Genomic DNA, 121,896 nt, shown 5'->3' on the forward strand with positions numbered 1-121,896 from the left:
TTTCTCTCTCTCCAGTGGCCACCTTGATGTTGTTGCCTTTTGGGGGCCCATATGATCCTCCCTATGAGAAAAACATATCCCAAGGCATTTCCTTTTTTCTTTTGCAAGATGCAGATAGAGGATTCCATTAAATTTTTTAATTTGTTTAACTGGCTTCTAATTTTGCAGACTCCTGTCATGCCATAAAACTGACTGATGAATAACAGGGCCCTGCTAGGTTTAGCTGGGGTGTAATGTGAGCTAGCAGGGCTGGAAACAATAAAACACAATTTTCTGAGAAATGGGGTTTTGCAAAGGGCTGCTAGCTCTGACTTCACCACACTCTTTCATTTTGTTAGCTACAGTTCAGCAAGTTACTCCTGGATTTTGTTACATTTTCTGTCATTATGAGTCCTCTGTTCACAAAAGTCAGAGAGAATCCTCCAGGTAGCTCAAGGTCATTTAGGAAGATAGTTGATGAGTACCATGCTGGAGACTTGCCCTGTATGTATGGGAGTCAGTGTGTGGGCTGTGGATGGCACGGCCAAGGCTCATACAGCGCAGTTCATAAGAGAGAATTTCAGATGAGTCGAAAGGCAGCCTCTCACCTCCCACACTGACCTTCTTTGGAGCTGCCCTACACTGAAAATCCTCTCTCTTTCCAGCTATCTATACATTTTCAGAGGACCATGGGTTGAAAAGAACAAAGAAACAAACACTAGAGTTCGTCTTTCAGCTATCATTGTGACATGCTGGTTTTGGAAACTAAGTGACAAGATGTTCATGACACAATTCAGTTCATTGTCATTAACGCGGTCGAGTTGTCCTGGAAGAGAATCTTCCTCAGAATTAAATATTGCTTCCCTGGCTTTCTACGTAAACCTGATCAGATCTGACTCATTCCTGCAGAATATCCTCCTCTACATCCAGGCAAAGACAACAATAAATAGTTTTGCCTTGTCAGGCTGCCTGCAAGTAATCTAATCAGGTCTGGAACATTTTAATCCATAATGAATTGGTCCATCTAGACGAAAGTGTAACTAAGCAACTGCAACAGCAAGCCTCCAACTTTGTGGACCAACCTGCCAGCTGTGCCAGCCTGGTCTCCTAGCTGTGCCATCAGGAGCACAGACACCAACCTCTCCACAGGACTCAGGAGGCACCTGCACCCTTGTTACAACCCTAGCCCTTGTTAAAACCACCCAGGGAGCTGCAAGACCTCATACCTGCCCAGTGAAAGTCTCCTGGTCCCAAACCAGGCAGGGGAACAAGGCAAAGAAATGGTGGAAGAAAACAATCCTTCGTTTTATTATTGAAGCAACAGAAATGCAGGGAGGCTAAGAGATGTGCCCGAAGATAGATGCAGGCAGAAAATAACACATCTCCTGATTTCAAGGCCATTTTCTGCCTGAGGGCACACAAGGACTGGGAGGGGAAAGACCTGCATGCAGCACAAAGGCTCCCCACTCCAGATTTCACTGGCTCTTGCATTCTGGTTTGCAGTGGGAAGAGGAGGCAAGAGTGGGGAAACAGCATCAGTGTGCTGGGGCTTCTGCAAGAGCTTCATAGCAGCTGATGTTACAGGTCCCAACAGTGCCAGCTATTTCTCTGCCCTGGCCAAGCATCACTACAGTGCACAGGAGAGGCTGGAACAAGGCTTTCCCCAACTTTCTGAAGTTTTCATATAGAATTTTTCAGTCTTTGCATTACAGGATTTTGAGGTAGGAGTGAGACAGGACTTGCTTGGGAGGCAAAATCCTGAGCCATGCCCCTAAAATCCTGTGCCCTCCAGCTGCTGACCTCAGGACAAGATTAACTGCAAATCAACCCTAGAGAAAAATCCCCAATGGGGAGTAGGATAGGATTGTCACTTCCCTGTAGCATCTTGCAGCAGCAGCCTGTGTTTGTGTCAGAGTCTGCAACGCAGGAATGCTTATGCCCTTACAGTGACAGCATAGGAGATTTTGTTTTGGTTTTGAATAAAAGATTGATAGGATAAAGGCAACTGTGGGGGACAGGTCAAATACAGCTAATGAAAAAAAAAGTAGGCTCAGTCTTCATCCTGTTATATTGCTTGCTAATGGAGTAGTGTTTAGCAATAGCTTGTGTGTTGTAAGGCTTAAGGTTATCAGCAGAGTGACTGCAGAGAGCTAGTTAGAATTCACCCTGCATCTGTGACTGTAATCTGGCAATTTAAATGAAAACATGTTCTCTGCATAGGTGCATGACATAGGCTATTACTATCATTAATACAGTAGTAGTCATAATAAATCACATATCTAGCATGTTTGTTATTCCAAGGAAAACTTAATTATCATTTCCAAGCTGGCAGCATTTGATTTATTTTTTTGCTATCTCTGAAAGTGTATAATTAGTTCCGAAGTTACAATTGCAAAATCTCTGCCTTGGTGACAGTAGGAGATGTGGAGTTACAGCTGCAGCCATCGCTCTGGCAAAGACAGCTTTCTCGGGGGAATATTAATTTTTAACACGAAAATAATTTTAAAAAAAAAGAGTAAAACTACCCTAAAAAGCGGGAGAATACTTGGAAGATGCCTCTGAGGGAGCCTCCCCTTGCATTGCTGAGCTGTTTTTAGTAAAAGGAGCTCTCTAGTGTCCAGCTGTAATAGTGCAGTTTGAGAAGAAGATGCTATGAGCACACGACCTGATCAAACAGATGTGCCAATGGAAGGCCCAGGTCTCTTGGGCACTCAGTGCTAATGCACAGTGTGAGAAGTGCTCCTTAACATCGCTATCATCCAAACCCATACTGCCCTTAAGAGTTTCAAGGCACAGCACAGAAGTCTCCTTCATTCCCACCTATCCTTCCCCACCTGTTTCTTAAACGAACTTCTGATGCACTGATGAAGTGGCTCCTGCAGGGCAAGGATATGTGTGCATGTCTGCTGGCATCCAGGCCATGGAAAAAAAAAGGTTTAAATTTTTACTGTGCTCTCCAGGGACAGCAAAGTGCCTGCCATTTGGGGATCTAAGGCCACATGCTCATAGTGGCTTGAGGTATTTGGTCTGAGTGAATGCCCAACTGCAAGCACTGACTTTCAGTTTCTGCACCTGATTATGTGAAATTGTCTCATGCCAGAAAAAACATCCCCATGATCACTAACCCCAGAAAAAAATTGCAAAAAAATATGTGTGGATAGTAGTGTACAAAGGCAAACCACCCCTCTGTCTTTCTAAAGTGAATACATTAATATTTTAATTGGCACTTGTGCAGGTTTGAATACATGCTAGAATAACAATATATTGTCTTCACAGTGTTTTTAAAGCTTGTGTTTTGTTTTTTTCAACACCTTAGTGATGAGCTCACTAGCGTTGATAAAAATGAATTAAAAATCTATTTGGTTATCACTGGGTATCACAGATGGAGAATAATGACTTGACAAATTGGCAAACTGAGATTATCTGCAAATATTATGAGAGGCACTTGAAGCTCTTATAAAATACACCATCATTTTTAATAGCATTTTGCTATTATGGTACCTCCCTTGTGGATTCTGAGGTTTAATATTGCGAAAAACATTGCCATAGTCAAAGCTTTGCCACTGAAAAGCACCATCTTGTGTTTCCTGTGCTCTGCTTCCCACAGCAAGGCTTATTATTCTATGGCAGAAAATAAATTAAGATGTAATAATTAACTAAACGTGTTTCAAAGGCAAGAAATCCCACACAGGGGTAAGATGCTCACCTTTAATCACCGCAAACAAAATGACAGTGTCTTTCCCGTAAGTCGCTGTGAGCCAGAGGCTTAAACCTTTTGCCTTTAGATGGGTTTGCAGCAGGTTTTTCTCTTCCTGTTATTCACCTTCATTTTCTGAGCTCAGCTTTCAGAGAAGCCATAGTTCTAGTAGCTGAAAAACAAATTTCAAAAATATAAGCCACAAATGACAAAGAATCCTGCCAGATTCAGGTCAGTCTTGACAATAATAGTTTTTTCTCCACTTAGGTTTGAGCTCAGTATTAAGGTGATCACTCCTGATAAATGCAAAACCTATCAGTACATTATTATATCTAAGCACTCTATGGAATATCTAGGATATAGCAGCCCATTTTCCCTTTATTTTTGCAAACCTGCAGACATGGTGGCAATGGTTTTACTGTTTTTCTGGCTTTTTTTTTTTTTTTTTTTTTTCAAAAAAACCAAACTGTTGATATTTTCAGACCAGAAAATTAAAGGAGGATCGTCTCTTCAGAAAACTCTTTGTAAAAAAGAGTTTTTAATCTCAAAAATATGGGTCCCTTTTTCATCAAGATTTAGGTTATAAGGGACTGTTAAGACCTTCTGGTTTGAACTTCTGCATAATGCAGCGTGTGTAGGATTTCAGCAAAGTCCATGACTAATTACAGTTTTATTTGCAGTGTTGGGTCCTTGCAACACACAGAGCCCTTGTTGACCCCTGCTGAGGGGGTTGTTACCGAATTCAAGAGAACTGGAGCAGAGCCTTAGAGAAAAGAGCAGTAACTGGAGTCCCATCACTATTTGTCGGGTAGAACCTGGTATTTTACACTCACTCTATCATGTTACAAAGTGATAAATCAGAAGATGTGTCAAATGTGTTTTAACAAGAAGAATAAAATCCATAATTCAGGACAGCACAGAAAGCACCTGGTTTTATGCTTTGTTTCCATTTTAAAACATAGAAGAGGCTCAGAGAAGCATCTGCTGAGCTTCTAAATGGGTTTGGATCAGCTGCAAGCACCCATTTGCCAAATGCAAGTCCAACTCAGACACAAAACCAGGAAAATCTCAGCGATGCTGGGTCAGTTTCACATTTAGATTCCAAACCAATAGCAAGTCTGGATTGGTGGCAAATGGATCTGACCAAAAAAAAAAACCCCAAAAACCAAAACAACACACACACAAAAAAACCCCAAACCCCCAAAACAAACAAAGCTTTTCATGTCCTGTACTAAATGAGATTCCTCAATATCAGACAGCTGGAAAAAAAAAAGGATGTACTTAGCCATTTGGGGATTTATTTCTGTTTTTCTTTCTCTGTATTGATGGATGCAGATTTATGGAGATCTCCAACTGATGAAGATTTCCAAGTGCAGAAGGATATTGTTGTTCCATGAATAGTTTCAATAAGTTAAGTATGTATCTCATGTTAAACTTCAGATTCTGGGGTACCCACAGTATCTACCTGAGATCACTGAGCTACAGCCTGAGGGCACAACAGTTTCAGTGGAAACTCCAAAGAGCAAATCAGAATTTTTAGACTGCCACTGACTGTAATAGAAGAAACATCTTAATTTGTTTGGTGTCGAGGGGCCCCTGGAAAAAAACATTGCATGTAGTACAGAAATAACAAGAAGTGCTCATCTTGCTCTCAGCTTAGCTGTGAGGTTTTACTCTCCTCAGTGGGGTGCAGTGTACAGCTGGTGAAGGAACAGGTGTGGTATGTGTATGTCTGGAATCACTTCTGATCTGCCACAGGCAGCATGGATCAGCCAGATCTGGCAAAAGCCAAGTTCTGTGTCATCCCCCAGGGACTAGTAAGTAGACAGCCACCTGTAGCACCTTCCTCCACCTACAGACACCATCAGAGTGATCTCAGGCCTCAAATCTGAAGGGAACCACTGCAAGTATAACCATCACGAGGAACAAGAGGCTTGTGGGCATGGGGTGACCCCACTAAATGCAACACTACGAGTCTGCTGAGTCAGAAATGCAGAGGTAGCACAGGGTCCATCTGTGCTGCCCTGGGCACAGGGACAGTGTGACACCTCCAGGGAGGCAGGTACAGCTTAGGTATTGGCTTTAGAAAATCAGCAGAGTCCTGATGCCCCTGAACTCACCATCCCAGCTCACCAGGGCTACTTACTGGAGGCACTGACTGGGTGCAACCACAGCTTTCAGAGATGGTTTGGTCTCTGCTGCTGCGACAAGACTCGTTGTGTGGAGCCTTGCAAGGTGTTTCTGCCCAACACTGGTCATGGCTTCTCTTCCCAGGATGATAGATGTTTGCAAATCCATAACATCTGCCTTTTCCCTAAGTGAAAGTGATGATTTTGAAACAGGATCCAAGATGCTTTTAGACTCTCATCCCAATACAGAATTATGTACATAGCATGTAAACAACATTATCAAATCCTAAAACAAGTGCAAATGCTTTCTTATTTTTACCACTTCACAGAGCAAGGAAAATACGAATTGCTCTGGTCAGACCAGAAGTTTGGAAAAGAAGTACACAGGTTTAAAAGCTTAATTTCTAGGTAAAAATTAATAATTATACTAATTTTTCTTAAAAAGGACAATCCAACTAGCTAGGTGAGAAGTTCTCTGAAGAATTGTGAAAGCTTTCCTTTGCCAACAAGCTAGACACAGTGGCACACCCTTTAAGGCTTCTGCCCATCACCTTGCAAACTTGCTTAGACTTCCCTGAGCTCTTGTTTGGAGTTGCCAGGATTAGTGTGAGCATCACGTCTGAATCCTTGTGCTCCTTGGCAGACCTCCTGCAGCCAGCAGCACTATGGTGGCAGGGTAACTGTCCATGATGGGAGATACCAAAAGGCAAAGAATCTGGTCTTGTTGCTAGTGTTAGTGTTCACAGTGTCTCACTCAGCTGCCCCTACTGAAAATTACTCTCTCTCTTTCTCTCTCTTTCTCCAGTTCTGATGAATATTGATGAACTTCACAGCATCAAAGGAAGCAAAGGCAGGACAGCTGTTTGAGGGGACAAACATTTCAGTTCTGGACTGGAAAAAAAAAAAAGAGACAGACAGGGGAGTGCTTGTGATGAGCCAAGACAGCCTTCTCCCTCATTTGTCAAAATGTGATTTACAGACATTCTTCCATTCACCCTGTGGCTGCCAGTTTCCACATCCTATATTCACAAATCTCTCTTGCTAATTGGATAGGCAATATGTGGGCTGCCTCCTCTATAAAAAGCTTTTTTGAACTGGGACATTTCCCAGCTCATTTTAATAAATCATGACTGTAATTAAGTTCTTTTGCTGCATATTTCTGCAATAAAATCTGCATCATTCACTTACTGGCCTTCTTTACTGTCCAGCTATCATTTTGTCTTGCATCTGAAGCTGCCTTTCTTGCCCGGTCATTCAAACGACGCCATTTGCTTTGAATCCCTAATCTAATTCTGCTGCTTTTTCCATATCTTCAGAGCCTCTCCTCATTCTGTCCATTTTAACAATCCCTTGTGCCTCTGGACACTGTCTCTGCCATCAGTGACCACTTCAATTCTCTCTTGATAGTTCTTCTCGCTAGGGCTGTCCCACTGCCTCAAGAGCCACTTCCACCAGCATGGCAACAAGTGCATCTGAAGCTGCCCCTTCCCAGTGGCCAGCTGGTAGAAGTACTTATTTACATAACAAAACCCCTTTGTCGATAGAATTTGTTCCTCTTTTCTTCTTTTCGGGAAGTGTCTGTTCTCTCCTAAGGACTTTAACACACCACCAGGGTTATTGCAAAGCAAGCAGAGTAACCATCCCCACTCGAATGAAAGACTGCCCCAGAGCTTTGCCAGACTCTAACAGAAAGTGCAGCCTGGAGCTGCATTGCCCTCAGGGCTGCGTTGGGAGGGGAAACAGAGCCTCTGAAACACTTGTGCTGGCTGCTGTGAGAAAGAAGTCAAGAGGTTAGATTTGCTGAAGTTCCTCATAGCTGTAATTTCCTCAGAACATGGGGAGGATGCCCTGAGCTGGATGCTTACACTCCCTTTGGGTTTGGACTTGAAGTGCTGCCAAGAGAAGAACCCTGAAGCCCCAACCCTCATCTTTAAACTTCACTCAGTCATCACAAAATTTCTCTCAGTTTTCATTTTCCTAAAGGTCCTGCCAGTCCTAGTGTCTGGAGATAATAATACTAATCTTAGGAGTCATGTTTTGGGAAAAAAATGGCAAAAAAAAAAATTACAAAGAAGAAACAAATTAACTGAGAAGCTGGATGGGACATGGGTCAGATAAAACATTGTAAACATCCAGTCTTTTCTTTTCTTTAAATCAACCAGAGTTTCAGACATGAATGTGTGAGGCAGCATCTTGTTTTATGGTTACTGTTGTTTTTTTTTAAAAAGAGTAATTTTTAAAAGTGAAGACTTTGTCCTTCACCACCTCAAAAGCACAATGTAAGAAGTTTTAATGTGTAAATAATGTGAGTTTGTTTTTATACTGACACTTGGTTGGTTTCAGATTCAAAACAGATTGAGATATGCCTCTTTTTTGCATAACTAGAAGCTCAGCTTCAAACTTGTAAGTGGGAAAATTAACATTAAAATGAATCCTTTAACTGCAATTACTTGGAAGATGCAGAGCATGAAGCATTCAAATGGCTCTCACTCAGTGACCCAGTTAAAGTATACAGAGCAGTACTGCAACTTGGTTGCAAACTTTGCAGAGACTTGAGGATGTGGAGGCTTTACCCTGCTCCCAGCTTTACTCTGCTCTTGGTACTCTAATGCATCCCAAAGAAACAAATAGATGTCCAAAACACTTTTGCCTTGAATGCATTTCCATTAGGTTGTTATCTTCCTCGGGCTTTATGTGGGAACACCAAAATACTCAAGAGAACAGATGAGCTTTAGAGATGTGTCAAAGTATCATATTGGTCATATGATGCAGGTACTATTTACACTGGAACTGAAAATTCAACTGCTGTGCCATGTTATTGTGAAGTAAAAATGTATTATATCAGACAACAGAAATAAAATCTTAGTATTTTCCATTACAACAAAATGGCTTTGTTGAAAGAGGCCCTGGTGAAAGTATCATCTAAATTCTAAAGAGAAAATTAATTCCTTCCCCCCCCCCCCCATCTATTAGAAAAGATGTATTCCAGATACATCAAGGAATAGAGGGAGACAATATAAAGCACTACAGTGCTGTGTTAGTACGAAAACAGAGTGCCCTTGCCCTGCAAAAGAGCACACAATCAGCACGAAGGACCTCATGAAACTTTACCCTCAGGATCCCCAAATTGCTTGACCTCCTGCAAAAAAATTCTCAGACCATTACCAAAGGAACAGAAGTGACAAAGCTGTCATCTTTTCCCCCTCTCTTTTTTCTCCTTGTGACCATCCTTGCTATTTTTAAGGCAAAATGCAGGGAAGCTTACAGCCACTGTAACACCCCTGGCAGGGTAACACAGAAGAGGAGGGACTTCAAGAACTCCAGCCCCAGACTTCTCAAAAGTCTTTTCCTTTGAAAACCAAAGGAATAACCTCATCAGCTGACAGCCACAGCAAAGGCTTGTTTTCCCTGAGGGTTATCTGCTAGTGGAAAAAGGATATATTTGGCAAACATACACATTCTCACCGCAATAACACATCACGGCTGCATTCCCCTTCTTTCCAGCACTGGCTTTGGTTTTCATTTCTTTTTTCCTTCCCTATTCACTCTCAGCCACTGGGCAGGGTCTGAAGGAAGCCTGGTGCAGTAGTCACGGGTGTGACCTTTCCCATAGCTCTGCAAGGATGAGCTGTGGCTGAGATAAGCAGCCTGATGTTCTCCAGGCATCTCCGCTGCGGCTCTCCCGCTGACATCATTCGGGAACTAATGCCAACACCTCCCCGCAGCTCCTGGTCACATTCATCTCAAAGAGCTGCTTTCTCCTCCCTCTGCTCAGCAAAGCAGGCTCTTGTGGTGCTCTCTTTAATTGCCTTTGCAAATGACAGATTGTTTGATACAGAGGCGAGCTGTGAAACAGTAACCCGCCTGCTGCTGCCCACGTGGGGAAGCATCCATCAGCTTCTCCTTTCCTGGTAGTTTGAAAGTGTTCCCGCCTCTCCTCCAGCCATCTACAGCTGACCCTCACCACAGGGCTTTGCCCTTTTGGTTGGATCAGGGCCACACAAGCAGCTAATCTGACATTTGGCACGAGTGAGGTGATGAGAGGGTTCTTCAGGGGAGCAGGGGCACATGGTGGGGCACAGTGGCTCACTGGGAACCTGCCAGAGAATTCCACAGCCCCACTCCTTTTCAGCTACTTCTGGTCTTCTTCATAGTCATGTACCACAGTCCTGTAACTATTGCAGGGACTGGAAGACGAGTGAAGGAGTGGGAACCACTAGTGAGGGAACAGAAACTGTAACAGGGGTATTTTTTTCCCAAAATCAGCAATTATGATTGAAAGGCAAAATGAACACACTTTATGTGAAATTTATATTTAAGGAGCAGCCATACAGTGTTGTAAGGCAAAAGGTCATGTCTGAAAGCACTCACTTCTGTAAAAAGTTAATGTTTTGTTCTGTAAGAAAGCTCTAAGGATGTCAATAAAAAATAAATATTGATAGTGATAGAGCCAACCTCTCTGAAGCCACTGAACACTGCGTTTGCATTCAGTGAGGGCAAGGTTAGACATACAATGCATAGCACCAAGAGATGCCTAAGTGTTCACAGGCTTAGGTCCCCACCTATGTGAGTTGTAGGCCACATGTATTTCCTTTGTAAGAGACCACGAACAGCTATAACTTGAATATCCAACAGTCTGATAGAGAAATCTGATGAGTAGGAAAAGACTAATAACACTGAATGAAAGTGAAGCATAGAACAGTAAGGAGAACATTTAGTTCATTCCATTTAAAGTAGGACTACCTTCAAAATTTGCTCAGTTTGGTCAGGGTCTTGCACAGTCAAGTTTTGATGATGTTCAGGGCCTTCAGCCTCTCTGGGAACCTCTTCAGCACTGCATCCCTCTCTGGGGGAAATTCCACCAGGAATTTCCCCTGGTACAATTGTGCCTCTTGTAATTTCTGTCTGGGCACCTCTCAGCAGCTCTGTTGTCTCTGTAACCCCCGTTTGGTAGTTCAAGGCAACAATAAGATTCCACCTGAGTCTCTTCTCAAGAACAAACCCAACTCCCTCAGCCTTTCCCTGAGCATTACAAAATCCTGCCCCCAACCACGTGAGTTACCATTCACTAATATTGCTCCAGTTTTTCAATGCTTTTTCATACTTTCTGGGAGATGAATTACTCCAGGTGCATTACTCCAGGTGTGGCCTCACAAGTGCTGAATAGAGGAGAAAAATCACTGCCACGGACCTGCCAGCTGTGCTGGTATTGTTGCACCTCATGCCTGGTGTGGTTGGCTCTCATAGTTGAAATGGCACATTTTTGACTCATGTTTGGCTTCATGTCCATCAAGACCTCAAAGTCCTTTCACTTTAAGTTGATTGCTAGTCAGCCAGTCCCCAGATTTTACTGTTGCAGGGGGTTATTATTTCCCAGGTGCAGGATTTTGCTTTTGCCTTCTTGAATTTCATGATGCCTCTGTCATCCAGTTTCTCCAGCTCGTTCATGTCCCCCTGAATGACAGCAGCCTTGCTCTCCAGCATATCAGCTACTCCCAATAAATGAAATAACTGGAAGCAACATCATGAAAGAGATGATAGTCAGCCTAATGGTACTGTATAAACTCAGAATAGAGCAGGACTGACAGCTATGCTGTATTCATCCTTCTGCTGGAAAACAGCCTGTGCTGCTGTCCTTCACAGGGTAGTTGATGTCCTTACTTCTGAAGATGAAACCAAAGGATGATGCAGTTTACAGAAGAAGCTTATAGAATTCCTCTGAGAAGCTTTAGCATGGACTAGTAGAATTAAGGTGCCTTTTTATCTCTACCTTCTGTCCCAGAGATCAGAATTATTAGCATGTGCATGAAGCGCATCATCTAATCTGTGAAAAAAGATGCACTTTCCTGTGACCTTAACTCAGTCACATAGGTCAGGCAGCAAAAATGAGTTGCTAAAAATAACATCTAAGCTGAGCTTCTCTGCATTTGTCCACAGGAGAAAAAAAAAAAGAAAACACCAAACAGCTATATTTACTCTTCAGAACTGCTTATTCATTCAAATAAAAAGACAACAGCTAGGCAAGAGTTAAAGAGAAGATAATGCTGAGTTTTTAGTCTTGCAAAACATAAATACCTATTGCTTAGACCAAAGGAGAAAATGGTTCCTCTCCATGAGCTGTGCTGACAGTACTATCTACACCTTCTTCCTGCACACACAGCAGTGGCTTTTACTCAGCCCCTTTGGATTGTCTATCACATCACACTGAAACATCATGCAGTAAATAATTGCAAATCAATTATTAAATCCATTAGAAAGAGTCAAGCATATGCTTATCAAAATCCAAAGAAAATTAGAGGAAATTTACCAGCTTGAAGGGAAACATGGGGCAGCTTCCAATGTTGAGACGTGGAAGGTGGGAAGAGCAACTGTGAGGATTCACCCATCCAGAGGAGCAGGTTGACAGCTTGATTGAGCAGCGAGAAATCACCTTGAGGGGCAGCAGCTCTGGATTATCCTCCTCTCTTCCTCCTCCCAGGCCTTCATGCTCTCACAGCTGTGGAGCTGAATAAGGCAGGAAAATCCCACCACTTCCAAAGCAAGATCACAGTTTTTCCTGAGTTAAAAATAGAGTAGGCACTTTGGACCCACAGTCTTGCTGCTGTGAAAGAACTGGCAGAACTGCATCAGTTCCACTGGGAAGCCTTACCTCCTCAAATGGCAGGGACAGCCAACTGTGGTGCTCAGGAATCCGGGATACCCTGCAAGCTATGTGTGAGAAGATCTTTGCACTCATCCAAGGCAGATCTCATCTCTGCAAGAAACAGATTCCTGACATCTGTCTCCCACTAATTTCAGGATTCAGCAGATTCTTATCTCCTATGGCATCTCTGCTGTGAGAGGAAGCTGGTTTTGTCTGCCTGCTCCTAAGACTGTTTCCTGCTGAGCCTGAAACCACAGCCCCTCTTCAAGGCTCCTTATTTCAGAAGCACTGTACAATACAGGGTAGGATGCAATGAATAACTTTGCCAACAAAAAAGCAATTTCAGTTTCCTTGAAACCCCAGGACGTCTGCAAGTAGTTTCCACCAAAGAAAAAACATGAACATAAGTTTCATTTTCATCAAAACAAATTCCTTCTCTTAGAAGACCTCCACTTGCAAGAGCTCTTGTCAGAGTAAAGAAAAGAGATGATGCTACATACAGTGTCAGTGGCCCAGTTTTTGGCAGTCAGCTGGGATATGGGAAATTCCCTTCCCTAAATTAGGGCTGGACCAACCAACTCCAGCACCCTTGCTTACCCAGTCAGGTAAAGGGGGAGGCTTTGGAATCTCCCTATTTTGTGGGACAGGAGAACGTTGCTGTCACAGAGCCCCATAACCTCCTGTCCAGAGATTTAATAAGCAGGAGTTAGAAGGTTTCTGCTGATTCTGAGAGTCTTTAATATTCAGTTGTAAGGAATCATTCCTAGAGGCAGAAAACAGGCCTTCTTCTGGAGTCAGAATCTAGTAGTTTTGCTCCACTACTTACCCTACAGTGTTTCCCCTCAGAATAATCCTCTAGCACATGCCCATTTCCTTCTTCCTTGGTTCTGCTTGTATATAATCAGAATATCTACCTTGCTTTCCAAAGAGCATCTCTCTTTCTCTCCATAGGGCAAACTAACCTGATCATTTCTTTATTTTCACTCAGTGAGCCATTAAATCCAGGAAACAGAGTCTATGTAGGGGAAGCTCACTGAAGTGCTGACAGCTAGATCTGCCTGAAGGATACCTTTTGTCCCAGTTTAGATGCTAGGCCCACTTCACTCTTTGCATGAAAAGTACACCATGAAAGTGCTGTTGGCTTACGGTTCCTGGGACAGAAAAATAATCAGCCTAACCTAACCACAGAGAAATTACATAACTGGCTTGTCAGGAATTTCCCGTCCTCCAAAACTCCTTTCGTTATCAAAAAAAAAAAAAAAAAGGCACCAAAATGGGAAAACAAGCCCTTGTTCATCTTTCACATGCAGTAAACTCACTTACCTGCCAATTCCATAAGGATACCTGCGTGTTGTTCCCTTCCCAAGCCACTCACTTTGCTTGGTCTCTGCCTGATAACCACCCAGAAGGATCCAACACAAGTGGTGGAGGCTCAATGAAATAGATGTTGTGTCTCACTCTGAAACAGATACGGTAAAATGAGCTGGTGAGGAAGAAAGAGTCAATTTGTCTCTGGCCCCTGTAAAATCCCAGACTGTGTTCTCAGTAATGTGATCAGATTTGGGGTAGATGATCAGCTTTGGCAGTTCTAATAGAGTCTGTCTGCCAGCACTGTAATTGTAAACACAACCAACATCTGAATATAATAATAATAATGATAAAACGTAATGTTACCATGGCCCACACCCATTGGGATGTGTCATTTTTTGCTTTGGCTTTAGGATAAAGGATGATGAGGATGTTTGGACCAACAGCTTCATTTCAGCCAGTGTTTCTGATAAGTCTGTCACCACATTTGTCTCTGGAAAATATTAAGCACAGCATAGAGCTCATTCCTAGATGATATACAAGCAGCTTGTTTTTCTCATTTCACCACAAATCTTATTTATATATACACTGCAAATAGATTGATACCACACACAGAGCACATCCACAGGGTCTGATTTTCCAATGTTATATTAGATTTATGATCTTGTAATTCCATAGACTTTAATGAGTTTTACCAGAATAAAGCTGGATCCTAAAGGGAAAGGATATATTATGGACTTGCACATATTACTTGTGCATCCAACCAGAAATGTTAGTACAGGCAGACACCTGGCACAGATGACATAGTTAAATATGCCTCATACTCCCTTTTACAAGACCTCACTTTCAGTTGCTTGCAACTGTCAAACATTCAGTGTTCAAGCAGAAATTCTCCTTCTAATATGCTTGCCTCAGGCTAAATATTTTTCAGACAGTTCCAGGAAAATTAGTCCATCCATTTTGTGGATGAATTGAGGGAAAACCACAGTGTATCAATAATATTAAGAAAGGCTCCAACTGCTTTATTTAGAGGCTCTGAAACTTTAAAGCAAGGCTTCAGAACACTGAAAGGAAGCAGCATCCCGGGAGTGGATGTGCTGCTGCCTTGGAGATCTGTCCACAGTCCAGGAGAGACATGCCCAAACCCAGCAGTTCACACCCAGCTGTTGACTGTGCACCAGGCCCTCAGTGCCTGCACCAGCGCGCTCCGTCGCAACGGGAGATCCCTGCGCTCGCACAAGGCACGCAGCAAACCCACAGGGGGTGTTTACAACACCATTTACAAGGAGCTGATCAATGCTGCAAGTGTTCTGCGACACAACCACGTTGTGTTTGCTCTGCAGGCTTCAGTCAACAGGGGCTGGTGGAGTTCAGAGGGCCGCAGAGTAGCAGTTGGGTAATATGGGCAAGCAGCAGACTTTGGAGAAGGACAGAAAAGGGGAATGAGAAAGATGCCACAAGTTAAGGTTGTGAGGTTGTGTGGGGTTTTGTTTGTTTTGGTGGGTTTTTTTGTCTTGGATTTGGATTTGGTTTTTATTGGTTTTTTTTAATGAACAGCTACTGGAGATGCCCTGCTTAGCACTGCCAAAAAATTCCTACTATTGTCTTTGTTTAGGCAGAGCTACACTAATTTCAGCTGCTCACGTCTAAGGAAATACAGAAAATCCTACAGGATGATGTACTTGGTGCATGAGCAATCTTTAGACAGCAAAGAAACAGTAAAATTTAGGCTGGATCAGGTCTCTGGAATTAAGAGATCCAACAATCCACCATCAATTTAAAGCAGGGCCAAGGACCAAACAGGGATTTTCTGTAGTTCTCTGCTGCAGGGGAACATTGTAGCATAAGACACACCAGCAGCATGCACAGATGGCATCTCTTCTTCTGGCACCTCACTCTTGGTGACAATACCCAGCCATCTGAAGAGCTCCCTAGGAAAGAAGGTGACTTACCTTCTTCTCACAGTTGGCCACACAGACCAGGGGTTCCCAAACCCTGCAGCCCAGTGGTTCATAGCAAACCCACAGCACACTCTCTGTTTTTCAAACAGGATATCCCACCTTTAACTTACATTTAACTTGATGTTTAACACAACTCTTGCAGATAAGCTGCTGACCACTCGCCACAGCCACTGACAGTCGTGGGCAGCAGACCACCCTGCCAGAGCAAACAGCTCTTCAGTGCTCTGGCTGCACGCTCTTAACTCAAGTGGAGGTCTCTGCTACATAGTCCAAACAGCTCAGCCATTTTGCTGACTCCTGTGAGGGTACATATGGTTCCATATGGTGGGAGAGCTGGTTTTTTTTCAATTTGCTCCTAAGACTAAGTGTAGGAAATTATATACAAACCACTGCTAAGAGAATATTAAGGTTGCAGAATCGAGCAGTTAAAAGCCAGGAACTGGCTGACAAGGTCTTAGTCACATAAAAGAAAGATCTAAATAAATGTGCTTTGATAGCCAAAAAATGTTGTCTGAAAGACAGGCTGTATAAAAAAGAAATAAAAGAATGAGGCCACTCTGTTTAAGAACAGCTTCTTAAATCACGATCATCTTTCCAGACCATTTCCTTCTCTCCTCCCTAAACTCCTGCCAAATTGCAGCTAGGTTTAATATGAAGATTTTACAAAAGGTTAATCTTCGCACTTGAGAAGTAAGCAAAGTTTGGGCTTCAGAGGTGTTTTTCTTAGATCATTTTGAAGAGTTATAATGGTGTAGATCAAGTACTTTAAACTTACCACACTGAAAAGCTGCAGCACTACATCATTCTTCCTGCAATTTTTCTTCCTCCATAAAGATGACATACATCCATCCCTGTGGTGGGTCTGCTACAGGGTTAGACTTATCAAGGTGAAATCTGACTTCAGCAAAATGGGGAGAAAAAGACTTCAGAGGGAGCATGTTTAGGGTTGTGCAAACAACCCCAAATCCCACTTCCGCCCTGCAGAAACATCCCAAATAAGTGCTGCATTTGTGAAGTTCCAGTAAGGGAAAGCCATTTCCCACAACCCCAAGGAGGGGTGCTTGCTGTGAGGCAAGCAGAAACCTTCCCAGGCCAAGTTTTGTCTGGCCAGGGGGACAGGAGCCAGCAGTGTGTGACCCTGTGGCCTGTAATGGCTGGGGAAGGCTGACTGGCCACACCATCCCCACCAGGCACTGCCAGAGCATCAGCCCAGCGTGCACCTGCTACTCACAGCAGAGTCCACACGGACAGCAGATGTTCACACATTGGCATTCACATCCCAGTCTGAAGCACTAAATCAGCTCATGCTGGGGGAAAGGGGGATGTTGCCCTTCTGGCTCCTCGGGTGAGTTCTGAGCAGCTTTGTGCTCGGGGCCCTGTTGTGAGAACAGCCACGAGGGCCTGAACAGAGCAAAGCAAAAGTCACACTGTAGGAGATACTTGTGGAGGCATTGCTGAGGATCTATCAGACCTCAGCCTCCAGGAAATAGTAGTCAAAAGGTTTTGGATTATGGGCAATACTGGTGAGGCTTAAAAAAATTATAAAATTAAAAAAAAAAAAAGAAAGAAAGAAATGTGGCAAAAGGAACAACAAAGTTGTATGAAATCAAAACAAATTTAAACCCTCTTCCTTGAGAAGAAGAACTGCCTGCTGCAAACCCTGCAGCAGCCCATCTCCAGCAGATGCAGTCACAGGCTTTGCAGAGGCTTTTCTGCAGGTCAGAATGGGCCTCTGAAGCAAACAGCTTTGAAATCTGGTGACACGGATCACACAGAATCCTGTTGAGGGGATGAGCAGGACTTCCAAATCCCGATCAGGTGGGAAACTTGTGGAAGAAATGAGTATGGGAGCAGCACAGGTTGTAAAACACTAAACCTAAAAGGACCAAACTGTAGGACAACCACAGCTTGAGGCAGGGGTGGGAGTACAAAGGAGAGGGTTATTAGTAAAGAAAGGCCCATTTAAAATGGGAACAAGTCTCAGTCCTACCTGTCAAGTTCTGTCTTTCACCGACAGAAGCTGTGCTTTATTCACAGGAGCATTTTCGCTAGACCCCCAAAACTGCAGACATCAGTGCAGGCAAGATGACAGCTCTGGAGAAGGGCCAGCAGAGTTCAAAGCCCTTAGCTGGAAACCAAAGCAACGCTGACAAGCATTGAGGGAAAATTTATGAGGTCCTGATTGCTAAAAGCATATGTTTGGGATATAAAAAATTAACAATTATGCCACCCACACTGTTTATTCTTTTCTTATGTCAGGAGTTTAGGGCTAACATGATGAAACATAAAACAACCTGAGCACTTTTTAGATGGGATTTATGGCATTCCCAGGCTGACATTTAGTATCATGGCTCGTAGTTGAGCATACTATTCAACAAGCCACCTGCCTCTATAAATGTCACTGTTTGTGCTCAAACTTGGTTTACATATAATTCAAAGGAACTCCAGTTCCTTCAGTTCCTGCCTGTTTACAGGGATGTTTCATGGCACACAGCACTGAAAAGGACAATTTGTAGAAAATAAAGGTTAAAGTCTTGCATGATATACCTTGTCTGGAAGCAACGGAAAGGAGCATATGAAGTCTGCATTCCAGTAAAGATGCAGGACTGCCTCCAGGATCAGCTGGTGCTGGTTTGTGCAACCATCAACCCTGTGAGGAACACAGGGAATGACCCACTCACAGTTGAGGAGCAATGGATCACTAGGTGGGGTGACAGGTGGCCTTAGCTTTTCATGCCTGGAGATTCCTGAGCCTTCCACAAAATACCAGAGCTGCCCAAAGGGGTTCTGTCTGGCTGTGTGGATTCTTCTTCAGCGTAAGTACTGCAGAAAAGTAGCCATCCAGACACAGCCATGGGAGCAGGCATCAAACCGAGCATGGGATGCATGGAGGCAGAGGCACGTCAGGACTGCCACGTGCTGGAGTGTTCAGACTGCACAGTCAATCACAGCACAGTCCCCAAAAATGTATCTCTTGAATGCCTCCACACTTCTCAGGAGAAATGAAGGAAGCACTTGGAGACAAACTTCTGCCCAAGAGCAGCTGCAGCAGCAAGGGCTCCAGCACTGGTTGTACAAAGCACCTTTGATTGTGGCTGTATGCTCAGGCAGCTTTATTGGAATCACGGAATAATTTCGACTGAAAAGGAACTCTGCAGGTCATCTAATCCAATGTCCTGCTCCAAGCAGGGCCAACTAGATTAGATAGGTCAGGGTCTTGTGCCCTTGTTCATCAGGATGAAACACGCTGCCACAGCTAATCCACTGCCTCTTTAACAACAGACATTACCTAGATGCGTTCTCCAAAATCAGAACAATTGTCACACAGCCTTAGGGTGAGGATTCTGTTGGGCAGCAAAAGCCATTGGCAAATTTACAGCATAACTATAAATCCCAGTGGAGCATAGAGAGCTCCATCAAACTCTCATTCCTTTGCTAATGCAAAATTGGCAATTTCCTGCTTTACAGAAAAGAAAAAGCATATAAGATGGTTCCCTAGGGTCTAGTTGTACCAGAGACCAGTGAAATTAGGCACTGAATAACTCTGAAAAAGGAGTGGTATGTTCAGATAGTTCACAGAGCAACTCCAAGTTTCTCTCTAAAATCTCCATATGAATGATCAGGTCAGAAAATTAGTGTTTCATAACAGGGACATAACAGACATTGCTCTGCTTTAATGGAGCTCTCTTCCACTTGACAGAATATGCTGGCCTGACAATCATATTTCACTTAATTTAAATGTTTTGGTATCTAAAGGTATCAGGCCTACTCCTGCAACCACCATCAATTAAGTTTTGAATACTGCAAAGAAGAGGGAAACAAAACCTGTGCCTGTCACCTCATGCAATCAAATCTAACAAAAAAAATTTACCCTTCTGGGAATGAGAAGTTGATGACATAGAGAATAAAAATCATCTTGATGGCCAGCTAAGATCTGCCTGACCTGGTCTATCTAACATGATAACTATTAAAAAAAAAAATTAAAAAAATCACATGTACCTCATTCTTGAAGATCATGGGAAGAAAAATATACATGTCACATGTCACAAGGCATGACTTGTAATGGGAAACACTTTTTGCATTTTGTTGTAGGTTTATAGATGGTTGTACCTCAACTCTTGGAGCTTTTCCTCTACGGTTGACTATTCCTATGCAGAACATAGTCCTGCAGGCAAAGATTGGGTGATGGTACATCAATTGCAGAAACGAGTTCTTGCTTGGCACAGGCAAGAGGAGTAGCCTCCTTTGTACAGCCATTATTTGAACATGTGGGAAGAATGAAGCAGAGATTTCTAGAATCACATGAATTCTAACACATAACACAAAAATGTCCCATGCTAACAATAATCCTGAGGACAAGCCTTTATGTTGACAGTAAGATTGTTGTAGATGAAACTTCATCTCCTTCCTGCGAGTGAAAGGAACAACACATAGAGAAAAAACCCTCTTATATATGAAAGGCTTCGATATCACAAACCTTGTGACCCTTACAACCAAGGTTTTGCCACTCTGAACAAAGGCATTCTGTCATTCCCTGATTAATTCAGGAAACAGAGCCCAGTGCAAGATAAAGGTAGGAGCAGGAGGAAAAAATGTCCTAGTCTACTAACAAGGGCTTTTCAGAGAGCTACCAAAAGGGACGCTTGATAGAAGTTACAGCATCAGAAATCACGCATTCAGAGATCTTCTCCTCTCACATACCCCTCCCTTGGATGTTCAGTTGGCCTAGGGAATCGAGGTGATGGTGGGTGTTGAGGGTTTTTTCTGTGAGCCTGCCATACATACCCTGTCTGAGGGATCCAAGAACACATCAGCAAAGTGAAAAATAAATCTTACTCTAAAAATGTTAAATCTCTAAATGCTGATCACTCACAGAATGGTACAGCTGAGCCCAACATGATCTTCTCATGGACCCAAAGGTTGCTGCAGACCAAACCACAGTGACAGAAGTATGTGATAAAACCTATAGAAATGTCTTTTGCTATCAGCTTTCCTAGGAACTGCTGGACTCAAAGCAGCTCTTTAACACCATCAGAGAGATTACACCAATTCAAATAATCACATTTCACAAAGAGCTGTTAGGACTACAAAACTTTGAACCACAAACCAATTCAACATGTTAGATAAGCAGCATCAGCCCTGCCTCTCTCCTGCCTTCTGGCTCCTGTAGCAAGTCAGGCACATGGTGAAAAAAAGTGTTTCTAGCCAGTGGGTGGCACCCAGTACTATGTGCTGGATGTGTCGTTGATAGTTTGAATATATCAGATATTTTTAGGTACTCTAAGCAGTTCTAGGCAATCAAGTATTGTAATCAAGAGCATACAGAAGCTCAGCTATATCAGTTCAGTCAGGATTTTAAGGATTCAGGTTTTGCAGCTCTGTCAGTTAACGTCCTGGGATGGTAGAAGTGGATTTGCTCCTTGCTTTGGTGTAGCCATTTTCAGAAGAATTTCACAGCCATTTTCAGAAGATTCATATTCCTGAGGACTCCCCACTGTGCTCAGCTTAGCAGACAGCTATTTCAGTAATAGTAGCTTTCTGCAAGGAAATAGGAAACGTGGCTCTAGCTGGAGATATTCAGAGTTACCTGCCATGGTGAAAATCTCTGGGTTCCAGCAGGCCACACTGTTTGAGAAACGACACGGAGAGATTACAGACAGAAAGATTATAAAGCAGCCAATCTTTTTAAGACCGAGCAGAAGCCCCGCGAGTTGTGCCAGGAGCAGCTCCCCGGTCAGCACCGCGGACAGCGGCGCAGCCACGCCCGCCCTCCCCACGCGTGTCCCAGCTCCGCGGGCAGCCGCCTCCATCCATCCCTGCCTCCCTCCCTCCATCCCTGCCACACAGCTGGCTGGATAACTTAAACACCGCCACAGCACCCAGGCCAGGCATCTCCAAGCAGTGCTCCCCAGGCGTGTCCCTCGGAGAAGAATTGCAGGCAAAGCCCCCACGTGAGGAGGAGCTGCTGGAGGAACTGCTGAGCTCGGGGGTCTAGGGGCAGAGCTGGACCTGAACATGGCAGGCTTCGGCCCCTGCGGTGGTGACCTAGGTTTGGTACCACAGGGAACATGTTTCCCCCACAAGCGACAGCAAGAATCTAGGAGAGAGCTACAAATGTGTTCTAAACTGGACAAAACACAGGCTCTGCAGCTGCATTCATAACTTTCTAACTTCTCCCTAAACTTGCATATACCTGCGTGTGCCCTCTTCCTCAGTGCCACATTGCTATCCAGACCTTCCCACAGCCGGCCTCTCCTTTCTGGCTTCGCATAAAGAGACAATACATTATACAAACTACACATTACACAAATATATTCAGTGTATATCTGCATCTCTCATGGATGGATCACTGCAAAGATGCTGAAGTTTGACAGCAAAGCTGTAGACTGGAAGGCAGGGTTGTGCAGCTCTGTACTATGTTTGAGCAAAGTTGCAGGGTCAGGAATGTGCCTATACTTTCCCCAACAGTAACACAAAGCAAATGACTGCAGGTGCATTTCACAACCCTCAAAAACCAGTATTTTCCTGTCTAGTCTTTTCTCCTTCACCAATATGCTCTATCACCTTGGAAAAGGGGGGTCACAACTCATCTCCTCGAAACCTCCACAGATCCCTCCATTCATCTGTTTCTCCTATGCTTAGATCTTTCATCAGTGAGATGCTTCTTTTCTCTTGTGAATTAATAAGCCACCTGCTTCCCTCGGCAAGCAGAACCTACCAGACACCTGCTGACACTTTGCAATCCAAACAGTGATTGGTTTCTCACTAAAGTTCTTCCTTTGCACCTTTCCTTCCACCACAACTCTATAAATTCATGATACCATAGAACTGTAGTTCATGCTTCAGCTTTTGGACTGCTCTGAGGAAGTGACATACCCTTGCAATTGAAGCCAATGCTACTTGAAGCAAGCTGTAGTTTCCAGAGTTAGAAACTGCAGGGTAGTGGGAGTCATGCCTAATTTTTATTGCTTTTCCTGCTCATTTCCTTTCAAATGCAAAGTCTAATTATCCTCTGTTTGAAGCAGGGCCACTTAATTCAAGATTATTGCCATTACCACATTTTGAACAAGTCAAACACCTGCCCTCCTCATCATGTCTGCCCACATAGGCCAGCCAAGCTATTCTGCTACCCTTTAGTTCCCCCTGCCCATCCTACAGAAAGAGCTGCAAGACTGACTGGATAAAATCCTGAGCCACCTTCTCTGATCTCTGAGCTGACCATGCTTTGGGCAGCAGGCTGACTGGAAATTCCTATGCTCCCTTCTAAAGCAAACTATTTGGTGGTTCTAAGTTTTCAAGCAGGAATAGTAATACAAAAGGTTAGAAAACTCAGCTCTGTAACGTACTCCTCCAAGGGGTATATGCTTCCTTTCTTAAGGATTTTCCCGTAATCCTAAAGGATAGGCTAATGGCCACCACAAAGCCCAGGATCTGGACCCCACATGCCCAGGGGCTCAACATATTCAGTAACTCAGAATCAGAATCTTAACATACCTTTAGGCGCTTCTGTTCACAGGATTTCCAAGTTCTTCCTGCCAATGGCCTTTTTTCAAGGTCTCACAACTTTGACATTCATAGATTCTCTTTCATAGCACTCACTGATGAAGTGCTGACTTGAATGCCCCCTGACAAGTTTCCTGAATGCTGTAGTATCATTTACTTGTGTTACAGCATCCACAGTAAAAAGCAAAAATAAAAAGCACCAAAAAGTCACAATAAATGGTGCAATTAAGGCAACATAACACACTTTAAATCAGAAGAAGAGCTACAGCTCAGCTTCTAGGCAAGGAAAGGTTATAATTTACCATAGCAAGACAAAGAATATGCATCAAATTACTAATGTTTCAGAATCTTTCTTATGCACAAGCATCAGCAAAAGTGACTATACACTTGCCCACAATCAGCAAACAAGAAATGGAGATTTTTCTTCTCTAATTACTGCAGGTTATAATCCTCCTGAGTGTCTCTTTCCCCTTCAAATAAACCCACTGGTGCTGCACTCATATTAGCAGAATTCCCCACCCAACCTGGATGGTTCATTTCCCTGGGCCTGCTTTTTTAAGGTGAGAAGGAAGCAGGCTTTGCCAGAGGGTGATTTAGAGCATCTGATGGCTTAGGAGCATAACTTTGGCTATACCACACTTTCCTACAAAAACCTAAGATAAGCCTCCTAATCTAAATTAGGTGCTTAAAATCAGGTAGTGTGCTTATTTTTTTCCTTATCTCCCCATTAGCACTCCACATCCTAGTGCTCACCTGTGTATCTTTAAAGGTCATATCCACAGTTGGTAATTTCCCCCCCTATTTTTCTTCAACCAAAAGGGGCATATTATAAAAAACAGTAAGAAAATGCTATTGCACAAAGTTATATTGTGAAATGGAAACCATTCAGGAAAGGATGAAATGCTTCCCAGTGCTTTAATACGGCTTTGGAAATTCTTTAAATTATGAACTGCTAGTGTCCTGTTAGGCAATCTCCTGCAGCAGAATAAATCTTGGACTCAGGTGTCCCATAACACAAGTGACCTCGGATGAAAGCCACAAAGAGGGCAACAAAATAAACTAGCAGATGTCCCTTGACATTAAGTAGCCAGTGCTACATTTTCCTGCAGCAATACTGTCAAAAAGTAAAATGCAGTTAAATCAACTACAGCTCCATATCCAAATAAAAAGTAAGAGCAAATTAAATCTTTCCCTCTCTCCTAAAATTAGAAACAGAGCAAGACCATGAAGCTATAAACTGAGTATTTAGTCTATAAACAAAGCAATACTCTCTTTTTCTTGTTATTGTTAATCTTGGACGTGTTTGCCACACATTTTCTGTCTCTTCCCCAACCTGCAGCACAGTTACAGAATTTTATATCAGGATTTGGGCCTTGATTCAGTAATTTGACCCCGAAATGCTGAAAAAAAAATTGCTCAAAATCTATTTGAAAATATTTTACACAAAACTGTATCTAAAGAAAGCAAAAAAACAGTAAGAGAATCTCATGATCCATGCTTTGTGGGAATATCTATCAATAGAGAAGTCTGGCATCGTTCCACATTTCTTCCTAATTCAGCAGATCACAGTCACAAAGCCCCAAGAGGTGCACGTGAGAGGAAGACAGAAGAACCCAGCATCACCATTAAGCGAGATTTCTGTGTTTACAAAAAGCAGAAGCTGAAGATCTAAGGCAAGATCCTGATGCCCTGGAAAATCAGTGCATCCTGAAGCTACAGAACAGACAGCCAAGTGAGAGGATAACACAGCCTAATCAGAGCAGACAGAGATGAGCACATGCACTCCTTCTGTGACAAGCAGCCAGACATGATTTGCAACCACAAACAGCTGCTACTTCAGCCATACAGTGGCAGTGGTTTTTCAGTACATGTATTTTATTAGAAGAATATCCATCTCCCAGTATTAGAAAATACATGAAACAATCAAATGTGTCCTCACAACACTCAGGAAGAAGCAACCACAAGAACTGAGGCAGAACTACAGAACTGTGCAGAATTCTCTCTTCTTTACAGACCCACTTTTGGCAGTCAGAAAAGTCCTTTAGAGTCTCCAGCCTGGTGCCTCAGACAGCACTGAGTTCCAGTATCAGCCATACTTACTTATCAGAGGAGCCCAATGGGAGAGTATTTGCAGCCTCTTTACTTTAGTCCTATCTTCATTGGATCAGTAAATCTTTTGAATAAGAATGCAATGGGATAAGTACTCAGTAAATGAACACCAGGAGTAGTAACTTCCTTGGAGCCATTTCCATGCTTGTTCTACCAGTGAAATTAGTGCTTGAGGTACTTCTTGTGCATGGACTCTTTCTTGGTCAGGCTGGTTTTTTTTTTTCCATTCCATCACAACGGTGCAGACAGCCTGTCAGCTTTTCTTCAAAACAATAATATAAATAGAGCTAATCATGCTGTTCACCCTAAGTAAGTTGATTCTTGCTTGGCAGAACTCAACAGCTATGATCCTTGTTACACTGAGGAACCAGACTCCATGTCTGTGTTTAATCTCGCTTCATGCCGACACATCGCTGAGTGGTCTATTCATAGAAATGGATGGTGAGAACCTGTTCAGTTCAGTGCAAATTCAGATGCACTGCAGTGCTCTACAATTACTCTTGCTGGGGGGTCTTGTTTAAGCCAATACATCCTCCAGGAAGACACTTATGGCAGGAGGGAGACACGATCCAGGGTTTGCTTTCTCCATGAAGAAGTAGCTCTTGCAGAGAACAGCCACAAGTGCTGCTGAGGGCCATGTCAGCCCCGTGGCTGTGGTCAAATCCCCACACAAAGGAGCAGCTGTTTGGCTCCATTGCCACACCTTGCACGACAACCTGTCATGGCAGTCAGGTGCAAGGCAAGGTGTGTTGTGGAAAAAAGGGACAGTATGGATTATTTATATTTAATAGAAACTGCTTAAGGCACCCTTATTTGTTGCAGTTGCACATTCTGCTCTCCAGGGTGCTGAGTGAGAGGTGGCCAATATATTTAATAAAAAAGGAAACCATCCATTATTCATATATTGATATGACATTTCTGTACTCTATATTTTATTCTGAATCTCATTTATATGACTATGGATAGTTTTCCTCATGTGCAACACGGTACCATGTAACTTGAGCTCTGCCAGAAGAAAAACATTAATTCAGTAGGAAACTGCATCAGATTGGTTAAAATCCCAGTAATTTAATCAAATAGGTAATTAAATCATTTTAATTATTCATTTAACATAAGTGGTAACAAGAGAAAGCAAACACCGATCATATTTCACCCTTGCTGGGGACTAAACAAAACAAACTACCATTTTAAGAGATTGGGAGTTGGAATTCAGGTTAACAGTGTGATTCTAGCTAAAAGATGAACACTGTCAGAGGGCAGGAGGTGGCATAGGAGCCACCATTTTTTACCCATTTACTCTTTACAGCCTGTTAAAAGTGGCAACTATAACTTCAGAACCAATCCAGCATGTTCTTTAATACCTGCAGAGGGGTTTCCCAACACCCTGATACATGGTACAGATGATACCGTGGGTCAGCTGGAGTTCTGCTTCCAAGGCATCAGGTTCACCTCAAAGCCTCAAGAGGAATTAGCAATTGGGATGTCATTCATCACCCAGCTGAGAACCACTTTTTCTACAGGAGAGCTCATCACACCAAGCAACCCACACAAAATACAATTAAACCATGTCACTGCTAGACAGATTAAAATTGCAGCTCAATAGAGGAACTCACTGTTACTAAGCAATTTCATAAATTAAGTACGTTCTGGCAGAGCTTCTCTGGAAGGTATTAGCAATGATCCATACTAGGACTTAGCAAATTGCTTGGGTAAAATCTTAGCTCCATTAGAGCCAATAGCAAAGCTCCCAGGCACTTACAGAGAGCCAAAATTTTAATTTCTCATGCCAACTGCAACCCATTGCTACGGCTTTGAGGAAACCACACTGATTCAGCCTCCTGAGTTAAAAGACATGGACAGCTAACCACTGTTTTTGGAGAGACTGTGGAGGATTCACAGAAGTGGCCCATGCAGAAAAGGGTAAGTATCATCAATGTATCACCTATTTAGCAAACAGGCTACTTCAGCAACTCACCGTCAGGGAAACACTCCACTGATACAGACACCAGGTTTGCAGTTCCAGCTGGATTCCTCTCTTGTCCTGTGGAGGCTTGGTAGAAGTATCTTCTTTACGAATTCCATGCACAGAAGCTGGCCTAAACTCTGGTGCAATCCCCCCTCTCTCAGGACTGCAAGATGACTACCTTCACTAGTTTGGTATTTTGAGAATTGTATTTGAGTGTTCTGCAAACATCAGCTATGTTCTTTCACAGGCAATGGGTGTACATGAACAGTTGCCCTCACAAGTCAGAGATTAACAAAAACACTGCTACACAAATGCACATATTAACTCTGCATAAAACACACATTTGTTTAAAATTAATTCCCGGGTGTTCTTGCAAGTAGGTTTTATGGTTGTATGAAGAGAGGCTATAAAAGGACATTTGGCTCCTTGGTAGGTGGCATGTTACATTTTTTAAAGAAATGTTATTCCTCCCAGATAAATGCACAACAGATGTAACATTCGACCTAAGCAATAAGATTTATTACTATTTTTAAAGCAAATTCAGCACAGCTTAAGAGAACACTGTACAGAACTCTTTAGGCTAGGAAGAGGTTCTTCTTGTCATCGATGCATGCTTTGCATTTGCCAATTCTTGCCCTCAAAGCCAACCCACAGATTAGTATTTCAGGCTTCTTACAAAGGTGATGATCCTGCAATTCAATCTGCTAATGTAGCACATAGCAGGCTCCCTCTAGTCACTGCAGGCATGGGCTCATATCTTTGCTTTTAATATCAAAAGAAATCTGCATGGCCTCTTTGCTGTCTTTCTGAGCCCCAAAACATTCCATGTGATTTACATTAAGCGTAATACCAACAGCACATGCAACCAAAAGCAAGTGTCACACGTTGTTTGGCAATGAAAAATAAACACTACAGCTGTGATCAAAGAATGTGTCTTGCTTATATTGTGTTATATAAATTTCTTTAGCTCATGCATCTCCATATAAATATTTATTGTTTTGTATTTTCTTCAGAGGCCATAGTTCTTCTGTTTTCAAAAAATAACCTGCTTATGCATAGTCTTCTCTTTTCAAAGCACTGGTCTTCCTTTTGTTAAGTTCGTTTGCAATATCTCTGTGCACGAAAAGTGGTGAAAGATGGGTATGTGCAACTTCAGCAACAAACATGTTGAAAATACCTAAAAATGAGGAACAATTCTTGGATGAACACTGTCAATGGTAAACAGTCTCTGTGAAAAAAAAAAATCAATAGGCCTCCATGTCATGTAGTAATTTTGCATTTTTGCATAAGGGCATGAAACACGAAAATTAAAATATACCTGAGAATAACATTAAAATCTCATTTTCAAGAAAACACTCATTTTTGTTGCTGAACAGCTTTAAGCATCAAGTAATTTTTTTCAGTTTTTGCATGTCACTTCCTGTAACATAATCCCCGATGGTCCAGCAGGCAGCCTATGACCAACATTCTCTCAGGTGAACCATGGAGCTGACACTGTTGTATTCACAGTGGAGAAATCAGTGCATCTGAAAGGTTACCTCCTACCCCACCACACACAGAGCCAAGCACTTCAAATTGTGAACCTCTATACGGCCTATAAAACGGAATCTTAGACTTTCACCTAATTTTTTTTGATATGGACAACTACCAGCTGAAGGTATAAGCAGTGATCCAAACACTAGGACCCAGCAAACTGCTGCTTGGGTAGAAGCCTGGCTCCATTAGAGCCAATCGCAAAACTCACAGGCACTTCTGCAGTGAGCACTGGGATCAGATCCATAGGCCAGGAAAGTTTCTACCTGTCTATGGCCCAAGCACTGCTTTAGTTCTTCATTTTACACTGGATTTGCTTGATTGGTTTCATAAAAGCAGTGGAAGAGGGGAAAAAACCTGGACTAGAATCGTTTTCTGATCCCAAGTTCAAAGCATCTCACCAAATTTGGGGCTGCTCAAGCACATTCTCTTCCCAGAGAACGGCATGGGACCAACTTCTTGGACACTCCTCTAGAAGATCTGGGCAACACTGGAAACATTGCAGATCAGAGATCACATAAACACATCACCTCAATTTAAATGGATTCTTTCCACATTCATCACAATTACATGTCCCTGTAGATCCTCTCTAAATTGGTGTTCCCCAAAACTCTTTTAGTCAAGGAATCAACCAGCTCCCTTAGCCATGGGGTACTTTCAGTAGCCCTTTAGTAGGATGTATGCTGATAATCTCTAAGAAAGACTGTAAACTCACTGTTTCCTATTAGTGATTGCACATCAGCCAGGACAAGTAGTTCTCAGACTTTTTAAAGGGATGCAGCTGATTTCTGCCAGAGAAAAATTGTATTAGAGTCTTCACCTCTCATTAATGGCTGTCAGTCAGGGTACTGACATCCATACAGATGTTGCATGTTGTATCTGCAGTAAGTACTGGGATTAGATCCACAGGCCAGGAATGTTTCTACCTGTCTAGTGCCCAAGCACTGCTTTAGTTCTCCTTCATTTTACACTGGTTTTGCTTGATTAGCTTTACAAAAGCAGTAGCAGTGGAAGAGATGTCAAAAGCAAGCAGCTTGGCCTGCTCATACAACCTAGTTTTATACTAAGACTTTCTGGTATCTGGAATAGTTGCCTGGTAAGATTTGACACCCAAGAGAAGAGGGTGCTACTTTCACCCATAATATCAAGAAGTTCATAGCCACACCTGCTGTAGGCTTTGCTGCAGTGAGGGAAAAATGATTTCCTGTCCACCTGCAAACATAGTCTCTTGGACTTGAAGAATGCCCTCAATTAGAGATGCAGATCCTTGAGGAACTGACCACCAGACCGTCAAACATTATCAAGACTGACTACAGCACATCTCAGACAAGGACTGGGTGCTACATAACACAGTGCATTTTTGCCTATCCTTGGAGAAAATTTCAGTCTAAGGTGTGGGAATTTCAAAGGACCCATATTAAGAAGTAAATCACAGAGAGGTTCATCCTCTCCACACCCACCCAAACCACAGGCACAAGTGAGGGGGTTTTGTAGTTCTGTATTATCTGCATGCGCCAAATGAGAGACGTTGTTCTATATACAGAAATGCAATTGATAGGCTGCATTTCTTCAAGAACAACAGATTTTATAAAAATTGTTTAAGGTTTATCTTTTCAGATATTTTGAATACTCCCTGAAATATCCCATAACATTGTGGTTAGCAAACAGAAGGAAAGGAGGGAAGAAAAAGACTGAAAAGTATTCTGGACTCGAAAGACAGTTAATCATTCAGGTTGTTCACAATTCCTTCAGCCCACAAAAGTCTCAATTCAGACTCTTGCTTTGTAGTAAGAAAAAAAAAAATCCTCTGTTGTCCTACCATCTCTCCTCTTCAGTGTATGATGGAATCCAGAGTCACAAACTGCCATGACTTCACAGGCAAAGGGCACGTCCTAAAGCAGTTCATTTCATGTCTCCCTCACACCCCATGGGCAGCTTTTTTCCCTAAAGCAAAGAATCTCACAATATCATTTTGTGTTACATTCTTTACATATTTTGACTTACACTCCCAAAGCATATTTATTTCAGTCAGAGTGTGCACATGTGGGTTTTGGGGGATTGTTGAGGTTTGGAATTTTTCAGCTTTTTTCTCAGCTTGATATTCTGCACTCTTCCTGGAGCTTTGTGATTAAAGATTCTGCTTTGTAATGAAAGCAAGCCAAGTACTTCAACGTTGAAAGAGAGTGCAAAAAGAAGCAGTCAAAACATGTGGTGATTCTTATTTTCCTTTCAAGAGTGACAAAACAGCATATGCAATTCAATACCCAAGATCAGTTAATTTTATCTGAAAAAGTAGCTTTTGTAAGTTAACATTTGCTATGATTATCACCCATATAATGCTAATTTCCTATGTAAAACCACCACGGTGCCCACATGAGTCACCTTCATACTTTGAGAATACGGGCTCAGGGCAACGTAGGTCACCAGTTATCACAGCCTTTGTTTTATTTTACAATACATTCATGATTCTCTGTACTTTCAATGGCAAATACATCATGCTTGATTGGCAATGCTGGTATCTGATATTCCATGATTACCTTGGCTTGAAAGTGAGACAGTAATGCACATTCGTGTAACTCTCCCTTTAATGTAGTACAAAGCTGGACATAGCTCAGAAAGAAACCCCTAAAATCCATTACCTATTTATGATCATGTACAAACGGATATTTATCATGTTAAAAGAGAACCATATGTTAAAGTGGAGGCTAGAGCCCAATAAATCTTTTTGGATGAAAACCCTTTTCAAAAAAAGGAATAAAATAATTAACATTTGCTTTTGCCAGCAGAAACATTTGCTCGTGAATCTCCTGGGAAGGGAAGGGCATTTAACCTTTTTACATGCCATCCCCTCAGACATCTCTGACCCCACTGCAAAAGAGACAACAAAGATTCCCGACTCCATGCTGCTGATTAAACCCCTTGTAAGAAACATCTGGATGAAATTTTCTTGGCAGTTGATTTGAAAAGTACACAAGAAGCAGAACTAGGGAGCAGCCATAGTTCAGTCGAGTGACTCAAAGATGATGCTATGCAAAAGCAGATTTTTCCTTGAACACATTAACTCCTAAATATTAGCCTGTGACTGTGCAAGCAACCTCATTAGCAGAAGAAAAATAAATCCCTCTTCTACTCTGCATGCCAGTGTAGAGAAGGCAAACAGGCTTCGGAAAAAAGCCAACTCAAAAATCTTGTTTCTTTTAGTAAAATAACAAAAGGCTTAAACAGTTTACCTGCCTAATACTTAACTTCAACTGACAGGTAAGAGAAAAGTCGTCAATGCCCTTAACTTCCAAAAACCATTAAATTTTTGAAGGATTTCAAAACTTCTGCGGTTTCTGAGAAACTCCCCAACTCACTGGATGTAATGATTTCCTACTTATTGTCTCAGACCACGCAGCCCAGGCCTAAATTAGCAAAAATAACCTCTAATTTTTATAGCCTGACATTCAAAATAAAGGAAATCTTGGCCCTCTGCTGCTTGAGCTGAAAGAGCCTGTCCAGTGCAGCTCAGCAGACTGTTCCCCTTTGGAAATACAAACCCTGGAATTCTCACAGTTTTCCATATTTACAACAGGACTAAAAGTGAGAAATTTTCACTGTTGCTATTAATTGAGTAGCACCAGTGAAAAACCTACATGAACCAGGCCAACATTACTCTGCAGCTGCTATGTGACGAAAAAAACAAAAATAAGGAAGCGGCAGCAGAAAAAGCATCTGAGTCTGACACAAAGGAGCAGAAAAAAGGAAAGCAGTGGGGAACTTTCTGCCCCACAGCTGCCAGGTTAGGAAAATTCCAGAAGGAACAGGCAAAGACACTTTGTCTTTTCCAGAAGCCAAGGCATAGAGTGCTCAGACTCCACCAGAATTACTCTGACATATAAAAATGAAAGCTTCAGCACTGCCCTGGGCTACATTTACTGTAGTTGTGAAAAACTTGATGGGGTATGGAAAGAACTTTAACTTTTCATTTGGGACATTACTATAAGGAAGTCAATTATCAGCATGTGTTTAAAATTGCCTGGTAAATATTTTTAAGTCATAAAGAAATTAACACATAGAAACAAAATCTGGTCGAAACATTTTATATCCCATCCAAACTTCACATTCTAATGCACCCCTACTGATTTTTGCTACACCACCTCGATCCCAATAGATCTAAAAGAGGGGCACCTATTCAAATTAGTACTGCTATCACTTTCTCACTAAATGAACTTCTCCACAAACACCTTGTTATATAGAATTGTTTAGGTTGTAAAAGACCTCTAAGATCATCAAGTACAACTGCCAACCCAGCACTGCCGCGTTCACTGCTAAACCATGTCGCTAAGTGCTACATCCACATGTTGTTTAAACACTTCCAGGGATGTTGATTCCAACACTTCCCTGGGCAGCCTGTTCCAATGTCTGACCACAGACATTTCTTCAGAGAAGAAATTTTTTTCTAATATCTAATCTAAACCTCCACTGGTGGAAGTAGTCTTTGAAATATGGGAAAAAATCTGTCAGATGAAGAAATTTCAGCATGGGACAAGAACAGCCATCTGGAATGCAGACCAGAAATACAATCACTGAAGTGTAGCAGTATGAATTAAGTTTGAAGCTTAAGTCTGAAGTGTTTCTTCTATCAAAATAAATAAAATATTGCAAATATTTTGTACCACATTGTAATACCACTGGAATGGTAATGAATGAATAAAATCATAAAAGAGGTTTATAGAATCCAAAATAAAATCCAATATTCATCAATAATAGTGGAAATAAGAAGCTGTCATGTAGAACATCTACATGTGAGAGCCACACCACTTGTCCAGCCAGGAGGTGACATGGATGTAGATTTAGGGCAGCCACCTGCCAGGCCTGACATCTTAACTCCAGCCAGTTGAACTCACGGCTAAGAGAAATACTTTAAGACTCCTGCATCAAGGGAAAATCTGCAATTTTGTTACAACCCTTCCACTTAACCAGTGAATGCTTTGTAACTCCCTCTGCACATTTGGTCTGCACCAAATAGGGAAGATGCTGCAATATTCTGAATCCAGCAATGTGTGTGCAACCAACGAACAATTAAACCGAGCAGTAAAAAGCAGGTGACTGGAAAACATGGAACCAAGGCTTACAGTGTATCGAGAAATGTCCTTACACTTAAAAAATTATAATGCACTCCAAAATCCATTTGTTCAGGCAATCCATGTACAACAGAAGGCACTGTTATCCATATGAATCTATCAATTCTGCACAGCAAAAACCTGAGAAGTGCAACTCAATTAGATGCAGCCTGGCCCCTCCCAGTCATTCAGGTTCCTTGAGGACAAACGTTTCCTTTCAGTCCATCAAATTATAAAAACACCACAAAAATTTGTACATTACAGTAGCTGGTTAGAAAGAGCATTCTGGTGGGGGAAGCACACTGCTAATTTCCAGAAAACCTTCAGCAGCATTAAATTACCCTCCCCTATCACCCAGAAGTCACGATGATTTCAAGAAAATGTAATGATGAGACCATTCCCATTGACCTTTGTAGCTGATCCTTCAGTTGCCACCGGGAGTACTTCCAGCAAAGTTAAATGCTGTGATCAGTCCTTTGTTGTCAAATGCGTATCCACTTTGTTGTTCTATTGTCTTTGTCTCTAGAATTCAAACAAGAAAAAGAATATGAAAAATAGTCTATAGAGAACACCTTTGCCAGAGACAATACAGCTCAGCTAAGAATGCGAAGTTGGGGAAAAAAACTCTCAGCTGAGTCCAAATTTCATTCCCTAAATGCAGTGACAGGAATAAATTACACTCGGATTTTCTCTAAATGCATAAATGTGCACACCTCTACAACTGAGCTGAGAAATTAATCCTCTACAGAATCAGTCTATGTTACACTGTTCTGCATTCCTTTTGATTAAATCTGAATTTATTTTCCATGATGCAAGCTTTCTGCACATCTAAAACCTCACACTGACAGCAATGTTAGCAGTTAAAAAGTTACAAAACTGTCAAACACGTTATAATCGACAGCAATCTTCATCAAATGCCTGGCTGACAGTTACATATCACCTTAATGTGCTCTTCATTTCAAATGTCAGATTGTGCAAAACTAGTTCATACCCCGTTCAAACAGCAGCATGAGAAGGTAATTAATTAGAAGTAACAGTATAAAAAACAGTACTCTCTGAATAACACACACTTCCAGGCAAGCAATAATGTAAGCATAATATCCTACTCACGCTTCCTAGAAAATGTTAATTAGCACAGAGGACTATTCTCGTTGTTGTTACAGATCAGATGCAGTTCCAACATCCCTGCAACACATGAAATGGCCCCAGAGAAGTGACTCACCTGCAGCAGTTCGCCGGTGTTCTGCTAATGTATAAATTTCCTGCAGCTGCTTCTTCTGATCCTCACTCAGCGGCGCCGTCAGCGAATGGTACCAGGCTGCATCCCGGCTCTGCACCGCTGTCAGAACAGGGATGGATGAAAAGTGATTGTCAGGTGCAACAAAACGAAACACATGGAATTTCTGGTCGGTTTTAAAACAGAATCTGCACTGCAAAACAGGCTCAGTATTCCTGCTGGTTTTCTTAGCACAGAATCCCCACTCTAACAGAGTCAATCCATTTTGCGGGAGCTTAAAATACATCCTCTCCTTTCTGAAACAGAAAGTTTGTCCATGAATAATGGCCACACGGTTATGTGAGTTGAATACTCTAATGTAAAACTCATATGAAAACTGAAAGCAACAGAATAATTTCTCCATTATGATTTTAACGTCTAGAAGGTGACAAATATTTCTATATACAGCAGTCCTCTAGTGACCGAGGCCCACTTAATTAGGCTGCGATGGAAAAGTTCTGAAGGAGAACATGCAGAGAGTTAACCTCCGGATGTATTTGCTACCATTTGTTTTTTCAGCACTAGTAAGCCAAAAAAATCTTAGGGCTGACATCAGAAAGCAAGATCACATTTTCCATTTTCAGTTATCTAAATTATTTCTCGTAACAAAGAAAAGGGTTTTTCGCGGTGGTGGCCATAAACATCTCCAAACGATTTCATCACGTTATATCATCCTGCCAACCAGAAAACACGTACTTAGAAGTGCTTGTGTAAAAAACTGGTATTCATCAACACCATTTTCAAGGTCAAGAGGTGTGCTGAACCCTTCAAGAGCAGTCTCTTCCAATGCATCTTCATCCCAGTCATCATCATCATCATCATCTTCATCCTCTTCCTCTCCACCTCCACCACCACCTCCTCCTCCTCCACCATGGTTGTCTTGCATCGCCTGGCTCACTTCATTTGTCTCATCCTCATCACTCGATATCTCTTCTGGAAAAGCATTGATACATTTTGTAAAACAAAGTCTAAAAACCATAAGGAAACAACGACTTAAGAATCAAAACCAATTAATAAATCTAGGTTTTGGCTGGAAAGGGGACTCTGTTAACACCCTTCCCTCAAAATCTTAAAAGCCCTGGAAAAATGAAGCTGTTAAAATGTTTCCTATATTCCAGATCAGCTAAACTTCTGTTTCTATGCAGACCTGAGAAATGTGAAACTGTCACCTTTCTTCTTCTTTCATTTATGCAGTCACTCTGCAACTATAGGATCCAAAAATTTTGAGGAGATGTCTTCGATGAAGTGGTCCATCACTGTGCTTTTTAAATTACAGAGACCTCACAAACAGACACAAAACCATGAGTAAACCAGCTGTAGACCAATTGTCTGCCTGCTCTTCTTCAGACCGCTCCCTTATTTGAACAAACTTAAACCAGCGCCTCTTGTTTTGCTTTACCTTCCGTTCCACTTAGAAACTATTACACCCTGATTTAAATGTAACTACAACATGAGATTCTAAATGCTATTTCTTTCTTAAGGAAAAGCATTTCTGAATCATAATCAAGATGGAAAAATTCCCCCTCCAGTTCCAAACCTTCAGCTCTTCCTCTGTTAACAGTTTAGAAAGAATAAAGATGACTACATATGCGGCAAGCAGGGACTAAATCACAGGATAGAGATTTGAAAATTACTGTGCTTCTTCCATACTGTATTCCTACACATTGAGAAGGATTCTGTGATTCCACTACAGAACAATCATGTGTGAAATTTCACACATGAAATTTCAGGATTACCTAACCTGCTCACATCCAATCTAATTTTCAAACCTCAAACCATCTATCTACTGTTCCATGTCAAACAGATTTGCCTGCAATGCCGTGTATGATTCCTTCCCCACAATTCCCTCTGTAAGACATTCTTTGTCTTTTCTGGCAGTTAGGGGCCTGTCTACTCAAGGAAGCTCAGCTGCCTCAAACACCGTGTTGCAAACGACTTTCCATTTGGACTAAGAAGTCCTGCTAGGATTTCCTTTGAAATTCAACCAAATATGGTTTTCGAATAGTTGGGTACTAGGAACAGCTTCTTTCCAGGGAGTAAGAACATAACCAGTGGAGTCCTGGCAAACTCCTGCTGCCAGTGTGAGAAGACAGGGTATAATTATAATCTGGAAGAATGGACTTGCAAGTTACTCTTAAACCAATACTAACCTTTCACAGAATGTTAGCTGTCATACTTTGAAACATTTTCAAAACATTTTGGTATGAAAAATCAATTCCTAAGATGACCTTTCATGCACCCAGTAAGCTGAGCTATTTTCAGCAGACTAATGAGTCTTAAATACAAACTGCAATTTCTTACCCCCTTTAAATTAAATCCAGACAAAATCCACAATGTGAAAAGGGGAGATTTTACCATTATCTTCTGCAACGTGTTTTTCATCTTTAGCATGATCCTCCTGTTCTGTGAGTTCTCGTGAGGCGCAAACTTGTTTTAAGCCCAAGAAGAGGAGGAGGATTGAAGGAACAATCTGGGCAGCCACAGCATCCACTGCAGGTGGTCGGTTCTGCAATTCCATTAGGATGCTCAGTCCTATTATACACATCTTTCTGTCGTGGAGTCTGAAACAACACAGACTTGTTAGAAAAAAACCCAGATTTTTAATGCAAGCATATTTAGAGAGCATTAAAATCCTGGTGCTAGACATGTGAGGCTATGTTCAAAGTCTACTTTCAAAGCTCCTAAACAAACTATTTCCTTTGTTCTGAAACAAGTTCCCCACTGGAAAGTACTTGTCCAATAACAATTAAACACTTTTCAAGCACTGGTCAAATTCCTGAAGCAACTGTTTCTGATTACCAAATGCAAAATTTGTAATGCTAAATAAATACTGTTTAATAATTATGTAGACTATCTTGCCTTTAATAAAGCATTTGATACAGATTATCATAATTAAATAGGATGGAAAATTAATTTGCCTTGGCTTAGACAGCAGTACTATTGCAGGAACTGAAAATGGCAAAAAGACTACTAATGAAGAGTAATGATAAGCAGGAATGCACTGAATCGCAGGGTGCATTTATGGAGAGCCCCAGGGCTAGCTGAATTTAAACACACTTATTAAAAGTCCATCAGAATTGTTGTATTATACATCCAATTTCTGATGCTAACTTAAAACACATAGCTAACACTGGTGAAAGCAGGGAAATAATTCCACCCTATCAAGAATAATTGGTAGCATACCCAAATTAGGAACTTGCAAATGAGTAGACCTCCAATAAAACAAACAAACTATAGATAATTGAAGGGAAAGAAAATCATTAAATTAATAGCAGAAAAATTTTTATGTGACCAGAGTTGGGAAACTAGCTAAGAGCCCATGCTTTTAAATGTAAGAATTGATTTACACTTCCAGAAACAGAAGTTTCTGCAAACAAGACAGAAAAAGGCTGTAACTGCCTCTGCAGATACCCTTTGGTTCTCCTCTACTGGAAACATCAGTAGTATTCAACTCTGAGTTAAAATTACAGTATTCTGTAATTGGGGGCTTGAGAGGAGCTTGTTTTGTTTGAACTATTCAATTTGATGCTGATGGCTTCTGTGCAAGCCTTCCACAGGACAAGCAGTGCCAGCAAGACCTACAGAAACCAAGCAAACCTCCAGATGGCAGAAGGTGGCCATCCTCTACACTCTTGGTAGATACTTCCATTACTGAATAAGTTTTACTTTGGAATGAAGAGAATACAACTTGAGAAAGGAGAAACTCATCAGATGGGCAACACAGACTGCAATAAAGCTAACAGAGGAACAACCAGCTCAATCCACCACTTCAAAAACTGCTACAGAAATACAATTTTTTAAGTGCTTACAAGTTCATTATCAAAGTTTCTATGTAACATGCTACTGAACTATTATATCCTTTAAGCAACACAAGTGATCCTGTTTACAGCTTTCTAAACTTTAGTTATGCTTAAACAAGCCTAAAAATCTGGAGGGATTTCACTGTACCTCCCACATTGTTAGTCCTGTTAGAGTTTACTTAAGTGATTCATTCTCAAGAGTAGTTGACAACAAAAATAAATTACATATGACCACGTGGAACACTATGATCACAGAAGACCTTCCAAGAAAAACAAAGTCAACAAGCATGTCAAATGGTATGCTTTGTCACATTGGCTTGGCTGCTTCATTGCACGTGTTGAAAAATGCAACCAAAGTGGAAGCAGGCAAAGAGAGTCCTTCCATCACTGCTAACTGCAGTACTTTCTTTTCAGATGGAATGGGGTACAAAAGAAGGCATACAAACCAACCAAGGAAACTGTGACAGAGAAACAGGGCCTGCTTTGTGAAAAACAAACAAACAAACAAACAAACAAACAAAAAACCACCCAAACCTGAATCCCTTAATTCTCTCAGCTGAAGTTACCTACTCCTGTATGTTGGAAAAAAGCTCATTGCCCTTTGCTCTCATGCTGGCACCTTGAAGATCAAAAACCAATCTAAAGGTAATGCTACCTATGAATGAAGCAGAGCTTTTTTGGGAGAGCTGTCCTTAGTGCAAGTACAAAGGAAAGAACTTTTCCTACCTCCTCTCTCTGCCAGCACTGTCATTCAAGTGTCATTCAAAGCTCTGTAATCTATGCACAAGACTTCTATCCTGAATCTTTGACGTAGGGAAGCCGTGAAATTCCTTCAAGACCCAAACGTACAATGAAGCAATTTCAGTCACATGTGCCAGAGTAGCCAGTGACACCACCTTTTATCACAGATTTCAAAAAGCTACTGTTGCACAACATCAGTTCCAAAGTGCAAAACAGTAAAATGTAAAAAAAATCTTAGTAATTAATGGCTTAGCTCCATACTAAATTATCTTTTTGGGACACCAAACGAAGCACTGCAGTCTGACAGGGAGTCATCATTGGGAAGCAGCCCAAATGACCAAAATCACCAGCGTATTTGTCATGCTCCATTTTAAAGCTTCTAAACAGAGTTTTAAGAACGAACACACATGTCTCCAGAATATGCATGTTATTAGAAGGCCCGGCAGGACAGCAGAAATCCAGGCGTCAAGCCATCTTTAGTGAACCTGAGCCAGAAGGAGACTTGTTTCTTTCACCTGCCAGCAGAGACAAACAGCAGGAAAAGCATCTGTCTTGCCTTAAGTTCAGCATTCTACTATGCCCCAGCTGTATTAGGTACCCACAGGACTGAACAAGCAAAACAGAGTTTTATGTCAGTTACATATTTTTGTAATGGTAAAAAATGGTTTCAGGACCACTCATTTGCTTTCAAAAGGCTCATTATTTCAGCACCCTTCCATCTGCTCGAGGGAGCCTGGGTATGATTTTCCTTAGTGATTCGTGCTTTGAGATCTGTACCTATTTGCTCAGCAGCACACAACAGTCCTCCCTAACAATCACAGGCTCTGCTTATTCCTCAATGGTATATCCAGCCTGGAGTGTTAAACACACAACACACAGCACATGACTCCAAGCCAAGTCTATTTCTAACAAGCTGTGTGTGGTCTTCATAATCTGCAGGACCCCTTCTTGCTAATACACTTCCTTCCAATACAGGATAAAAAGCTTTTAGAATCTTTTGTATTTTAAATCTAGTCGAAAGTATTTCAAAGAAACATCACTAAGCCTTTCCTTTACTGGTTTGCTGTGTTCTTTTCTATTACAATCAATACAGCTCCTGGACAAACTGCAAATAATTACCCATTTCCTTCTAATTGCAAAGTTGGGACCAAATGAGATGGGGACTTCATAGAACTCTGAGAAAACCAGGATTTCTACTTTAACTCTTATCAAACAAATACCCCTATTCAGCTTCTAAAAAAAAAAAAATCACTTATTGAGGTTTTTTTCAGAAGCAAGTCCTTTCACCCTAGTTGACAGAGAAGAATTTTTAGTATGAAAGTAAGCATAAGTTGTGCAGATGTCTCACCCAAACTTCAGCTGTCAGGGAAAAGGAAGAAAGCAAGGAACAAATGTTTCTACAAATGGCCTTTCAGTTTGAAGTTATTGTAGAAAATGTTTATAAATAAATAAATATCCTGTGACATATGGGCATTACAGGCACACAACCCGAGAAAGGGTTTCAAGAAAGTCAGATTTTGTTTGCATTTCTGTCGTTTCCTGTTCAATTAGGCCTCTGAATATCTGGCTCCTGTTCAGATGATGACCCCTAATACTCTTAAAAAACCAAATGATCTTCTAGAAGCAGTGCTGTCCTGAGGGAAAGGGAGGAAGTCCCTTACAGCACAGTGCCTCACAAGCAGTACTACAGCAAAAGTCATACACCTGGAAGCCACATACTGAGGAGACAGCACTGAAGGAAGAGTGACTAAGATTTAAGCAATATTAGATTTAAGCAATTTAAGATAATTATTTCACTGCTGGTAGGAGTAGATCAAAGAGAGATTTTAAATCTGCTGCTGCCACTCAAGTGCAGAGTCTGAGCAGAATCTGGCATCGTGATCACGTGTTTCATTTTCATAGGCTTTGTCAACTTATGTCTCAGCTTCAAATAAGAGTTTAGTTGAAAGGTAGCTGCAGTAGCCAATGCTTTCTGAAAAGCAACACAGAAGAACCAAAAGTTAAGCTGTAACTCACAAGACTACTTGAGATTGGAGCCTAGTCAGAGCCACAGCATTTTTGCCCTCTGAATCTAGGCTAGTTTTTCACTGAATGCTCCAGGATGAACCGTTTCAGGCTATAAATCTCTTTCATTTTTTATTTCTTCTAAAAAAGGAATGACAAGTTTACCATCTGTAGGGAATGCCTTCTTTCCTACTGTCTCTGTTCGCATTCAACATTTGATATGTAGTAGAAAAAACTGACAGCACAGAGATGAATCTCAAAAACTTTGTTTTAACCATAAAAAAGGTAAAAATTATTGGCAATCCTAAAATATCTTGCTCTTTTCTAAAGCTGGTACATATAAAAATAATTTAGCAATTAAAAATAAAATTATGACAAGGTGCGGGAAGTAACTCAAAGGTGCCATTTTTCAGTTATTGACACTCCAAAAGAAATGAGGGACCATTGGGTCCTTTATGCCTTCTTTGTCACTCAGGTAACCCTTCTCATGGATAACATGTATTTCTGCTAAGATACAGGCTGCACTGTAGAGATTTGTATACATAGCAGGTAGAAGATGTCAGAATGCTTGTGATATTAAGAACGGCCCAGTTTTATCATAACAAATAAGAGACTTTTCCCCTACTTTTTATCTGTTTCATTTACTAATTTTAATTTTTTTTCTTCAAGAGACACCTTCAAATACAGACACAAATGGGGAATTTGCAGAAAGACTGTATACACCAAAGCAGGCAATTTCTTTTGTATCTCCAAGTGGATTTCACTCTAATAAAACAGACAGAATTAATGTGCAGAATTAATCTCTGAAATGAGAAAGTCTGTGCTACAATTCTACAAACTGTCGTGCTTTCTTTGTCCCATTGAACTGTGTAATTGGGACAGAGGAGGGAGGAAAACTTTTACCATGTACATTTGACATGTGTTTTAAAAATACAACAAAGGACACGCTGAGAACAAAACCCAAATAAACCACTTGGTCACTGATTGATTGGAAGTCACTATTCTATTACAGTTATAAAAAAAGGTAATGCAGTGCTCCAATGCACTGCTCTAATGCACCACACAGTTCTAAATTCAAGATGAATCCTGTGGCAATAATGCAGCCATATGAAGACAGCATATAATTCTGTTCAGGAAAGATTAACTCAAGTAAGAATTGGTATGGAGAAAAGTTACTTGGACAACTGGGGAGTGGAGGAATTATCTTATAAGAACTCCCCTGGAAACTTGCTTAGAAATGGAGAGACAAGATTGTATCAATAAAAAAGAGGTAGGAAAAGAATGACAACCTAAAAGAGGGTATGCATCTACGGGTCAGGAGCTGCCTGTGCTCATCCATGGCACGACTCCTAACACACACTTCATTCAGTTTGTTGGCATAGGCTTTGCACATAGAAGAGAAGGCACATTCTAAGCCTATCCATACACCTGCAGTCAGATGTCAGCCTCCAATAACAAAATAGAACTCCAAGCAGGAAGGTGAGAGGTAGCTGTTAACTACTTATGACTCTCTGCTTTGTCCTTAAGTGGATTTGAATCTCACAGACTCCATATCTCAGCTGAGAAGCAACCATTAAGTGTCAAGCACTGGACTTCACCTCTGCTCAGCATCAAGTGCACACTTTGCTATGTGATGACAGGCTTTGTTCCCCTTCATTTACTTTACAAATGTTCAGCTCCTGCCCAAGTGCACACTAGTGCAGTGCACACACATGTTCAGGGGAGGCTGGAATGCAGTTAAAGTTTAGGAGTATGTCAAACAGCCAGTACATCAATGGCACAGTGATAAATATGCAAGGAGATGATGCATAACTCACAGGGATCAAAATCAGTGTGGGATTCACTGAGCAGAATAATGGTTTTTTAACATTAAAAGGAGCAGTTAAAAATAATTTACAAAATATAGAACAGAAAATATGTATTCAGTGTTTCAGATAAAAAGTTAACATGCTGCTGAAATCCTGCTGGTAATCTCTGAATACTCAGGAAAAACCCTCAATACTTGCCCAAAAAAACAGTCTGTGTCATTCATCCACTGGTTTATGAACTGTGCAGTGATGGGCTCAGGATTGTGTGGAAATCTGATGTTCTCCAAGGTGTGCAGAAGTAGGTCAGGATTGTAATAGAGTGCAGCTATGGCAACTTGAAGACACATGGTACGGAGCTCACTTGTTTTAACTCCTCTGGTTAATCGCTCCAGCACAGCCTCCACAAAGAGTGGAATACACTGGGCAGAAAAAGGAGAAGAAAAGAAAAGGAAAAAAAGAAAAAGAAAGCAGTCATTATACTTGTTGCCAGATTATACAAAAGTTTAAAATACTTTTATCAGAATCGATGTCCACAGTTTAACTGAAGTCCAGGTATAATAACCTAGGAACACGTTCTACTCACTTCCTACTATAAAAGCATTTTAAGCCTCTGATCACATGCTTATAAATCAGCTCTTCTCTGAGCTAAAAACCGCAATGTTATTCTGAGCACAGAAGAGAATATTTGGGGTCATTTGGTGGAATTTGTTCTAGCCTGTATAAAAGGTTTAGAAAAGAACTCAAAGACATTCTAATCTTTAAATAAAGATTCCAAACAATTTCAAAACTAACAGGCATTAAAAACTAAATTACCTAAATCTGTTTTTCCTAAATAATGTAAAAGTGATGTTAGATTTCTTACAGAAGTTTTGAAATGAGTGAGTTTATTCAGATAAAATCAAGTATGCACAAATTTCCAAACAATTAAATACTCATCTACTAAACACATATATATTTCAATGTGCAGATTTACACTCCATAAAAATTTGGGAAGTATTATAAAAGTTTTAGTTTATGAGTTTCAGTTTAGTGTGTAACCATTTCAATTCACAGAGTTGTACAGCTCAATTAAGCCTTCCACCACCCACTTATTTCAATGCAAATGAATTGAATTCACTTTAAACTCTTCCAGATCTCCTTTGAAAGAAAAAACTTTCAGGGAACATTTTTATCTGCAATGACTTCAGATTGACATTAGTAAAGTTATACTGGTTTCAGTAAAATTAACTGAAAATTTATCACTGAAGTCCATGGACTGCATTGGTGGCAACATCAAATATGATACGTCAAAGTAATTTAGGCTCATTACATAAAGTCCAGAATTTAGCCCTAATAGAAAAAAGACTACTATCTAAAAGGATGTTCTAAGAAACTCCAGAAAATTGTTATTGTTTTTCCCTGCAATCACAATCCAGCCACAAGAAAAAAATCTGCACCAAGTAATTTAAAATATCAAAAAGTTCCTATGGCTTGGAGACACAACAAACAAGTAGTTGGATTTGTAGCTGGATATATAGCTAAACTCTCAGCCACAATGGTTTTAATTATATGTGTTTTGCATCAAAAGGGAAATTCTATCAGTAGAAAGCAAAAAAAAGACAACCTTGAACAACATATTATATCCTTATCGTTCAGTCTATATTTATTTTCTAGTCATGCCCATTAATATCTCATCTCAAAAACAAAACCCACAACCTTACAAACTCTCATGCGCTCATTTATTTATTTCCATATTTCTCTCCACTTAACATTTCCCTCAAATTCTCCAATTCCAACTGGTTTTCTCAGGAACCATAGATGGATCACTGGAACCAGTAAAAGAGAAAAGCTGTTCAATATATATCACCTGGTCAATACCCCGTCCTTTGCATTGAAGAACAATTACTTCCAGGAGTTTGGCTGCATGGCACTCTGCGTCTTCTCCTGCATCTCCTGTTAGTACCTAAAAATCAGAATGACAATTTACCAGTATTAATCACCAACAACACTGACAGCAAGTGCTCCTGCACCTGCATACACCCAAAAAATCTCTACACAGCATATACATATCTATTCATGCACAGGACATAAGCAAGGAAAAGTGGCTAAAGGAGAACTTTAAATAAAGTCAAAGAAATTGCTGCAGTTCTTTAAGAATGTTATATTATTTCTATGTCCTCACTTTCTCTTTTAAAAAAATAAATGTTACTTATAAGAATCACTGATGTTTCCCACATTGTTTCTGTTTTTTCACTTCAGTTCTAACAGTCACTGGCAGATCAACAGCCTGGCAAAGTGAAGTCCTGTTTCTAGGCTAGTTTCTGACTGAAAACAAGATGTATGCAGTCCTTCTGTGTATAGGCACACACCTGTGAAACTGAGTGCTTTGTCTCAGTGCATTTCAAGAGCATGGTCAGTGTCAATCAAAACTGACAAAGAAGTAGAATTCTCAAACGTACTCGAATTCTCTAAGCTTCTTAAAAATCAGCAGGTAGCTAGATGCCTAACACTCTACAATGCCCCAGATCAGAGAAGGACTGCAGCATGATCTCATACCTTATTATACATGAGAGACTCAGTATAAAGGAGAAACATGATAAGTGTAGGAAAAAACTTCAAGTGAGTTCGCACCTTAGCTGACAACTAGGGAGTCCAATTGCAAGACACAAAACCCAAGGAAATCAGGCTTCATTAATTCCTCTACTTACCAAAATAGTTGTTCATAGAAGAGAGTCAAGATGAACAGCAACTCTCTCCCACACAGATTTGTGCATGTAATTTTTTAAAAGCATGCCACTTTAAAAGTGTGAAGGTGCTGTATGTGCTCAGAACCGAGCTGAGACCAAAATTCCCTTAGTTCTGAAATGCCTGGCCACCACCTGGCATGTTCAGGTCAGTGTTTGTTAGGTACTAGTGATAAGCACAACAGTAAGATTTAGAAGCCTTACCTTTTTACACATGGCATAAATTATTTCTAAATGTTTTGGGTTAGACAGTAAAGTATCAGTGTCAATGGTCACATAATTATGCAAGAGAGGCATCATATCTGCAGAACAAGGAGAGTAAAAGAGAAAAAAGTTAAAGGAATCCTTACAAGTGCTAACCAGCAAGGGTGTAGTCCTATAACAGAATTCACTGGCTTATATTCTTGGATACCACTGGAAATTCAAACTTTGAAAAAGTCTTTTCTAGAATTCTTCACAAAGTGCACCATGGAGGGTGCATTGTCAGAAGAGGAACTAGGAGAGGACTACATTTTAATTAATTAATTTGCAGTTTCGCATTAGCTTTGAATATTTCAGCTTTCTTTGAGTTCAGGATCTCCTACGATAACTGATCACACTGACAGATTTGAACATGCTTCTCCTACTTAAATATGCTCCTGTTAAACTCCCACACTCAACAGACAGTCAGGGCATGACTCAAATACATGATCATTTTAAACCAAGACACTAAATGGAAGCGACCCTTATTAAGGTGGGGTTTGGAGATGAATTCTCAAACAGTGGAAACATCAGTAGAACAGAAGGGATTGTACCTGCAAAGTATTCAAAGCAATCCTGTTGGAAAACCTCATACAGAACACCTAAGAGCTGCCACATCTGAGGTGAAATCATCTGGCATGTTAAACTGAAGGCCAAGGAGAGAATTTCTTCATAAAACTCTGTAAAAGAGAATCAATTTGAAGCAGAGTGCTTTAAAAAATAAATTTAACTTGCAAATACCTTGAAATCTGAAACCAAGTCCTGAGTCATATAATGACTAGAAGACAGCAATTAGAAACTAAATCATACACAGAAAAATAGTACAAGGCGGAAAAGACTCTTTCAGATAGGCCTCATGTTGGCTACAGTTACAGCAATATGCATAGTTTTCCACTATCAATACACATCAAAAAAACATATCACCAGCACAACAAAGACAATGCTTTTAACCAATTACTGAAAAATATTTTATTTTCTCAGCCTTTGTTTTTTCTTAAAGGCCTTATTACAAAACCATGTAACTCGTTAGTGCAAGGTACTGATAAAGCAGTAATTTAATTGCAGACCATGTCCATAACAGACCAATGTAATTGTAGACACAGTCCTTTAAGATAACTAGCTAGAACTATAATCAGAACTGCATCTTCTGCTTCTGAGTTTGACCTCCAAAACACAACAAACAAGCTGACTAATGTACAAGAGGAGATCAGGAGAAACAAATTATAACTGAAAATTAATGCCTTTTTTATTCTTTAAAAAAGTACAAATACAGATGAATTCTGTTCTGGAAGAGAGCAATAGCTAATTTACATGTTTTTACATAAAAAAAATTCTTCATGGTTTTTCTAAAAATTATCTCTAACACATACCTATAACATGTTTCTGCAAAACAAGACCAATGATCTGTAAACAAATGCTCTCAAGCTGTTGAGTGATCTGAAATAAAAACATAAAGTAGTTTATTAAAAAAAATTAGAAATACAGTAATTTAATAAATGCATTAGACTAATTCAGTTGGAGAAGTTCTTAAAAAGGCTTTTATAATTTTTTAAATGCTGCATCAAAAATCACAATTATTATCAAATAAGATCTCACTGACACAGAAAGAATCGCTTTTTTCATGAATATGTGAAACATAAACTTACACAACTGGGAGACCAATTCCTAGGAATACTATCCAAGAAATCACCTACAAATACGGGTCACCATTGTAAAAAACTAGCCTTAGGCAAAACATTTCTCCCTAAACTCTATTTTAACAGTCTGTAATACAACTAGCCACTGTGAGGAAAATTAACTCTACCCCAGCCAAAATCAGCACATTCCAAAGAAGTGTTTACCCAAAAAAGTGCTAAGAATGTTACCCTCAGGATATAGATTCCCCTTGAAGTTGAGAGCTAAACAATGAAGAAATCACAAAAGTAAACTGGGCTTTAAATTCAAATTCAAAGATTGATTGGCACCAGTAAATGCATGTTCACGTCAAGTGATGCAGCATACATGGAAATGCTTGTTGTCGTGACTGAAAGGCATGTGGAATAGGAGAAAATTATGAAAGAAAATCTCACCTCCTTGTGATCTTCCACAACTGTCAGGATTGTGTCAATTGTGTGCAAGATGCCCATGGCCATAACTGTTTTGTCCTCTACTTCCTCATATTCCTCACTCTGAAGTACTTTACCAAATATTTCAGCCTGTGAACAAAACCAACCAGCTTGACATTCAAGAGTAAACTCACATTTCTAATTTGTCATGCAAAGCCAAGACAGCTAATGCAACAGCACCAATGCCTTATCTCTAAGAGCAGTCAGCACTGAAAGGGGAACATAGAAAATTGAAATCTCCTCTTTTTTTTAGAAGTCTGACTATGTTAAGTCTTTTGAAACATTAAATGGTTAGAGTTTGGCTCACTAAAAACAGTGACAAAATTCAGTATCTTTGAAAAGCCCATAGGTTTTAAAGATGCTTCCCAGAGTAAAGAAAACCATAAATACCGTGAATACTATAGGTGGACTCTTATAAAGATTACTTTAAACAGTGTGCACTTCAAAGTTCATTAAATGTTTCCCAAACTAGGCACATGCTTCTGACTGGACTGTTGTTGGACTATTGTCTCTTACCAGGTGTTGAGTCATGTCAACAGCGATTGTAGCCACTTCCTGACTGTACTCACAGATCATCTTCTGGATTACATTGGTAAGATCATCATTCTCTGTCTCTCTAATGATGTGCAAGAGCTCCTGCATAACTGGCCTCACATAAGGCTTCACATATTCCTTGGCTAAAAAAACCAATTGAAACCAGGTGAAGTCAACTATCCATAAACAAAAATACACAGCATCTCCAAACTACCAGGTAACTGACTACTCTTGAACAAAATAATTTTTTTTAATTGAATTTTAATTAATCTGAATAAAGAAATAAAAAAAGCCAAAAAACATACCCAAGGCACTTTTACAGTTCTTAACTAGTAGACAAAGTAAATAAATTGTACAATAATGAAATGTCATCTACAGCTAAAATCCAGTTTTGAGGGAATACTTGCCCTCATACATAGGCAGCATTCATTCTTAAACATGCACACAAAGACAGGTGATATTTACTTTGTTAAAAGAAACATGCTGATTCTAACTTCTTTTGTGCATAGACTTGCTGTAAAAACTAGAAGTCAGAATTCTGTGATGTACACAGTAACCAATGAGCAAGTGAAGCTGTCTAAACATGATGAAATGTTCTTAAATATATGCCTTTAGATGGTAGAAATGTTTAGATAAATCTGCACCAACCTCCACATCTCTACAAAAAAAGAAAAAATCAATAAATCAGTGTATAGAGTTGATAAATCACTGTCACATACCTTGTTCTTGGTTGCTTATTAAGGTCTGAAGGGCTATGGCTGCTTCTACTTTGACAGGCATTTCCTTATCTTCAATCAGGCTCTTCTTTGTCAACTCTACTGCATTCCTCAAGTTTAACTCATTGTGAAATTTCAAAGCACTGAATGAATGAAGTACCCAACAGGACTGCAAGACAAAAAGAAGAAAGAGTTAGGGACTATTGCAATTTTTAAGCATTTTTTTTAAGTGATTCAAAACTAACACTATCTATCTCTCTGTTTCCATGTATTGCTTTTTTACCCCCTTAATTACAGGGTATTCATACATTAAATGTAACAGGTTTTTTGCTGTTACTGTAACTCAAGCAGTTCTTTGTCATTCTTTCCCAAATTCCAATAAATTCAGCATGCACATAATTTGCATTCATAGCTTTGGTCCTTCTAGGGGAAAAATCAGAAAAAATTCAAGAAAATTAACTGTTTATGGTTGATATCAGCACCTGAGGATTTTCTTCAAGCTACACTCAAACTGACATTATCTACTCTGTGGAAATTCTACCTATTTTTCACAGGCATTCAACAACTTTAGTTACTAAGATATGCTAATGAAAAATGGCCACAACCACTGCTCAAATTCTCAAGTTCGATTTAAGAAGTAAACAACAATATATCACAGACTTTCCATCAATTGATTTAACTGAAAAATCATTTTTTAAATCAAAATTATGAAAAAATACTGTAAGACAGTTTTATTTTAAATTTTACTATGTCTTTGCTTTATTTCTTTCATTAACATTCAGAATGAAATCAAACTGCAAAGGAAGGAATCGTGGAAAATACCAAAATTGATGTAAGAGGTGAACTTACTCTAGCTCTGAGGTACCCCAGGTTAGACATGAATAAGGGAAATACATGATTCTGTAACATCAGCTCCATCTGATCCTTGAAAACACTCTTCTGTTGGTGTAAGCAAAAATTAATTTTGGAGACCATTCATTTTACTTCATCCTAGCCAGTAATTCATTTCAACTATCAACCATGGGAAATAAAATTACTTGTCTATATAATAAAGGTATTCTCTCTCAGAGATATGGATCTCATACCTTGAACACAACAAACTCATAAGCATAGCAAGTTCAAAGTCAGATAAGTAAAAGAACTGTACATATATAATATTCAACTCTACATTATTCATTACAATACTATAAACAGGAGTTTTCATTTTATTTAAGGCAATTGATTCTAGTTGATTTTTCTTTAAAAGTATTCAAGATAAATAACCTAGTACTTCCAATCTTCCTACAAAGGAGTATATACATACCTGAAGACAAAGATAAGCTTAATATGAAACAGATCTGAGTTCTCAAATGACCTACGGTTACTATAAGCATCAAAACTAATTATTTTGCACATTACAACAACAAAAAATCACATCTTTTTTCATGTTTATTAGTGGGCAAAGATAATTCCTTTGTGACAAAAATCTCCTTAGTTAGAGAAGGATATTTGATGAGTTATCCTTCATTATTTCAACCTTGGAAAATCCCAAGATATTCACAGGGAGCTAGAACTACCAGCATGGAGATTTGGGACTTTCCTTACAGCCCAAGAATACTAGAAAAGATATATGTTGGGGTGTTACCACCTAAAGGAACGATTCACTGACTAAGATAGGAGGTGGGTAAAATGGGACATTCAATACAACATGTATCTTAGGGAATCAGACTTTATTTCACCAGTGGATACATAATTTTTTCCCCATACTGATTCCCCAAACCATCGCAGAGGTGGATGAAGAACTGAGCAGAGAAAAATCAGAGAGAAGGGGAAAGAACTTTCCCTTGTGCACACAGGTCAGAAGTTTGTGTGCATTCAGCTGAAGTTGTATGGAGAACCAGGTGGCCAAGGCAGGGTCATTGTGTCTACAAGCTCCTTACAACCTGTATCTCAGTCGACTCAACAGCCAGAAAACACAAATCCAATATTTTTATGCAGAAACAGCTGATGGAATTATTCAATGTGCCAAATTCCAAATGCAAGAAATTCAGATCTGAACAAAGTCTGAAGTGTTTGGGGATTATAAAACTTTTATAAAGTATATTATAGCCTCATGTTCCAAGACTGAAAATTTCAAATAGGAGTAGAATACTGGAATAACCTTTTTTAACTCAGGAAAGAGACAAATAGATTTAGAAACCCTCAGTCAATATGAAAGTCTCCTCATAACACAAACAATGTCTTCCTCTGTTATGCTCCAGTGTGAGGGAGGGCATCTACAACCCAACATAATCTACAAAAATTCTTTAAAAGTTACTGATGTTTCAGGAATTAAGATCAGATCATAGATTGGTACATTGGTAAAAAACCAGACAGTAAATGTTGGTAAGATGGTTGCTTGTGATATGAAGACACATCCTGCACAGAGAGACAACTCATATAAAATACAATAAACTACTTCTAAAAGGAAGCCTCCAGCACAAGGTCACCATTCTCATGCTAAAAGTGATAAAGTTTTGGCAGTTCTTTCGACATGGAACAAGGGCTTACTTTGGACTCCATCATCTACAAAAAGCATAAGGGAAACTGTAATCAATGTTAATTAGAGAGTAACAGTGTGGATTAAATTTGTATTCAGATTCCAGAAAAATACTCAAAATTCTGAAGATGTCTATAAAAAAAAACGGAGGAAGGTTCTGTGTTCTTCACAGTTACTTTCAGAACTCCTAACTGGCTGATGAAACAAGACTTAGAGCCACACATTGCAGAGTAAGAAAGTTGGAAAGCTAGACAAAACACTCCTGCAACATGTGAAGTAAACCTTTTTCTGGAACCAGAAGACGCCCACAAGAGCACAGGCTGCTGGGGAATTTGATAAAAAATCACAGGCAATGTTACTGATGGAATGCATGTTTGCTTTTTAAACACTTCCATTTTACTACTAAAGTAGAAGAGGACCAAGGGACTGTTCTATAGCAAATAGAGTTTTGGAAAAACTTGAGAACAAAAATCTGTGTATAAAATGGGAATATAAAAACCAGGAAAGAATGTTAATATTTTTAAATAAACAAACCCTAATATTCTGATTGCACAGTGAAATCTCTCTGCAGACATTATAAATATGGCTAAGGGTTAGTCATACTTTAAAAACTAAGACTTTTCTATTTTAAAATCACTATTGATAGTAAGAATTGCCAACCTTGTTCACTTCTTTACCCACCTACCTTCAGTAAAATATCTGCTAGGGATCCTATAACATGCAAAGCTCCATCTTTTTTCCTTGGATCAATGTTTGGCTCTGTCAGAATCTGGTAGCAATATGCCATCATTTTTGGTAACACCTATGCAGGACAGAAAATACACAATCTCCTTTAGTCAAATTATTTTAATAGCATTTTTTAAGTTAAAAAATTCATATGACATTCTTAATAAATTTTATCTTGGCCAAAGCAGTTGTGAGGTACTATGTGTAGCATCTTTCCATAGTTAAAATTTAGAAGGCTTCTTTTTCATCTTTTTAGCCAAACTTGTCAAAATTAATTTCCTTGAAATTTCACATTACTATTAGTAAATAAGATATTTTTGTTATTGTCCTGAGGTAAATCAAAAAAGGTGATGAAAAAGCAAGAGGCTCAAACTGTACCTGACCCGTTTTTTTTCCCTTTAACTTCTTTTCTGGCTTGTCGCACACATATATATTAAATAAATACATATGTGTGTGTACATATATATATGAAGATACACATATATTCAAGAAGAGCAGATTAAAACCTCATAAACTTAATTTGATCTACTGATTTTGGCAGTAGCTTCTGAAGTTGACTAGACTTACAAAGGTTTCTAGGCAAAACCAACCGCTGAATATAATTTCCAAGTCCATTATGTCCTTTTCCCAGACGATGAAATTTTGATGGTCTCAATACCAATCATGAAAATGAGAAGGAAGGTCAGTGGGCAAGAACTGTTTTGACAGCAAAGAAGTAGAAAGGTCATATTCCACCTGACATAAGACTATGTCCTTCTTTGAAAACCCACATGGAAATGGAGCTCCCTCTTTACTGGATGTTAAAATAGTACCCAGAAAAACACTTGCCACTATAGCGAACTGACATGTGCCTTCCAGGACTTGCCTGGGTACTTTTGAACAGATCACTGTAAATATAGAAAGTTCTACAGAACAGTTATGTCCTCATTAAAAAGTAAATGCATGAAATGAGTTTCACTCTTGCTAATTTCATTGCTGTCAACAGGATTTTAAATAGCATCAGTGAAAATTAATAAGGATCATGTTCACTTTTTCCCCTGCTACAGTTTGTGATGCTCAGAACAGCCATGACAGAAGCTGTCTGTAAACTTGGGAAAAATCTATTCCAGTACATCTATTTCAACTCAATTTGTATCTGGTAGATTAATTTTAAAGCTGCAAGAGGAATCCATTTATTTAAATATATACACACATATTTTTAATTCTCCCAAAATTAATAGCACTCAGCCAGGAAACATTTGATTATGTATTATCAAGTAGATTTCTTGTAGCATCTTCAAATTTAAGGGAAAAATAACATTATAAGGAAAATTCAAATAAATAAAAGTCTCCAGTTTCATACCTCTTTTCTCTTCTTTGCAGCAGTATAAAGGAGATTCTGTGCTGCTGTTGTAGTGGATGCATAATCCTCAAATACATCTAAAAAATGGAGGGAAAAAAGCACAGCAAAAAAATTTTCTTTTCTGAGTAATGAATTTTTTATAGACCATCTTGTTTTTGAGATATTACAAATTCAGGTGAATACATAACCTCAAAACTATTGACATGGTTGCTTTCACTTCACAGTTAGAGTCAGACCCAAGCTTATGTCACATAGCTTATAAAAGCATTTGCTTATTGCCTTCCAAATCTACTGCCACTCATCATTCCCTTTATTAAGAATATGTTATTTATTCATTAACTCTTCTGAGACCATATATGTATATAAGGGATGAAAAATCCTGCCTCTTTTTTTAATTACAGCCCTTATAGAAAGAACAACAGTACATTCCAGTACCATCTGTATACCACATGTACACATTTTTGGCTTGATTTTATTAAAACCTCATGGGAAACCTTTTGTATGTAAAACTACTTGGATCTGGGGTAGTTTTATATCTGTTGAAAGTTGAAGTTTTTTAGTTTCATTCATTACTAGTAAACCTCCTTTAATCAAATTGAAAATACAATTTATATCTTGGAAAAGATATCTGGGCTGCAAACATACTCTAATCCAAATATCCCTACACAAATTAAACTAAAAGATTCAAAAATGTAATCTTAAAATGTGACTAAAATTACACAATAACTTTTCCTGAAAACTTGAAGATAAAACATCATTAAGAAATGCTACCAGACTACCGGAATTCTTGTTTCAAGCCAAAAAGTGCCTCACTAACTTTCCATTTAATGTACTTTGATACTTGGGGGTTTTTTTGCCTTCCACAATACAATTTTAATCTGCATTTAACTTCCTCAGCTATGTATAAAAATAAGATTCTCTCTTTGCACAGAAAGAACTGAATTCACACACCAAAAATCAGTGATGTATTCGTACCCCGGTGATCAATGTTATATTGTAATTAATTTGTTGCATAACAACTCTCCAAGCTTTTTTAATTATTCTATGAATATTTAAACTCTGTTTTCACATATGCTAATCCCAAATCAACTAATTAAAAATTCCCAAATGCTATATATATATATATCTCTATGGTGCCTGGCTTGTAGGAGTTTTCCAGCTAGAATTGCTGTATTTTTAAAATACCCTTCTCTTTTTCAATGACATGACTCTTTTAATAGAAGTAATTATTCATAATATGGCTCTATGTGAAATTCCCAAGATTTTGCACCGAGTCTTTTGAAAGAACACATATATCTAATTATCTTAAAATCTACTAATAATAATTGGCAAAAAAATGCTGAAGGCATTGACAATTTTCAATAGACAAAGAACAAGTCAGGCCTCTTCTGGTCAAAGTGAGAGCTGCAAGGACTTGCAGACAAGCTGGCACATCTGCAATCCAGGATTCTGAAACTGGCATTAATAAGTGAGCACTCCAGTCTATTTGAGCTGCTCCAAGCACATGTGAAGAAGAAATAAATGTTGAGAGAATCATTTAAAGCTACCAGTCAAATGGTCCAAACTCGCTTGATCTGCCACCTGCTTTTAACTACACATCGGTGAGATTTTGTTATTGTTTTCTTCTTTGTGTTGTTCAGGACACTGGTGGTGAAGACAGAGACGTTACAGCAGGCATGTGAATGGTTGGAACTATAGTTACAGCTATGATGAAAGGAAAAAATACCTGAAGAAAATGCTAAAATTGCTAAATTACCAAATTTCATGCGGATATATTCATATGGATCCTCTTGCCAGAGCTCTTCATCCTCATCTTTGTAGCACATCAGAGAGAATATCACCTCTTCTGTTATACTCTAATTTTAGAAAAGTCAAATACACATAAGTACACACAAAATCCAACTCCAGTACAGCTTCCCTCCACCATGCACTACTTTATTACCTACTTTTCTGAAGAGCAATATTCCTTTAAGCAGTGCTTTTTTATTTTGTCTAACAGAAACAAAGTTACAGTATTACAGGTAATTTCCTTTTGCAACAGTCCCAGATAGCAGCAGTAATTACATAATCTATCTTTACAATAATACAGTACCACACACAAAATAATACTTCAGGACATAGTTTATAAACAGCAGAACATTGCATTCTGCAGAAGGACCTTACCAAAGTAATATTTAGCATGAGAAGAGATTTCAGAATTCTTTCTCTTAACAGTCACGGAATTAACGAGCTACAACAGGGGAGTTTATGATTTGAAAAAATAAGAGCAGGAAATCACTTTTCATTTGTTCTTAGTTCACTTATAAAACACATCCTTAAAACAGACTTCAGCTGTTTTAGGTCAATGTTTTCTTTGCACACTATCTTTGCACTATGATCAAATGTGAATTTCCCAAATCTATAAACAGTTAGCAAATAATAAAAAGCAGAACATTATGACTGTCTAGCAGATTTCAAAAATAAAAATAAAGAACTTATGGAACAGAATCTTTGATTGAGTTAACAGTACCTGCAATGAAAGGTAGTTGTAATACTGAAAAAAAAGCATTTCTACATGAATGTGGTTTTTTTTTTTTTTCCAAATCAGTCGCCGAATGATTCAGAAAATCTTGTATAAAACCGCAAAACTGGGGAGGGGAGTTGGTTTTGGGTTTTTTTTATAATCACTCTGACATGCAGTGTTTATGACTGGGTTTTATGCACTGACCTGTATGTGTGGCTTCATTTGCTTCCATGTTACAGAGTGAATAACCCCTTGGTTCAGATAATTTAACGTTTGCTGAAGAACACGTGGTGCAACGTAGTCTTTTTGCCTGTACTGGTCTAAGATTCTTAATAGAACCTAAAGAAATGACAAATTGATATTATAAATTAAGATTAAAAATTCTGTCTCATGCATAGACATCCAGTGCATCTCTTCAGGGAATACACATGAACAGATAAATTAGTTTTATAGTAGAGGTTCTGGAGTTAAAAATCACTATTATGCCTTTGACCCAAAAATCATAAATGATTTAAATATCAAGGTTCTGTTCCTGCAAACATTTATGTACATGTCCACCTTTACTACTAGCCCTACCATGTGATCACTTGTGATTATAAACAAAAGATATATTTTAATATTCAGAGGCTCAGTTTACAGAGGCCTCAGCAAAATCTGGAATAGATAAGGAAAAGGCACAGTGAGATTTTCAAACTGGTGGCTTCTATATCTGCTAAGTGGTATCTGTGTTCATATTTAAGAACAGACTCCTAAAGAAGACAAATTACTTTGGAAGAACAGTGATAAGAATAGAAATAGTAAATTAGGAAAGAAAAATAGGTTCACCTAAATCTGTGAATCAGAAGAGATGCAAAACTCTTAACTTCAGTTACCTATACAACCAGACAGTATCAACTAGCAGGCTATTACAAACTCTATCACATAAAGCTTCCTTAATATAAAAGTCTGCTCTACTAAGAAGACCCCACAGTTCAAAGCCACTAATCTGCACTAATGGCAGATGAATTATTAGCAGGTGTAAAGAACTGGCATGTAAATGAATAACGATAAAAATCAAGGGCAATGCATAACAAAATACTGAGTCATTTAGTTCCAGTAGAACAATTCTGCTTCATAATACTTCAGAACATTTTAATAAATTTTATTTTGCATACAGTTCCTCATTAGGAATACTAAGTCTGACCTTAAGCCTTTTATATGACACTCTTCTTGGACAAGAATTGTCTATATCTTATACAGACTCGAGCAAAATGTCAGCGCTTAACAAATGATGAATAAGTAACAAAGGCTTAGTAATGTAATATTCACAACAGAATTCTTACTAACTCTGCAAAGAAATGTGACAAATCATCATTTAAGAGCCAGAAACTGAAGAAATGTGCAGATCATCCAGTCTACTTATCTTGAAAGCTAAACTGTCCCTTTGGCAACATAGCTTAATACCTTAACAAACTTTAGGTATTTTAAATTATAACTGCCCATGGGAGTCCACTTGTCCACTCAGGAGTGACATTGCAGGGAATTTAGAATAGATATCAGGCTCTTTCCCTTTTCATTAAATTCATGGCCTTACCACAACCATTCCTCTTCTTAGTTCTTACCAATGGATAAACTATTCTGATGTCAAACTGGGATGGAGAAAAGTAATTTTGTTTTGCAGACAATCCTGGTGTTTTGAAATCTAGCTTAAATTTGACTTCAAGTGACAACAACAGCCTGGCACCCTGCATCAAAGACACCACAAATTTAAACTGTAAGAAGCCTGCAGATGCCATGTCAAGGATATTTCATCTGGCAGCATGCTAAGGAGCCACATATTCTGGAAATGTGAATTATCCAAACACTTGGCACTTGAAAAAGTGCATTCCTGGGTGTTTTTCGAGGTTTACAAACCAAAGAAAATCACTAGCAGGAGAGTGTTCTGCATACTCTTGGCCTCTTAGGGGTGTGTTTTGAATATGTAACCCCTAAGCCTGGACAGTCAAGAGCTTTAGTGAGCCAAAGGCATGGGAACTACTGCTCCCAGTCATCCAGCATATGGCAGGCTGAATGACAAACAGGAGCTGGGCCAAAAACATCTGAGCTTGGGAGCCAGCACTCTTAGGCTTTCAAGAACCCAGTATCTATAGCCATTCTACCACAACCAGGGAAATGCTGGAAGCCCATGCTCCCAGGGTCTCCCAGCTCACAGTTAAGCTGGCAGAGAAACACAGAAAACTCTGCAAGGAACTGCCTCTCTTCTATGTAACTTCATCAGAACTTAACTGTCTCCACACACCATGTTAACCACAAATAATTAGCGCTCCCCAACAAAAATAATTTCCTTGGAAACTGTGAATTTATGGTATATTTTCATATAATATGCTTTCCAGGTATAAAATAACTTTCATTGCTGTTCTCCAGAAATCTTCTAATCTGCTTGTATCTTCCTGAAATAAAACAGTATCACTGGATTACCACGTCTAAGCAGTTTGCAGCAAAAGCACTTAGTAAAAACTGGCCTAAAAATATACCCTTCTGTGAAGTGAGATCTCTGCATTAAGTTCTTCTCTCAGCTCTATCAAGAATGTTTATTCATGATGATAACAGCATTTCATCAGCACTCACCTTTTCTGAGAATTTTCCTGCAGAGGTTTTCAAATTGCTGAAAATTTGTGTTATTATACCTCAGTTAGTTGTATGGCACTGAGTTCTAAAGAACTTCTCAATCTTTAAAAGGAAAACCTGCCTGACTCCCTTCAGTTTTGTTTAACCAATGAACTTTGATACAAGTGCACTGCTAAAAAGTAACACATTTCTTCAGCCAAAATGATGCAATTCATAAAATGAACCGTGCTTACCTGTTGTATGCCCACAGCGTAGGTTTTTAAAAAGAAGTCTGAGAATTCAAAGTACTCTTTAGTTACATTTCCAGGACTTCCATACCTTTAGGAAGCAAAGGACACAGATATTTACACTGTGAGAAGTCCACTGTGTCAGGAAAACACAGTACTTTCTAAATCACAGAGGACCCTGCACCAGCAAAGGAAACCTTTCCCACAGGTTCCTTCCAAGCCATCATTTCTCCTACAACGCCCCACTTTCCTTTTCTTTTCTTAAATTATCATAAGGTACAATATTATAGTCAAGTAAGTATCGCTGACCTTTTGTCACAAGTTCTGTAACCTCCATGTTTATGGATTTCTTTTCAAATCTTCCCCTGCCTATACATTTGAGAATATAAACACTTGTAGCTGGATATGGTAAAATAGATTGATTGATAGATTTAGTTTTCCTGTGAGGTGAGTTTCTTGCCATCTTAGAGAGTCAAATTATTTCACACAGAGCTCAGAACAGTGGCTGTGCCAGTGCAAGGCAAAGGACAGCAGCAGAAAAACCTCTTCAGGGACCATGTGCTGTTAAATTGATTAAACTGTCTTGTTTAATTGCACTTCAAGTAAGGGGACAGGTTTGTAACCCAAAGGTTTTAATAGGTTTGTTAGTTTGTTACCGCTCAAAGAGACGAGCTACAATGTGCAATGCCCACTTCTTGCACTTCCACCACACCAGCTCCGGTCTATCATCTTCATCAATTTGCAAAGTCTCCTACAAATAAATACACTTGTTTTAAATTAGCAATGTGATTTATTGAGATCAACTATGCTTTAAACATTCCTTGATGAGTAAACTAACGTAAAAGGCACAGTATCGACTAAAGCTTTGGTTCTGTTAACAATTATGTAACATTCAGGAGCTCTCAATTATCTTAATTAGCCAATATAATGTACATGTGCTATACCTGCACAATGCCTGTGCTTTAATTTTCAAAATAATGCATATTTAAAAGATGAAAACTCTCAGATATGCTTGAATAATACATGCACTCTGGTTTAAAAATCAAGCATGATACTAACTCCGAATATATACACTCCAACCATATCTTAATGCAAAAGTTGTTACAAGAAAGTTAAGGTTGTGAAATAATTTTCTAGAAAACTTAGGAAATGCCAGTTAATGCTGTACACACACAAACAAGAATTTAATAACTAATTTTATCTCGTTCTTTGGGAAATATGAATCATGGATGAAATAAAATGAAGAACAGAGACAAATTACGGGTTTGTGATGAGCTTTTGATTTTTGTTTGAGAGAAACTTGGAAACTTGCAAAATACTCCAGATTTAAGTTTTTATTGTCTCTCTATCTCAGACAACGAAATTCTGAGAGCTTACATGACCTTGCTTCCAATTCTGTCAGAAATATGACTTATTCCAAGGACAAGAATCTTAAAAAAGTATCTTAAAAAAAGAACACTTAGAAAATGCTTACACTGACTGCTCCTCAAATGGCAACACAACAAGTATCAGAGGTCTTTATAAAGTTAACACTTACCAGAGGTACATTTCTATCAATGATAGTCCGGAAGATCTCCATCCACTGAGTCATAGTCTGGTTATTCACCAACTGGAGTGGCAGTGCATACTGAAATAAGAAAAAAAACCCACAGGCATGAAATACTATTTTTCTCTCTAAAAGGTAGATCTTTCTAGAGTAGTTACATTCTGAGGAAGATGAGGTTTTAAGTAAAATTAAAACTAATTAGGTTAGCTATCAATAATACTTTAATTGCATCCTCTTGGTACAATTTATAGAGGAATTTCTGAGCAGACACAATTTAAGGAAAGTTCCTTGATCTGAGAACTTGTCAATCCTTTTTGCTCCTTTCTCTTCTTCACAACAGCCCAGCTACCTTTTAGGGACCCAGCAGTGTCTGTATTATGGGGTTTGGGCAAACCAACAGCATTTTAGTAAACCCAACGTGCCCCTTATTACTACCTCGCTACTATCTAATACATCTTTACTTCTCTACAATACCCAAGCAAGTGACAATATTCAGGCAAGTTATTGAGAAGAAAACAGGATACTGGTATATTTTTAAAACTCCCCCCATATAATAACAAATTATTTTAACTTTTTAACCCCCAGTAACAATTTTCCAGCTGCTCCTTATGTAGGATATGGTTTTGTTTCTGATTCCCTAAAAGTACTCCCTCACCAAGCTCATCACTGTGAAAGCCAAAGTCATCTCTCCAAATTGCATGTCCTTCAATAAATAATATCCATCTGATCTTCAGAACATAATGAGAAATGCCACCTACTGAAGTGCAGTATTTGACAATTACACCACAATATCCATTACTGACACTTTCAGAGGCCAATCACACAGTGTAGATACCTATACAGTTCATATCAGGTTATGTGCAATTTTACAAAAATAGGACATTTCTCCAGTAAGATTACAGATAGGATGTGCAGAATTACCTACACTCATTAAAAATTTAATCTGGGAGATCATGTGACCAGTTTTTAAGTAGAAAAATCTATAAATATTGTATTTCTATAACAGTTGTTTATTGTACATGACTTTGCCCATCTAAATGGTTCTTCTTATTCAATCCCACCTCTGAGTGTACTGAAAGGGGTCACTGTGCCCAGCAAAGTAAAAGTTTTGCTTTTTCCTTTACACAGATGCCAACCTGAACAAGAGCATAGAAGATTTTTAAGATCTGTTTCTGAAGCAGTACAGAGTAATGGGAGTTATCAGGCAGAAGCTGGATCATCTGCTGCTGAATCCGAGGCAAAAAAATTTGCATTGCTGCTATAAGAGGATCTCGCTCCTCTGCTTTTTTGTATCTGCAAAGGAAACAAAAATGTTGGTCCAGGATCTACACACCAGAGATTCTAATGCCTATTCCCCACCAGCAATTTAATTTCTGTCCCCTAAAAAAAAAGAACATCCACCTGTCCCTCATTCACTCTCCCCTTCTCTAGCCCCTCATCTCAACAATTTGTGCAAATTCACTATAAATAGCTAAAAATAGAGAAGTGAAAACCAAGAAATGTTACCTTATCCAAATGCAGCTATTGAGAGGAAGACCTACTGTCCTTTACTACTGAATTGTCACCTCACAGGAGCAGGGACCTGAATTTCTCTGATGTTCATACCAATGCCAAGCCCAAGTTGGGTGCTGAACAAATAGGAGTGAACAGCCATCGGAAGGGAAAGACAATTCCTTGGTTTGGAAAAGATTGTCTTTCTCTATTTACATTCCTTTTGTGTGGCTTATACATGTTTCTAACAATAGGTAATTACAAAAGAAGTGAGTGAGAAAGCTCACTACACTGTTCCTAATTCACACTTTGTGGATTTAGACTATCAGGAGGATGGTACAGGTAACAATATGCAAGAGACACATGTACAATTGTACATATGATAATGGCAACACTATTCATGACATAAAAGCAGAAAACAATTTGCATTCATATATATCCAACATCTGGGGACTCTTCAAACAAAAGAAGTTATAAACATATGGAGTTTTTCCACACATAGATTAAAGGCACGTGGCCTCAAGAAAAAAATGTCAGTAAATTAATACAGGTTATTGCTGGCATCTCTGCTTCCAACTCACTGATGATACAAAGATGATGAATATTTTTCATTTATTTGTAGGAAAGGAAGTATAATTATTAATTCCCATTTTCTATCTGAATTCTTTGAAGAACTGTCAGTGCTCTCAATAAAGTCATTTTCAGTAATCAACTGAGACTAAAAGCACCAATTCCTCACCTACTGATGGACATCAACTTACTCATAAGTCTTCACCAGCTGATACAGGCACAGGAGGCTCCCAAGCCAACTCCCACTGTTTGGAGACTGCAGGTAGTAGCCTATCTTGTCCACCACAGCTGTCCAGTGGCCAGGAAAGTCATGTTTAATGATAGCACGGAGGCACATGGTCAGCTGGGCTCTACAGCAAGAGGGAAAATGAAATATATTATAAGCAAGTAAGATCATGGTAGAGTGTTTAAAATTAAAGGAGAGACCCCAAATCATGGATTAGTGGCCACAATACACACATTATGTCATAAGCACCACACATATTTTGACAGCAGTGAAAGAGTTCTGGGAAGCGGTAGAAGAAAAACAAGAATAAAATCTTAGGGGATTTAATTTTGAGGAAGAAACTAATTTCAGAACATTCTAGGTAGTTTCCCCCCTCCCTCTCCACATGCATCAGGTAATATTTTAAAAGAATGAATTGCTCACGAAACCAGCTAGCTTTGTACTTTAAAAATGAATGTTTATACTTGCTTCTGAGGCTGAAAGCAACCACAAAAACACAAATTTGTATGTTTGCATTAAACAATAATGGCCTGTGTTATGATCCAAGCCACAGGTTCCTCAAGAAATTACAATCTTCCTGGGATATTCTAGAACAGCACTTTCTCAACCTTCAAAGTATATGGCAGGGTCAGTTAGGTAAAAAACATCTTACCATTCCTCTCCTTCCACACACTTTTAGATACCACTCATGATGGTGAGGCAAAGCAGATTGTTAATTGATTGAAGTGACTAAAAAAGCTGAGCAGCACTGAACTAGAAGCTGTAAAGAAATACTTTTGGCTCTGCTAACGAATGAAAAAATATTTTCTATTATCAGCTCCATTTAGTTTTCCTTGGGTATCCTCCTGCAGTCCATTACATCAGGAGTCACTGTTACAGAGTAGGCGAATATGGGGCCCTACACCTACTGATCCTTGTAGCTTTGTACAAACTTACCTTCCCCCCCAATCCTTTGGAGTTTGTGCTTGTTGCCAATTTGGTTCCTCCTACCCCCTTATTCTTACAAGTAAACCATGAAAAATATCAGTATTAAAATATCAGACTAGTTCCAGTAGAGTTCCTTTGACTTTTTTAACCTCTGACAAATCTTCAAGTTTTTCCAATATTTAAAAACCCTGTACTTTATTCCTGGTGATCATCCCAGGGTTTTCAACTGTTCTTTTAGATGCAGGCAGTCACTGTAACATCAGGGCATTTTAAATATCAAGTTAGGAAACGATCCCTGTGCCAGCTTGCAAAGAAATCTTCAAACTTCCATTATTTTATGTTCCTTTGTATAAACTTAGCCTTGGTATTTATGACATGATGGCAGGGGACACTACATGCCTTTACCTCATTATTACAGAAACAGCAAGCACTTCCTTACCTTGTAGTGCAACCTTGGCAAGGAGTTCTATCTCTTAGTGGAGATACTACTCTGTGTCAGAGCATGTTAGAAAAACTGAACTGGAAATGATGATTTAGTTCATTTCCTTGTCTCTGCACAGGCCCATTTATATCCTAAGCATTCCTGGCAGGTGTTTGTCTAATCTACTCATAAAGACCTCCAGTGACAGTAATGCTATTGCAGTCTAATTCATTCTGGTGTATCATTATTTTTTTTAAGCCTTATCTCCAATTTCAATCTGTAGTCAATCATTCCTCTTCTCAATATAATTACTGAAAAATAAAGACAACTTCAGGCACTAGCTGGTAGATTTAGGAGGAGAGTAAAGGAAGATTTTCTTCTGTTTTTCAAAGATGAACATCTATACACTACAGCTTAATCCCATCCTTTCAGCCTCACTTTAATTAGAGGGATGAACAACCACAGACTGGAGTATGTCTTGTGATTCTTAACTATTCTTCCAGCAAAAAGTAATTCTTCATTCTTCTAACATCTTAAAACCAAGAACACTAATACACATTTAAATACTGGGAAGACATATAAAAATTGTTGAAGTAATTAAGAAAAGGGCTATCAGAAAACAGGAAACAGTATTTCCCCTAAATGGTTAATTCTGTATTGCAGACAGCCCTGTACACAATCTGCCCTCAATCAGCCAAACAGGCAGGCTGTCACTACAGCAAGTGTTACAAGACACTTTGAACAAACACCATAAGAGGATAAATCACATCACAGGGCTCTCAACCAGGTTACCACATTTCTGAAAAACAAGCGCACATAAATAAGTTTAAATTAATTATTACTGCTTTTGCAAAACAAGTACTCAAAACATTGAGATTCTCACATCAACATCCAGACTGGTAGGTCTGAAAACATGACCAATAGAAATATCTCTATGCAATGAAAGGTACCTCACTAAGTCAGGAGAACGAATTATTCCTTCTACAATGTTATCACGAATCTGCTGACGATCATTTTCATGGATGTTGAATGGAAACACTGCTTCTCCAGGAGGTGGTTCACGGTCTGGCCAGTACTGTGTCACCATGTTCTTCAGGTAAATGGCAGCTAAGAATAGACATCAGGGAAATAGTAATTTAATTCTAACACACTTCTACATTACTCAGCGCTCAAGACGTAGTACAGCTGAAAGCAGAACAAAGAGTTCAAAAGACAACCGAAAACCAGCACTCGAGTTCTTAACAATTAAAGGCACTAAGCACAGTTGAGTCAGAAAAACTCTTTTCATGATTTCACACAAGATCAGGTTCAAGTGCCTGTTCCAAAACAGAACAGAAGGATATTTCTGTCAGCTTCTGTCAAGGTACATTCTTCATTGCAACAGTCTTCCATATGGACATAATACTCCATCGTTCTAAACGAGCAAACAAAAATCTGCTTATCTGTATTTTCACTCATCCCTAAAACAACCACTGAAGCTCAGTAAGTGAAGTTTTGGAAGGCTCATGTAAACAAATCGCTGCACACACAGATGGGACGCTCTGCTTGGGGAAATGCCCAGTACCAAACTGGCACGTGGCCTACCTTCTATTCAGACAGAAATGTTCACTGTGAATTCCCTAAGCTTTATCTCACTATTAGGATTTCCCATAATCCCTTAGAATTGTTCCCTTCTGTCTCACATGGAAAAACATGAAAAATAAAGTTAATCTTCAAAAGAAAACAAAGCAGCATTTATGCATCAGTACTAAAATGCCTGTAGGCATTCTTTAGGAAACATAGGAAATATGGTGTGAGGCACTAAAGGAATGTACTTAATAAACTCTTATCCCTGTACACTATTTTGGTTGATAACTAGCTAGGGGTTTAAAGTATAAATAAGACATCCTTGAGTACAATAATTTTTCTTGGTGATGACAAATTACAAAGTATGAAATCGTAGTTTGTAAAATATTTTATAGGAGTAAGAGGAAAAACAGTTCTTTGTCTATGACATGCCAAAATATTCAGACAAGAAACAGGTTCAGAAAGACCAGCCCAAGACTTTAATTTACTTTGTCCATACAAGTTTTTGGCTTTTAAAAAATTCCCAGGGAAATCTGTTGACCTCCCAATGTAATTTAAATGTGCTTTTTTATACTATAGCCCTGCTCTGTAAAAACAACAACAACAAAAAAATTACATTCTACACACTTGTTTTTTTTCCTAAATGATACTGAAGTAAGAGATTAATTTATAAAAATGACCTTATGGAGTTTAGATTAAGCATCAAACTTTAGTAAAGAATGGTTTAACAACGCCATTCAAAGTTGGATTATCTTTGAAAAAACAAATGCCAGCATGACAAACAGCATATGTCAGCATGCCCCAACACACCCAGGGGATTAATAGGATCTGTACCAAAAAAAACCCAACAGGGCCTCTATGGGAAATGCTGTTCCATAGGACAAAAACAAAGCTGTGAATAAAACAGTATTAATGATTTATTGAAAGAGCTGAATTTTCTCTGTATTTGTCAAAAATATTGTGTAGGAGTAGTTAAAATGGATTATGAGAATTTAGAATCTGATTTTACATAAATGTTAACTACAGTTAACTGTATCACCATACTTGAACTCACACACAACTGGGCAAGCCTTCAAGACAAGCTCAGAGTATAAATGTGTATTTTATCAGTGATGTGACCTTCCTTCACATCTACTTTTGTAAGCAGACACCACAGATACCACCTAAGCCCATGTGTCTACCCCGGATCTAGGGAACTAAGGGTTTTTTTCCATTTTTCAGAAACTTTTGTTTTTCCAGGAAAAGAGATTTAAACAGAGAGACATGTATTCAGACAAGATATACTTTTTTATTTTTAAATTCACACTTGTCTTGGCATCCTTACTTGTTCACCACCAGGGGAAAGAATAGCTGAAGCTCTCAGTGCTCAGTTTTGAGTAGAAATCATTCTCTTTTCATATCAGTATCACATCGATCCAGTAGGGATCACTACAAACACAGGGAGGCCAAAGCTGGACTCTACCCTATACTCAGGATTTTATCTGACCCTCATGTAGGAAAGAAAAAGCAAAGATAGGTCCTTTTCATTTCTTCATTCAGAACAAACCTGAACTGACTTACATTGCAACAGTTATTCCATCGAAATAACTAACAGACTGACTTCCTACTGAAAGAAAATGAAACAAGGAATTTCTCTCACCTGCTTGACGCACTGGAAATTCGACTTGGTCAGATACTATAATTTGCAGCAGACTTGGAGCAAAATTGATGATCTTATAGGACTGAAATACATACAAAACAAGCAAGTCACTACATTTAAAGAAGGCTGTGTTAGCAAATGCTGAATAAGAAATACAAACTTAGGGTTTTGCAGTGCTTTTCCACTCTCCTCATGAAGTATGAAAGGTTTTAGCACTTGGATTTACCCAGATCTGCAATAGTCCAAATAATTACTTGTAAAAGCCGAGCATGCAACAAGCACATGGGTGGAATAAGTAACGCGACAAGTTTCTCAATTAGAGATTAGTGATAATGAATATTTAAATAATGCTGAGAATACATAATGAGAAGCACTAAAGATCTGTCTGAATCATTTAACTTAACTGTGTAAGTCAAATGGATATTGATGTGCTTCATCAATACATGCCACCTATTTGCAAAACAGTTTGCGGTAGAACACCAATAGTGAAGACATTAAAAAAACATTTAAAATTGTTTTCAAAGATAAACAGTATTTGCATTAGCCATATACAACTATCTTTTTAAGGAACTAGATGTATAGTGCATCTAAATAAAAACCGGGGAGACAGCAGAATAAACATTTTCAATTAAAATCAAGTGTAGACAGATAACATTTCAAAACCCACAGCCTTCCTGGGAACTTTTCAAACACTACATCAGCCATGCAGCTGAAGAATTTCAAAGAGAAAACAATGCTCACTGAACTTCTGAGCAAATCAGGCCAGATTTAAGAGATGTGACACTCTGATAGCATTATACTGCTGCCATTCACCAGGGCTCCTCCAGCGAGGAATCACTGACTCAGCAGGGTGCAGTTACTACTAAGCCTTGGCAACATCAGTCGGTTCCAGCAGGTCAGATCTTTCATCCCTTGGATCCATGTGATTTATGTTCAAAGAGAGATGTTTCTTGGGGCTAGATGGCAGCAGCTTTCTGTACTTCACCTTTTATAGTGTCTCCTTCCCACTAGATTATGCCTGGCAATACTGTGGTTGTTTCCAGAGCTGTGCTTTAAAGCACAAGTATTCAAGTGTACTACATCCTCCCATAAAATCTGCCTCACTTGAAGCTGTGAAATAAGAAGTAGGTTCTGCTCTCAGAACCCAGTTCCTTGATCTAACATTTCCATAATGAGGTAAAATTGCATTCCTTTCATGATGCCTAAGTGTACCAGCTGCATCGCGACACTATCATTCGATAATTTTACCAAATCACTTAACTTTCTGGCCCTCATTTTATCCATCATAATGACAGTGTAATTCTAACCTACTCTGCACTCACAGACTCATTTGATGTTTATAGAGTAATCTGACATCTAAGATAAAAGCAGTAGTGGAAAATCAAAAGCATACCCTCTTGCAATTCCCTTCTCTATAAACTTTAATTATCCATAAGAAATGCTCCTGATGAAGTAAAGCTGTAACAGACAGCACAGGAACTGCATTTATCTACAGACATGCTGAACTGGTTGAAGCATACTGGGATTCCAAAGATCACCTTCTAATTGAGCATCCTGGAGTGCAAAGCTTGCCCTTCAGAATGCGTGGGCAGAATCTGGACAGAATCTGTGCAGCGTTGGTGGGTTCTGATAGGGCTTCAGCATCATCCTCCAGCACTCAACACCCGACCCCCAGGGAGATAAGGAAAGCATGAGCAATCCCAGCAGCACAGAAAACCAAAAAATATGCATGAACTCTTAACAGTCCTTTCTGTTCTCAACAGTGCCAATATGCTGTTCTCAGATCCAATCTACACACAGCTTTCACTACTATAAACACACCAATTAGAAATGCAACTTTTTGTGGGCTTGTTTTGTTGTTGTTGGTTTCCTGCTGTAATTCCACCAGTACCACATTTAGGGTGGACACAGTGATAAACAGGATTATCTCCCTTTCTCTGCCCAAACAGATTTTACTGAGTCCACACTAAAGTCAGCACTACTCCAGGGAGCTTTATTGGTACCACTTGCGCTGGTGTACAACTGCTGTCCCTGAAGTTTTGCCAGGATATACACAAATGCAGTTACTTGGCCTGTGTGCCAGATCCTCTCAGTAGGTGCCAGGAGTGACAAAAGACACATTACGCAGAAGGTACGCACGTGTCCCAGAGGGGGTCCCATCCCTACCGGCACACGGATATACAGGGTTCCTGTACACTTCACATACTGCCACCCCTAAGGAGATCACAGGGCCCACCAAATCCTCCTATTCCATACTATTATCATGGTCATAATTCAGATTTTTACACAGCTCCGTTTACTGCTCGTTCTTAGAAACACGAATGCTGTAGAGACCAACAGAGACCGTGAGCCCATTTCAGAAACAAGACACCCTATTCTGTCGTATTTGTGAAGCTCAAATTCCATCCTGCTCACTTGTGCAGCAACAAACCCGGTCAGGAAAACCACATGGTGCTTGCAGTTTTTAGAACAGAGGACTTTTTAAAAAGCCGCACGCAGCAACATTTTTCCTATACCAGCACATTCTCATTTGTTTAGTTGTTATGCTAATTGTGATCTTGGGACTATCCCTTCCCTGCCTTGCTCCCGACATCAGCGAGTAAAGCTGTACAGATCCCACGAGGGCAACTGTCAGGTGTGCACTGTGTAAACGGAAAGAGTCAAGGAAGAGACCTCGCAGCTGGGTGAGTTCAGCCAGACAGTTCTTTGTATCACTGCAGCTGCACCTTAACAAAAGGAGAGCAGGAACGTCATCGGTTCCACAGAAGGAACGGAAAACTATCTGCTGATTTTGAAGAGCCATGCCCAGGAGCCGCAGGGAGGCACCAGATGGCTGAAAAAGACCTTCAGCACAACTCCAGTTAACACAGCACGCTGCTTTGTGCAGCTTGTGAATAATTACATTGCCTTGAATCCACATGGTTGTGATTTGGTAAAACTTTCTGTGAAGGTGCTGATCCAAGGGGGCATGTATTTATTTTGAAGGAGAAAGTGGAAGTTTTTGAAAAATAAACTTTCACTGAGTACTTATAAAGAGTAATTATTTTAAAACTGTGTAGAACACATCCTGACTGTTCTTGTATAAATCACAGCTCAGAGCATTTACGATAAAAAAAATAATGTCATTTAATTTCCATTGAGATTAAGAAGATGGGATACAGCAACGTGCAAGGCTAGCAGCTAAACTGGGAGAGGCATATAGCATTGGGAAGACACAACTGGGTAAATTTACAGCAATGGAGAAGAGACACACATGTCCCCATGCACGTTGTTCCATCTGTGTCCACTGTCTCAAGACCTGAGCACTGCAGTTGTACAGCTTTCTGGACTCTGGTCCTCCTTTGGCCTAACATATTCTTCCCTGCCACAGTATCACAGATCCAGTCCTCAAAAGATCACACATTATACACTACTAAACTCATCTCAGGAAGAGTTATTCTTGTGTCTCAGTTGCTGTCACATTTAAAGCCCACAGCAAGCAACTGCTCCAGAATTACATTTGTCAGTGACCTTCCCACTGCACTGACAGCAATCACAGTGCCTGAGTGCAGGATGGCACTGAAGGGTGCCTCTTCCCCTGCAGAACAACAGGATACTCTAGGACAATGGATATGGGACACCTGGAAGCTTTTCCTCAGGTTCTGCAAGTGAAGTTAAGATCATCCTTCTCCACCAGTAGTAAACATCACTTTCTCTGTAACTCTGAATCTAATTATGGCACATAAAAGTTGCTGAAAAAACGAGGCACTACATCTTTGTTTGCAAAGACAAATGCAGAAGAAATTTGTATCTTGAATTCCTAAGCAATTAACTGTTTACAGAGATTATTTTAAGGCTTAAATACATTTGATCCAAATGCTCAACTACCCGGTTTACCAAGTTTTATTTTCTGTTTGCTGTGTACTGAAAATGTGTTACTTAGAAATTCCATCAGTACTTGTCACACTTGGGAATATTTCTGCAGTTGTTAGTAATATTTTTCTCTCTTGTTTTTTTACATGTCAGTCACAGACAGTTGTTGAAACAAAACAGAACTTCAAAAGACACTTTCTTCTTTCCCTCCCTGTCTACACGCCAAAGTACTGTGTGGGGAGGGGAAAACACACAGTGAAAATAAGCACGTGTAAGAACCTACCTGAGCTTCTTTCCTCTATTGATTCTGCTGTCAAATTTACCCAGTCCCAACGAAACTCCACTTTCCACAGAACTTCTAATCATCCAAATCAACTTCCTCATAAAATTCAATACAAATACCTGAAATTCCTTCCTGTAGGTATCATGAGGTGCTCATTGCCACTTTCAGAACGGCCTTAAGATCCCTGCCTACTATGGCAGCCACTCAAACAATGTGTAAAGATACAGAAGGAAGCCAAACTTTATTCTGGACTCCTCTGCTTTTGGGCAATCTTCTCACACTTCTTCCAGTGCTGCTACTCAATTCCTGTCAAAGCCAAATTATGTCACTACTACCCAATATTAAAACAAACAGTTGTATTTTTGTAACTGTGTTCTTACTTCCCCCTCTGTTACAAGCCAAAGAAATGTATTACAGCACACTGGGTCAGTGAAGATTAATGCATAAAACCTGTATGGAAATCCTATCTGAACTGGAATTGAAATGACTCTGTATGTTCAGTAATCAGACAGTACATTCCACAGCACTCTAAGAACTGGCACATGAAAGCAGCATATAGCCTTAATATAAATAAATAAATAAATAAATGAACTTAGCAGAATTTCTTGAAGTCCATGAGATGCATGTAAGAAGTGGAATAGCCTAGAACAGATACTGAAGAAGGATGCACAAAAACTGAATATCTTTCTTGGTATGACAACTGACTGTTCGAGTAAGCACAGTGTGATTGACAAATACAATCATAAAGTGCACACTGATTATGATGTGACAGAGCTGAAGAAAAAAAGGTGGGGCAAGGGGGGCAAAAGAAAAAGAGGAAGATGGAAAGATGTGTACACTTCAAAAACCAACAGGGAAATGACAGCAGTTACATGACAGAGATTACTGACCTGGCAGGAAATTACTGCTCTAGTTTAGCAAGAATCAGATTTCAAACAAATCCCACACTTATGGTTGTGTTCAGATCACAGAGAGAAGTGAAGTTTGTTGATGATTCAGAAGCAGCATCAAGCAAGGAAAAAGATCAGAAAATCCTATAAAGAACTGAATGATCTTTAGAACTGCACCAACAAAAATGGAGTGGGGTAATAGGACAAAGTACGTGGTCAGACACTCAAGAACAACAGGAATCTCTCCTAAAAGCTTGAGGTTTCTTAGTAAAGAACAAACATAGGATAAAAGAACCTTGTCATATTGAGTGATAAGAAATATGCAGATGTTGGACATGAAGATAATTGTAGATTTGGGATGTACCTAATGAGGTATTAGTGGCATTGAGCACAAGACTTTCTGCAAACACAAAGCGACCTGGTCACACAGGAAAGATCAATTCAAAGGCAAACCAGCACAGGGAAAAGCTGTGCTCTCCTATTATTAGATTTCATAAATTCAGTTTTATGACACAGCAAAGGAAATATTGCCTGTTGAGGCTGGGAAAACAGGCCACCAGGGATCAGCCCCTGACAAATATGTCAGGGAGGGTACCAAGAAACCTATTCTAGTTAAGAAGTGAGATTGCCACAAATGGATATAAATGGACCATAAACTAATTTTGCCTGGAAACTAACACTTGTTTCTAGCTGCAAGAGGAAGAAAACTCACAAGTAGCCTTACAGCAGATATAATAAGGGCAAAAAAAAAGAATCTTGATTCTATTTCTGAATGCAGTTAGATGATAATCTAGAAGGCAGACAGCAAATTCATTGATTTGGCTCTACCTTTATGCAACAGGAACATACAGAAGAAAAAGAAGCATTTTCAAATATGCTGGGACTTCTTACAGGTAGAAGAGCTTTCATTCCTTTAATCTCCATTCCCTGTGCTCTACACTGTAAGCAAACTATGGAGTGGGGACTGTTCTGATACTGTCCTAAAGGACTCACAGTACTGGTACAAGCAAAGAGGTACCCATAGAGAGGCACCATATTGGTGGAGTAGTAAGATTTGTAGTGTCTGGGAAGTTCTTGTCACTGCCTGGATTCAAACCTGAATGCCAATGCACGCTGCAGACGGGCTAACACAGCCAAGTTTTACCCCAACACCCACCAGTGTGCCTCAGGAGCAGCATCACTGTAACCACGGCACAGAATAAAGGTGACCCCTGTTCTGTTCTTATTTTACCACTTCAGGCACCTATTGCTGGAGAGTTTTCTATTTGGTTGGTGGATTGGTTCCTTTGCTAGAACAAGATAAATGCTAGAACAGCATCTGGAATCCAGCACTTGCAGGGACACAATGACATGTCAACACCATCATCAGGCACATGGGAGTCTGACACATCCCTTTGAAGTCTTGCTTCAAAAGCACTGAAAAGCTTCAAGATGTCAAAGCCTCACGTTAAGTAACATTCTTTGGGAGCACTTTTGTTCCTCTCATCCAAGGAGTAATGTCAAACCCAGCGCGGTGTCAGCACATTATGTCAGTCAGATACACTGTGCTTCATTTATAACAGGAAGCCTACACAAAAATAGCTATGCCATAATTTCGAGATTCGTTCTTTATAATAGTTAGGAAAAAATGTGTCAACTATTTTAAAGAAAAATTTGCATCTCAACCTGTTCTCAATAAGTCCACTTGCACTCTTGAACCCAAAACCTGTGTCTTTCACGAGAACTGTACTTTCCATCATCCGAATTTAAAACATCTTACAGCTCTCAAACCTAAAATGCTTTCAAAACTGTTCCTGAGCTTCACAGTAGGTACTGGTGATGTGAAAACAGCATTAGGAGCAGGACCCAGGAACCCAGAGAGCTGCCTCTTTGTTCTGAACAGAACATTGCAGTAGCAGTAGTCTGTATTGTAGTTTTGACTTACATGCAGCAGGCTGCTGACAAATATTTGTGATTTCCCTCTCAGCCCTCAACAGTAGGGATAAAAATAAGTACTGATGAACTTTTAAAGTAACTATGCCAAATAAAGAAAAAACGTCTTGCATCCTTATCTAACTATTCCCAAGAGCATTCTCAATGTCCAGCACTTAATCCACTGATTTACTAAAGGACCTTACCAACTGCTAAAGTAAGGATTAGCTGTATCTAATTCAGAAGGAGTTTTAGGTTGCCTAAATAGAAAACTAAGCCAGAGGAGCAATCCTGAAGCAGCCGTAACTCCTGACAGCCAGTGCTCAGCGACTGTTTTGTTATCACACCGATACAAGGGAAAAACCCAAGTCCTCCTATAGAACTGATCAAATATTCCACCGAAGCACGGGTGTTAAAGCTTTATTAATGCTGTACAAGGGAGCTTTCTCTTTTCTCAGATGTTCAAAGGCTGTGGTCAGAGTTTTGATTCAGTGCCTAGTACCGCTGCATTAGGGAAAGGTTTTTACATCAGGAAAAGGTTCTTCCCCCAGAGCAGAGGGTGGCTGGGCACTGGAACAGGCTCCCCAGGGCAGTCGTCACAGCACCGAGCCTGACAGAGCTCAAGAAGCGTTTGGATGATACTCTCAAGCACACGGTGGGATTGCTGGGGTGTCCTGTGCAGGGACAGGAGTCGGACTCGATCCTGATGAGTCCCTTCCAACTCCATATATTTTACGATTAACTGCGGGATGCCGTGACCAACACTGCCCACGAAACCTAACGCGCCTTCCTCCCAAGTTCCACTCGCCGCGCTGCCGAACGGGACAGCAGGAGCCCCGGGCGCCAGTGCCGCCCGTCCCTGCGAGCGCCGGGGCGCGACCCCCGCAGGGCCACACCAATGTCACCCCCTCCCGAACCGAGCTGCGGCGCCCCGGCCGCGCCCGGGGCCGGGTTGCCGCCCTGGGGAGCGCTGCTCCGGGGGTCCCGGCACTGCGGGCACAGCCGGGCGCGGGCAGCGACCCGCCCGCCCCCCATTCCCCCATCCCGGTGTCCCGTCCCCGGCCCGGGCGGGCGGTCCCGGTGCGGGGCAGGGGCGCCCCCCGCCCCTGCCGGCGGGGCCAGGCGCCCCCGTGCCGCGCGCGGGGCGCGCCCCCCCCCTCACCTGGTTGAGCTCATTCTCGGCGGCCACGCGCAGCTTGGGGTCTATGGTGCCCTTCAGCGCCTGGATGATCCTGTTGGGATCCATCGCGCCCTCCCCCCGCCGGCGGGCAGCGCTTCCCCGGGGTGGCAGAGGAGGCGGAGGAGCCGCCGCTAGCGCCGCCGCCACCCCCCCGTGCCACGAGCGCGGGCCCGCGTCCCGCACCCCCCCCGGCCCCTCGCCACAGCCATTCACCGGTTTGCGACAGATGGGTATCGGGAAGCGGGCGCCGCTTTACGGCCGCGGCGCCGCCTTCTGGCTTCGGGAAGGGGTCGGCGAGAGGTGGCCGCCATCTTGTTGTGCGGACAAGAGCGGGCCGGGCCGGCGCGCGGTGGGCGGGGTTTGCGGGCCGTGGCTCCATGGGGGCGGCCATGTCGCTGTACGGAACACGGGCGGCACCTCCCGCCGCGCCCCTGCGCGGACTGTTCTTCAATTAGGGCTTTAAACCCCCAAATTTCCTTCTCCACAGTTTACTCAGTTTTCTAGACAGCTTTCCAGCGTGCATGCCAGGCTGGGCTGTTCTGTATTTGCGGCCCCGTGAGTTGTTCGCACAAGAATTAAAAGTGAGAACCCCGGGACTGAATGGTGGAGTCAGTTCCACGGAAAAGAACTGACATCGTTCGCGCCGTTATCCAAGTGCCTAAGGATGCGCAGCTGCACAAGAACGACTCTCAACGCACAGGAAAACAGAAATTTGCTGCCAGGAGCTTCCTAAAATGCATAGTTGGGACACACACTACCGTGCTGTTTAGCATGTTTCCGTGGGATACTTGTCCTCATCACTACGTAGATTAGCAGAACCTGAAAAGGGTTTGCTTATCTTAATGCTGTTCGTGTGTGAAAGTGGGTGGAAGGTGCTTACACCCCTCAGGTTGTCAAACACAAAACACCACTTCTAACTTCAAACACCACCTCTAACGCTTCTAACTCAAGCACCTGACCCATCCTGATTCTCCACCACTGTCCTCCTGTTTCTCCCTTAAATCCCAGAACACACAGGTGAACCAAAGCAAGGTTTAAGCATCGGCACAGGTCTAAGAAAGATGCTTGTCAAAGGTGTAGTTGGCAGGTGAACAACAGACCAGAAAAACCTCGTGACTAATATTGACCTTGGTGAGCCAAATACTCTGGTTACTTCTGCAGGTGATGTTTTACATAACATTTACAAACCAGAGAAGTGTGATGAGCTGTTAGAAAGAACAGAAAGACTATTTGCTGTGCTTAGGAAGAGTCAAACGGAAGGGCAATTACGAGATCATCCCATTATATTGGTGCCTTAAGAATACAATAGGACAACATGTTATTTGTTCATTGTAATTACAGGATAAACAGAGGAAGATGTTAAAGCAGGTAGCACTAGGGTGATTTAATTAAAAAAAAACCCTCCAATTTGTCCCTTAGTAACTTTGCCTCTAATTAGGAAAGAATTCAGCTGTAACAATGAATTGCACCTACCAAGCACTTGGAGATCCTGGGCTCTCTTGTGGTTTTCATCACTTTTTGAGGTGTTGCAGAACACCTGATCATTATCTTTCTGTTTTCCAGTAACAACAGCTCTACAGCATCCAGGACAAAATTGTAGGCACTTTCATTCACCTTTCCTTTTCTTCTTGAAAGCAGATGAGAATACGTTCTGTAATCATAAAATAGAAACAAAAACAATGTTAGTGTAAAAAGTATATTAACTATGTAATCGTTAACTATGGCAATTTTTTGTTATTTTCCCATTTTGATTAAGATAGTAAATAAGACTTGTCCAGTGAAAACTGACCATTTCAAAGATCTTGGATCACATATCATACCCAAACCAAATTATTTTAAAGGATTTGTGGTGTTCTCTCTCTACTCCTTTTTCCCAAAATGGGGTGTTATGGACAGTTTAAGAGCAGATCTGTTTCATTCCATTTCTGTGTATTCATCTGTGGTGAGAGAACTTAAAAGGTATGAAATTTATTTGTTGAAGGACTTCAGTCTTGCAGAGCTGATGACAAAAAACATATTAATAGAGAACAAAACGTGCTTAAAGGCTATTTCACTATCTTCCTCAAATGTTTTCTGGAATTTTATTGCACTTACTACCTGTATGTAAAATGGCACTTTTAACACACAACACTGATTACACAAAAAGTGGAAGAGATTTTACACCTGAGATTTGGCTTTTAAGACCTGCTTTTTGTACTCATAGACATCAAGGAGGCAATGCCAGCAAGTGTCCAAATCAAGTAACATCCAGTTCAACAATGCTTATTTTCTTTGTAATATGTCAGCAGTGATTTAATTGTGGAATTATTGTAGTCTACCCGTGTGCTGGATTTTCTGGATGCCTGGTACTTCTTTCTGTACAACATGAACCTCCACAGATACCAATGGCTATGTTATTCTAAACTTAAGTTTAGTCATTAGTTGAGATATTTTTATGTAACTTCAAAAACTTCAGGATGAAAGTAACTATTTAGAAGCAAGAACTCATATTGTTAGAGCAAAGGTTCTGTTAACGCTTTAGGCTTCATCTACTTCAAAATTATGGATCTGGAACTGAATTAGAATGGTTGGGGTTTATTTATTTATTTATTTGGGTTTTTTTAGTTTGGTTTGCTACTCTGCAAATAGAGAATCTGAGGTAAAATTCTGAGATTTGCTTGTCAGCTCTCTAACTGTTGGTGATTGAAGTCCCAGTGTGAAAGGGACAAGTGATATACAAAGAAACTGATATCAAAAAATTGAAATCAAAATTGTGCCAGCATACAAGTACAGGGGAAAAAAAAGGAAGATAGTGATATGGGAAAGCAAAGGTTTTTTTTTTTTTAAAGCTCAGAAGCATTCCAGGTGCCTATAACAAGAGTTTTATACAGCATTTAGAACAAACAATCTTATTTTGAAACCCAGTTGCTGAAACCAAAGATTTTTAAAGCAATGCAAGTTTGACTTCAACAAAAATCAGAGCAAGTTCCTGACGGAGTTGCCATCAAGATAACCTGATTAAGTTCAAGAACTTGGGGAGGTGGAGGAAAACTAGAAAAGCCTTACATATTGCAGGTTACTTGGAATTAGTCTTTCGACTTTTGGTGGTTTAGAAATGCATGTGGAGTGTTGGCTGAACACAATGTGTAACACTTTCTGCTGGCATAGAAAAACAACTCCCTTATCATGCCAACCAAGTTCCTCTAAGACAGCATCTAGTTCTAAGTTGTAGTTAATAGCAGACACTCATGGAAAGAAAATGATCTTTGTGTGATGTGCTACAGGTTAAAAGTGATCCTGTGTTTTCAATATAGGGTTTACTTCATTGGAGTAAAATAATGACAAAGTGACTAGATCTGTACTTAGCATAAAGCCTTTGTTCCATACCAGCCACATCTCAAACCTTACTCATCTAAGGTCCAAAAGATGTATGAACTGATAGGTTCATACCTATCAAGCTAGGTTAGTGCTTCACCATATTATTTTTCAAGTACCACACCACCTGGAAATGTTCAGTCCACAGATACAAATTTATAAGTTTTTTCATTTTTAACAGGATTGTCTATAGTTGGGAGACAAGACACGAAATTCAGTTGATCAAGGACTTGGGAACAAGTGCTTAACTGGAGTTAACTCATTTTTATCTGGTTATGATACTGTATCTCTCCAATTATAATACACAACAGACTTTTCATATCCTCCACAAGACTCAAGCAATTTTCTCAAAAGATATGTATAGATTTGATAAAGAGTTAGCAAGGATGATCTGCAGCAGATAAATGTATTCCAGTCCTCCAGATACAAGCCTTTGATCAGAGTTAAATTTCCAAAGCAATCACCCCCACTGACTGTTTCATTGGAGCAGCTGTAGATAACAAAGCAGTCAGGGAGGAAAAGGTGCATAAACTGAACCAGTACAACAGAGCAGTGACATTCCCTGCACCACCACTGCAGCCTGCAGGATGGAGGTTTCCCTAACTGCAGGCAGTCAGCCATGGCAATTCTGGGAGGTTATTCGTGGTCTCCCCTCGCTTCCATAGCCTGGGGGGAAAAAAAAAAAATAAATCACGGAAGTACTGGTACCCTACTGCTTTGAAAACTCTAGGAAACCTGTTATGGTTTAACCCCACGACCAGGCAGCTCAGCCCCACACAACTGCTCGCTCACACCCCTGCAGGGGGATGAGGGAGAGAAGCAGAAAGGCAAAAGTGAGAAAACTTGTGGGTTCAGTGGGTTCAAATAAGAAGAGTTTAACAGGTAAAGCGAAAGCCATGCTCAAGCAAAGCAAAATAAGGAATTCATTTACCACTTCCAGCGGGCAGACAGGTGTTCAACCATTTCCAGGAAAGCAAGGCTCCATTGTGTGTAATGGTGACTTTAGATGTCAAGACACCACAATTTGAATGCCCCCTTCTCCTTCTTCCTCCATCTTGTATTGCTGAGAGCAACATCATAGGGGCTGAGGCATCTTCTCTGTTAATTGGGATCAGCTGTCCCAGTTGTATTCCTTCCCAGCTCCTTGTGCACCCACAGCCCAATTGCTGGTGGGGTGGTATGACAGGCAGAGAAGGCCTTGACACTGTGCTAGCACTGCTCAACAATAACCAAAACATCGCTGTGTTATCAATGGTGCTTTGGTCACAAATTCAAAAGATTTGGGTCACAGAGCCCCATACCAGTTACTCTTATTAACTCTCTCCCAGCCAAAACCATTACACTCGCCCATTTCAGGGTAATTCCAGTATTTCACTGACCTCAGGAGAAGGAAACACGGAAATTCACTCATTCCAAATCAAAATATAGTGTTAGTTCCTTACCCTTACAGTTTATCTTCAGCAGGACACACAAGAGAACTAAACTGGAGAGAATTTAGGTGGTATCAGATTTACGAAGCAAGACAGCATTAAGAAATTAGCAGAACTATGATGTCCCTTTGTATGCTTTAATTACACCTGACTATCATTCTTATACAGTTGGGGTGTTTTTCCTAACAGTTCAAGCAACTCCATTTAACAATTACTGAGGATAAAGGTGCTGTCAGACAGTATTTACATGAAGTCTATGCAGTGTTACCTCAAGTATTTTCAAGTTGTGAAACTCACCTATGTCTGGACATTCTGAGGTAGACTAAAACTGTGTCAGTAAATGCACTGAAATCTTTTGAAGTACTTTGAGAAGATTTCAAAAAGTATTCATCTAGAAGCATAAAAGATGAAGTATCATTACCCTGGGTGTTTATCATCATAGAAAACCATCATGTCACATTTTTAGATTTTTTTTAGATGTTTTGGAGATTAGAATAACAAGTTTTCTACCCTGGGACTTTGGCCAGCTATTGGTCTTCTGCAGTATTTTTTTAAACACAGCCTTAGCATTTGAGGTTCAGTAACAGCCTTTTGAGTTGCTTCTGGTCTGAAAGCTTCTTTATGACAGCACCTGTCCAGTTGTGTTTATGCTCCTTTTTGTAACAGAGGTTGGCAAAAGCAGTGTTCAGAGCTGACTAGAAACAGTGAAAACCAAGAGCTGTAGATGAAAAGGTACTAGGTGAGAAACCCATAGCATAAAATTAATCATATTTTTAGTTATTCTAAGGGAAGAGAATTGTCCAAGTTTTGTAGTTTTTTTAAATAAAGAATATCAGGAGAAAACAAGATTTTTTTTTTAAAAGTAGCTGCTACTGTAGGGATTATTCTAATTCAGGCTGATAAGGCTTAAAAAGCTTTGTGTTTTTGAGAAGCTGTGATTTACTGTCAAGTTCGCTATCAAGGAATAGTACAATTACTGCATTCATCATATCCACACAATTCTGGTTGTACTCTTTTTAGTTAGGAATTCAAAAATCCTTACTATACAAATGGACAACCAGTTCTGAAAGAGATTTATCTCAGATATCTTAAACATATGCAAGGTAAAGATACATTTTGCTAGAACTACCAGTGAGATATAAGATTAGTCTCAAACAAATGGTAACATGGGTCCACCAAGCAGTTGTGCACTGACATTAAAGCAGTTTGAAGTGCAAGGGATACCCTGCTGTACACACTGTAGGACTTACTTATTTACCAGTCCCATTAGAGACAGCCTGGGAGAAGGGTGACTCAATGCCCCACATGTCTAAAAAATAAATAAATAAATAAAATAATAATAAATAAAATAGCTTGTTGCAGGTCTGTGAAAAAAGCAATAGAAGTCAGTCTGGCCACAGCTGCAAAGCTATTGCAAGCTGGAAGTTATCTTACCACTTCTGCCTGCCTACCATATTTCTCAATCTACAAGGAGAGTTAACATTCTAAGGAAAAAGTGCTAATTAAGCTACCACTTACTCTGTTTTGACTGTTCTAGACATAAGGCTCTTTGCTGGCTAAAGTCAGAACTAGTGAGTTTAAAAATACAAAATACAGGCATAGTGTACAATAGTTAAGGCTTGACATTTTTGTAGTGGTAAAAACTAAGTTCCCTAAAGCTTATCCTACCTAAATATCTCAACTCAAAATTTGCCAAAGGAATTAAATCAAGACCTGAAGTATGGTCACCATTTAAAAAATCTGTATGAAAAACAAATCTGAGTTTGGAACAAAATCAAGATCTTTATACCAGTGACTTTATGTCAGAAGTCATGCCAGACTTGTTTTGGCACCTGCATGGTAGCAAGGGCAAAATGTTTAAAGTTGTGAAACCAGTTACCTAGAAACAGCAGCTTTATATCAGGTCTGAAATTTATTAAATTTAAGGGTTTACTTTTATTTAGATAAGCAGATAGCTAAGCTGCCTTTACTTTGTATAGTTCTAGTTCAGCCTTAGATATACCAGTCAGGCTTGTGCACTGGCTACCTCAGTACACTCAGATAAAGTGCTTCTTACTGCTAAAACAATCTACTGAAGCTTTTCAAAGGAGGAAGAGACAGTGACCTACCTTCTTACTAGTTCATATTACCATTTTAAACATCGGAATTATTTATAGTATTTGACACACTGCAGCTCAGGCAAGGACATACCTCATGTCTTTTCAATCCTCAGGCCACAAGAGAGTGCTGAAGGCTGGTCAAACCACCCAATAGCTGCAAGAAAGGGATTTCAGGAATGCTTCCTAGCACTTGTGTTCAGGTTCAATTTAAATTGCAAGCAGCAGGTTTCAAATACAAAGTTCCTCAGCAGTCTTCTCAAATGAGGAGATAACTTGCATTACAATCTGATTCAAGTCTCATGGGCGAGGGAAGCAATACACATTTATGCTTCAGAAGGGTGAATTTTAACTTTAAAGTATCTTGGAACTGAATAACACTGTGAGCTAGCCCTTCAGTGAGTATTTTGAGGTTTAAGAATTTCAACTGCATCACTACTGAAGGATTGATGTTATGACAATGCTAGATTTTGACAGGATATGTATATGGAATAAGTAGTCCTAACTAAGTATGTAGCATTTCACTTCTCATTTCTTGGCCTTTCAGTTAAAAAGAAAGAAGGTATATAATTAAATATCGAATTCATTTTGATCAAGTGAACACTTGATGAGGACATCAAGCAGGAACTGAATAAACAAGTAATCCCAGTTAAACACAGATTACCCTGAATTACTGAAACTTGAAGACCAGTTCTATGCAATAATATTCATGTATCCCCCACATCAGGAATCAGCTCAGTGATATATTTTAAAATTGAAACCACGAGCAAGATTAATACTAAAATGCATATTAACTTGTTTTATTGAGGCACAACAAGGCATTGTGAATAGCCCATACTTGAGGCAATCAATAGTGTAGTAAGCTGGACATTAATACAGTTTAGGGTAAGTGCAAACAATATACATTCACAGCTTTATTAGCAAGGCTACATCACAACTGATAAAGTGCCAAATTAGTGCTGATTCAGTACCCCAACTCCATGATTTCACCTTGCACAACAGGACCATCATTTCCCCCCAATAATGGAACCACATATCCTCTATAAAGTCAGTAGTAAGTGCAAAGCTAGTCCCACCCCCCTCCACCAAGGTGTTTGGAGCAGCTCTTTTGTAAACATCGCACTGGATTTTAGTCCTGATAAAGGAGGTATCCCGAGAAGGTGGAGTATTTCCAGCTACTTCCATAGATGGCTCCCCGATGCAGACGTAGCCAGATCTGATCCCCCTGGAACAGCTGCAGGACTGCATGATTACTTGCTGTTTCATGATCAGGAGCCCCGTCGTTGGCGTACGCTGACACGAGGACCTCTTCGTTCTTCATGAGATTCACGTACAGCGGAACATTTACAGCCAGTTTCAGCATGTGGAAGATGAAGACGTAGGTACCATTCACCGGACAGTTGAACCTACCAAGCTGGATATCAAAAGTTTCCCCAAGGTTGTTCAGCAACAGGTCAAACACAATGGGCTGGTCTAGAGTTCCAGGGGCCAGGTTGGATGTTCGGGCAGCAGAGAAGGCGACTCTCATCTGCTGCGGGAGCGGGTAGACGTGCACCGGGAGGATGGTGGCAGCTTGGCTCGTCACTGGCATGTCCACAGGGGTGATGCTGCGGGAGTCTCCCTGCCCAGAGTCCCCACTGTTAAAGGTTTCATTGTCTCGTTCTGGACTGCTCACCTGAGAGGAGTCACTCCACCCTGCTGTTAAAAATCATTGGCACAGCGTTAAGTATTATAAACCAAAGGATACACTTAGGCCTGCAGGCATAATCTTAAGCACCAAGTGTGCAGGCTTCACAACAGGTTTGTCTTTCAGCCACAGCAAGTTAAGGGACTTCAGTGAGAAGAAAGCTTTGAAGCTGGTTTACATTCATCACACTTGCATTCAGCAACATAGGACATAATTTAGCTATGAACAGTTACTTCTTATACTCCTAAGTAGGAGAGGATGGTAAATTGCAATAGTTTTAGCTTTACTTTTTCACATATATCAGCATAGAAAGCATATGCTAACTTTTGAGGGGAGATAAAATGTAATTTCAAAAAAAAAAAAATCGCCAAAGTTAGAGCCAAGTAGTCATTTAGTCACCTTCAAGATCTGAATTTTTACTTCAAGTTACTCAACACCATTCTTCTAGAGTTGCATCTTTAGTAGTCCTAACTTGTGATACTAGAATATTTTAAGCCTGACAAACTAGAGTTGCTTAAAGTTTTCTGCACTACATTTCCCAAAATGAAGTGTTTAATCTTTTCCAATATCTAAGTTAAAATGAATGAAACCATTAATAGATCTGAGAAATTTAAAACAATCGCACTCAAGTGGCAAACCATCGCTATTTCTATTGGAAAGCAACATCTTAAAAGATAATCAATGAAACTAAGGAAAGTTGCTATGAGATCTTAATGCTAATGAGTACTTCTGCCAACTGTTAATTAACCATCATCTCAGTTCTCTTCTGATATATATTCTGTGAATCCTCCCTCAAACTGAGAGATGACCTGCTTTATCCTGAAACAGCTTCCATGATATGCTGTAAAATCCCTTTATTCTCTAAAGTAGTGATTTACAGCTACTGTTCATCTCATTTCTCACCTGTAGCACTGGAAGTCCAGCTTTTTCTAGCCCATACAGTAGGATGTTGTTTACAACTTCTCAAAATATATGCTATTTTGTGCTTGGTTTCAAACAACTAGTCTTACTTATTTCTTTAGGTTTTATACTGCACCACAGAAGTACAGAATAAGCCTGTATTACCAAACACACTATTTTTCATCAAAAAAGTTCTCTTACAAAGTGTCTGGGATCTGATATCTTAACCAGAACCAAGAGAAAACACAATTAAGGGAAAGCTAAATGCTTCTTCCCTGAACACAGAGAACCACCCTATGTGTGTTTTCCTAGTCATTTTATTCATGCAGTTCAGTAGGGCACCATTGTGTCAGAACTTTGATACATGAAGACTCCAACCTGAGAACAGTGAAATTAAATCTGTTGCTATGCAATGCTGTCTAAGAACAGTATTCAAGCTTCCACCTAGCTCAGTTAATTCATACTAAGCTCAATCTGTTATGTCAGTGATGGTGTACTGTTTTTCACACTATTCATAACACCCCAGCTGCTACACCCAAGCATGTCTATGTACCACTGGGAACCTGATGTCAGCCTTACCTCTTGAATTTGCTCGAGGACCACTAGTTATCCCACCTCGTTTATAGCACTGCTGGTAATTAACATCCTAAAAGAGAAGAATTAGGAAGATGGCTGTAAGCAAATCTGACGTCAAGTGAGGCAAATATGCCTTTTTTTTTTTTTGCACAACAAATTTAATCTCTAGAATAGACAATGATGGAGTTTAGAAATAAGATCTAGATAAACAGCCTTACTCATGGAAAATTTACTTCTATAACAGCTTGTATAAAATTAAAGAGCTATTTTGATGCTTCTTTAATGCAAGTTAGCTTCTGAACTATGCACTCCGTTGAGTTTACTGAGCAAACTCAGTGAACTTCAAACATCAAGTCTGTTAGAAGTGCACAAGCCTGTAGAGAAGACCCTCACAGACTCTCCTCCCATCAAGAACCTTTGTTTTCTTACTTCTTATTTGCTATTTTGCATAACTGCATTTTCAGCTAGTCCATTTATGGGTTCATTATTTTACATTACAAAGTCATTTTAGTGTACCAACTTTTAAAGTAATAAAACAGACTCATACAACATCTTATTTATCATCTGTTTGCATTTCAAAGACCCCCTTCAGACTAAAATTCAACCTGTTGTACAGAAATGTTATCTGTCTGAATTGACTTAATTCAACTGCTGTCTACCATTCCAAAAAAAGAGTTTTGCCTAGGAAACAAAACTAACCTCTAGATTGTAAGAAATAGTTCACCTGTTAAGATTATGAAATATTATCATATTAGAAGACTTAGCTTCTCTACACTGGAAGGCTACTGGAAACAAAGTCAATACTTACCCTCTGAGAATATGGCATTCCAGCATAATCTCTACCAGGGAACTGAAGCTGGCCATAGTTGCCATTAGTTATTGAAGGTGAACCTCTGTAAGCATCAAAACCTGTTCAAATAACATTGATTATTCAATATTATCCATTGTTTGGTTTAAACTACAGGTTCAGAATATAACTAGAGCTCTTTTTTGGCAATTATGCATATTAAGCTATGCATTAAAACAGCTATTCTTAAATTCAGAATTTGGAACAGAGTCTTACTACTCCTTTAATAAATGCATTTCATTAGCTACTCATAACTATCCACTGTGGATATATCAAAATTGCATGTTTTCAAATATGAACAGACCCTACAATTGCCTGTGATACTAATGGGATTTCACAGAACAGCTGAAAAGCTTGCTAGGTCCAGAAACAGGATTTAATGGAGAATTAAGAAATACTTTCTTTTGCTATTACATATAACTACCACTGTCATACATTTAGGTGCTACTATAATAATTTGCCTCTTGAGCTAGTAACTCATTACTTTAAAGTATTAACTTGAGCTATTATTTAAATGCCAAAGAGGACTGCAAGCAATCTCATACCAGACACCACCAAACCCTTAACTGCTGTTAAATTAGACCTATAGAACTCATTTGGTACAAATTCCTACCAGGTATGAGCAGGCTCAGCCCAATAACTGAAGCAACTATCACACACTAAATGCCCTTCCACTTGAAAGTGGAATGGACCACAGCTACCAACAACCTTAAGTTAGTATCTGCTGAAAGTCAGCTGAAACTTTCTGTAATACTTCAGCTTGCAGCAAAAGAGCAACTGGTCTGCAGAGACCAAATAATCCTCCTCTTATAACTCTTCAGTTTGGTTTTAATCTGGAAGGGATCTTCACTACTGGGAGCCTGTCCCCCATCCTGGTTTCTGCTGGCAATATTAAAGCCAGCAGTGCTAAGCAAAGACTATCTTGGTTTGGGCAAATACTACAAGTGACATCTGATGAGAAAAATGCCTGCCCAGACTGTCAGCAAGACAGATGCCAAGAGAAAGAACAGAAGTGGGTAAGAAGTTCAGAACAGTAAATGAAATAAAGAGTCCATACAATTAGATAATCTAATAACCTATTAGTGAAAGTTTCTATATTCATAATTAAGAAGGCTATGAAATTGCTCTGCCATTTGACCTGAGAATCTCAAGTACAGGGACCACAAGTCAGAATGAACTTCCTTGAATTCTACAAGAGGACTCTGTTCTTTGCACATTGCCCTTAAAGCCTTGTCTTAAGAAGTTTCACATACAGAACCTGAATTTAATACTGTGTTGTGTTAAATCACATTGCAGTGTTAGTACAGCAAATTTTAAGGTGGTGGTAAATACAGACATACCTTTGTAGCCACCAGGGGAGCGATATGAATTAGCCAGTGACCTTCCACCTCTAGCAGATCCTCTGACAGACCCACGACTGTTAAGGTAAGGCTGAGGGGGTCTGGGAATAACGTTAGCCTGTGCTGGATAAAAGGCAAGGCTACCGTTGCTAACAGGAACAGCTCCATCAGATTGATAGTTCACTGCTTAAAACAGAAGGCACAGATGAATTTAAAGCTTTTTCTAACTGCAATAAGTTACCACATCTAGAAGCAAGGGCAGCATTAGGATGTTCAGAGACTGATTAAGCTGCTCTGAACATTCTGTTCTTCTGCCCCTCCATTACTTGAAATAAGTGGGGATCCCTTCCTTAGTTTTGTAGAGTATAATGCTTGTTTAAAGCCACTGAGAGCCCAGGCTGTCAATGTAAGCCTCTAATGCATTCAACAACTGCAATATTCAGCTGCATAGGTGAGAACAAGCTTGCTAGCAGCATGAAAAAGCCCAATTTAGATTAAAATCAAGTAACATTTGATTAAGAATTCTCACTTGGAATCAACGCTGTTCTACTAGCAAGACCTCAGGGGTTTATCTGATAAACTAGGTCACCTCAGTATTGACATCCTTCAGAATGATGAGATAAACTCAGTCTTATCTGGATAGTAATAAGATAACTATGGAAAACAGATATTTGGGTTCAGTCTCTTCAGCAGACATTCCTACCACATGTTATTAGGCAGTTCAGCCCCAAGCTTTTCAAGAATGCTTTTCACTCAGAGTGGTTGAGTGGTTAGCTTTAGATACAGACTTTGCAATCACGAGTGTATTTCCACAGGACCATGCTTTAAATCGATCCAAGAAGCTTAAAACTGATCCAGAGCAACAGTATAAACCCTTTTGAGAGGTCTGTGCAGAGCCACTGTACAAGATCAAAAAATGATGATTCCCATCAAAAAATGTACAGAAAGCTGATCACCTATACTCTCAGTGATGAGAAGGAGCATTGAAGCTAAACATGCTTTTCTGACTTCTATATTTATATTGTTTTTTGAGTTCTTAATCTTCATGTGTCTCACTGACTTCACATACTATCAGTCTGTTTCTACTCTAAGTCATGTGAAAATAAGTCTGGCAGAAAAACAGTAGTTTTAAATGACCTTGAGTCATTTGGTTTGATACTCTTACGAACACAGATCCCTAGTTGTTGCTTTCTTTCATCCTGAAACCTCTTTCAGACACTTAGGGGCTAGTACCACATCAGATTTAGTGTCAGCTACATAAATCCACCTGGTGCACTATCTGAATGTCAAGCAGGTCAGGTTTGTGTCAAATACAACAGCTCAAGACCACTTACTCAGTTTAGTATTCCTCAGGTCAGACTGAGAACTTACCCCAGCTTTCTTACTTAACATTTAGCAAGTCTCAGCACAGCACTATTACCAGAGACCAAATTAATGGTTCCAAATAAGAGGATTTCATCATTGCTTCAATTCCAAGAAAGCAATTGTTTGACTGACAAGTATCACTACATACTTGAATTTCTCACCTACTGGGAAATTCAGGCATGTAGGTGACACAGTCTATTTATCTAGAAGAGAAACAAGTTTGAACCAGCCTTTCACCCTGCTAGCAGTTTTGAAATTAAGTTTATATACCATTGACTACATTAGAGTTGATGTAAACCTCACGTTAAACACTTATATAGCACCTGTTAACAATTTCACTGTCACAAACTCAAAGCACATGATAATGAATTAAAAGACTGTTATACACTGAAGATATTTAAAGTCTACTTGAATTTCAGACCCAAGTGCAGCTCTCACCTGAAGACAGAGATTCTTGTGAAAGAGAGGTTTGTTCTGCAACATGAGAAGATTGCAACTGGCACTGAGGAGGAGTCTGTGTACTTGCTGTAGAGAAACTCTGGTTATATCCTGCTGAATACGAAGAATCCTCTTTAATTTCCTGGTCCTTACGTGGAGGCAGTGGTGCATTCACTTTAAATACCTACAACATATTTGAAGACAAGTGTTTAACACTACCAGCTAAAGTTTCTGCCTAGTGCCACCACCCTGCTACACTGTGCTTCAAATCCATATGCTTTTTAGCATATGTTTCCTAGAACACCAACTGTTTCTTAGAAATAATTGAAAATACTGTACATAAACCCATCCTTCTCTATTTCAGTAAACTTATGGAACACACCTGTTTATGTAGCTACTCCTCAATAAACAGCTTGATTGACTATAGCTACAGTATTTAACTGAACAGTTACCATATAAGCTATTTTCCTTCTTTGGGAAATCCTCTGTTAAATTCACTCACCTGTCCTACAGCTCACCCTGAAGCTGGGACAGCCTATAGTGAGAGGACATATATTTGGGAAGAACCTGGGTCTTCATATATGTCTTGGAATCTGATATAACACTACTCTCCAATCAAATACCATACTAAACAACCTTTGCCCCTTCAGTCAACTGGGCCTCAAATCTCCTACTCATTTATAAAGTTCCCAAGAGTAAACACAACCTAAGTCAAATGTTATAGCCTGGGCAGTACAATGGTGAGCAGATATTACTGATAGTTTAATCTAATCAACCAGAGTTCACTCACTCCAGTGACTGTATTGCTTTGTAACCACTAATACAAAATTACCAGAAATGATGCTGCCAAAAGTACAACTACTATTGACATCAAATAGGGAAAAAAAAAAAAAGATCTATTTTAAGTAAAAAGGGTCTAAATTTCACAAAAAGAACCATCGGCAGTTCTGATACCAGGTCTAGAGGTGTATCTGACCATTTCCCAAGACTATAAACTCTTTGAAGACAGACCAGGGTAAAACTACAGCTAGATGCAGAGAACAGCTTCACAGCTTGACAATTCTTTTTGTTTTCAGAAGCCTCTATAATTAAAGCAGGAAATGAACACATTTATAGGGTCAAGAAACAAAATCTTGCCTCTAAGAGGGAGTCAGCACAGAAACTCCTTATGATACTGAAATGCTGAGCATAAATATTGAACCACTGTAAAATGAAACAGGCTCTGTTGATTTTTTTTTATTATTTTTGACATTTCCTCTAGTAAAAGAAGAATGATCCAAAGCAGTCCACTTTCTAAAAGAGATTTGAAGATGCTGTGCAGTCAGGCTGTCAACACCCACATCCTGAAGTATTTTTAGCAAGTGGTCTACTTTTTCCTACAGTGAAAGTTACAGGTGGAATTTGAATATAGGATTAGGGCTACAGGTCATGTCTGCCTTTAAGCTTCCTATTGATGCCATTGTGCTTATTGTTCAGACAGCTGAGGACATAATCAGATACTTGCATTACTGTCACTGATACCACTATCTGGCAATGAACTGTCTGACTCCTGACTCTCCACTCAAATCCAATGGCTGTGTTTTCCTGGCAGCAATGAGAATCTAAGCAATGTAGGGAACAAGAAAACCCTGCACTGGAAAGTTAAAGACTGCTACCACTACAAGAGGAATGAACAGTCTAGCAATTTAGTGACAGATGTTTTCTAGGTTTACCCAAAAATCCCAAGAGAAATCTTGAACATTTAACATATCTGAAAACATGGCATCAAGTGAACTTTCAGTGGTACCATTATGATCAAAGTACTCTGAACACAGACAATCAGAATGACTGAGACCAAGACTCCATATTTATACCATGACAGATGCTTATCTTATAGACTGGGTTGCCAAAAGACTCTAGATTCTTGATCATAGCATGCTACTATTTCTCCACTTTCAGGAAAAATCACCACCTATGCCCTTAGCATAATTTAAATAGATCCAGCTCAGAAAGCACCATCTCCCTACCACTTGCCCTATTTGTAATGTGTATCAAAATTCTGTACCTCTGAGGTAGGTTCTACTTGAAACTCTTCTACACATACAGAACAGCAAGCAGAAAAAGTCAATGCAGTGATTTTACCATAGACCACATCAGGATGTCACTGAAGTTTTAGTTATTAATTCCTGTGCTTTGAGCAGTTATTAGCTACTGTATTCCACCAAATCCTACAACATATGTCTCAACACAAGAAGATATTGTCCAGCCAGTTGTGGAGCTCCATAGGCACATTTGTTGAAACAGAAAACACCTTTGGAGAATCAGAGTGGCCTCTTTCTAAGCTTTCTTTTGAGTAAGACCATTAAATGAAGGGTTAACATCTTCTGAAGAAGGTATCAGAGGAGTAAATAAGACCAAGTACAGAGAAGGCAACACTAAGAACTAAATGGAGACTCTTCCTCTGAACTCCTCTAAGCCTGCACTGCAGATTACCAGAGAGTAGCAATATTAGATACTATTTTTTTCAGGCCATACACCATTACTAGTGTTCTCTATTTGCAATAAACAACTCAGACTGTGTGGGGTCTATTTCCTACACATGTATATTGTTAACAAGATAGGATAGTGAGCAACACCAGTCTTCATCAAGGACACATTTTCTGTGATTCCAGTGGACTGAGTTTTACTCCACTGAAGGAAACTGTTTAAAAAGCAGCAAGACAACTTCAGGCTTCAAATAGCTTTTTGTCCTAACAGCTATGTACTTCACAATTCTCTCTCTCTTGTGTAGTCTTTATTTGAAATCTATTCCCAAGAACAGTTTAAGCACAGTCAACCTTACCTGGGGGCACAGCTATAAATCTGTTCATTCCACGTCTGACTTCTCCCTCTTAGTTCCTTGAGGCCACTAACATATCCCAGTATTAGATTTTGGGACTACACAGAGCAAAACTATGATCTCTGTTCTTAGATGATCTGCTTTGAGTTCTGAAAGCATTGGAGAAGCAGAGTTCTAACCTAGGTTTTCAATGTTAAAACAGAATGATCTATCAAGTTCTGTACCATACCAAGAAGAGCCAGCTCCTCAGCATTAGCCTCAAGTTACTAACGTTATTGTCAATTATTTCTGTGTGGCCTCAAGCTGCATACTTACAGTCTGCATAGCCTGAAAGGGAGCTGCTGTTATTGTGACAGAACTGCTGCTTGCAGGAGGAGACTGAAAGCTTTGCGCTGGTGGTACCGATGACATGGGGGCGCTTGAAGTAGGCAATGGTGACTGTGGCTCACTTGGGAGGGGAATAGTTGCCTGGGGGAAGAACAAATGTAACGAAAGGTCACTTGATAATTATCAGGCAGTAACAGAAGCAGTTAATTTGTTCTAAAGCCTAGACTGACAGAAGTCAGCAGTTTCTACAGGATGACATTTGGACATAGTAGAGCTACAAAATAGCTTTTGCTTACAATTTCAAATCTTGCTGTGCATCCTCAGCAAACAGTACTTCTATTGCAGTCTCTGCTGATTAAGTGAAATGTGCCTATGAGCTACTATACATACCATTCATTGCAATAATTTCACAATAAAGAGACATTAGGTATTTTTCCCACCAGTAAGGAAACACTGAATGCTTTCTGTTCCATTTACTGAAAGATAATTCTCTGGCTGATATTAAGAGTGGCTTCTCTTTTCTGGAGGAATTTAGAAAGTTTAAGGGGGTTGGTTTTTTCCCCCTTCCCCACTTAATCATGTTTCAGATTAGAAACAATGCTGAGTTGTCCAGACAAAGTATTAACCAGCATTAGATCTCATCTGTGCCCATGGCAAAATCAAGTGTTGGTTTAGAATACAAATATTTACAGGAATCAGAAGTCAAAAGGAACATGTCCAGAGCCTTACATTTCAGTAACTAATAGGTTTACTTTACCTGTATTTGTGATTGCTCACCTGGGCAATTTCAATCTTTTTAGGTATCAGTGGCTCAGAAATACGTGAACTTGTCTGATACAATGGTTGGGAAGTGTATTTCTCACCCTCTTGAGAAAGGGATGTTGGTGCCTAGAAGAAACCTGCTGTTACAAGTAGTACTAAAGAGTTCTGGTAGAGCTACGAAACACCAGTGCATAAGCTGAAACAAATGGATTTTGAAAGACCAGGACAAACATTAAGTCCAAAGCCAAAGTACTAAATCGTCATCTTAACCAAAAGCTTCAAGTAATTGGCTTTAGAGATTCAGACTTAGATTAACGTGCTTACGCAACTGGATGAAAAAACTCAGATAATTTTAAGAACTGTAGATTGCTTCAAGCAGTTACTTACAGTGAAGTCTGTGACACACACCTGTCTCATTGAATTATATGGAAAGACATCTTACATTAAGCTTCTAGTGAGCTCTACTGAACAAAGCTTCAGAGCCAAGCTTTGGTTTGCTTTTGCAAAGCCTGCACGTTCTATAGTTAGCTCACACTTGTAATGCTAAGTTTAGGAGTTGCTTAATACTTAAATACAGAGCCTAAGGCTAATGACTACCAATCCTGTGCTCACCACGTACACACATCACAGGTGCCTCAGACAGCACTGGGATGCACTTGCACACCAGGAGAGAGCACTCTCACCATGGAGTGTATTCCCTGGTTGTGCTGGGACCAAACAAAACCTATCCATTTCTTCCCATGAGAAGCAGGACTGGAAAAAGACAGATACTAGACTTCAAACCAAAGGGACTAGAGATATGCTGGGCATAAGCAACCCTAATTCCAAAGTTTGCAAGAAACTATAATATCCCTGTCAAGCATATTATTCTCAACACAGCAACACACTTCACAAGAGATTTTTAAGACAGTGATCTGCATAAATTGAAAAGCTTTTCAGCTCTAAGCAATATTTGAATGCTGTTTGAAGACTTAACTGCACATAAATACAGTTAAGAAAACAAGGTTTGAGGTCATGGCTGAACACCAGAGTCCAATTCTGAGTATTTCTTGAGAGAAGCTTGAGAGAACATCTCAGTCTTCAGCTTTCACACAAGTCTGCTATTTCATGACAATATCCATCCCAATTTATGCAACCTCTTTGTCATCATTAGAGGGAATATTCTACACTGTAACCAAAGCAAACATTTATGCTGCTCACATGTTCCCACAAGAATATTCATTACACTTTCTAGTGTGCACTTTTCATTCCACACCCTTCATGTTTCAAGGAGCAGATTGCTCACTTTGCATTCATGCAATACTAGGAAGACTTTTCCAACCTTCTTTAAGTATTCCAGATTGTGGGCTATACTATTGGTGTTACCAGCATTCTGCCCCTGTATATTGTTTAAGTACAGTTATTCAGGAGGGCCCCAGCACAGCTTTCTGTTAGGGTTGGCTATCACACAGATTTCTAAATGCCAGTGAACCCCAGGGTATGTTACCTGTGGTGTCTGTGGTGTCACCAAGTCTTCAGTTTCAGAGCCAGAAAGAGTGTGATCAGCAGATGCCAGGGAAGTATTTGAACTGTGCAGTGCCATGGATGAAGCAGCAGCCTTGCAAGGAGAGAAAACAGAGACAAGGTTTTGAAAAAAATGAATTTAAATGTTCAGTTTCACTAGAACTCACACTCTGAGCCTTTATAAGTAAAGCACAGAACAAGGCAGGAACTGAAGTGCTTTGACTAGTTAGTCAGTTTTTCAGGAAATTCTGTTACTGGAAAGGGAGCCTATTTAAAAGCCAAAGCAGCAAGACATGAAAGCAGGGTAAGTGAATTTAAGGTTCATTTAACTGTGGCTACCAAAGCTTGAGACATTATTTTTGGGACAAGTGAGGATCTGAAAGATGAAAATATGGACTATCTAGGAAAGAAACAATGTTCTTCTGCACACAACTTTTAGCTATGACCTGAATCTATGAGTTAAATATTCAAACTATTTCAGCATGTCTTCAACATACTTCAAGAAATTTCAAGCATCTCTTGCTGCTTTTGAAGCAGAAAAGCAGCCAACTTTGGCAGCATTTGAGTGATCTCAGACTTGCAAGCTACTAGGTTATATGAAATTTGTTACAAAACAATTGACAAGAAAAACCAATTAGAATATAAGTCTATACTAGTAAATAACCTCTATCTGCCTCTTTGGGGTACTCCTAACTTCAACTTACTTGAAGGGGCTGTTGAAGAAAATCACTCTGACTTGGCAGTTTCTGTTCTTTTGAAGCTGTAAAAAAAGAATGCATTAAGCAGCATTTACTTTTAAATTCAAACACCACATACAGGTTCAGTGTGGAGTTCTATTTCTTTCAAACATTTCACATATGAAAATGCACACTGTTTTTAGCATGAGCACTGCAAACATTTAACCTACTATCAATAACCTAAAGCCAATTGAAAACTTCAGTGTTTTTGATAAAAGGGGACAGATATTCAATGATAAATACGTTTTTTTGCCACAAATGAGATACCCACTTTACAGATTAGAAAAAATAAACTAGGTAATTAAGTTTTACAGCCCAAGATCCACCCAAACAGTTTCTTAGCATGGCCTATTCTTTATAGTTAGACAAGCTGTCCTCACCTGGCTTACTGATCTACAGCCCAAGCAAACCCTGTTAGTGCTTGCAGAATTTTACATACCATTTACACTTATAGTATCACCTACCTACAGGGGTACTTGCTGGAGTAACTGAAGGAGGTTGGGATGAACCAATGGCACTTGGTGAAGCTTTATCAAAATCCAGAATGGACTCCTTTCGAAAAAAGATCACCAGTTGGTAGAAAAAAAATTAAACTCTAGATACAAATGAAACATTCTCACTTGACAAGCTGCTGTTGGCTAATTAGCACTAAATTCATTCATTCAGTGCCAACACACTTTGTCAGCACTGTTTTCCCTAGCCCTTGGTAGGGTTACTGGAGCTTTGTGCTACAACAGCAGAGAAAAACATACTTGCATGAAGTTGTAAGTCCCTTGTATCTGAGTCATCAGATCCTGAAGTTTCTCCCTTCTCAGTACTGGATCTTTTGGAAGAGTTGAAGTAGAGCAAAACTCTGCAGCTGGCTGATGTACAGGTTTAGGCACCTAATAAGGAGAAATTGTATTAAATCTAATGCTGGAAGCAAGGCAAGCTGCCTTGTCCAACATAATTCCAGAGTAACCTACAGGTGTCAGACACTGGAAGCCAAGGAATTCTGTGCTGTTATTGATATTTCCTGAATCAAGCTTTCACTTTAGTAAAGGAAAAAAAAAAAAGTCAGCTTCTGTTGCTACAGTTAGTTAAGCTACAGATTTCATAGAATGGTTTGGGTTGGAAGAGACCTTCAAGAATATCTAGTTCCAAGCCCCCTGCCATGGGCAGGGGCACCTTTCACTAGATTAATTCACTTCATTTGGTTTCTTATCATCAAATGTAAAGAAGATAAGTTGCCTGCATCTATTGCAAAATTAGGCACTTCCATCTAAGTAAACTCACATATTTAAGTTGAAGGCCAGAACAAACTTAAAAATCAAAGCTACATCACTCAAGGTTTAGAACATACTTCCTCCCAGTAGAGGTCATGCCACTAAATACAGATCATTCATTAACATGGCATTTCCAGACATTCTGAAAAAACTGCACCTAAGAAATACATTGAGAGCTGGTAATTCAGTGGAAACATTTTGGTTTAACCCCAACAAGCCAAATACTCTGAATGTACCAGCTCCTGCAGAAACTATTAATTAAACATTTCAAAGTTTGGCATAAATACACCTGTACTCCCCCATGAGAGTCTAACTTTGTAGCTAAATATAACTAACTATATATAACTAACTAAATATAACTTTGTAGCTAACTTCTGCTTCTCTTATTACTCCTTGATTGTTTCAGATGGTCCCTTAACAGTTCATCCCAACTGGTTGTCACTTCACTTTCAAAGAGGGAAATTTTTTGTCAAAGAACAGGTAAGTCTAAGGTAGCAGAATCATAATAGTAAGCTCCTTAAGTAGCAGAAGCCCTGGTATTTACAGAGTGACAATAATATTACATTGTCTAGGTAGTTTAACATCTTTTGAAAGCAACTTGGAGAAGAGTTAGGCTTGTTATAAGTATTTTAAACCCAAAATTTTTTGTGGCTCTCTAAAGTTCTGATGCTCTTATGTTTGGCTATGCAGCTAGAGGGAGGCAAATCTGAAAACATTTAGTTGCATTATTTCAACTGGTCCAAACATTGAGATACACAGGAACATGTGAAAGCCTTTGCCTTCTTACAGTACAAAGACTTGTCTTTCTAATAGGAGGTTACTACTTCAATACTGTATAGCAGTGTGTTGAGTACATGCATGAAATCATTGGAAGACTGTATGACAGAAGGGTATGTGTCATACCTGTCACAATAAATTCAAAACAAACTGGTTAAGTGCTCTTTGTCCAGTTTTAGGGCAAGCAAAAAAAAAAAACACTCTTGCATTTCTTCAACAGTTACCTGAAACTAATCACTCACATTTGCATAAGTTTCCATACTGTGAACAGGGAAGAAGCTTGCAGCACATGATTAACTGAAGGGCTCCATTTCTAATATGTGTGACCCACAACAGCTACTTGTTGAGCTCTGAGATGTTTTGCTTCATTCTAAAACTAGATGAGTACACCTTTGTACAACTATCTTAATTAGAAATTCTGATGCACAAGCACTACTTCAACTACTGACTTGGTTTATATTACTGTGTAGTTTCCAATACTGAACAGTAACTGAAGGTATTAAGCATCTAAGTGCAGGACAAAAGATACAGTTGAATAAAGTTAATCTCAGAAAGTTATAAAGTTACTAGGAATCTGAATCTTTGTCCATCACTTTATTAGCCCTCATTTACAAGTAGACTAAAGTCTACAGTACTCACTGTCTTATTAAATCCATTATATATCGGAAAACCATTATATCCATTAAACTGATTAATGCTTCTGTTATCCTTTTCCTCCTCACTACTGTTTATACTAAGACACAAGTACACTACCAAACTGGTTCTGTATGTTTGAAAATGGGTAACAGAAGCCTTCCACCTTTAAGTCACCTAGCCAGGTCAAGTCTGGCAGTGTCTCAAGCTCTTAAGACAGTCTTAAGAGTCTTAGCTGCATAAGTGAGACTTGTACATTAAACACAAAAGAATTTAAACAGACTCAAGAGTATGGAAACAGAAGAGATTGCAGTGTGTCACTTTTGCTTCCAAAGATGATAAAATTTCTGTGTGCTTTAAGAAGTTTGTTAGAGATTTTCTCTCCTTCCACAGCTCATACTCTGCCTTATGTTGGTAGCATTCTTTACTTCAATAAGAAGCAGAAGCATACAGGGTTACATACATGACATTAAGGCTTTAAGCCAGGGCTGAAACACAGACTTTCTGTTGCATAGAAATTTATTTTCTAGTTCCTACAGTTATTAAAATACACCAGCCAGAAGTAGCTGTAGTGAAGTTACCTGATATTGATTTGCTGCTTTGCTAGTTCCTAGGTGTTCAAAACTATGATATTTAGTGCAACAAGATCATTTATGAGAAGGTATCAGGAAGTTAAAGTACTTCAAGTTTTTATGCCTTTTATAAAAAGAGATGCTTCGAAGAAGAGTAAGTACTTAACATTCTTAGGATGGCTTTAAACCAAGTTTTCTTTCTAGCCTACAATTAGATGCTGTTTTTGGAAATCATTACAAGCTGGTAGCAGATTCTTAGTTTAGTAACCTATTGTTCCAGCTCACATCAAGCTTGTAAATGCCAGGATCACTTAACATGAACCTGAATGTTGCTTGAACCACTAGAGTAACACAGTACTTGTAAGTTCAAGGTGTAATTTGTCATAACAATGTTTGTGAAAACCAACTTTAACACTACTTATACATTTGGCAAAACCTGTCTTGACATACATCCACAGAACTGACTAAAAGTGGAGTTGAAATACCCAGGATTTGGTTTTGGACCTCCTAACAATTGCAAATAAACCAATGTAAAGGCACACTGACCACCCTGGAATTTTATTAGTCAGAGTGTCACTATACTAAGTACTCCTGTTAGCTGTGGAGTACTAAATGAGGTGGAATGGTGATACCTAAGCTGTAATCACAGCTGTACCATGTAGATACACAATTAACATTTGCTTTCTACTCAGGGCAGTATTCACAGCAGGTATAAATTAAATGGAACTGGATGACAGCACAAGCCAAACTGTTTTGCTTTCCCATAGCAGGCCACAAACTCAGCTCTAACCAAGTTTGCTGGTCCACAGGTTGCACAGACGTTTAAACAGTTTAACAGGCCTGCATATCAGCTCAGTCTGCTGTCTTAGGCATTGCACCTTATGGTACATTCAGTTAAATAAGTGTATTTGAAGATCTCTAAACACAGTTTTTTAAAAGACCTCAGAGCTCTAACAGTTATTTCAGAGCAAAGAAAGGTTAGTTTTACTCAGAGGGCAGCAGCACTGACACAGGCCTTTTATCTGCCATGCCTACATCTTTGCACACAGTCATTTATACAGTCACTCTGGGAGTTAAACAGATCCAGCTATAGCACTGCATTGCCTCTTCACATAAACAAAGATAAGAGAAACTTGTCTGAAAAGCTTAATATGATTTTAATTGTTCTTTATATGCACCTAAAGCCAAAGATATCTTCATTTTTTTAAAAACTGGTTGTGAAGACTAGTTATGTTGCCAGTACACTATTTCCTACTCATTCAATATACTTTTGATACAAGGATTTCTCAACAGCTACTAAGCAAAAATAAAGCCAGCAGATATTTCTCTATGGACTAAGTAAATCAAAGTTTGAATACTTTAAATTATGCTTTTACTTAATTCAGCAATCCACCTTAAGCGACCTCACATTCCAACATTTAGTTTACCTTTGTCAGTGGAAGATTCCTAGGCAGTCTACAAGTTTCTCCAACTGACTGGAGACCCTCCTTTTTACTCACTGCAGCAAAGTTTTGTCAACCACTTAAGCCATCCATCTATCCATCCCATATAAAAATAACAGCCCCATCTCTTGCATTTAAGCTTTAAAGTAACCTGCCACCAGAAATCCCAAGGCCTCTTAAAGTGCTTGAGACTACTCCAATACTTAGTTTCAGTTACAATAATACTGTGCATAGTTGGGTGCACCACACCTGTTAGTGCTCAGAGTTACTTAGGGAGACAACCAGGTTTTCTGCCAGAACCACCACCACCAGTGGACACAAGATTCCACTCAGCTTCAGTGTAAAGATGAATCAAAGTGAAACACCTCAATCCCATTTGGTTACCCAGTGCTGCATGTTACATACTCTCTTGATCTCGTGTTCAACCTTCGCTTTGCGGTCTCGCCTCTAGGCACAAGAACATCCATTTTTCAGTTATGCCAAGTTTACTGACAAGATATAAACTTAATCATTTGCTGTGGTTATTACAGAGTGTATTGTGATTCCTGCTTTCTTGCACAAAGGTAGTAGTGCTGACAACATTGTATACAGAGAATTGCTCAACTCCCCATATTGTATTCCTGAAGTCTGACTTTAAATTAAACACTGCTCTTAATAGCGTAAGATGGCAGATAAAGCAGAGTTATCCATTTTTACAGTTATCAAAATTGTTGCTATCCAAGCACACGTGAGAAGGAAGGTAATGTGACCAGCCTCCTCAGCTGAAAGTCCTGCAATGGCTTCATTTTACATTTCTAAAGCTATGCTATTGTTAGACTCCCCAGGACAGCAGTATGGTTCATGCATTCATCTGGAAATACATATTTAAGCCCCTGTACAGTTGGTATTGCTTGATCTAGACATTAGATCTCTCTTGAATCAGCAGCTATTTTAATCAAAAGCCTAAAAATTACTGAAGTGTTATTTGCATGCAGGCACAAAGTATTTGATCCCTGGATGAGTCATACCTGCTTTGTACTGCTAAAAGTGGACAGAGCCAACAGCTACAGATGAACCAAGTTAATTCTTCTGTCTTGTGCATAAAGCACTTATTCAAGGCTCAAACACTGTGCTGATGTAAAAAGCAAAGCAAACCATCTTGCTATTCAAGTATAAACTTTAACTGCCAGAATTATTCACCCCCAAGAAAGAATGAAATGGGGGTTTAAGTATAGGCCTACAAAATTCACCTTATAAATGCTCTGCTAACAGGTAGCTTTATTCCAATACACTAGTGTCAAAAGCTTAGGACAGGTAATACTGCATATGCCAACTCACTTCTTTGGGTTCCATATCAAACTTCTTTGGCCCCATCTGCTCCTTTGGCCCAATACTTGCAGCTCCCCAGGACTTCGGAGGGTTCTGTAACTGTGGTGGTGACACTTGCTGCTGCCTGCCAGCTTTTTCCCAAGCCTCTCGAGTCTCCTGCTTCTTTTGTTCTGGTTCCTCCCTAAAATGTGCAGCCCAAGCCTTCACAGGCTCCTGCTTCTTTTGCTCTGGCTCTTCCCTAACAGGCATTTCCCATGTTTTCACAGGCTCTGGCTTCTTTTGTTCTGCTTGCTCCCTAGTTTGGGTTACCCAAGGTTTTGGAGATTCCCGCTTTTCTTCTGGTTCTTCCTTAACTTTGGTTACCCAAGGTTTTGGGGACTCCTGCTTTTTCTGTTCCTGCTCTTCCCTAACTTTTGTTACCCATGGCTTAGGTGATGCCTGTTTCTTCTGGTCCTGCTCTTCCCTAACCTTTGCTACCCAGGGTTTGGGAGACTCCTGCTCCTCTCGGACATGTGCTACCCAGGCCTTTGGTGCTTCTTGCTTCTTCTGTTTTTCCTCCTCAACATGGGTCTCCCAGGGCTTTGCAGACTCACACTTCTGTTCCTCCTCTTTAACACGAGCTTCCCAAGGCTTTGGAGAATCTGGTCTTTTTAGTTCTTGCTGTCTAACACGAGCTTCCCAAGGCTTTAAGGTCTCTTGCTTTTGCTTCTGTTCCTTCTCTTCAGTATCAACAAGCATTTCCCAGGACTTTGGAGGTTCTTGCTTTCTAGCACACTCAGCTTCCCAAGATTTGGGCTCTTCTGTCTTCTTCTTGACAGAGTATTCTGCTTCAGGCAAATAACGCCTGTTGAGAAACTATATAGACCAGAGAAACTTAATGGCTCCCAAGAACACATTTTGCTACTACAGTTCAGGTCAGTTAAATAAGGTCACCCAGCTACTGAAAACTGCTGACTAAAAGCAGAGCCCAGACAGTCTAAGCACTAGTCATAGAAACTGTGTGGACAGCCATGGCTTTATCCTACCACACTGCAGACTAGCTTTGCTTGGCATGCCACAGAGAAACAGGAAACAGTCCTGAACAGCACAAGTAAAACCCACTAGAGCTGAGTGAATCTCCTGCCCATATCCTCAATGCTACCTGGTGTTCCTAGGCAGTGACAATATCGAGTTCAACTGCAACTTTTTAGAAAATTAACTCTCCTCCTAAGCATCTAAAATGCCATGGTACTGTATTAGCAAACATTGTGCTAAGATTAGCAGTGCCATCTCCCCCCCAAATATTAGACCCAGTAACCAAGTATAACCTTCATTCTTAATGGAGTTATAATACTAAAAAAAGTCAAGATTCTCAGATTTAGTACCACTGGACTTCAACTGCAGGCTGTGATTAGCATCAGTAAGTCTGAGAGTTTAATGATGTCCTGAAGTTTTTCTGAGTTACCACTTTGTCATGAATAGGAAGTAAATATGTGAAGTGAATAATGTACAAGGCTCACTGGCTGAGGTATTTTTTTCTGACAAGACACCAGAGGAGTCAGGTAACTGTTAATAGCAAGTTACAAAAACTCGTTCTAGAGTACACCCTCTAGTGGGATACCTGGGAAACAGGGATTCAGCATTTTAAGAACCAATATTTACACTTCGAAAAGGACACCCCTCCCCACCTTTTGAACCTAATGGGTTTTATGCTACTAACAGTCAAAGCTTGAGCACAGGAGTCTGAAGAGCTGCTGAAATAGGTTTTCACACCCCTGTGCACACAACTCTGTCTTGGAATCCCTACTTTCCTGACAAATCAGGGCAAACCCCATATCATTCTCAACCCCACCAATATCAAACCTACTGCAATCAGCTTAGCTTTTACAGACAGTTTTAGTAGATGTGTATTTTCTCTATTCCACAGTACACAAAAGATCTGTGTGTTTCCACTCTAAAGGCTTTGTTTTATTCAGGAAAGTGCTAGAGCATTAAAGTACTATACTGCTTCATGTAATCCTGCTCCATTTATCCCAAAATGCCCCAGATGCCATAAATTTGGCGTTAGAAATAGAAATGCAACTAAGTTCTTAATGCTTCCTACATAAAGCAACACCTACGTTTTGCTGTTCAGACTCCCTTTTTAAGTTTAAAAAAGAGCTGCAAAAGTGCAATTATGTGTCTGATAAATCACAATACTAAAGGAAAGCAATTAGTACTGGAGTATCTTACCTCCTGTGGCTGTATTTCAGACTTCATAAGCTCCATAATGGATTCTAGAGAAAGGATGTTAATTTGTTTCAACTGATCAAATGCAGAAAGGCAGACCAAACAGTAGCAACTCTTTAATTCTATTTAAATAGCAGTGCCAATTGCTAAACTAGATATTCTGAAAGCTCAATTTGCCATCCAAATTGCTATTTTTAGACAAGCTTTTATTTTCTGATTAGGTTTTACATTTGCAAAAGTTCAGAGTTAAACAAGAAACATTTTGTAGTATTCATAATTTGGTTATTGTAATATGTAATATTCCCTACACCAGACAGTTCCCACATCTTTAACATGGAGAGCTGCTCAGAAGGTAAAAAACATTCTATAACTAATATTCTATTAGCCAGTATAGGGCTGTAAGACTTGCAGGTTCCATTTCAGTTACTACATTGCAAGCAAGCTACAGCATCAAGCCATGCAAAGTTAATGCTCAGTTCAAACCTCTCCCAACACTGATACAAAAATTGAACCCTTTAATATTCCACCTGGTTCCTTGACAGACTCTTCTTTTGACATCTGTCTTGTTTTCTGAGATTTTCTATTTACTTCTTCTTCCAATTCTTTTACTGGCACAGTGGTACGAGGAGTTGGAATACTTTCAAAGTAGCCAGAGTCTATAAGTTTGGATAACAGGTCCTTCATGTGTTTATCTGAAGAATAAAAACCCATGAAGTTAAAATTGGAAAATCTGAAATTAAGGGGTATTCAGATTACAGATTAAGACTTCCTTCTTCCTCCCTGTATATGAATTGCAGCTTCTCCAAGTTTACACATCTTACCCAGTTATAGCCATAAAACATTTTCGTAAAGAAAAGTATTTGTTAGAGTGCTTAATATATTACTGTTAAAAACATCTTTTCAATCCAGAGGTAAGACTGCATCTTGTGTTTAAATGCACACAAGATAAACAGTGAGCCACCTGGTCTCACATGTTTAGAAAGGGATTTGTTTACTATGAACAAACTAGCAAGCATTGATACTAAAATCATGTGCAGACTGCAATGGAGGTAAAGCTAAACATTCACTGTGGAACTGCCCTACAAGACCCTTTTCCCAGTAACAGGACAGTAAGTCTCAGAAGGAAAAGTTAAGAACTGCAGAAGCAAGTAGGGAGAATGCAAGAGACTCTTTCAGGCTGAAATTAATCCTCAAGTTTGAAAAGAGTCAAAGCTGACATGGTTGAACAAAAGCTTAGCTGTGTACTCTGAGAAGCTCTCTCCAGTTTTTTCCTCTCTGCAAACAAGAAACAGCAGCTTAGAGCAAGACCTCAGAAAGAACAGTGATACTGGAAATTGTTTAAGAGGAGCTAGAGACAGGACAGCCTTGAGAACAAGAAGAATTTTCTGTGAAAGATCACTCCTACCAGTGATAACCACACAAACAAGAATTGTGGCTAGAATTTAACATGGTTATAAAAAAATTGTCTTCCAAGACAATGAATGCTAATAAGATGACCTAACAGCTTTATCTGAAGTCTAGTTTGCACACAGAAGGACACAAGATTGACATTAAAGGGACAGAGATACTGATAAAATAATGACAGAAGTTGTTTAGGTGATAGACAAAACAAAGGTTTGGAGTCCAAGGCAACTATCTATTCACGTCAATAGAAACAAGGTTAAAGTTACCAGCCTGTAGCAATATAAGGGAAGCTTGCAGTTCCTCCAGAAGTACGTGGAAAGAGTTAACACTTAGCTATTAGTTCAACTACCTGCATATAGAAGTTAGATAGGGCACACCAGTGCTCTGGTCTAACAGCTTCAACATTTTCAGTGACAAGTGAAAGATTCCTGCAACACAATCACTACAGGATTGGAGTAAGTGGGATAAGCAAGGTCTGTTTGCAATAGGAAAGACACTACAACTCAGGTAAAGGCAGTTTCCTCATAAGTAAGCAAGTTGTAAATAGGAACAGAAAAGAATGTGCATATTGGCTTACAACCAGAAGTTTAGGAAGTATGGCATAAATGGAAGATATGTAGTCCTACAGATTTTGCTGTGCTTGGAAGGTGAGGACACTTGACACAGGTACAAGGTAAGACTGCACTGTGCATGATCAGAGATCACAGTAAGTTCCATTAGTGACTATCTTTCTCTAGTGTGGTACTCTGCACTGTAGGCAGACAACAGGTATGAGTCTAGAATTCCTACAAATAAGGGAGAATCTTCAGTGCTGTGGGACCTTCAGCCTGGGGCCAATGAAGCTTTGTTACACACATCAGCATGCTCAACTAAGCCTTTCATGGCTGGGAACTATTCCAAATTTAACCCATTTGCACATAGCTATACAAAAAGCTTCCCACTGTTCTGCAAGGTATTCACACATCAGTTTTTCAATTACTACCATAATTATTCCTCAAAAGGATGCTAGTATATTGGTTAGAAATCTTGACCTGGAAAAAGCAAGTATGCTGTACTGCTATTGATCTGTACTTAAAAAAACAGAACTTAAAACAGCAGTTCACCCTTGGATAATAGTTACACATAGCACTTCAAAGTGTTTAATTTGGTAGCCTTCCATGTATATTCACTGGTTTTAAGATGTTTTAACAAGCACACAAATTTCAGATGTTTCAGTTATTTCTCTAGATGAGACACTCACATGTTGTTCCAACTACAGGTTTCTCGCTTCCTTCTAGAAGGTCCCAGAAGTAGAGAGATGACTGTTCCATCTGGTCTTCAACACTAAAACGAGTGACAAGTTTCACCAGGTAGAATCATAGCCAAGATCAAGTGCTGCAGCATCCCAATTGCCCAAGTTCAGCCCTCCAAACCAAGGCTGCACACACAGAGCAAATACTAAGCCCTGAAATCACTGAAAGCAATTATAATGTATCTGTCCATGTGATTTAACCCAGCAAACAGAAGTGCTTTAGTTGGTCAGTACACAGATCCTAGCACTATCCCACAGGATATCCCACCCATATAGCTGACTTCATTCCAAGCCAGGATCCCCAGACAGGGAAACAACTGATGTTTAATTGACTGGTCACCGTGTTTATTGGACAAACATGTACAGCGGTAACCACCAGCAGCTCCTGCCACTCTCAATAACCAGCAATTATTGAGAAACTTGTGACAGGTCCATGATCCACACCCTCCAGATAATGGAATTTGAAGTCCAACATGATGAAACACAGCATCCCAAAAGAAAGGATTAAGCTTCCCATGGAAGCATAATATGATGAGAGTAATCCAGAAATTATTTCACTGGAATGAGAGACTCCTGTTGTGAAGCATTTTATAAGTGCTGTTCTTTAGAAGTTAACTTAAGCAAAGATTAGGCAAAGATTAGTGTCTGACAAGTGATTAGAACTTTTAGGAACTTAAGAGTTAGTCCATATTCAAACATGACTTAACCATGAAGCGTTTCAACTTACCACCCAATAACTACTTATTCCATGTTCAAATACAACTTTTACTACACTATCTTAAAAGCAGACAGGCTGCCATGCTAAGCATGAGCCATCATAGTACGAGAGCAGTGCCACATTAGTCCTGACACACACTACCTCTGTTGACAACCTGTTAACATGTATGACATTTAGTGAAGAAGTATCAAAAACTTCAGGCAATTTTTTAAAACCACTTTAAAGTTAATAGCAAGAGAGCCTCGGGAGCGACACTTTATTCCAAAGGAATGTAAAGAAGCACATGTGGATCATCACGTGAATGGAACATAGAACAGTTTTGAATTTACTGCCCTTTTCTCACTTCATGAACAGTGAGACCTCAAAGGCAGCAGCACACCACCAGCCTCCCTGTTTAGGATGGTGTTGGACTATCTCCCTGCAGTGCCACAGGGTGACATGAGATGGCAAAAATTTGCCTGCAACTTGCACCTGAGGTTGTAATTACTACAGCTTTCCTTTAATGCTCAGAGTGAGGTAAATCTGTTACATTCCTAATCTCAGACTAAAGCAAGGGTGCTGAATAGAATTTTAATTAGTGTTCCAAAACACAGTATTTAAAGACATGGCAGTGTCAAACAGAGGACATTTACTGTAATGAATGAAGCATACTAATTAGACAAAACCCCTGAACTTACCTCAGGTTCTCATTTCTTTCTGGACATGTCAGTTTTGCAAATCTTATGAGGTAGTCTAGTTCTTTAGAAGGCAAGTATATTGCACCATTCACACCACCTTTGAAATCTTTCTGAACGTGCTCTTGAGTGAAGTTCTGCAGCACGTACTGGACTTGAAGTATTGTACGCAGTTTCTTCTTCTCTGCTTCAAGCTTCAACAGACTCTCTCTCCGCTGAGCCTTCTTCTGTGCTTTCAGCAGCTGTTTTAATACACAAATTCAACAATTAAACACAACAGTTTAGTAACAGGCATCCAGGATAAAACATTGAGTTATACTATTTATCATCCTACACTGGGCAAAATAACTATTAATTTTGGTTAGGTAACAGAACCTCCTAACGCTCTTCAGATAGCCAGGATCTGTCAAGCTCCTCCTTTGGAAGAGTTCCCCATCTCTCTACTAATTCTTTTAGTCAAACTGGATACTGGTAGCTTCACTTGTGATATGCCTTTATGATATCTAGATCCTGATTATGTCTGCTAGTTGTTTTACTGTAACAGCTTTCAAAGGAATTGGTAGAATTGATACCAATGCACAAATTCAGGCGTAGTTGACTTTTAACATTTAGCACAAAGTTGGAGATGCAGACGTTGTCTCAAGTTTCTCCTAGTAAGACAACTGCTCTTCATTTTTACATACTCCAGTTTGATACAGCAGAATCCTAGTTACTTTTATTTTTGTTGGCAGAAGACTGAAACACTCATTAAATAAGCAACAACACAAGTCCCAGAACATACACAGTGCTCATGCAGTTGAGAAGTTTCTCATCATGTGCTAGTAGAACTATCTGGCAGAAGCTATCCAAGTAACTGCAGAATTCCAAATGCTTCAATATGGGGCAAGATTTAGGAAAGTTTTGTTTCCTAGAACACACTGTAAAGGCTACAAAGATGTTGTTGCCAGAAAGGCCTCTAGTGTTCCAGTAATGGCTATTGGCTGTAAAATCCATAACAGCAGAAGCAGAGCCAAGCTAAAAACAATGTGAGTTACCCTTTAAATACAGCATAAGTTCAAGAACAAACATAAACTGTTAGAAGCTAATGCTGGACTACTAAAAACACCTGCACACAGATACACTGGGTCACAATCCTTCATTTCTGATATTTTTATGGGCAGCTACCCAAAGGAAAGCAATAGGAAGAAATCCAAGTTTTAACATTCAGTACAGTAGTTTCTATATTCAACATAGAATGACAGAGGGAACCTAAAGCAATAACACTGCTGAAAAGGCTCTTAGATTTCTGCTCACACAGTGCTTTGAGAGATTTACCACAGTACCTGGAATTACTACATATACTATATACACACAAGATACACTCTCTCGCAAAACTGTTTGGGTCTCAGTAAACACCAAGACAAGCCATTTTACCAATCCTTCAGCATTCTGTAGGAGGCAGAGAAATAATGCCAGAGCAGTGACTAATCATGTTTAGCATCCCCACCACTACCCTGGATCAAATTTTCCCACAAGGGTAGTATTTGCTTCAGCAAAGAGACTGATTTCTCCAAAGATAAAATACTCGCATACATAAAAATAATGCAGGTAGTGCTTTAAATCCTGAATAAAGACCTTATTTATGTGACTTGCCATAATTAGAGAAAACTACAGGAATTTAAGTAGCAAACTTCAGAAGTTTTAGTTGAATTTTACTGAGAAACATACTTCTTAAGGAAACCAAAGTGATTTAACCTCAGCACTTTCCCTCATTGCAAACATTATTCAGTTTGGAAGTGATCTGGAGACATTGTCTAGCCCAGCCTCCAGAATAAAGGCTCCACTGAATCAAAACTAGATTGCTTGGAGCTTTGTTCAGTCAGGTCTTGAAGAGACCCAAGGACAGATTTTACTACTTCTCTAGGCAGGCTGCTTTAGTGCTCAATTATCCTCAGAGTATCCATTTCCTCCTACCTGGCTGGAACCTACTATTTCAACCGGTGATCATTCCTTCTCCTACAACATATCTCAGCAAAATCCTGGCTCCACCCTTTCAGTATTTGGTATCTGAAGGCTAATACTTCCCCTCCTGTCAAGCCTTCACTTTATCAGACCCAGCAAGCCCAGTTCTTCCAGGCTCTCCTCAGAGGTCTCATTTTCCAGGCCCCAGCCATTCAGGGGCCCACCACTGGACTCACTGAAGCTTGTCTATAGCCTTTGTCTACCAAGTGACCAGAATCAGACACAACTGGTCAACAAGGACCAAATAATCAGTTCACATTAATCTCCTGGTCCTCAGTCTATGTCTAGGCTTCAGTGATCCAAGGGTGATCCATTTACTTTGCCTGCAGTCCCCAGGGACCCACATGTCCCATCCAGTAGAGCTGCTTCCCCAACAGTCTGCACCTGTGCAGGGGATGAGTTAATGGTACAAATCTAAGTAAACTGGAATCATCTCAAAAGCAGCTGAGCTTCAGTGACTCAGTTTACTTAAGCACAAGCTCTTATAGGGGCATGCAGTGAATTACTACATTGTGGAGGGGTACACAAAATTGTCCACACTTTTCTGCTCCAAGACAGGAACTTCCTAGTATTGTGTGCACTGGCATTCAACAGTAACCATTAGAAAAGTAGTACAAATCTTGCAGTTACCTCCTGGCAATATAGGAAAGAGCATTTATACTTACATCTTGGCTAAGTCCTGAAAAAGTCTTCTGAAGTTCCTTGGCAAATTCCAAGTTATGTACTACTTCATCATATTTCTCTACTGCCTCCTACAAAGGAACAGAAAAATGTATTTTTTCATGCTTAAAATTACCAGTTCCCTGGTACTTCTCATTGTGAACCAGCCATTTAGTGTGTACTTCTCTGAAATTGTAACTTTACGATACTGTGTGTAGTTGGTACTTTAAATTTAACTGCAGGTATAATTGACCCATAGCTATCTGAAATATGCAGCAGAAAGCCAGCTCACACCACCAGACAGATATGCTACGAACTTGCCTGCATTAGACTCTCCAGGCAATATCTTTTACAATACTTGGTATACTAATGTTGACACAAGAAAGCCTGGATACAGGTTTTCTTTTTTTTTTTTTTTTAAATTTTGGTGCCATAGGTCTCGGCAATCACAGGTAAACAGGTACTTAAAATCAGGCACTGATCTGAAAACCCAGAAGGAATACAGGAGACAAGTTCAGCACAGATCTTCTACCCTCATGTGTGAATGCCTTCACAAACAACTTGTACAAACTCTAGAAATACACAAGGCAAGTCATACTTTAAGAAAAAGAAGTCTTTCAAATTTAGCTTCCACAAATTAAGCCATGTTCCTGTCTTCACTAATGGCTTTAACCAATATTTTACTAGCTAGTCTTCAAAAAGACTAACTGCAGTAGATTATTAATTGCATTTCGATATACCCTTTTTTAATTAGTCATTCATTTTTATAAACTTCCTTGACAGCTCTCAAGATAACAAACTGCTGTAGTTCGGACATGCTGCCCATATCCTCACACCATAAGGCATGTCTGGGAAGTAACAAGTTAAGTTTAATTTCAGTTGTTCATGGGTGTTTTACACTTAGTTTGGTTTGTGCTCCTGACATGGCATCGTAAGTTTTTCTGTAACAGGCTTTTCCAAGGCAGTGTTAGTGTTGAGTTTCATCAGTGCACTGACAAAAGCTTAATCTACTGTCCCAATATGATTTGGGACGTCTGCAAATTTCATGTGTGTTCCTAAGCAACTCGAAAATAAGTTACATGTTCATTTGTTCAATCGGTTTGATTGCTTAGGTACTTTTATAGACTCCTTTGTAGCATACTAGACAACACTAGGCCTAAATGCTACTCAACACATAATGCATGTGTTACTGTGAATCACTCTTCTGGTAGTTTAGGTTGTCTCCACACTCAGATCCATTAAAGGAACTTTTAAGTGCTAATTAGCAGTTCACCTAGCACTCAGGAGAATGACTTCTAAGACCCCAATGCCCACACATTTGAGGAAGACTCACAATGTAACACCCACATCTTACTAGACAGATTACAGTAACTGTGCTTTTAACAAAGCAAATTCTAGAGTAAAACACCCTACCTGAAAACACTAAGAACAGTTACCACTGCTCTGATGACAAGCTATAACTCAGCCTGCGGGAAAGCCACAGCTGTTTTCTGTCACACCTGTTATTAACATTCATTAACAGCATGCCGGAGGAACAGGACTGAGGAAAATCTGCTCAGCTTGCAAAACAGCACAATATTGCCAATAAGAACATTTAACTTGCTGGAAGCTCCTCATTTTTGAAACAAATGTTTCCTGAAGCGAGGCTAGCACACAGTAGCTCTGGCAGGCATGCACCATAAGTAATTACAGCTTAATCCAAATTGTTTGCAAAACATGTTCATCATCACCAGATGTGCACTTCTTCCACTGTGTTAGAAATTGAAACCTAAGGAAACTGAACTGCCATCTCTAGTTAAGTGTTAGGCTGTATGAAGCTCTACTCTAGCTTTGATTTGTATATACGGCAGGAATTTGCATCTGAAAGTTATAAACGTAGTATTTCTGTGTATTAACCACTGAAACAGGAATTTTCATAAGATTATTAATTACATACTGAGTGTATATGCACTTCAAGTCATCTGAACAGTCTGACTGCTACCTGCCAGTTGACTAGCAAGACTGAATCTAATTCCACATTTTAAAACCCTGAGATATCCCAGAAACTGGGATAAAAATACTAATATTTAAAAAGTGAAGCTCAGATAGGAATACTAGAAGTCAGTAACCAAGTTAATGCCATTTTCCAAAATTAGTGCTGCCATATGCATTTGAAAGGAAATGCATCTACATAATCCTTCATCTCTTTGGTTCCCCACATCTTCATTTCACTTTCAACAGCTTTTCACAGTCCAGGGCATACATCAGAGTGGTCAAATTTAGATGTAGCTTTAAAGCATATTCCAGACTAATCCAATTTACACAGAATACTGTTAAATAGTCTCACTGCTCATGGCAGAAAACAGATTGCAAAGAATACCTGTGATCTAAACACAAAAGATTCTTGCCCACCTGATTCCAGATTGAGTTTACAGGAACTGAAAGGCCATCATCCTACTTCAAACCATCAGGTTTAATCAATTTACTCTTGCACTTGAGATGGCAAGAGGCTACATCACATTTTGCTGCTAAGTGCTAAATGATCATTCACTCCAGTAGGTCTGCTTTTAAGCAGCAAGTTATCATTTCCCCCTTATCCCATTTATGTCTAAGCTTTCTTTCACAAATGATTCAGAGTAAGAATATAGTATCTGTGTTCTCATGCTGCTGCACTGTGATAAAACTAGCACTCAATGAAATATTTTTCCAGCTGGTTTATTAGCAGGATCAGCACTACCACTGAAGTGTCAGTACCCTTCATCACACAATTATTCTTTAGCATGTGTGCAGTACATTTCAAAAATGTGACTCCTGGATGAGTAGAACAATAAACCCCTTGGAGTATGTGACACTGCTACTTGGATGTGCTTAAGAATTAATAACTTCCATGGTACAGAAACTTTGTTTTGGTTCTAGAATCCATTCCAGTTCAAGACAGAAAAAAAGCTAGAAACCCTGTCAGTTATATTAACAGCTACTTGTAACCAACAGCACTGTGCAGCCAACAGGCAATTCCAAGTGAGACCTGTTAATGAAAAAGTCATGAGGATTAATTAGCTACCCCAGAATTCTTGAGGTTTGGGTTCTGACACTGCACTACCAATACAGATAAGCTGCACACAGACACCTCATTATGAAGTAAAGGTGCAGAAGCACTGAAGCTGAAAGTCTACAGAGCAAAGATAAACAAGGACCTTCTACCACTTCATTACAGAGCAGGAAGGTTAAAGCAGGAGACAAAGCTTGTGGGCTCAATGTTCAGCCTAATTACCAATAATTTGTTCATTTGGTTTTGCGAAAGATGCCACTGCAAGCCTGCAGGCACTGCTTCTGTAAAACCACACCATCATCTCCTTCAGCAACCTGTCCCTTCTGACACACTGGAAGGTTTTGAGGCCCTCAACTCATGCATAAAGCAAGCTTACCAACTGGTCTTGATTGAGGGCTTCTCCCTTCTTCAGACGATCTTTGTAGTCTTCTAGTTTGAGCTGCAGAAAATTCAAAAACCAATTTTATATTAATTTCTGTCTAATGTGAACTATGGGGTATGAGTCAAGTTACATATTCTTTCTGTATTTTAAGTCATCCACATAGTGCAAGAGAATAGAGATTTTGCTTCTTCCTTTTGTTGTCAGGAGAAAGGAATATGAAGTTTTGCTATTGCCTTTGATTTGGCAATCTTAGCCTGCAGGACTGTCTACTTCCTTACCCTGTTATTGATCTTTCAGTTCCTACTTGCTACCTTTGTTTCATTTAAGAAATATTAATGCATTGATCCAAGACTTCTAAGGGGCTCCAAATATATCTAGTGTCCTTATTTTAAGTTAGCTTGTTTAGCTTTTCCAAGTTAATGCTGGAATTCAGTTCTATTACCCTTGAATAATCCTTCTGAATTCTCCAAAACATGTCTTTCAAAAATTGGGCTTTGGCTACATCAAGATTCTATAGCACTATTCCCTAAGAAAGTGGACAAGTGTCCTCAGGAAAGAAATAAGATTTATTTCCAGTATACTGAAACAGTTGTTAAATGCTGATGTAAACAATACAAAACTGAACTATTAGGTATTGCAAGCTTCTTTTATGCACACAGGGAAAAGAAAGGGGAGTTTACTGCCATGAAATCAAATACTGTTTAATTTGTGTATCTACAGAATTTTACTGACACAGTACCTACAGAAGCCTAGGACTAGGAATACTTAATATGAGTAGAAAGTCACACTTTCATTTGCTGGTGATGCCACATTGTCATTCATGTGAAAATCAAAGATAGCAGAGAAATTACCAACAATAAGCTACCCAGGACAGAATTAGAATACAATACAAAGTTGGTTAATCACACAAAGAAAACATGCTTGTCTGACATTATTCAAAACTACAGCATGATGCATGACATGAGACAGCAGTAATACTGCATCTCCTGCAGGAGGATCAAGTCCCCTAACCACATGGTCAGAAGTCTGATCTACTCCTTCTCCTCACCCAAACACATAACAAAGCTTTGCAGACATTTAGAGAAACACAATATATTCACACAGCTGCTTTACTTGTGATCCTGATCCAATACTAAAAGCAGTGGTACAATTTTTCTTTTATCTCACAGAAAATAGTATTAAAAGCCATGCACACAGCCTTCTGTCACCTGCCAATCAACTGAAAAGCCTTGGAATGCAGAAGTCTGAGTAGCTATAGCCACAATATTTTAAGTGTATCATCTAAGTTATTATTCTCATTAACACTCTTCAGTTCCCACAACCTCAGAAAAGCAGAGGCCAAAACAAGAGAGCAGGCCTTGGAGGATTTCTATATAAAAGCTTTCTATTGAACAACATTTGTCTATATTTAAAATATATAAGTCAAATATTTATGCAAAGTAAAGGGCAATACATATTTAATATAAACTGACATTTCCACGAGTCAGAGGAAGTGCTGTTCTAGTTTCCAATTTTACAAACAATTCTACATCCTAATATTAGACGCATGTAAATGATGAAAGAAATAGATATTTCTGCAAGATTATAAGCCATATTTAAATCAGTTCTAAGTGTGTTCTGAACTGTTTCAGGCTGGAGAAGCATCTCCAGTTCTGATCAACATATACTTGATTTCTATATACACACATAACCATATTCCAGCTATTAAAAATAATTGCAATAATACGTAACGAGCTTTACAACTGGCAGCTCAAATACCGAAGAAAACCAAGTTACCTTCTTTTTCTCGATGTTCCTGATCTTGTGTTTGAGGCAGATGAGCCCATTGTCGATGTACGTCTCGTAAGCCTGGGAAGGAGAAGCCGCCGTGCTCAGCGCGGACTGCAGGGGGCTGGCGGGAGCCGGGCTCTCCCCAGACGGGGTCACCTGCTGCTTGGCCGCCTTCATCCTCTTCTCCTCCCCTTCCTCCGACCGGCCTGAAGGTGATGATGGGCGATGAAAAGGGGCTTGGGAAAGCTGCACCATTGAAATGGATGGAGCTGCAAAGAAACTCTTTTTATTTAGCTCTCTCTCTCACCTCCCTCCCCTTTCTCAAGTTACATCTTTTCTTATCGTACATCAGAACACGTAACCGCAAAACTGAGTCTCAGTAAGAACTGATCGCAATTTTTCGCTCTTCTCCCTCCCTTTCAAAAAAATCTGCGGCACGAATTTCAAAGCAAGGCAAACTTTGTATTGTTCAAAGCCTCCCCACCCATCCAGATACCAGAAATCCTTTACATAGGCAGAATTAGACAGCACAGGGGATGATTCCAGAAATCCAATATAGTGACCATATAAAACTAGGCAGGCTTCCTGCACACATCACCCACAAGGGGAAAAAAAAAACTGCAAGCAAGCAATTGCAAATCACGCCCCCAGCCTGGCATCCAGGCTGCAGCCTGAATGAAGATTTCGAAGTGGAATGCCTGAAGGTATAGACCCCATTAAATCGGTTTTACCCTTATATGACCTCTGCAGCAGTCCAACCGAGAACTTAAAAATATTCCAACGGAAAAAAGAGGGATGACAAAAGAAAAAACGCTGAATAAAGCCGGCAGCACGCTCGGCTACAACAGCATCATCCCTCCGTGAGGAGCCGGTCCCTGTCTACACCCCTCCGAAAGACGTGCCTGTGCCACGGCAAGACACCAGCTTCCGTGGGAGAGGCTGTAACCTTGAGCAGAGAGTTTCTGCAAGAGATGCTCCGCCACCCTCATCTTCAACTACTTACGGACACCTGCTCCTGGAAAGCAATGACACCACAATTCTGCCTGCCCGCCGCCGGGGAGGCCGCGCCACAGCAGCCCCGCGGGCGAGGGGGGGAAAACCTGCCTCCCTCCGGGACAACCCCGCAGGGCTCAGCCCTCCATCCCGTCCTTGCCAGGGATGGGCAGGGGAGAGAAGGGCACGGCCGCCGCCTCTCCCCGAGCAGGGCGGCGGTGGAGGAGGGAAAAGAGACGAGCAGCGGCTCCTTCCTGCCGCGGGATTCACCTCCTCCTCCTCCACCTCCTCCTCCTCCTCGGCTTCCTGCGCCCGCTGCGGCGGCCGGGCTGCGGGGGGCCGCGGTCAGCCAGCCGGTCCCGCAGCGCCTCGCCCGCTCCCGCCTCCCCGCTCACCTCGGTGCCCGCACACGCTCAGGCCCGCCCCGCCGCCCGCCCCCCGCCTCATATAGCGGCGGGGCGGGGCGAGGCCGCGCCGCTCCCCGCCCGCCTCCCAATGGCCGCCGCCGCCCCACCTGGGGGCGGGCACCGCGAGGCGGCCCCCGTGAAGGTCGGGGAGTCCCGCCCGGGTGCCGCCTGTGGGCTCTGTGGGGGTGTCTGGGATCGAGGAGTCAGGGTCGCGGGACGGGACGCCCTGGGGGAGCGGGGCTGCCGCTCGCTTCACAGGGACGGGAGGTGCGGTGCGACCCCCGCCCCGCCAGGCGCGGTCCGTGCGGGAGAGGTTGGCACAGCTCTGGCGGAGCCACGATCTGCCCTCGAGTCGCGCGTGTCGCCTCAGCCTCTTACGACAGCCAGCCCGGGACAGGCGGGCTGCTCTCTCCGAACAGCGAGAGGTCTTGTCATCCCTGTGCAAGGGGATCACCCCGGGGGCTCCACCTGCTCCCAGCCCAGGGCCCTGTTGCATCCTTTGGATAACGCGGGTGGCCGTGGGACCACCTGGAGGGTACCTGTGAAACCACCTGGAGGGTTCTTCTAGGCCTGTACAGAGTTCCTGGAGGAGACTTGTGGGACTGTGGGTAACCTTATGTAACAAAAAAATGTGTATGTCTTTTAAAAATCACTGAATCACAGAATCAAGTAGATTGGAAAAGACCTGAGATCATCAAGTCCAACCTGTCACCAAACATCACCATGTCCAGTAGACATATCCAGTCTTTCCTTAAACACCTCCATGGATGCTGACTTCACCACCTCCCTGGGCAGCCCATTCCAATGTCTGATCTCCCTTTCTGTGAGGAAGTTCTTCCTAATATCCAACCTGAACCTCCCCTGGAGCAGCTTAAGACTAGTCCTTTGTCCTATCACTGGTTGCCTGAGAGAAGAGACTGACCCCTCTCCTGTCAGGGTGTTGTAGAGAGCAAGTTCTCCCCTGAGCCTCGTCTTCTCCATGCTAAGCAACCCCAGCTTCCTCAGCTGCTCCTCGTAGGACAACCCAATGCAACCCAAATGAAATCCCGCCATGTAAACACTTGATAACTAGTAAAAGCACTTAAAGTGCATTGAACATACACCATAAAATAATCACACGCAAACTTTTGTTAAACTCCATCAGTGTTGCACAAGGGGCCAAAGATTGGAAGACTAGACAAAACAGACTTTCTAAAGATCAGAAGACTAAGATGGAATTCTGTTTTCTGTGTTTCCATTTTTGTGACCATTACCTCAAAAAAACCAATAAATAATACAGCAAGTTCATAGCAATCCTAGAAGCTGTGAAAGTCATGAAAGTTATGAAAGTAGAGGCATTTTGAAAGAGATAAAAATAAGTCAGTGAAGAAGGATTGCAGAGAGAGGTTTTACAGAACATAAGAAGTGTTTATGTAGTACACAGGATGGATAAGAGAACTGGAGAGGAAAGGTTTGTAAAAAAGAAAGATTGTATTTAAAAGTAGAACAAGCAAATAAGCGATTCAAACAATAAGGAGAATTCACAGAGTATCACAGAATCAGATTCAGCCACATGCAGCCACCTGTAGCGTCCACAATCTTGCCAGTTCTCCTGGTTTAGTCACAAGTCTCAAAATACTTTATTTTTCTTATATCCATGACCCCTAGAACGAGGTAATTTTGTGGGGCAGTTTTTTCATGACTGAGAAGAAATGCTAATGAATAAGACACAGCTTGTGTCTCAGATCAGCAGTGTGCACTGGGAGTCTTTCCAGTAGATTCATGTTCTTTGTGTGTTTTTTTCCAAAACTAGCACTGATGGGATAGATCCTTGCAAAGTAATTATAAAATGAATTATCAATTAATGCATATATTAATAAGTCATAATTAACATTCATACACCCAGGAATATTCTGTGTCATAACTACAGCTGGCAAACTGCTTTATAGTGCACTTCTACAATTAAGAAATTGTATAAAAGAGGAAAAAATTGTAAAGAAAAGTCATACAAGCCAAATCCATATTTAAAATCAAAGGATATTTGAATTTTCTTTTAAAACAAATACAGAATATCTGATTGAGACTTCTGCTGTATCATTTATAGTATAAATGTGATCTCTAGCGCATTGTAAAGAGTGTTATTAATGTGACAAGTTCAAGCCCACTGAAGTTAGGAGATGCCAGGATTAAGCACAACCAAAATTAATTAGTTTAATTCCATTTTGCAGATCCATTGTGAGATCATCTCTAAGTAGATGATCATAGGTTATTATAGCCTAGCCACACATCGATCATAGCTGTGGAGTCCCAGATGCCCAGCATTCCCAACCTGGGAATCTGTGCCTTTTACTCCAGGATCAGAAGGAGATTACACTCTGATGGCTGAAGAAAAATGTTCTGTCCTTTTTTTCATGTTTGACTGATTCTGCTTATCTCCTCTCACTGGGACTGTTCTAATCTTTCCAAGTCCTAGCAGTTTATCCCACTCTCATATTTCCTGCTTTTCTATTTCTATCCCTGAACCCCAGGCTCAGTCTTTCTCCCCAGGTCTGCATGTTGTCCAAGTCACAGGCTCCTTTGCCCACAATTCCAAACCTTTGCCCAACCACTTGAGTTTTCCACACCTGACTCTTTATCCAGCCTACCAAAAACATTCCTAATCCCAGTGGCATCCAGCATCAGCCTGCCTCCCTGCAGTACAGTGGGACAACCCCCAGCCAGCCATGGCGAAGACTGAGATCACGTTCCCACTTTCGTTCCCTGCCACCCCTTTTATTATTTTGTTGTGAAACTCCAGAAAGCAAGTCGATGTGTAGAATAATATCAGCTGCTTGTTAACCTTAGGAGAGAAAGACACAGTGAAGCTGTTGCAAAGATCATACAGTGATGGACTAGAGAAGCCTTTTTCAGTCATAGAACATATTTTAGACAGAAAGGTTGAGGAGTTCTGGAACCAACACGGGATGAATACATTAGATTTCACAAAGAGGAATATAAGTCAGAATTACATCCAATTTATTGGAAGAACCTGAAGGATCTTAGGAAATACATTGCTGCAAGGCTATGTTACGTTGCAAGGAATTTTTTCATGTGTATACCCTGTGGCTCCCTGTCTGCTGTTCAGAGCTCAAAACCAAGGAGTCTGGGTGCCCCACTCAGTGTCCAGCATTGCCTTACACAAGCTACTGCACTCCACAGTGATTTCTAGCTAACTTTTGCAAAGGTTTCTTAAATATACAGTTCTCCCTTAGCACTCCAGCTCCTTGTCTTTGGTGTTTCCTTCACAGGATCCTTGTCTCAGTTTCCTTCTACAGAAGCTTTTTGTCTTTTTTGTCCTTTTTTTACCTCCGTGTTCAATTCTGCCTAGAAAACTGTTTCATATTCTTGCTCTTCTCGTGCCACCGGTGCCAGGCACCCTTTCCAATTCCCAGCCAGTGCTAGTCACCTCACTCACCAGAATTCTTGATTCTATTGACTCCTTTCCATTCCTCTCATTTTACTTTTCCCTTTTTTCACTCACTTTCGGTGTTTACATTGATTGTTTTATTCTTCCATAAATTTCCAGGAAAAGAGGAAAGGGAGCAAAAAAAGTAAGCAGAAATAGTTACTGTGCCTGGGAGCAGCCATTACAAGCTTAGTCATATTTCACCTATGTAGCCCCAGGCCAAACAGAGTGTGTTTAATTAAAGTCTGTGTTAATACCTATAAGATCTGCAAGGGAATGAAGTTATGCTTCCTGGCAGAAGCTGAAATTCCTGTTCCCAGGCTGTGAGTTTCTGGAATTTCAGTGAAAGCACAGAAAGGATCCTATGAACTGCTTGTTTTTTCAGTTCAATTCTTGAAAATGGTTAACACACCCAGAATCATGGAATTCCTGGGGTTGGAAGGGATCTCTAGAT

At 40.0% G+C, this 121,896-nt stretch overlaps 2 protein-coding genes across 9 annotated transcripts; both read right to left on the reverse strand.

The window, feature by feature from the left end:
- Window positions 1-27,792: 27,792 nt before the first annotated feature.
- On the reverse strand, window positions 27,793-76,411 carry IPO8 (importin 8). 3 transcript variants are annotated; one of them, XM_027659334.1, is made up of 25 exons: window positions 76,288-76,402; window positions 68,190-68,271; window positions 65,935-66,091; window positions 63,602-63,760; window positions 62,486-62,642; window positions 61,341-61,430; window positions 60,460-60,554; window positions 59,810-59,894; window positions 57,174-57,308; window positions 56,223-56,322; window positions 54,467-54,543; window positions 53,084-53,200; window positions 50,730-50,819; window positions 49,884-50,049; window positions 49,147-49,307; window positions 48,595-48,720; window positions 47,896-47,962; window positions 47,080-47,205; window positions 46,490-46,587; window positions 45,409-45,504; window positions 43,761-43,981; window positions 37,565-37,770; window positions 35,906-36,142; window positions 35,156-35,272; window positions 27,793-34,455 (listed from the first exon to the last, which is right to left on the reverse strand). In XM_027659334.1, the coding sequence occupies exons 1-25, from the start codon at window positions 76,369-76,371 to the stop codon at window positions 34,358-34,360; spliced, it is 3,147 nt and encodes a 1,048-aa protein (XP_027515135.1). In that variant the 5' UTR covers window positions 76,372-76,402; the 3' UTR covers window positions 27,793-34,357. The 3 variants fall into 3 exon arrangements, with proteins under 3 accessions (XP_027515135.1, XP_027515141.1, XP_027515148.1); XM_027659340.1 differs by lacking the exon at window positions 68,190-68,271 and having other exon boundaries at window positions 76,288-76,373; XM_027659347.1 differs by lacking the exons at window positions 27,793-34,455; window positions 35,156-35,272 and having other exon boundaries at window positions 36,064-36,142; window positions 37,511-37,770; window positions 76,288-76,411.
- A 7,553-nt stretch (window positions 76,412-83,964) lies between these two features.
- On the reverse strand, window positions 83,965-118,021 carry CAPRIN2 (caprin family member 2). Of its 6 annotated transcripts, none has more exons than XM_027665160.1 (20): window positions 118,007-118,021; window positions 116,625-116,887; window positions 114,843-114,905; window positions 111,444-111,530; window positions 108,781-109,019; window positions 107,335-107,417; window positions 105,218-105,382; window positions 104,694-104,737; window positions 102,492-103,337; window positions 97,238-97,369; window positions 96,950-97,037; window positions 96,453-96,508; window positions 95,732-95,842; window positions 94,261-94,371; window positions 93,472-93,624; window positions 90,339-90,522; window positions 88,536-88,721; window positions 87,157-87,257; window positions 86,352-86,418; window positions 83,965-84,883 (listed from the first exon to the last, which is right to left on the reverse strand). In XM_027665160.1, exons 2-20 carry the CDS (start codon window positions 116,871-116,873, stop codon window positions 84,315-84,317), a joined length of 3,534 nt encoding a protein of 1,177 aa, XP_027520961.1. In that variant the 5' UTR covers window positions 116,874-116,887; window positions 118,007-118,021; the 3' UTR covers window positions 83,965-84,314. The 6 variants fall into 6 exon arrangements, with proteins under 6 accessions (XP_027520961.1, XP_027520983.1, XP_027520975.1 ...); XM_027665182.1 differs by lacking the exon at window positions 118,007-118,021 and adding an exon at window positions 117,622-117,788 and having other exon boundaries at window positions 116,625-116,864; XM_027665174.1 differs by lacking the exon at window positions 118,007-118,021 and having other exon boundaries at window positions 88,536-88,658; window positions 116,625-117,609.
- Between the last annotated feature and the right edge of the window lie 3,875 nt (window positions 118,022-121,896).

This window comes from Corapipo altera, unplaced genomic scaffold, assembly GCF_003945725.1.
Source record: "Corapipo altera isolate COAL_440 unplaced genomic scaffold, ASM394572v1 1, whole genome shotgun sequence".
Lineage (NCBI taxonomy): Eukaryota > Metazoa > Chordata > Aves > Passeriformes > Pipridae > Corapipo > Corapipo altera.

Bases quoted from the DNA above. Each gene is read 5' to 3' on its own strand.
- IPO8 (XM_027659334.1), bottom strand. From the start codon at position 76,371: ATGGATCCCAACAGGATCATCCAGGCGCTGAAGGGCACCATAGACCCC. The intron at 62,643-63,601 runs GTAAGTTGATGT...TTTCCTTTGCAG, and splicing joins CAGCTGGTGAAGACTTATGA to ATACAAAAAAGCAGAGGAGC. The intron at 54,544-56,222 runs GTAATTTAGCAA...TCCATTTTTTAG, and splicing joins ATATATCCGCATGAAATTTG to ATGTATTTGAGGATTATGCA.
- CAPRIN2 (XM_027665160.1), bottom strand. From the start codon at position 116,873: ATGGTGCAGCTTTCCCAAGCCCCTTTTCATCGCCCATCATCACCTTCA. The intron at 97,038-97,237 runs GTATGTTTTTCT...TTTTTTCGAAAG, and splicing joins GGACTTACAACTTCATGCAA to GAGTCCATTCTGGATTTTGA. The intron at 95,843-96,452 runs GTAAGTTGAAGT...TCTCCTTGCAAG, and splicing joins TTCTTCAACAGCCCCTTCAA to GCTGCTGCTTCATCCATGGC.